Genomic DNA, 132,500 nt, shown 5'->3' with positions numbered 1-132,500 from the left:
ATACAACATATAGAAATTGGTTTTATATATATATATAGTCCTATAACTCTACAGGGAAATGAAGCTCATTAAATAACCAAGTGCATTTTCATGTATTAATCACATCATCAGGGGAGATACAAGAATAAAATATGTGCACTTGGGAACTTATTGTATTTCATTTTCCCTGTGGACTCATAGGAATATATATATATATATATATATATATATATATATATATATATATATATATATATATATATATATTAGGTACTCAAACGTGTTCGTAGACCAACATTTATTATATCGAAGCTTTCGCCTTTGCGCAGCCATCATCATCACCACAAATCTGCAAAGAGAAAAACACAAAAGATAAATGATGAATTTACAATCTCATTAAAGATAGTCACATCTAAATACAACATATAGAAATTTTTTTTTTTTTTTTTTTTTTTTTTCCCCCCAAAAAGAAGGAACAGAGAATTGGGCCAGGTGAGGGTATTCCCTCAAAGGCCCAGTCCCCTGTTCTTAACGCTACCTCGCTAATGCGGGAAATGGCGAACAGTTTGAAAGAAAAGAAAAATATATATATATATATATATATATAGTCCTATAACTCTACAGGGAAATGAAGCTCATTAAGTAACCAAGTGCATTTTCATGTATTAATCACATCATCAGGGGAGATACAAGAATAAAATATGTGCACTTGGGAACTTATTGTATTTCATTTTCCCTGTGGACTCATAGGAATATATATATATATATATATATATATATATATATATATATATATATATATATATATATATATATATATATATATATATTAGAATCACAATTTTGCGTGTGATCAAGATATTCTTACGAGTCCCTTTGGACTCGTAGGAATATATATATATATATATATATATATATATATATATATATATATATATATATATATATATATATTCCTATGAGTCCACGGGGAAAATGAAATACGAAAAGTTCCCAAGTGCATTTTTGTGTAATAATCACATCTTTTCGACAATCACATGTTTACCAAATGGCGTCCTAGCTTCGTCTCTTCGATGTATATCAACTAACTGTTATATTTCTCTCGTGTCATAGGAATATCTTGATCACCCGCAAAATTGTTATCCTTTCCAACAATATATATATATATATATATATATATATATATATATATATATATATTTATTGGAAAGAATCACAATTTTGCGTGTGATCAAGATATTCCTACGAGTCCACGGAGAAAATGAAACACGAAAAGTTCCCAAGTGCACTTTCGTGTAATAATCACATCATCAGGGGAGACACAAGAGAGGAATATAACAGTTAGTTCATATACATTGAAGATGGCGTCCTAGCTTCGTCGCTTCGATGTATATGAACTGACTGTTATATTCCTCTCTTGTGTCTCCCCTGATGATGTGATTATTACACGAAAGTGCACTTGGGATCTTTTCATGCTTCATTTTCCCCGTGGACTCGTAGGAATATTATATATATATATATATAATATATATATATATATATATAATATGGGGAAGTGATAACAAGTAGTGGTGATGTGAGAAGGAGATGGAGTGAGTATTTTGAAGGTTTGTTGAATGTGTTTGATGATAGAGTGGCAGATATAGGGTGTTTTGGTCGAGGTGGTGTGCAAAGTGAGAGGGTTAGGGAAAATGATTTGGTAAACAGAGAAGAGGTAGTAAAAGCTTTGCGGAAGATGAAAGCTGGCAAGGCAGCAGGTTTGGATGGTTTTGCAGTGGAATTTATTAAAAAAGGGGGTGACTGTATTATTGACTGGTTGGTAAGGTTATTAAATGTATGTATGACTCATGGTGAGCTGCCTGAGGACTGGCAAAATGCTTGCATAGTGCCATTGTACAAAGGCAAAGGGGATAAGAGTGAGTGCTCAAATTACAGAGGTATAAGTTTGTTGAGTATTCCTGGTAAATTATATGGGAGGGTATTGATTGAGAGGGTGAAGGCATGTACACAGCATCAGATTGGGGAAGAGCAGTGTGGTTTCAGAAGTGGTAGAGGATGTGTGGATCAGGTGTTTGCTTTGAAGAATGTATGTGAGAAATACTTAGAAAAGCAAATGGATTTGTATGTAGCATTTATGGATCTGGAGAAGGCTTATGATAGAGTTGATAGAGATGCTCTGTGGAAGGTATTAAGAATATATGGTGTGGGAGGCAAGTTGTTAGAAGCAGTGAAAAGTTTTTATCGAGGATGTAAGGCATGTGTACGTGTAGGAAGAGAGGAAAGTGATTGGTTCTCAGTGAATGTAGGTTTGCGGTAGGGGTGTGTGATGTCTCCATGGTTGTTTAATTTGTTTATGGATGGGGTTGTTAGGGAGGTGAATGCAAGAGTTTTGGAAGGAGGGGCAAGTATGAAGTCTGTTGGGGATGAGAGAGCTTGGGAAGAGTAAATGTGAATAAGAGCAAGGTAATTAGGTACAGTAGGGTTGAGGGTCAAGTCAATTGGGAGGTAAGTTTGAATGGAGAAAAACTGGAGGAAGTGAAGTGTTTTAGATATCTGGGAGTGGATCTGGCAGCGGATGGAACCATGGAAGCGGAAGTGGATCATAGGGTGGGGAAGGGGGCGAAAATCCTGGGAGCCTTGAAGAATGTGTGGAAGTCGAGAACATTATCTCGGAAAGCAAAAATGGGTATGTTTGAAGGAATAGTGGTTCCAACAATGTTGTATGGTTGCGAGGCCTGGGCTATGGATAGAGTTGTGCACAGGAGGATGGATGTGCTGGAAATGAGATGTTTGAGGACAGTGTGTGGTGTGAGGTGGTTTGATCGAGTAAGTAACGTAAGGATAAGAGAGATGTGTGGAAATAAAAAGAGCGTGGTTGAGAGAGCAGAAGAGGGTGTTTTGAAATGGTTTGGGCACATGAAGAGAATGAGTGAGGAAAGATTGACCAAGAGGATATATGTGTCGGAGGTGGAGGGAACGAGGAGAAGTGGAAGACCAAATTGGAAGTGGAAAGATGGAGTGAAAAAGATTTTGTGTGATCAGGGCCTGAACATGCAGGAGGGTGAAAGGAGGGCAAGGAATAGAGTGAATTGGATCGATGTGGTATACCGGGGTTGACGTGCTGTCAGTGGATTGAATCAGGGCATGTGAAGATGCATCTGGGGTAAACCATGGAAAGCTGTGTAGGTATGTATATTTGCGTGTGTGGACGTATGTATATACATGTGTATGGGGGTGGGTTGGGCCATTTCTTTTGTCTGTTTCCTTGCGCTACCTCCCAAACGCGGGAGACAGCGAGAAAGCAAAATATATATAAATATATATATATATATATTTTAGATATCTGGGAGTGGATCTGGAAGCGGATGGAACCATGGAAGCGGAAGTGAATCATAGGGTGGGGGAGGGGGCAAAAATCCTGGGAGCCTTGAAGAATGTGTGGAAGTCAAGAACATTATCTCGGAAAGCTCTACCTCACACGCACACAGGGGACAGGGATGCCATTTCATGTTTGGCTGGGTGGTGATGGGAATGGATGAAGGCAGCAAGAATGAATATGTACATGTGTATATATGTAATATATCTGTGTATGTATATATATGTGTATGTTGAAATGTATAGGTATGTATATGTGCGTGTATTGGCATTTGTGTGTATATGGGTGGGTTGTGCCATTATTTCGTTTGTTTCCTTGCTCTACCTCAATAACACAGGAGACAGTGGCAAAGTATAATAATAATAATAATAAACAATATTGATAATAATGATAAATATATATTGGAACGAATTCATCAGGAAATGAAGTGTGATAAGTTTCCAAGTGCATTTTTGTGTAATATTCGCTTGTTTAGGAAATGGTGTCCTAGATACTCCTGTTCATTGTTGCATATTATCTGGCTGTTATATTTCTTTTTTGTATCTCCTCTTATTATGTGATTATTATATGAAAGTGCACTTGGGAACTTATCGTGTTTCATTTTCTGTGGACTCATAGCAAAATATGTTATTATTTTTTTATTATACTTTCTCGGTGTCTCTTGCATCAGCGAGGTAGTGCAAGGAAACAGACAAACGAATGGCCCAACCCACACATATACACATTCATGTCCACACACGCTTATATACATACCTATACATTTCAACATATACATATATATACATACCCAGACACATACCTATATACACATGTACATAATTCATACTTGTTGCCTTTATTCATTCCCATCGTCACCCCGCCACACATGAAATGACAACCCCCTCACCCCACATGTGCACGAGGTAACGCTAGGAAAAGACAACAAAGGCCACATTCTTTCACAGTCTCTAGCTGTCATGTATAATGCCCCGAAACCACAGCTCCCTTTCCACATCCAGGCCCCACAAAACTTTCCATGGTTTACCCCAGACACTTCACATGCCCTGCTTCAATCCATTGACAGCACGTCGACCCTGGTATACCACATCGTTCCAATTCACTCTACTCCTTGCACGCCTTTCACCCTCCTGCATGTTCAGGCCCCGATCGCTCAAAATCTTTCTCTCCATCTTTCCACCTCCAATTTGGTCTCCCACTTCTCCTCTTTCCCTCCACTTCTGACACATTTATCCTCTTTGTCAATCTTTCCTCACTCATTCTCTCCATGTGACCAAACCATTTCAAAACACCCTCTTCTGCTCTCTCAACCACGCTCTTTTTATTTCCACACATCTCTCTTACCCTTACGTTACTTACTCGATCAAACCACCTCACACCACACATTGTCCTCAAACATCCCATTTCCAGCACATCCACCCTCCTCCGCACAACTCTATCTATAGCCCACGCCTCGCAACCATATAACATTGTTGGAACCAATATTCCTTCAATCATACTCATTTTTGCTTTCCGAGATAATGTTCTTGACTTCCACACATTCTTCAAGGCTCCCAGGATTTTTGCCCCCTCCCCCACCCTATGATTCAATTCTGCTTCCATGGTTCCATCCGCTGCCAGATCCACTCCCAGATATCTAAAGCACTTTACTTACTCCAGTTTTTCTCCATTCAAACTTACCTCCCAATTGACTTGACCCTCAACCCTACTGTACCTAATAACCTTGCTCTTATTCACATTTACTCTTAACTTTCTTCTTTCACACACTTTACCAAACTCAGTCACCAGCTTCTGCAGTTTCTCACATGAATCAGCCACCAGCGCTGTATCATCAGCGAACAACAACTGACTCACTTCCCAAGCTCCCTCATCCACAACAGACTTCATACTTGCCCCTCTTACCTAAACGTTTTGCTCAAGTTTGCTTTCTTGTATCAGCTTCTTAACATTTTGCTTACACATCTTATACAATCCTTTCAAGCATTCTACCATATGCCTGTTTCTTCTGTCTTAATTCTGCACTTTCAGTGGTCTTTGTCTAAACATTTACACAGGACTGCATTTATTACACTTCCATTTAAACTTTCAGTTCACCCTCCTTTCTTTCCCATTCATCTTCTACTTCCATAATAATTTAGAAAGTAATACATAGCCACTCCTTTGCTGATGTTTGGCTTTTAAAAGTAAACAAACACTAACCTAAGTCACCATTGTGCTGTTGAAAGGATGGTACTGAGTTAAACAGTACAAAGTTGCATCTTGCTTTGAACAATGTAAAACTGATGTACATATAATGCAGGATTCATATGATTGCATCGTGTGTTTGTATTGTTGCTTTCGTTCACTGACAGTGCACAGGTGGTTGATACAAAATACTTGAGCCCAAAGCTGCTGCCAGAATGCAAATCTGAAACACAGAAACGTCCATTAGATCTTCGTTATGGCCTATTAGATAAAAGTATACATTTGGTTAGCATGACACATTAGGCACTTTGTTTTTTTAGAGTATAGTTATGTCAAAGACAGTCACATGACACACAAGGATTTTTTATTTTTTTTAAGGTATAGTTATGTTAAAGATGATCACAGTGGTGTAGTGCACCTGCACAAGATATGATAAATGTCTTCAAAGAACACAAATGATTTAAACTTCTGGAGCTGGAAAGCATGGAAATAATGTTACCAAACAGTTTGAACCGAAGTTAAACATCTGTTCACTAAATATATACTTAAATATGTACTGCAAGACTGAAAATTGCTTAAAAGAGATGTCCTATGCTTCTGCAATTGTTTGATGTGACCATATATATATATATATATATATATATATATATATATATATATATATATATATATATATGCACTTACATTTCACCCAATAAACTTGGAAACTAAAGCATATTTAAAGTTATATCCATTTTCAGATACCAATGAAGTTTGGTTATTTAGGTAGTATCCTTAAGAACAGCTGTTTCCAGATAAATGGGAATTGACAGTACTTAAATCATATATGAGAAGTAGTTTGGTGTTAAAAGTAACAAGACGTGAATTATATTCAGAGAACTTATTGTAAATGTATTTTCACTATTTTACAAATAAACTAATAAACATTAGGGTGTGTGTCCCTTGGAAAATAGCCCATTTTTCAGGAAAGCAGAATAGTCATAGCTTGGTATAGTTTTCTCTGTTCACCATTTGTTAAATGTAAAGATAATACAAACTGTCATTGATCATTAGTGTAATGAAACTATGTTAATTTTGTTCAAAGTAATTCAGTAATTCTGATCTTTTAATGATTTGGTTTTTAGGAAATCAGTCAGTTTCGAGTTTACTTATTCTTCACACTTTTGGAATGAAGTTATGACAATAAGATAATTTTAAATTATAAACTCAAAAAGATATCTCAAACATATATTATTCTTCAAATAATAAAGTGTTTGAAAAAGGTAATGTAAATGCCAGTTCAGTAGTAATAGGAAAGCATTAATATGTTTTGCCACAGTGTGGTGTTACGTGTATGTTGCAGTTTGTTCCAAATGAACTGAAAGATGAGAAGTATTGGGCCCGGCGCCGCAAGAATAATATGGCTGCCAAGCGTTCCCGTGATGCACGTAGGCTCAAGGAAAACCAGATTGCTATGCGTGCCAACTTCTTAGAGAAAGAGGTAAGCTGATTTCTTATAGTGCTCACTGCTCTGGGTTTCATACCTGCCCCTATGTTTTCACTGAACACAAGTGAAATGTACATTTTTAACAGTTGAAATTAAAAAATATGATAGTGGTCAAAAGTAAGAGTGCTGTGATATGGTTCTGAATTTATGATCATCCAACTTTGCTAACATACATGGTATAGTTGGACATCAGGGATAAGATAAAGTAAAGACTGAAAATATTGGAAAGATATGAAGAAAGCACCAGGAGAATACACATAGAAAAGCTTTACAAGATAGTTTGAAAGAGATTTTGTATGTAACATAGGTAATTTTGATGAACATGCTAGCGGAAGGATTTTTGTTCGTGTGTTGAAACATGTCATGTGAGGGTAGCGTTGTGAGCAGAAGTGTTTCACTTAAATCAACTTACTGTGTAAAAGGATAAATTAGGGGTGCTCTTATTACTTTGAAGCTTATCTACGCTTTCATGCAGGGCATAAACTGAGAATTTGTGAGTGAATTGTGACATTATATATGCAACTAATCCTTGTGTGTGTCTCCTGGTTGAGTAAGTGCAAGACAGCTTAGGGATTAGGTGTTGTGTGTGGAAGTTATGTCTTGAGCATGAGGAGTCTTGTGATGTGTTGAATCAATGTTTGTCATGTGGTGTCCAAAATACACGAGAAAGTTTTTTTGTCTAAAATACAGATGAGAATGTTATTTTTGTCTGTCTTGGGAGAAGCTAAAAACTGGTGTACATAGGGGGAATGTACCCTAAGATTATTTTTGGGGGGATGGTTATTTAATGGTTATGTCATTTTAATGAAGACAAGTTTTGCTATAGTATTGGTGTTTGCCTGGGGATGGGGCATCTGTTAGTACAGGTGGTTCAAGTGCAAGGCTGAGGTGAGCTTTTTATGCATATGTGAAGGTTGGTGGATGGTTAATGATTTGATTTGGATGGGTGGGTGATAGTGCAGTTGGATAGGTGGTGAAAGTACGTGGTTGCAAAGCATGTGGTTATTGTTCTGAGCGCTTTGTTTTGTGTGGTTTCTAGAATTGGTAAATCTGCATTTTATAGCATTTGTGTCTTATTAGAGGGGATGTTGCTTGACTCTACCTTCATGTGAAAAGACGTAAAAAGTTGCAAGCAAAATTGTATGTCTGTGAATGAAAAGGAGTAGTCTCATATAGGATCTTTTATTGCCAAAGGAGTCCTTAATTTCCCTGCTCTTTATTAGATAGAGGGCAGTCTTGAAGCTCCAAAGAGCTGGGTAAAATGGGTCCATGGTTTATAAGATTAAGAGAGAGAACCAGTTATTCACTGTGTCCATTTACAGCTAATGGTGTACATGTATGACTGGATGGACAAGTGAGGCCTTTTTTTCATCTGTTCCTGACACTACTTCACTAATGCAGGAAAGAGCAAACAAGTATGAAAGGAAGGAATATATATATATGGAAGCAGGAGTAATAGGGTGGGGGGAAGGGGGTGAAGGTTCTGGAAGTGCTGAAGAATGTGTGGAGAGGTTATCTGGGAGGGCAAAAATGGGTATGTTTGAAGGAATAGTATTCCCAACAATATTTTATGCATGAAAGGCATGGGCTATAGCTGAGGCTGTGCAGAGGAGGGTGGATGTGTTGGAAATGAAATGTGCAGAGGAGGGTGGATGTGTTGGAAATGAAATGTTGGAGGACAATATGTGGTGTGAGGTGGTTTGATCAATAAAAAGAATGTGGTTGAGAGAGTAGAAGAGGATGTGCTGAAATGACTTGGACATACAGAGAATGAGTGAGGAAAGGTTGAAAAGATATATGTATGTGTCAGAAGTAGAGGGAACATGGAAAACGAACTATAGAAGGTAGGATGGAGTGAAAAAGCTTTTGAGCAATCAGGGCCTGAACGTGCAGGAGGGTGAAAGGTGTACACAGGCTAGAGTGAATTGGAACAATATGGTATACAGGGGTTGATGTGCTGTCAGTGGAATCAACTAGGCTATGTTAAGTGGCAGAGGTAAACCATAGAAAGGTTTGTGGGGCATAATTGTGGGTAGGGAGTTGTGATTTTGGTTCATTATACATGAAAAGCTAGAGAATTGACATGAGCAAAAGCAGCCTTTCTTCATCTGTTCCTGGTGCTACCTTGTAAACACAGGAAACTGTGATTAAGTTTATAAAGATTGAAAGTATATATATGTATGTACTCACATCAGTGAACATGTATTTAAAATGTATATTTATGTAAATGCTCATAATGGAATGCTCTGTTTAATTACAACTTTCAAGAATGAGCATAATATACTCTTGATAATTTGGTTCAGGAAAATTGTCACACTATTTTGTCATTAATTGCTGGGTATGAAGCCCATTGCAGAGGAGACATTAAAGCTTTTGTATATTTATTTTTGTTTATGGAGCTGCCACATGAATCGTGACAGTTTCCTTTCTTTAGTTTAATGCAAAGGAAGAGCACTGGCACTCACGTATTCTACGTTATTTCTGGTAGACGATGGGAGCTGAGAAAAATGACCTTCGGTAAGTTTATTGACTACTTTGTTTCTCTCCCATGCAGAATAATGCCCTGACTGCAGAGCTGCAGAAGGCTCAAGCAGTATTGGAGTCGCTTAAGAAGAGGCTGGCAATGTATGAGGCTGTTTAATACACGACAACTACTCGCAATTTTCTGGTTAGGATTTTGCTTTTTATTGACTATGGAAATTATATAGATTTTAGAGATGGCCACAAAAAGGAAGTAAACTTTACACATGTACTGACATACCCCTCTCTTGTACAACCACACATGTACCCTTGGTTACATACTCTTCCGTTTTACTAATTTCATAAAAAATTTTTCCATCGTAATTGGAACTGTGATATTCTTCTAATACTGTAAATACTACTTACAAGGATAATGTTCAAGGTGTATGCCTTACAATTGATTGTAGAATTGATACTTTAAGGTGGGACATATCTTCGAGTTGATTAAACATTCTTGGACTCTTGTAAAGTGTGTTCATAAAAATGTTACAAAAAAGAAATTGCAGGGAGTTGTAGATGGGATGCAAATGGAATGGTTTATTCTCATTTCACTGGAAGGTCATGGTATATGAAGTCCATCATCCAGGCAAACATTATTCCCTTGGTCCCAAGAAATCATGCATTTTTAAACTACAGTATTGTTCAAGACCCTTATGACCTGAGTTTTTCTTCATTTCCTGTAAATCTAAATAAAATTTTGGAATTTAACAACATATTTCCATGTATTTCATGGAAAGAACTATATAATAATGTATACTACCTGAAATTTTTTTTTACATTTGCTTGATTGGCTGTTTCAAATTTTTTGGGTTCATTCAATGGACTTGGTGGTCTCCCCTCAGATTTGATTATTTTTTCCATAATTCTGCCAGTCATTAATACCTTTAAGCTTCTTGCATTGATACATAATAACATTGATAATAGATTATAATACAACTGCTTTTCCAGCCATAGCAAGATAATGTCAGGAACAGACTAATAGAGCCTCACTGGAAAACACACTTTCTAGATGTCATATATAATGCACCTAAAAGAGAGTATACCATCCTCAGCTAAGCCCCATAGGCTCTCATAATTTACCTTGATGCTTTAAATGTCCTAGTTCATCCCAATTACAGCATATAACCCCATGCATACCCCATCAATGCAGCTCATTCCCTCCTGTGCCTCTAACCCCCATACATTAGACCCCAGAAACCTATATGACTCCCATCAATCCACCTGTCTCTTGGTCATCCCCTCCCTCTTCTTCCCACCACTTTTGACATGTTGAGCTTGATTTTCTTCACTCATCTGGAGGAAAGACGAGAGGGTTATGTCATCATCTATACCTGGAAAATCCGAGAAGGCATGGTTCCAAACTTACATTAGGAAATAACATCCCCCTTCTGACACGACAGGCATAGAAGACTTTGTAAAATACTACTAATGAAATTAAAATGCACAATAAGAGAGAACACCTTAAACATCCAGGGCCCTAATATCATCAGAAACAGGATGGGATGCATAGTGGAGAGCTTTGAAAGTGTACTGAACAAGTACCCATAAAGTATAACAGCCTAGTTTTCCAACAACCAAAGCCAACAACTTGGGCACATCCCAGGCTGGTGGGGGTGAAGTTCCCCAACACTACAGCAGGTATGCACCAGATATACTTCTTCAGATGTCTGAACCATTTCTGCACACCCTGGTCAGTTCTCTTGTCATTTTATGTTTACTCGCCATCTCTTTGTAATAGTCAATCATTACAAAATCAGTCGGCCATATACATTGTAATACCCTGAAGCAATTCATTTCCAACAAGTTCTCTCTTCCATTCTTTAGTATTTATGGCCAATGCAGTGGCTTGTCTGTCTCCATCCACACACACACAGTGTTACCAGCTTCTGGAGTATCAGGAGTCCCTCACCAAAACCATGTCAACTGCAAACATCTACTGATTCACTACCCACCCTTATTATGATACAAACCTACCCATAACTCCTAAGATCCTTCCACACTACCCCATCTACAAACAGCTTAACGCATGCATTGCACAGGTCAAGAAACACTCCTCTTCTGAATATATATATATATATATATATATATATATATATATATATATATTATCCCTGGGGATAGGGGATTAAGAATTCTTCCCTCTTGTTTTTTTTTTAATTTTCCAAAAGGAGGAACAGAGGGGGGCCAGGTGAGGATATCCCACAAAGGCCCAGTCCTCTGTTCTTAATGCTACCTCGCTAACGCGGGAAATGGCGAATAGTTTAAAAGAAGAATATATATATATATATATATATATATATATATATATATATATATATATATATATATATATATATATATATATATATATATATATATTTTCATACTATTTGCCATTTCCCGCGTTAGCAAGGTAGCGTAAGAACATACATATATATATATATATATATATATATAATATATATATATATATAATATATATATATATGGGGGGGTTGTTATTCCATGTGTGGCAGGGTGGCGATGGAAATGAATAAAGGCAGACAGTATGAATTATGTACATGGGTATATATGTATATGTCTGTGTATATATATATATATATATATATATATTGAGATGTATAGGTATGTATATGTGCTGTGTGTGGACATGTATGTATATACATGTGTATGTGGGTGGGCTGGGCCATTCTTTCATCTGTTTCCTTGTGCTACCTCGCTAACGCGGGAGACAGTGACAAAGCAAAATAAATAAATAAATAAATATATATTGTTTATGGATGGGGTTGTTAGGGAGGTGAATGCAAGAGTTTTGGAAAGAGGGGCAAATATGCAGTCTGTTGTGGATGAGAGAGATTGGGAAGTGAGTCAGTTGTTGTTCGCTGATGTTACAGCGCTGGTGGCTGATTCATGTGAGAAACTGCAGAAGCTGGTGACTCAGTTTGGTAAAGTGTGTGAAAGAAGAGAGTTGAGAGTAAATGTGAATAAGAGCAAGGTTATTAGGTACAGTAGGGTTGAGGGTCAAGTCAGTTGGGAGGTAAGTTTGAATGGAGAAAAACTGGAGGAGTAAAGTGTTTTAGATATCTGGGAGTGGATCTGGCAGCGGATGGAACCATGGAAGTGGAAGTAAATCATAGGGTGGGGGAGGGGGCAAAAATTCTGGAAGCCTTGAAGAATGTTTGGAAGTCGAGAACATTATCTCGGAAAGCAAAAATGGGTATGTTTGAAGGAATAGTGGTTCCAACAATGTTGTATGGTTGCGAGGCGTGGGCTATGGATAGAGTTGTGCGCAGGAGGGTGGATGTGCTGGAAATGAGATGTTTGAGGACAATATGTGGTGTGAGGTGGTTTGATCAAGTAATTAATGTAAGGGTAAGAGAGATGTGTGGAAATAAAAAGAGTGTGGTTGAGAGAGCAGAATAGGGTGTTTTGAAATGGTTTGGTCACGTGGAGAGAATGAGTGAGGAAAGATTGACCAAGAGGAAATGTGTCAGAGGTGGAGGGAACGAGAAGTGGGAGACCAAAATTGAGGTGGAAAGATGGAGTGAAAAAGATTTTGAGTGATTGGGGCCTGAACATGCACGAGGATGAAAGGCGTGCAAGGAATAGAGTGAATTGGAACGATGTGGTATACTGGGGTCGATGTGCTGTCAGTGCAGTGGATTGAACCAGGGCTTGTGAAGCGTCTGGGATAAACCATGGAAAGTTCTGTGGGGCCCGGATGTGGAAAGGGAGCTGTGGTTTCGGTGCATTATTACATGACAGCTAGAGACTGAGTGTGAATGAATGGGGCCTTTGTAGTCTTTTCCTTGCGCTACCTCGCACACATGAGAGGGGAGGGTTTGTTATTCCATGTGTGGCGAGGTGGCGATGGTAATAAATAAAGGCAGACAGTATGAATTATGTACATGTGTATATATGTATATGTCTGTGTGTGTATATATATGTATACATTGAGATGTATAGGTATGTCTATTTGCGTGTGTGGACGTGTAGGTATATACATCTCAACATATACACACACAGACATATACATATATATACATGTACATAATTCATACTGTCTGCCCTTATTCATTCCCGTCGTCGCCACCCCGCCACACATGAAATGACAACCGCCTCCCCCCACATGTGCGTGAGGTAGCCCAAGGAAAAGAAAACAAAGGCCACATTTGTTCACAATCAGTCTCTAGCTGTCATGTATAATGCACCAAAACCACAGCTTCCTTTTCACATCCAGGCCCCACAGAACTTTCCATGGTTTACCCCTTCACATGCCCTGTTTCAATCCATTGACAGCACATCGACCCTGGTACACCACATTGCTCCAATTCACTCTTTTCCTTGCACACCTTTCACTCTCCTGCATGTTCAAGCCCCGATCACTCAAAATCTTTTTCACCCCATCTTTCCCTCCACCTCTGACACATACATCCTCTTGGTCAATCTTTTCTCACTCATTCTCTCCTTGTGACCAAACCATTTCAAAACACCCTCTCCTGCTCTCTCAACCACACTCTTTTTATTACCACACATCTCTCTTACCCTATTATTACTTAATCAAACCACCTCACACCACATATTGTCCTCAAACATCTCATTTCCAGCATATCCACCCTCCTGCGCACAACTCTATCTATAGCCCACACCTCGCAACCACATAACATTGTTGGAACCACTATTCCTTCAAACATACCCATTTTTGCTTTCCAAGATAACGTTCTCTACTTCCACACATTTTTAAACACTCCCAGAACTTTTGCCCCCTCCCTCACCCTATGATTCACTTCCGCTTCCATGGTTCCATCTGCTGCCAAATCCAATCCCAGATATCTAAAACACTTCTTCCTCCAGTTTTTCTCCGTTCAAACTTAGCTCCCAATTGACTTGTCCTTCAACCCTACTGTATCTAATAACCTTGCTCTTATTCACATTTACTCTCAGGTTTCTTCTTTCACATGCTTTACCAAACTCATTCACCAGTTTCTGCAGTTTCTCACCTGAATCAGCCACCAGTGCAGTGTCATCAGCAAACAACAACTGATTCACTTCCCAAGCTCTCACATCTACAACTGACTGCATACTTGCCCCTTTCTAAAACTTTTGCATTCACCTCCCTAACAACCCCATCCATAAACAAATTAAACAACCATGGAGATATCACGCACCCCTGCCACAAACCAGCATTCACTGAGAACCAATCACTTTCCTCTCTTCCTACTCGTACACATGCCTTACATCCTTAATAAAAACTTTTCACTGCTTCTAACAACTTGCCTCCCACACCATATATTATTCTTAATACCTTCCACAGAGCATCTCTATCAACTCTATGATATGCCTTCTCCAAAGCCATAAATATAATATATATATATATATATATATATATATAGTCTTTTCCTTGCGCTACCTCGCACACATGAGAGGGGAGGGGGTTGTTATTCCATGTGTGGCGAGGTGGCGATGGTAATAAATAAAGGCAGACAGTATGAATTATGCCCTCCTTTCACCCTCCTGCATGTTCAGGCCCCGATCACACAAAATCTTTTTCACTCCATCTTTCCACCTCCAATTTGGTCTCCCACTTCTCCTCGTTCCTTCCACCTCTGACACATATATCCTCTTGGTCAATCTTTCCTCACTCATTCTCTCCATGTGCCCAAACCATTTCAAAACACCCTCTTCTGCTCTCTCAACCACGCTCTTTTTATTTCCACACATCTCTCTTACCCTTACATTACTTACTCGATTAAACCACCTCACACCACACATTGTCCTTAAACATCTCATTTACAGCACATTCACCCTCCTGCGCACAACTCTATCCATAGCCCACGCCTCGCAACCATACAACATTGTTGGAACCACTATTCCTTCAAACACACCCATTTTTGCTTTCCGAGATAATGTTCTCGACTTCCACACATTCTTCAAGGCTCCCAGGATTTTCGCCCCCTCCCCCACCCTATGATTCACTTCTGCTTCCATGGTTCCATCCGCTGCCAGATCCACTCCCAGATATCTAAAACACTTTACTTCCTCCAGTTTTTCTCCATTCAAACTTACCTCCCAATTGACTTGACCCTCAACCCTACTGTACCTAATAACCTTGCTCTTATTCACATTTACTCTTAACTTTCTTCTTTCACACACTTTACCAAACTCAGTCACCAGCTTCTGCAGTTTCTCACATGAATCAGCCACCAACGCTGTATCATCAGCGAACAACAACCGACTCACTTCCCAAGCTCCCTCATCCACAACAGACTTCATACTTGCCCCTCTTTCCAAAACTCTTGCATTCACCTCCCTAACAACCCCATCCATAAACAAATTAAACAACCATGGAGACATCACACACCCCTGCCGCAAACCTACATTCACTGAGAACCGATCACTTTCCTCTTCCTACACATGCCTTACATCCTCGATAAAAACTTTTCACTGCTTCTAACAACTTTCCTCCCACACCATATATTCTTAATACCTTCCACAGAGCATCTCTATCAACTCTATCATATGCCTTCTCCAGATCCATAAATGCTACATACAAATCCATTTGCTTTTCTAAGTATTTCTCACATACATTCTTCAAAGCAAACACCTGATCCACACATCCTCTACCACTTCTGAAACCACACTGCTCTTCCCCAATCTGATGCTCTGTACATGCCTTCACCCTCTCAATCAATACCCTCCCATATAATTTACCAGGAATACTCAACAAACTTATACCTCTGTAATTTGAGCACTCACTCTTATCCCCTTTGCCTTTGTACAATAGCACTATGCACGCATTCTGCCAATCCTCAGGCACCTCACCATGAGTCATACATACATTTAATAACCTTACCAATCAGTCAACAATACAGTCACCCCCTTTTTTAATAAATTCCACTGCAATACCATCCAAACCTGCTGCCTTGCCGGCTTTCATCTTCCGCAAAGCTTTTACTACCTCTTCTCTGTTTACCAAATCATTTTCCCTAACCCTCTCACTTTGCACACCACCTCGACCAAAACACCCTATATCTGCCACTCTATCATCAAACACATTCAACAAACCTTCAAAATACTCACTCGATCTCCTTCTCACATCACCACTACTTGTTATCACCTCCCCATTTGCGCCCTTCACTGAAGTTCCCATTTGCTCCCTTGTCTTACGCACTTTATTTACCTCCTTCCAGAACATCTTTTTATTCTCCCTAAAATTTAATGATACTCTCTCACCCCAACTCTCATTTGCCCTCTTTTTCACCTCTTGCACCTTTCTCTTGACCTCCTGTCTCTTTCTTTTATACATCTCCCACTCAATTGCATTTTTTCCCTGCAAAAATCGTTCAAATGCCTCTCTCTTCTCTTTCACTAATAATCTTACTTCTTCATCCCACCACTCACTACCCTTTCTAATCAACCCACCTCCCACTCTTATCATGCCACAAGCATCTTTTGCGCAATCCATCACTGATTCCCTAAATACATCCTATTCCTCCCCCACTCCCCTTACTTCCATTGTTCTCACCTTTTTCCATTTTGTACTCAGTCTCTCCTGGTACTTCCTCACACAAGTCTCCTTCCCAAGCTTACTTACTCTCACCACCCTCTTCATCCCAACATTCACTCTTCTTTTCTGAAAACCCATACAAATCTTCACCTTAGCCTCCACAAGATAATGATCAGACATCCCTCCAGTTGCACCTCTCAGCACATTAACATCCAAAAGTCTCTCTTTCGCACGCCTTTCAATTAACACGTAACCCAATAACACTCTATGGCCATCTCTCCTACTTACATTCGTATACTTATGTATATCTCACTTTTTAAACCAGGTATTCCCAGTCACCAGTCCTTTTTCAGCACATAAATCTACAAGCTCTTCACCATTTCCATTTACAACACTGAACACCTCATGTATACCAATTATTCCCTCAACTGCCACATTACTCACCTTTGCATTCAAATCACCCATCACTATAACCCGGTCTCGTGCATCAAAACCACTAACACACTCATTCAGCTGCTCCCAAAACACTTGCCTCTCATGATCTTTCTTCTCATGCCCAGGTGCATATGCACCAATAATCACCCATCTCTCTCCATCAACTTTCAGTTTTACCCATATTAATCGAGAATTTACTTTCTTACATTCTATCACATACTCCCACAACTCCTGTTTCAGGAGTGCTGCTACTCTTTCCCTTGCTCTTGTCCTCTCACTAACCCCTGATTTTACTCCCAAGACATTCCCAAACCACTCTTCCCCTTTACCCTTGAGCTTCGTTTCACTCAGAGCCAAAACATCCAGGTTCCTTTCCTCAAACATACTACCTATCTCTCCTTTTTTCACATCTTGGTTACATCCACACACATTTAGACACCCCAGTCTGAGCCTTCGAGGAGGATGAGCACTTCCCCCATGACTCCTTCTTCTGTTTCCCATTTTAGAAAGTTAAAAAAATATTTATTTATTATACATGATCGCTGTTTCCTGCATCAGCGAAGTAGTGGCAGGAAACAGACAAAGAATGACCCTTCCACTCATTTTTTTTTTTTTCATACTATTCGCCATTTCCCGCGATAGCGAGGTAGTGTTAAGAACAGAGGACTGGGCCTTTGAGGGAATATCCTCACCTGGACCTCTTCTCTGTTCCTTCTTTTTGGGAAAAAAAAAAAAAAAAAAAAAAAAAAAAAAAAAAAAAAACGAGAGGGGAGGATTTCCAGCCCCCCGCTCCCTTCCCTTTTAGTCGCCTTCTACGACACGCAGGGAATACGTGGGAAGTATTCTCTCATATATACACATATATACATCATGTCCTTATGCATATACATACACAGACAGAAAGTAATACTTTCCACTGTGTCACTCTGGTGGGAGTTGAGAAGTCAGGAAGGAGTATAGGTGCCTACTGTACATTTTTTTCCAGGCATGATTTCACACTAAATCAACTTAAGTGAAGTAATTTTTTTTTCTTTTTTTAGGTATGACTTCACACTATACATACACACTGAGCGCTCCATACATACATACATGTTACTTCCATATTTACAAGGCAGAACTTCATTTACATGATTAAATGATTTTATCACCAAAAATCAGCCTTTCTACAATGTGAAGTTTCTAAAACTAAATTCCCATTGCTTTGTGTTTTATTTGGTGTATGAGAATGTTTTACATAAAATATCATAAGATGCTTCTCCCGTAATTCCTTCATGATCATCTAAGCACCTACTATAAAATGAATGCCATTTGAAGGCATGTGTAATGCTGCCACCTAAACAAAACTTTTATTAATTTTATCTCTAGAAATTATATTTTTCATTGTCAGAAAATCATTAGAAATATGATGGTTGCTTAGCTGCAGTTCCAATTCTTCCTGCTACAAACAAACCTTTCTTTCTATTCTATTTCATGCGAAAAGTAGTGTATCGGCACTACTTGTAAGTAGCATTTTCCCCAGTCGGGAAAATGCTACTGACATCTGTGGATAATTGGTGGAATCAGACATGAGCTTAATTTTAAATGCAAGTGAAAACCATTAGAAACTCATGAGAGGCCTATAGCAGTCAGCCTGGAGAAGGATATATGTTGAAAGTTAAGGGAAGGCCCTTGATTAATTCATTGTGGAAAATATTTTGCTTTTGGTAAAGAGATTGTGGCAAGCATAATATGTTAAATCATGTATCATGTCTTAATTATGTCACTAATGTGATAATGCTTCATTACCATCAGTTTGTGTCTTGCATCCATGAGGCTCAAGTCTGTGCTGTTTGTCTGTTTATTGGGTATTTTTTCTCATTTGTCTGCAGTTACCTAGCTGCTGTGCCATCCTATTATGCCTGGAAGACTTGCAACAAAGTAGGACATTGCAGTATTGATAACTATACAAAGCATAATTTGAAATATATTGCTGTGCACGCTGGTGTTTGTCTGCCAGTTCATAAACTGTCTTGCAAATCATTTTACTGGTCTTAGGAAACATCAACATTGGCCTTCCATACTTGGGAGGAGGATTTGGTAAAATGAACTTCCCTAGTTCCTTAAACTGCTCTGCCAACCACTTGTAAACTCCGCAATATATTTCAAATTATGCTCTACCTTGTATAAAGCAATCACTGATGCAATGTCCTCATGTGTTGCAGCTTCTCTGGGCATAATGGGATGGCACAAGAGCTAGGTAACTGCAGACAAGTATGGAGAAGAGATACTCATCATGTGAAGATGAATTAAAGACATAAGCCTCACAGTTGCTTGACACAAACTGATGCTTATGACACAATATGGTATTAATGCTAAACATATGATTAACACTGTCAATGTACAACTTGCCAGGGTCTCCATAATAAGAGATACAAAACAATTTCTGCAATAACTTTAGGAGACAGCCCTCTTGTGCTTAATTTCTGCATAGGCTGTGTAAACAAAAAATAATATGGTGTCAAACACTTTTGTATGTTTACATATTCAAGACTGAGTCTTGACAATGTAATTATAAAAAAGTGCTTGATAGTAGTTTCTCATGCCTACTACTTCATATGCCCTGGTTCAGTCAGTTGACAGCAGTTTGCACGGTATACTATCTCCCTCCTGTTCATTCTATTCTGTGCATGTTTTCCATCTCTAATTTGGTCTTCTCCTCCTCATCCCCACCACCTCTGAAACATATATTCCCTTGTCAACCTCTCTTCATTTACTTTCTACAAATGTCTAAACCATTTCAGCCCACCCTCTTCAGTTTTCAACATTATTCTGATTACCACTCTTTTCTCTTTCCCTATCTTTTCGTACTTGATCAACCTCCTAGGACCAAATATTTGTCCTCAGACTTTTAATTTCTGACACATTCATCTTTCATATTATGATCTATAGCCCCAACTTTCATCTGTAACACACCGTCAGGAATACTATACATCCCTGCCAGATTGTAGACCAATGCCTAAAAGTAGAGATTTAGGAACATTTTCATTGCCTCCCATGACTCATCACAGATGTAACAGACTTGCATAAATAGTGCAGTTGGATACAAATGCTTCAAGAGGGAAGGACAAAAAATCATTACTTTACAAGCCAAACTTGTCTGATCATCCACCTTGTTATAAGTACAGTATATCAAAGCTGCAAACCATACACAACAGAGCACTCAGAACAATCACTGGGTGCTTCACAACCAAAAGACATTCGACAACTGCACTGTGAAACAAATATACTCCCAGTACTTCTAATAGAATGGAAGTTATGAACTGAAATTTATCTAAATTTATCTAGATTACAAAAGGAAATACATTCAATAGAAAATCAGAATGAGATCAGAAATGAAGGGAAAGCGAGATGAATACAGGGGTAAAATGGAATCATCAGCATAAAGGTGAACAGTGACAGAAGAGGATATGTATAGTGAGAAGAACCCTGAGGAACACAGTTGCATCAGTGACTACCACAGTGGAGCAGCTAGAAAGGATACTATTCATTCTGGAATGGAAAAGGAGAAAATCAAAGAATGTAGTCCAAAAAATTTAGATGATACCATAGGTTCAATAGGAAGAAGTTAGAGTAAAGGATTTGAAGCAAAATCCTCCAGAATTGAATCTGAGGAAAGTACAGCACCAGAAAAAGCAGCATTATCAGTTGTAAAGTTAGCCATAGATTGATCAGGTCAGAAGAGAGGTTGAAAGGCTAAATTACAAAAGCTATTGAAGGCTTGTCTGATTTATGGCTAGAAAGATTAGTTGCTAGATGTCCCATTAACTTCAGTTATTTCTATAACCTGATGGACAGCTTTGCAGCAATTCCAAGCAGAATACAGTTGGATTCAAGGGAAGGGAAGAGTTTCATGGCCCCAAATGCTCTGTACCTGATTCAACAGAATTATTAGAGATGTCTAAATAAACCAACAAACTTTTAATGCAGTTGTAATGGTGGCAGTTAAAATTAAACTGATTTTTGTAACATACTTTGAAGATGTAAAATACAAATATAAGGGCCTTGGAAATTTATTTGCCGAGTTTCATGAAAAGGAGGATGAGCTATGGCGTGAAATCTACAAAACATATATATATCAACCACTGTAAAGATGGTGTTAGGATTCATTGCAATAAACTGATAGTAGATATCATACCTGTTTCTTAAAACACTACAATAATAAGACCACAACATGTAACTGTGAAACAACAGTTCTGGTATCTTTAATACCAAGAGGACCAAGATAAAGCTTGTAAAGATCCTAAGGCAACTAGAGTAATACCAGGACAAAGGAGCAGGCCATACAAGGAAAGAATTAAAGAAATGAATACTTTTCATGATGCTAAGGAGCTGTTAAAGTACTCAAGTTGTTGTTAGAGTGTAGATGCCGTGTTCACAGAATTCCAGTAAGTAGAAACGGTGTAATAAAGTTTTTATGTGTTATGATCTGTAGCCCCTGCCTTGCATTCATACAACACCATCAGGAATACTGTACCTCTGTACAAATACATCTAGTGAACATGAACAATCCACCTGTAGATGTCAGATTGACTCATTTAAGAAAATGCAAAATTATATTTGGTTGCTCAGGGCATTGCTCACTAAACAAAGAAAATTTAAATTACATATGCAGGTAATGTAATTACAGATCTACAGGTATCATTTTCTTTGTGAGCTCTAACTGTCAAGCCATTTTCCTTTTCTCTATTCATTTCTCTGCAGGACTGCACACTTCTCAAATCATGTGTCTTAAGTAAAGGATACTAAAATATTTTGGAACTCCAGATTATTTCCCTCATCTAACTTAAGATGCTCACTTTATGCAGTTTCATTCAACTGCTCTCTTGGTTTTTGAAAGTAATGAGATTACCTTTTCTTTCATCAGAATTTGGCACTGAGAATGCAGATGGAAAATGTGGTGCAAGAGTTGGATTCTCTGAAGACACGTCTAGGGAAGTATGAAAAAGTGTGAGGACATCACCTTGAAAAAATGATAATGACTGAGGATGAGCTTTGCTCATTATACTGTACCCTATTTGCATAAGTTTGGTTTTTAGGGTAAAGTGAAGGCAAGTAATCTGTATTTACATAACTCAGTGTTGGATAATACAGTTTATTAGACCCCAGGCAAGTTGATGTTTATGTGTATGAGGTTGTCAAGACTTGGCACCAGACTTGGTGTAATGTGATTCCATTTTCTTGAGTGATAAGTAGGGTTTACCTATCAAGCATGAATTACTGCATTAGATAAACAGAGCTTGAAAAGCTTTGCATTAAGTATTGCAGAGAATTATTCATAGGTTAACATCAGGAAAGGCTTTGAGCCATGTTTATATAAAGGTCTGGATATTATGCATTTAGACTTTTTCAATACAAATTAATTAGTGTTGCCAGAGACAGCAAAGTTGTTGGATCTCATTTTTTTAGTGATTTTGAAATTCTTTTGTGTGCCTGGGATATTATAGTTGTCTCATGTTAACTATAGCCTGGCTCAGTTTTGTCCACTGGTCTGGACCACAAAGAAAAAAGAAAAAATATAATAAGTAACAGAATATATTATATATATATCTATATCCACTGTGTTCAGTGACGTGTCCAGCAGTAGCTTGTGTTATGTATATTATGGGATAGTTATCCCTAAAATTTTCAGAGACTTGTCAAAGACAGTAAGTGATAAAAATTATATTTTATGCCTGCTGATATGACACTTTAATTGACTGCAGTATACAGTAACAAATGTCCAATACCTGTTATATCAGCACCAAAAGTTAAGACACTAAGCTTGTTCCCATGGTGTGTCATTCAGGTGAATTGTTCCAGGAGCAAAGTCATTAAGGTTAATATTTTAACAAATCTTGGAGGACCTTGATGGGCATTTGCACCTCCAGGGCGTAAGTGCCAAGTGACCTCTTGTATGCTATATATATGGACAGCAGTAGTTTAATACTGCCCAAGTCCTGAGAGCAAGAGACATCTCTTTGGCATTTACAGGTTCCCTTGGCAATTGCAGCTAACATGGCTGCTTCACCTCTTGACCTAGTGAGTGCAGCTAAACATGAGGCTGCTTCACTCTGTAACCATCTTGCTGATAAACTCATACATGTATATAAACTGAGGAACTCTTAGCTTATACTTTGTTATATCACCACTAACTTTGAGCCCAGCACTGTTAGGCAAAGCATAAGTGACTGAGGTAAAAGTTTTATTCTTTTATTACATTTGGAAACTTATGACAATGGAAGTGATTGGTTGCTGATTTTAATTTCTGAAAGTTTAACTGACCATACACAAGATTAAACTTTCCAGAAATTTTACCAAAGATCTAAATTAATAAATATCAGTTAAATCCACTGGGTATTATTCCATCAAACAGGGTAAAAAATTCATGGTTCATTGCATTTGCTGTAGGTCATTTGTCCAAATTTTCACTGGCCAAGCTGGGCCCACTGTAATGATCACTGGTTTTATTAACCTGCAGATGGGATGCAGTGATGTCTTACGGTACATCAGCCGTTTAAGAATACTGTAGAAACATTTCCTATTTTTTAATTGGCTATTGTAATATATTAGGAACCACATTCATTTGCCGATACAATAGTGATGCTTGCTCAATTATAATGTTGTCAATTGTACAGTTTAATAAGGTATTGGAGAAGAGAAGTTATATTTTTGGTGAAAATTTATGTATGATATCTTGAAAAAGGTATATTATCTTGATGTACAATATATGTTAACAATTTTATCTCTAGGTTAGTTTTAGAATAAACTGTAGTAAGAAATGTCTAGTGTAAATAGTATAAAAGTTAAGATGAATATTATGAGCCATTATACTGTATGCCACTTCATCACAGATGATTGCATTCACTCCTCACTGGTATTTCCTATTTTCATTCTGTCTTTCATTTGTGAGTCCATTGATCATTGTTTGTGTTACTCATTTGCCATTATGTACAAGTTTGTTAGTCAATATTCTGCTTTCAATTAGCCTGTGACTTACTCTGAGATGTTATATAAAAGTATAAGTTCCAAAAATCTTGTGCTTTGATTTCCCTTTCCGTTAGTGATAGTTTGTATCACTGAATCATATCACGGAGAAAGAATTGATTAGTGAATGGATTAACATAAGCACTAGTGAAAGTTACTCATGATTGTAATGTTACAAAAATTTAGAACCTGACTGGACTCTGCCCACTTGTGGTTATGGAATGAATGAAGTTTCCTTCAGTGAAGCTTTATGTATCATAGTATAATCATGTCAAAGAACTTCTCTTCAGAGGAGTCCAGCCTTTCCATGCTTCGGATAACGGTGCAGCAATGAAGCTGCAGGAAACCCTGGAGAACGAGTCTTTGGGGTTATGTTAGGAAATCAGAATTTAAATGCAGGTTTTTTATGTTACTGAAGGTACAAAAAATGACATTTTTTTGCTTTATTAATGGTGTATTATATTTCAAAACTTATGAGCGACAGATTTTAAAATGCTGAAAAAAGGCAAATTACTACAGGTCATCATTAAGAAATGATATTCCAGATGGGATGGCTGACTAACAACATTCAGTTTAGCATTTGGGAGGCAACTAAACTGCCTGGTAAGTGATCCAGCCACAGATGGAGTTAACCTCACAGATTTCCTTATCATACTTATCACATCTTAATACTCCAAGCTGTGTCTGTAAATTCTAGTTAAGAAAAGGTTTTTGGTACCCACAATACTCTGACCTTGTGTGAACTGATGTACTACTTGTACAGTGTCACATGTAAATGTAACAGCCTTAAAAAATGAGCAATGTTCTAGTTGCATGACAGATCATATGGTCAGCATGACTGATCCAAATCAGCGAGGAGCTAATATACTCCAATTAATCTAGCACGATCAACATCTGGCAAAGGTGTACTGTGAAAAGTTGAAATGGGGTGATATACTGGTATTTTCAACAGATACAGGAACATAATCTCACATTTTTGGTTGAGTGGTGTAATGTTACTGTCTTAACATTCTAGTCTCAACGAGGAAGTTTCAAACTAATGCTAAGGTTGGGAACCACTCTTATATGTACTCCCTGTTTCATTATCAAGATTTTTGAGGATCTACTGCTTGCAAGGCCTAGTACATACAAAGAAAGGGGGAAGTAATGGTGTGCTGATATGGTTTGGTCATATGAGGAGAATGGGAGAGGAAAGATTGATAAAGAGGATACTTGTGTCAGAGGTGGATGGGAAAAGGGGAAGACCAAACTAGAAGAATGGAGTGAAAAAGATGTTTAGTGCTTGGGGCCTGAATATACAGGAGAGTGAAAGGCATGCACAAGGGAGCGAACTGAACAATAAGATATGCAGTGGGCGACATATTGGACAACAAGGCATCTGAAGCAGCCCAGGTAAACCATGGAAAAGTCTGTGGGGCCTGGTTGTGGATAGGGAAGTGTGGTTGTGGTGCATTACACATGAGAGTGAATGAAGCCTTTTCTTCATCCATTTCTGGTGCTACCTTGCAAAAGCAGGAAATGTGAATAAGACTTTATAAAAGAAGGGGTTCAATTTGAATGGGCACCTATCAACTGGATACTGTGTGTACCAGATTTTGAGAGTTTAAAAACATGACTTGGAAGGTGAAGCTTCCCAAGTTCAAAGTCAATACCTAAGAGTGTTCAATACTTTTAAAGATCAATTGTTAAAAGAGTAAGCAAATGTGGTTAAGAATTACTTTATACAAGTACAGCTTTGAAAAAAAAAAAAATTGCTACCAAAAAGCAACAGTAATTGTCAATTGAACATTTAACTCGTCCTAATGACTTGAGGGCATTTTGTGCTTTAAAGCTCTAAAACTGTCAGAAGTATTACTTTAGGGTATCACTTTTAGACCTTTAGCACAGCTTGCAATGTGTAATGTACTCGTATGAGGAAATGTATCACACCGTGATAGCTGCAATTAAATGAACAGGGAAAAACGTTAGGGATTAATGAAGGAGCAACCTTCAGGGAACAAATATTTATGTTATGGAAAACTATTGAAAAGAAGGAAAAGTTACCTAGAGGAGGAGGTAAAGAAACTGCAGGCAATTTAAGGATCATGAAGGACGTCAGAAAATGAGAGGAACTCATGGAATTTAGGAAGAGTAAAAGAGCACGAGCAGATTCACTTCAGGTGTGAGATACAAGGGTACTTAGCCTGAGAAAAAAAAAATTTTAGAAGTTGTTCTAGGTGTCCAAGACAAAGTTGAAGAAAAGAATACACCCATTTAGAAGTTGTTCTAGATGTCCAAGACAAAGTTGAAGAAAAGGATCCACCCATAACACAAAATAAGGTAACTATAGAAAATAGTGGACTGGGAGGCAGATGCGTATCTAGGGTATGTCAGGTAGGGCAGGTACCCTGGGCACCACTTGAAGGGGGCGCCACTCAACAGGTTTCTTTTTTGACATATGCTACCCGACTGACATTTTTAACGGTTTGTTATTGAGATAAAAACGAAACTCGCCTAGTTTTCATCTATAGTAATATTTTGCTATCAGTTGCATTACTGGCTCTACATTATAATTTTGATCAAAAGAGCCTGTAAATCCAAATTCAAAGCTTATATAAATTTAAGTTTGGCCTAACTCTTCAGCAGTTTATAATTACACTTTTTTTTTTTTTTTTTCCAAAAGAAGGAACAGAGAAGGGGGCCAGGTGAGGATATTCCCTCAAAGGCCCAGTCCTCTGTTCTTAGCGCTACCTCGCTAATGCGGGAAATGACGAATAGTATGAAAAAAAAAAAAAAAAAAAAAAAAATATTTTTATACACATCCAATGTATGTGCATTTTTAATCAAGCCAGGGGCACAATTGTCAGTGCTTGCCGTAGGCGCTATTTCCCCTAGATACGCCCCTGTTGGAAGGGCTGAAAAAAAGTTTCATGGGGTGCTTAACAGTTCACAGAAGCACAGGAGATTCAGTGAAGCAATGGATGAAGTAATAAGCATCGTTATGGACAATGCAATTATAAGTATGCATGGTCCAGTAGATAAAAAGGTTAGAAAAGTGCGAAGCGTACAGAATCGTCCTTGTTAGCAAATAAAAAGATTATAAAGCCAGACACTCAAGAGGTTAAAGACCCAAAATTACTGGATTTTGTGATGAAGTGGAAGGCACCAAAATTGGAAAAATGATTAATAATCCGGGAGTATGACAGATGAAAATCTTTGATAATTTATGCACTGGGACGATCATACAACACAATGAAAAGAAAGACGACATTCTCAATACAGGATAGCTAGAGGCCATGGAATTGTCGGAGGCAATATCGGTGATACAAGATAACATAATTTATGGTTGCTATCAAGATATAAAGGGATGACAAATTATGGTTACATCGGCTTTGGAGTCATCTAACCAAAATGTAAAGGTGGAATTCCGTGGGTTATTCATCAAATGTGACAGAACGAGTGGAAAACATTGAGAAAAAGAAAGAATACACAGTCAGATGGCAAAAGACAGGAGACAATATAAGCAGATTTTTTTCCGAGTCCTTTCAACAAAAAGAAATGCAGAAACCTCATTACCACAGCCATTAAACATCCTCTGGAAACACAAACAGCCTGGACTCTATGTAATTTTACAAGTTTTAAGACTCGCAAAGCCCAACATTAAAATTGTGGTAGGAAAAATCAGTCTTATAAAACCACATAAAAGTGACATTAACATCACATGTTAAAGAGTTTTTGAGTCTTGTAAACCGACTGACCTTACACAAACAAAGTACACATCCCAATTTAAATAGGAGCTCAATGACAGGGATATTGTTCCTTCTTCCTCAACCACTTGATCATAAACAATTGTGAGAAACACTGTGCCGATAAGCTTTGGACAAGAGCGACTATGATGACAAGACATACCAAATGGGGGTATGTGATGTTAAGTGGGAAAATGGGTAGGTCGACAGATTCCTAACAAAGAAGATACAGCACAATGTAAACCAAGCGAAAATTCCTAACAAAACGACACCTTATAGATACAGTCTGTACGTCGTAGAACACATATGGTAGCTGAACGCGCAACTTGACTGCTCCCCACAATGTTACACCTGGTGATGAATATGTAAATCATATTTTCATCATCATCATCACGAGACCAGAACCGTGTAATCTCATGCATACACAAACTGAAAATGGACAAGACTTTACTTTTTTGTGGGACACGGAAAACAACATGGTATTCAATGGAGACTTGCCACTAATTCGCACACGATGAAGGAAAACAATAGATTAACATAACGAAAACAAAAACAGGCTATCATTAAAACACGACAAAAAAGTAAAAAAAAATACATCATTTGGCATTATGCTATCAGCAAGACAAGCCATACTCACCATAATGACACTAACGGCAAGAGAGAAAACATTTTTTCATGCATCCCTAACAGCTTAGGCAATCACACATGATCCTAGTAGTCTTTGACAGGGCAATATTCCACAAGGGGCAAGGTGCTCTTCAAAAATTACCACTCACCAAGCAGATCATGACAGGGATACGCTATACTCTCCTGTATGTGAGCATTACTTATGAAGGGAATTGCACTCTGATACAAAAGCCACTTCTATCTAGGTAACAGACAAATAACAGAGAGAGAGAGAGAGAGAGAGAGAGAGAGAGAGAGAGAGAGAGAGAGAGAGAGAGAGAGAGAACCAAATTGGAAATTAAACGCATCAAAGACATCATTTCGAGCATCTGCCATAATGTGAATAGCAATTGAAGAAAATAATGTACGAGTAAAATGGAATCCTAATTAGAACTATATAGCAAGTGGCATATTTGTATGTCGTGTATACTATACATCACCCAGTTCTTGAAAATAAAGACTTCAGTTTCAGTAAGAAATAGAAGTTTAAACGTTTAACTATGGTTATGACGACATAAGTCCATTTCTCACAATGGCGTCAAGAGGGAGGTCTATCCAAAGCCACAAACACACGCTACTGGGAAGTAGATTAAAAAGAGTTCTGCAACATGCGATAGGAACTGACAAAGAAATACTTTATAACGTGTTGTGTGTAACGTAATTTTACCTCATGGTCTTGGGTCAATGCCTTTGAGGCAATACTATATAAAGGGTTCAACTTGGACACCATCCATCCATCCATACATACACGCCATTCTGTGCTCTCCAAACCAGCCCAAATCTAAAACCTTTAGCACTATAATATTGAATCTTTGGCCTAACCCCTGTGGATTAGGTTAAAGGCCAGGCAATCACACATACCCAAAGGTCATACCACTGTGCTCATGGGGATGATATGTACCAATATTTCCAGGTTAGACTGCTGTAAAACGCACTAAAGTTATTGTAAACGATTCCCTTAAAAAATCTCAAGATCATGGAACTACTGGACACTATCCATAACGCAGATTTTTTTTGTGGCGAATATAAGGGCTCAATTAAAACCTTAAAACAATACATGCAAGATATCAACAAAGCTCTCAATTCTAGAACTAAGTTCCTTATCGATTACTAAGGGTCAGTTATGACTTTCAAACAATAAATGCTCTGTGAATATTTCAGTGATATGCAACTTTAAAGCAATACATAATTTGTGGATATAATGATTCGCTTAAAAATTTCCTACTTCAACCTTTTTACGTTTTGACAAGCCATGATTTGCAGAGAATATTTTTACAACAATACGTACATGGAATACATCTTACGGAAGGCATCGTCCATAGTCTGATACACCCACATAGGGTGAAGAAAAACGAGAATATTGTATGATGTGCCACAAGAGGATTGAAAGAACGAGATTTGGCAACGTTGCCTACATGGCTACCAGGAACAGTGTTACCACACATCACCTGCCTCGCTATCTTCCATAATCAATATAGGCGTTTACGATGCCTTCTTACCCATTCCACGTCCTGGAAATTGAATGATAACACTCAGGATATTTCTTAATATTTCTATAATTCGAATTTCGTCGGGAAACACCGCTTCTCACGAAGCATGTACAGGATGTCAGCGAGCGAAATCTAATCAGAAATTTACCTGTACAGCGTTGGTTCTGTCGGGCAGGTACGGAATGAATACAATCGCTTAAACAATGGACTGTAAATCAAACGCAGATAGCTTTACGATTCACGGCATTTCAATATATAAGAATATGAAAGGATGGTTATATGGCTATTTCCTCTTGGAGATGGTAAGGTAAGAGACTACAACGATTACCATGAAGTGAACATCCACGGAAACCAAGTCGGGTCAGAGCATCCGGACGCCGACGTGGGTTTAAACATCCGCTCACTGTGTGGTTCCCCGTATGACGCCACGACAGTGTACCTCCGAAGATGTGCGTGAAAGGTTCGCGTTGGGCGTGTCGGTGACGGGTTGATACGATGGCGCTGCGAACCCCCACGGAAAGTGTGGTGCCACGCTTCAGAGTGGTGGCGAGTGTGTGTGTGGTGTTGGGGTGTGTGGCAACGGCCGGTGAGGCTCAGTTCCGTAGCGACAGAGACCAGGAATACAACCGCGACGACTACTATTACTACCAGTCTCGGAGGGACCAGCCTCCGCCCTACTCTACCCCACCCTCACTACGTTCTCAGTATAACAGTGGCGACACATACTACGGCACCGACCGCCGTTACGACACCCGCTACGATGATCCATCCAAGGTTCGGGGCTTCGACAACAAGTACCTGGACAGTGGGTACCGCTACGGCGAGGGCAGTTACCAGGACCAAGGCAGAAGGCGTTACGACTCCAGGGGCAGAGAACGCCCCGGGTACGAGGGGCGGCAGTGGGATGACCGTTACAGCGGCCAGTTCGGGGTCCTGGACCGCTGGAGGACGGACCTGCAAGGCGAGATACGCCCTTCAGAGGAGCCAGGTTCGTCATGGTAGCCCGAAGCGCTCACAACCAAATATCACATTAGACACATCTACCACTCACAACCACCATTAAATATTCATCATTAATACTGGCTCTCGTAATCAAACAAGATTTTTAATGCAACAGGGTAGAGATAAGTGCCACAAGTCGTAGATACCTAATTAACTGCACCAGAAGCAGGAGAAATGACCTTTAAGGATCAGGTTAAAGGCCAGGCCATCACATCCAATTGCTGTCATCATCGTACTCATGGGGTTGAATACCCAGATGTATTATCATTAAGCACCGTGATTTTCATTTTCCTGTATATACTGATGATACAAGGAAACAAAATATGATCATACACTGTACACGACACCGACACGCCAGACTCCTACGGACAAACTAATGTCCCTTACAGACGCACAAAGACAAACATACACACTAACAAAACCACGAATTCGCATACATACATACATATACACATGCGCTCGCAAATACGTGCACGTACTCACGAACCATGGCCATCATACTTCCTCCTGTCACACACACCTGACCCATATACATACCTACACATACACCCACGCTCTTCCCAAAGCCATAACCACACACACACAAACACCAGCACCGACTTGTCATAGTTCCGGGTTGATAAGGCTGACAATGCTCCCCCAACTCATGCCTGCCCGGCCGTATTACCTACATAACGAATGTAGTGGGAGAACAGCAGCGTGATCAGATTCTCAAGGGAGCTTTAGGATGTCTGAAGGACTATCTAGGTGTGAAAGCAAAGGACTACTTCTCCCGATAATCCTCAACCCTTTTATCTTTTCGTGTCCTGATAAACTAGGTCTAACGTTAGACATATTATCTTATCTTTTTCAACAAAGGTAATCACGTATGATGATTCACATGCACTTGCACGCCAAAGACTACAGATACCATGAGAGGCGATCACATACTGGTCAAGTCATTCATCAAGGTCATCGTCTTCCCTATTTTCTTTCCTTTCACATCTCACAATCGTCACATTTCTTAAACTTGGAAATATGGTGTTTGATGCTCCAGGATGGGGTACGTATTCTCTCGAGACAAAACGTTTGAAATCGAAATCCGTAGTTCCGTTTCATATCGTAATACGATTAGTCAACTGGTACGCGTCTGGCTGGAGTGAGTTGGTGGCTGGGCGGTTTAAGATCTCCTTATGCCGTCTCACGTTAGTTGCATCACAACAGCACGCCTTGGGTGTGTTAATGGCCTGTGTTGTGACCTGTCTATTGACTGTCACGTCAAAGGCTAGGATATCATACCTAAGGAAGGGTCGTACCGAAGTGTATCGTACCCAAGGGTCCCAGCGCCTTACCAGGCTACCATACCCCAGGCGTCGACGTCTGACTAGGCTATCGTACCCCAAGCGTCGTACCGTCGTGTTAGGCTATCGTATCCAAGGGTCGTATCGTCGTGTTAGGTATCGTATCCAAGGGTCGTACCGTCGTACTCAAGATATTCATATTTAATAAAAGATAACATAAAACATGACTCGAAATGTTACTCAAACTTCAGGAACTCACAACAACCTGCTCCTGTGCCACATCTCCCCACGCCCCAACCCACCTCACGGCCAAAACACTCAGAAAAGCAAGCCTATTAAAGTCTATTTAGCCTATTAAAGGCAATATTGTCCAATGGACATAAAGTTTACGAACTACTCCGTTATAGGTCTATCTTCAAGAACTATGAATTTTCACTAGATACCAGTTACTTATATATCTTTTAAAGACCAACACCCCTATGATCTATGACGATATAATTCCCTAACTAATCTGTGTATTATTATCAAATGATCAAGCATACTACATACCAATGAGATCTTTACTACTGATGAGGCAATCTGCGTCACACGAATGGTCAAAATGACTTGCCAGTATACTAGATCAAACCTCACAGGTCACACGTCGAGAAAAAACGTGGGATCACACACGAATGTTGCGGGTCACAAGCTACCTGATCTGAACCTTCAGGATTCAGGTGGAACGATATTTGGTATTAGTGTCGAGGGGGTCAAACAGATGTCCCATTTACCCCCACAGTGCTTTTACCAAAGTCTTAAGGTGGAAAAGGCCTTGTGTGATATACATATCCACCAAGACCACAATACTTCAAGAAAATTTCCTTTACGCTAATATTTAATCTTATAAACTCCTTAGGCATGTCTGCACGACCCTTGAATACGCCAGCATTGGTCCTGGTCTCTGACCTGATCATCTAGAGGTCAGGTCTAAAGTATTATATCCATGGAGGAGAACGAAGGGCAAGGGATGAAAGTCGTCTCACCACACACCCAGACATTCTGGCATGAGGAACTGATCTAGCCGAACGCAGCGAAAACAAAACCAAGCTACGCTTCTGCTCATCCCTACAGTTCCACCGAATTATCAGAACGCCAATATATGTGTTAGAGGAAGTACTATACAATTAATCTAAAAGTAATGTGGTCAGATGCATTAATTCTGGCGCTGGGGTAGTCTTATTACAGTTTCATATGATATCTCATTAGATATCCTCAGATACAGATGCGAGAAAATATAATATTCTTGTGTTTGGGGATCTTTCCACTGCCTATAAAGTATCCTGATGTGGGTGACATGGGGTTGGTGTGGATGATTCTGCCTGGTGTGGAGTGCAGTGGCCAGGGGTGGCTGGTACTGACAGTTACCTACTGTCACCCATGTCACACGTCACTAAAAATAATGTGATATTAATATCAAACTCCACTACATATCGTTTACAGCTACAGGATTTTACCACCACGCGACCTCCATATAACCCAGCACGACCTTTTTGAGGTTGTGAACGACCCATAGCAGCCCAGAGAACAAATGGTTACCGTACAGACTTCTTTGTGTGTGTATCCCGTTCGGGAGGAAATGGAGATGGCTTGTCCCTGTGTGCGTGCGTGTGTGTGCTGAGGGTGGGGGTGGGGGTCACCTCGATAATGATAATGACCTGCCAGTGCCCTCGTTCATCCATGTGTGCCTGGGGCTAAAGGCTGCTAACCATGGGTGTCTGGGGCAAGAGGCTGCTAACCCCCATCTATAGGTCACCGCCCTCCCCTTTGTCACGAACTTGCGCACCACCTCTCTCACCCAACGTCATTTTTAAATTACCCGTTTCATATTCTCTCTCAGAATATAACTTTTGTTTAAAAATACAATTAAAACTCATTATAACACAATAATTGTCTATCCTCGTCAAATGGCTGGGGAGCCTTTGTTTACCTGACAGTAGCGGGGAGGGAGCTGCTTCGGAGAGACTTGTAGTTGTGGCGGGTGCGGCCGAACGCTCCGGGCGTTTGGTCAGCCACCAAAATTATTACCCCCAGGCCAGGGAGCCATTACTTTACAGTGTGTGTAACCCCTCCCTTGCGGTAACCATAACACCAGGATACTGGGACTAAGGGCACGGCTAGAGACTCATGCCGGACACATGGTGTTGATGAGATACGTAAGATACAGGATACACGAGACGGGTGTGTGGTGTCTCAATATACATTTGCCAGATACATACACGAGACAGCACTGGACTAGTTACTGTTAAGGGGTACGAGGTGTTCAGAATACAAGGCGAGAGAAAGTGGTGCAAGAAGATACGTAAGCGATGATGATACTGGTGCGTGTAGATACATAAACTAGGGAATAACTGTGCTCAGTAGAGATAGGGAGATACTAATGGATATATAAGGAAGGAGATACAGTTGCCCTGTACACACAACACCAGGAAGAACGTTTCTAAAGGTTAAGGGGTAAAGATCACACACAGTTTAAAGTCATCAGAAAACAGTTCATCGAAAGATGTAAGGATAGAGCAAACACTGATCATAACAAGGAAGTCAGGCACTAAACTTGTTAGAAAAGATGCAAATAAATACTTTTTTTTTTTTTTAAGTATGACTGGGATAAAACCAAGTCCTAGTGAATGCGTACTGCACAGCTAAAGGTGAAAAAGTTGTAAGACACTAGTGAAAGTTGAAGAGATGGAACGAGTAGAACTTCCTCCCTTTACAGCACAAATAGGTAATAGATAATTACATACACACAAGAAAACTCAGAAATGTTTTAAGGAATGCTCCAACATAGGATCCTAGCTCTGCAGGACGCCCGCTGTAAGCCAAAAGTTCGAAAATTTGAGGGTATATACGTTGGTACGATCCTTGGATGTGGTGATCTGGCCTTTGACCAGACACGTAAATATGAACAACAGATTCTATCAAGGAGTGAAGTGAAAAAAAGGTAGAACTTCAATACCTAAAATTTCAGGTGTTAATTATTCTTTGCTGCGCACAGTCCAGTAGAGTTACTGAAAGGACCCTCAAGAGAAAAGACATTATACTAAAATAATAAAGAAGCAGTACATTATGTACGGGAGGGTACGTGAGCGCCCGTCCTTGGACGGAGCTAATGTCTGACCGACTCGCGTCGCGTCCTCTTCAGCAACTTCGGCAGCCAACAGACTCACTTTGACTGCAGTCTTTTTTGCCGCCTTGCATGGCTTAATTATCCCTAAAACCAACTTTCATAATGTACTTCCTGCACATATGTACATACTGCTTCCTTGCTTAATTCATTACTTCAATTGCTTAATTATGTCCAACAACAATCATTCTTCAGGACTGTGCGGAAGATAATAGTCCCCCCCCCCTAAATCTCATGAATCCAAGTTCTAACTGTATGATGGTTAAATAACATGACAAACTGACGAGTTAACTATTATGGTCAGGTCGAATTTCAGGCTACCATCTCCATGGGCCGCAACATTGTGTTCAAGAGGTCAAAAATTAAGTTAAAAAAAAGGTTAAAAGAAAGATGTATACATTTATTTTTACGTGGGTGTATTTTCATGTCCAGGACACAATCTACCTCTGGCGGACATTTTCGTGACGACGGACAGCGGCAAAGTGCAGGGCTTCTACGTGTACCTATACGACAAGCCGGGTGTGCGACCTGAGGAGCGGCCCCTGAGCAAGCCCATCCACCAACAGCGTCACATCATGAACGTCTCAACCTTCCTGGGGATACCCTACGCCAGGCCTCCCATTCTGGAGGGCCGATTCAAGGTATGTAGTACATCTCTTCCTCCTTCATCACCACCGTTTCTGTCTGTCTGCCTTAGTTAAGCCCATACAGCCCAACCTCATTCGATTTTTACGTAGCGTAGCCTAGCTTACCCCAACCTAACAAAGCACCAAATGACAAATCCCTTCTCAGTTTGTAATAACAAGCGACATCGTTTTTCAAACTTTCGGGACAGTGATGGGACAAAAAGTTAAATCACAGCGACTATCTCTACGAGTAAAACCCAAAACCAGCAAGAGACAGTAGTCAGCGGAGCTTGAAGTGTGTGGGAGCAAGTCCGTCACGGAGAGTGCGCCGGTGGTGGTGGGTTTAGGAGACGGTAGCAGCAGTGTGAAGGTACAACTTTACTACGGCGAGACCCGCGCCGACGGATAGTATTTTGGTGCCAGTAATTCTTAAGCTCGGATTTCAGGTGTGTGCACATACTCTTAATGGCCGACTCCCTTTTGCTCTCCTTCCCTGCAAGAATGACCCACTTTTTGTGTATACTGTCTCGAAAGGATTCCATATTCATTAATATTCTTTCCCGTGAACTTGAGAGACAAGAGCTGATAGAGGTGTGCGGGCGTTTTTGAGGACCGGTTTGAGCGCTCGAGGGTAGACGCTGGAGCCGTGATAGTAAGGTCCCCTGGTGTCGTCCAGGCCAAGCACGTAATACGTTCCTGAGTATTCGGCGCCGTTCTCCACCCAATCCATTCTAGATCCACCCATTTACATTCTGCTGCATCTCCGCAACCACAGACATCTGTCAAGTGGATTAGCGCGTGGGGAAAACGGCAGAGACTTCAAAACTTTATTACTCTATGTTTTCCATTGCTTGAAGAGGATATATATATATATATATATATATATATATATATATATATATATATATATATATATATATATATATATATATAAGCAACATGCTTTGTTGCTAACACTTCGTACTGTGCAAGCATGACGCGAAATAAACCAACCAATACAGTTTTCACTTCACATAAAAGAGGCACAGTTGAGCATGATGTAAGGATTCACCCTTACCCAAAGGTTTTTCTAGGCTAGGCTAGGCGTGGTTAGGTTTATACCCTATCCTAACCCCACCTAACATCACCGCTCCTCACCCAGCCTAGCCTAGGAAGACGTTGGGGTTGCGAATCTTGTCTCTCGTCTGCCAACATTCACCACCCCTACAAGCTGATGACTCTGACCGATATTTCAACCGTACTCATAACATCTGAGTCCCCTTAAGGTACACATTACAGGAGTGCATAGTACATCGGTCCAGAGTTAGTGTGAAACAACCTGAAATATTACCTTTATCTCTTGACACGCGACGGGTTTAATCCCCTCTGACCTACTTTAAAATGGAAATAAGATGTTAACCCCCTCCCTCGCTACAAGAAGCAACAGAAACGCCATTGTAAAAGTGTATATTTAGCGGCAATTTTTTTTCATGCTATTCTTATTATCTAGAGAAATTCGATACAAAACACTCGTGGTTCATGACCTCAGACAGGAAGTTCACCATCCTATCCAGATGGTCGTGACAAGAGAATGTGTCGAGCGTGCCAGCTAATTATGTAAACAAAACACTCGACCGTTGTAGGAAAACAAAACAGAAAAAGGGATGAACGGGAAGCCGAAGGCCCTGATCCAATTAATGTAATTGAGATGATCACATAATTACAGACGCATCAGCTATTACGTCGTTAACGGATACTCGAAATTCTTTTACTTTGCCCTTGTTTAATGAGTCCTATAAATAATAAAAATGTGAACTTCAAAATCGCTAAATTTTAATATTTCTCCTTGACGTACGTCCCAGATGTGAACATATGACGTGTGAGGGAATTTATCATAAACTGAGTGTATTTTCAGCACCACCGCAACAATCTAGTGTTAACTGGGTCACAGGCACTGTGGTGGAGGTCATCTCTGCTGACCCCTAGCTGGATCACAGCGAGGCAGTAGAGGTCAGCACTAATGTGACCTGTGGCTAGACGAAACATCCGCCCCCCTTCCCCACACCCATCGCGTCAGCCCCGTCAGGAGCCGAGTCAAGAGACGTCTGCCTTCGTCAGCAGTGCGATGAAGTCGCCAACCCCGCGGTGCGAACTGCGTTCAGGAAATGCACCTGGTTGGTTGAACACCCGTCATAGTCGATCTCCGTGAGGTCCTCAGCGGAACAGGGGATTAGGATGTAACGCGGCTGCAGTGTGTGGGAAATTCCCACGGCCTCGATGATGGTCGGTCGAGCAGGTTGTGTGTGGGTGTGGGTGTGTGTGTGTGTGGGGGGGGGGGGGGGGTGTTAGTATTGCAAGTATACGGAGGGTGCAGGAGGGGTGGTAGATGCAGGTACAAGGTGTGTGAGGGGGGTACTCGATGTGTGTTGGGGGAAGAGACCGGATAAACGACCAGCCCTTATTCACGACCACACATGGTTATGCACTACTGAACACTACACTCCAAATTTTCTTTTATAGACTTTCCAAACGTTTGCTTGGTCCAGCCCAGTGCATTTACACCGGAACGCGCGAAATGTGGCGATTCTTCGATTACGTGTTGATCACCACATCTCAAGTCCCGTTGTGCACGACGGTGCGACCCCTTGTGCACGACGGTGCGACCCCTTGTGCACGACGGTACGACCCCTCGAGCACGACGGTACGACCCCTTTAGCATGACGGTGCGACCCCTTGAGCACGACGGTACGACCCCTCGAGCACGACGCTACGACCCTTTGAGCATGACGGTACGACCCCTCGAGCACGACGGTAAGACCCTTTGAGCACGACGGTACGACCCCTTGAGCACAACTGTAGGACCCACTGAACCCAACGGTACGACGCCAGGCTATGATAATGGCCAGAGCGTCGTACGAGCTCAAGGATCGCACCGCCGTGAACACTGTATGACGCCAGAGAACACCGTCACGAACATAAAAGACAAACATATCTAATAAGCTATTGTCTCCCTTTATTGGAAAATCAAGACTTATATTTTTTATTGTCAACTTGTGGCCACCACCGGTCGATCGTTCGCCCGTCACACGTCACACCCAGGGTCTGTCAGCCGTCACATTTCTCGTGGGCTCACGGGCCGACGACCACTTCTCAAGTGTGACGCCAGTTGCCGAGCAACAAGGGAGTACTGACGTGTTACGAACTCCTGTGGCGGCGGAGGGTTCCTCTGCCCGGGTTGAGCACAGTGGAGCGCGCGCAGGGGTCTACTACAATCGGACATGGCCGTCCCTCACCTGTGGCGTCCCACAGGACATAAGACAGAGCCCCTAGTGTTAACACCTGCTGCAAGGAAGCTCTGGTCAGCGATAGTAACAATCGGAACTGCGTTGACGGTAGTCATCCCTACCACAGAGCACTCTTAATTACACCCTCAAACAGAACTGGACGTCCGCCTATCACATTTACCAGAGGAAGGTTGTAGCCATGTACGTCTTTCTCATTCAAGCGTTGTATATCAATTAACGAACTGCGTTCAGCCCACTTACCCTACCTTTTCCCCTCAATTGAACCTCGTCTGTGAGCTTGGGAGTAACATAAGGCACCTTCACCGCCACCATCTCCTTCACGTATCAAGAGATCCCTCGTCCCTTAGTTGCAGTTCAGTGCGAAAGCTGCATCGAACTCGCATGCACCTTACAAACTGTACATTATTATTATTATCATTATTATAATTATTATTATCATTATTATTGCATGCGTTAGTACCGAACACAAGTATATCAAATCCAGCATCCTGTCCACTGTGAGATTTGTCATACACACACACATCCTGCCACCAAGTTACAGATCCGAGACTGCAAAACATTGAAACGTTGACATACTTTGGAGCGTGATTATACACATACACACACACAAAAAAAAAAACACACACACTTGACAGAACGAACCAAGGTCATTGGCAAGACACAGTGTTCCACTCGTGGGAGAAGGGTGCGACGACGGATGTTGTGAAACGTGTCTGTTCCTCTCTCTCTCTCTCTTCGAGGTAAAAGAGAATGACGAGAGTCTAGGTTAAGGCGGGTTATGGTTTTTTTTTCTTTTTGACGATAAAGAGATGGGATGGACGCTTGACTTCCCCTGACGACAGAGGGTTGAAGTTCAGTCCTGTTCGGGTCTGTCACAGCGAATTCTGGCCCTAGCGCAGAGTCTGAGGCCAGGGGTCAAATTGCCGGTGGAAGTTATGAAGAAAACGGGTGTGCTCTCTCTCTCTCTCTCCCTATACTAGAAACACATCACAATATCAGCTATCTATAATCTCCAATGGAAGACTTAAAAAAAAAAAAAAAAAAAAAAAAAAAAGTGGATATTCGCTACCGTTAAGTCCAAGATGGTTATTTATCATTGGGGCCATTTAACCTAAATCCAAGATTATAGGGTCAAAGGCAAGGCCATCGAATGCCCTGTTGTGCCTTTTACATCTAATATTTGGATCACATTTTCCCGTTAAAGGCTGTGTGTGTGTGTCCGGTGACCATCTTCTGGGTCAGGTAAAGCAGTTACAGAGACATCGCTGTGGGGGTTGGTGGCTGGCACCGGCCCACACCCAAGACATACAAACCGAGGAGACCGCCCGTGTGTGTGTGTGTGTGTGTGTGCACTTGGTCTCTGTCGGAGGTAAGCGGTCTTTAACCCCTTCAGCTCGACAGCTTCAAACTTTTTCATCCATTATATTTTTTTTTACCTAACTCCTTGAGAACGACAAGTTAACCCTTTGATTACGACGACGACGCGTGAGTCGTCGCACTCGAGGGGGTCAGGTCGTCCTACTCCCAAGAGTCGTCCACACGAGACAGCTTCGAGTCAATACGTATCCGAGGCTTCTGTCCACCACAAGACTCCCCCCCCCCCCCACCTTCTCTCGTCGCCGACTGAACACCGCTGGGGAATATTATACATCTGTGCCTTTGTTTCGCTAGTGATGTGAGGCGAGGGCGAGCTGTGGGAAGGTGATGAGAGGGGGGGGGACTCTGCGGCAGTGACCGCAGGCGGCGATTCCCATGCGGCCAGTGGGGGGTCACGGTCAGACAGAACCGTATGGCGCACGTACGACCGTCGGGAATATACGATGTCTCTCGCTGGGGTGTTGTGTGTGTGTGTGTGTGTGTGTGTGTGTGTGTGTGTGTGTGTGTGTGTGTGTGTGTGTGTGAGGGGAAGGGGGGCTTCGGCCACCCCCTCTCCCTAATGTCTAACCAGACCTCAACAGTCTCTACCCTTCTAAAGCACCCAGGATCGGACATCATTCTTTCCTCCGTTTTCCTCCACATTCCCGCCCCTTGTCTGTGTGCACCCTCTCCTCCCATCACCTGACCAGGGACGGTGTACACCCAGCGTCTCGGTGCACACCGTGCCAGGCGGTGTGCACCACAGGAGCAATAAACCCGCTTCTCAAACACATCACGATCGACCTGCCCGCCACACACACACACACACTGTCCCAGCACGGCTCACGAACATGGTCACATTCTGTACCACCACGGGACTCGCCACACAATTACACACCACCTCTCTCTCTCTCTTTCTGCCCGTTAAGAAAATAAAATCGACTGAACACCAAAATAATCCAACAGCAAACATGTTGGAAGGTTAATGTGTGGCGGCTGAGGTAGACCCGTCCTCGACGCAGTGCGGTGTAGTCACGTCAATGCCACCTGCATATTAACCAGAATACCACAGGTATTGATTACCCAGTGGCGACTATGCCCCCCCTTCCCCACCCTCTGTCATGCATACGGTCAGCCTAGACACTGTAAACCATCACTGGAAGTAGGGCGAGACCCGGCTTACCCCACTACGGGAACTGTCGTGGGACATGTCGAAAGGGGAGGAGTCAGTGCTATTCCACAAGACAAGGACCTTATGGATGACTCCGTGAGGACACAAGCTGTTAGTCCTGGTACCACGCACTATACCACGCCTAGTACCACACCCTCTTCTATATGCTTAGTCCTTAAAACCATACGACATTCGCTTCCACATCCCGTCTACGAAACACAGCCGATCTGGCACCAGCCCCTGAACCTGGTGGCGCTGGCGTCGTTACATCCAACGCAGTTGTGAGGGTTCCTGGTACATATATAACCGGGGAAGAAGGATGTATATATATATAAAGTGATTATCCATAAAGCTATGACGTAGCTTATACCGCCACCGCCACTGTTGCTGAAGTGTAACTTTTGTGTATGGTCGAGGGTGGATGGCCTCTAGAGATGTTGTGGCTTCTAACCCTTTAATTCTGTTAACACATACTCCTCTTACTCTGCCGACAGACATCACTCTAACACTAGCCCCTCTGCTAACACACACTACTCTAACCCCAACCCCTCTGCTAACACACACTACTCTAACACTAAACCCTCCTCTAACACACACTCCTCTAACGCTAACCCCTCTGCTAACACACACTCCTCTAACACTAACCCCTCTGCTAACACACACTCCTCTAACACTAACCCCTCTGCCAACAGACACACCCATCTAACACTAACCCCTTTGCCAACACATTTCTCTGTCACTTCCCCTGCCAACACATACTCACACATCCTTCCAACACACACACACACACACACACACACATCAGCCAGGCTCAGGACACTATCCCAACTTCTGACACCAGCACTGTTGAAAAGGATTGTCTTTCGTCATAATGGGATTTCAACTTTTTTTGTATTCTCCCTCCCTCCAAAAAAAGTAGTCTGCTTTTACGGCCCTTTATGTAACGTACATACATAGGGGAAAAACATGATACATATATGCAAGGTTAAGAGACGGGGCAACACGAGTGCTGAACTCTGTCCCCGTTACACACAAACAGTAATCACACACACACACACACACACACACACACACACACACACGTAACGTTCTCTCCCACACTTTCATCATGCACACGTTAATCACCATGACTCGTATAAACATGACGTCTCCGTTTTCTTTCCTTGTTTTAAGCAATATATATGTTGCAGCCCCAAAACCTCCAACCAGTGACAGATCCTCTGCTGATACACACGTCCTTGTGCCTTATATTCATTAGGTTCTGGCGTCTATACAAACCCCATATAATTAGACGGTTCATCAACCTCTTCCAACCACGTCAATCCATGAATTTCTGACCTCTTCCGCTACCGCAAACAGCCTCGTTGCGATCCAGTGGTGTGTTGCTGCGTGAATTCAGATGTACGTATAGTGATCGTAATATATGTAAAAAAAAAAAAAAAAAATTGTTTTCGTAAAGTATCAACGGTCGGAGGGTTATCTCTTTATCAGCAGATGTCTCACGGTGCTTATCTCAGATATAAGCCCGGGCTGTGCCTCCACCTAGCACTCCCTGGTCCCCCACCTCACACACACACTCACTACCTGTGTGCTGTTGTCATACCTCCGTATACACACAGAGGGGAGGCAAGAACTGTAAAACTTGCCTCAAATCCTTGTCTCAAAGTGTATTATGCAGTTCATCTTATTACCTAATGACAGTCACATTTACTTCCCCTCTAGGCTTCCCACAGAAATGACTTTTCACGTCCCTCCTTACACTTCGCTTGCCTATCCCTTCAAATGTTGTCCTCTTGTGGAGAACCCGATGTTCTGTTTAAACGCCGTTAACGACCTCTTCAGATATTTATAAGTTATTAACACGTCACTCCTTCAGGTTTTTTCTCCCAAGTGCGAGTGAGTTGAGGGTTTACTCTTCACTTCTTGGTTCATTCCCACTATATCTTGTACCAGTCACGCTACGGTACCTTTCGAGCGATTGCCTGCGTCTCGTCAGTGAGGCCCGACTCTTGCAGCGCGGTCCCAGCAGAGGGTGAATCCACGTCTTGTTTACTTCCCCAAAGTCCGCGAACCTGAAGGCCAGTTTTTCGACACCAAAATACGTCACAACATTTATCACGTGCATCTCCAAAACCCAACCAGGCGAACAGATCGTAGCTGTGGTGTTGACGGTTAGGGCCGGGCGAGAGCATGGAAGTCAGAGAATATGGATACCGGAAAAGCTGGCCGCGCGTTTTACGAAGATTCCCCAGCCAGGCTACTAGGCCTGGTGTGTATTCAACAACAAAAACAACGGCAGGGAGGATCCATGCAACGGATATGTGTGACGTCCGTCCAGCGAAACTCCACCCATTCCCTATGCTCCACACACACACACACACATTGATCTCTCAAACCCTCATCCGCACGTAAGGCTGGGGTACTGGGAACATATACCCAGCCCTGCGTTGTGACTAGTCAAGTCGGAATGTTGACAGCGACGAGGATAAGGGGCACCGTGGCTGTTATTCACTCCTCGCTCTACTGCCCCTCACCTACACAATCAACAGTAACGCTTCGTCGGTGTGTGTTTTGAGGCTTTTTCCAAAATACGACACAATCAACGAGAAACGCTTCGTCTCTGTATTCTGAGGCTTTCTCGAAATACACGACGAAGCGTTTTTATGAGGGTGTGGGGTGAAGAGCACGGAGCCAGGGGGAGGAGGGTAGGTGGAGGTAAGCGTGGGTAAGCGTAGGTTTCAACGGAAATTGTGTCAGGAGGGCTTCAAAGACCTAGTCGGTCCTCCACCCATGGGATTAATAAGAGAGAGACGCGTAATTGGCTCTTGTGGGATAATCACGGCTTCAAAATCTTCACGCTTCTGAATCTACAAGTCTACATTGCTAGCTCATCACGTGCTGGAGTACGTTGCGTCAGGTGGGGCTGCTAGCATTCAGGTGCAAGGCGCCCCACGCCCAGGATGTCTGACGCATCCTCTCCCCAGCACGTGACCACTTCCAGTCTTTGGACTACATTTAATCCCACACGACCCCTAAACTGGTCTTCCTGTACTACTGACGCCATTTTCTTTTCATTAAAAACCTCCCTTAAAATTATGAGTGAGAGTGCTTAGCTATGATCCCACGTGCAGTAATTTTGCCTATATGGCTTGAGGCGCGTGTATAAATTCGTCAAAGCTCAAACAGATAAAAAAAAAAAAAAAACTGGTGGTTTGGTGCTAGAGGTAGGGGCTAGGAGATGGTGGTGCGGGAGGGGGCAGGACGCGCATCAGGGATGGGTGGTGTTTAAAATGGCGTCACGCGTGTGGTGAAAGGCCCCCATGGTTCATACACGCGACGGATATGGTGAAAGATGAACAGCCCCTCTCCCCTGGATGTTCTAAAGCCACAGGTGATGGAGAAAGACAGGTGAGTAAAACCCCGCGGCGCGTACTGGAGGCCACAGAGGGTGGGGTGGTTAGGGCTTGGTGGGAGCGCTAGGCAAGGAGATGGGGGGGGAGGAACCTACCAGCGTCTGGGCGGGGAGCGGCCGTGCGCCACCGAGAACCTAACAATGTCTACCACACCAGCACCTCAATTGTTAACCTTAAAATGGTTTCACGTGAGTAGAAAATTCTTCAAGCCAAAGTTTCATGACCCGAGGTTGATAATGTCATCTTCGTAGGGAAGAGTTTGTCGGTTTTGAGAGCGGTATATGAATCATAAGGACCGACTGTGAAGTTATAATGATGTTTACCTACATATCAGCTTCATCTCAGTTTGATAACATTTGGTGCGTCATAATACACTCACCAGAGCACAATGTGACAGGCCTTGGCAACGGCGCATGCTGCACTTAGTGTTCAGTGGATGACCTTGAAGAAAGACAAGTTCCCTTTTCTTGAACCATTTCTATAACTATTCCTATTCAATATTATTTTTTTCACTATACACTAGATGCCTATACCAACAACAATACACTACAAATCATGCTGAGGATTGTTCGAAGAATAAATCAACATCCAACAAACATAAAAGGGAACCAAAACACGGAGGCGTCTTGTGTAGGTGTGGCAACAGTGTGTGGCGAGTGGAATGGGAGAAAACTTTCTCTGCATTAGCAAACGTTTGTGGGCGTCAGGTTTGATCTCGTTCTTTCGCATGACACTTGCAATATGTGGCAGTCTGTCGACGGGGAAAGGGGGGAGACAAATGCAACCATGTTGCGCAGACGGAAAAACGAGAACGTGTTAGCAGCTTGACGCCAATATGAATTTTCGTCTTTCCACTACTTTTTTGTATACAGTACCCATTAACGTATTTATCCACTAATACTTCAAAAATGCATGTACAGGGATTTTGTACTTTTTCGTGCTATGCATGAACGTGTAGAAAGCTACCCTCTGACATTCAGCAGATAAATTTCATGACCTTGTGCTGTTCTAGTTTCTAACACCTTTCAAGAGAACACAACTACATCGTGTACTAATAATATACGCGAATATCGAACTAAATTATATCAGTTCTCCCATATGTATATATATATATATATATATATATATATATATATATATATCAACCCATTTCCACCATACATTCCCTTCCCCATTGCGAATCCACGCGTGGATAGGTATCTACATCGCCGTTGAATACTGCTTGCTCTATTGGTGTAACAGTTTTCAGTGCAAGACTTCCCACCATCCCGGCTACAAGTTATTTATTACGTAGCAAACACACACCCTATACATACACACACACACACACACATACACACACATATATATATATATATATATAGTTATCCCTGGGGATAGGGGAGAAAATACTTCCCTGCGTGTCGTAGAAGGCGACTAAAAGGGGATGGGGGGGCTGGGGGCTGGAAATCCTCCTTTTTTTTCGAATTTTCCAAAAAAAAGGAACAGAGAAGGGGTCCAGGTGAGGATATTCCCTCAAAGGCCCAGTCCTCTGTTCTTAACGCTACCTCGCTAACGCGGGAAATGGCGAATAGTATGAAAGAAAAGAAAGATATATATAGTGTGGCGTTTCTAGACTCCACCCGCAAGTAAACACCATGAGCAAGTTCACCTTGTGCAAGGCTTTCAGCCCCAGGCTTAAAAACTGGACAGTTATCACACGTTCAACATTTCTATATATATAACTCGTAAAATAATTCATTTCATGGAATTACTCACGTCGCTACTCAAAACGTGAGTCACCGTGACACGGAATTATTTTCTGCTGTGCATATTACTTTCAAAAGTGAAATTTTCGTAGTCAAGCGATCTGTTAACGTACTTATGAAAATGTCTTACTTGAAAGGTTAAATAGAAACTATATCGTCTTTATACAGTCCGGTAAAACTGATATTTCTTCCATTATTAACCTGGTGACGAGGTTTTAGGTTCGATTTCCTTTCGTTTATATATATATATATATATATATATATATATATATATATATATATATATATATATATAAAGAGCGTAATATGTTTCACTAAAAGATTTTATATTTTAACGCTGGACTTGCTGTGCTCATGTTAAAAAAAAATCACGGTTGGAGTAACATGGACTGGGTCAATAGCCTTAATATCTGCACGTGCATAAATATTTAATTGAATGTTTCTATTGTACAAAATGTGATAGCTCTGCAAAATGAGAGAATCATGGATCTGCTTTATAACCAATCGTTATTCGTCTCACTTATCTTTTGAAGATTTTGTAGTTTGCTTATCGGCAAATAATGAACAAATCCGACCCGATTCAAATTAACCTGTTCCTCTCCTCACACTTCTGCAGAGGATAGGTTTGTAGGCCTAGCGAAAAGTCAACAGGAGACCAGTTAATCACTCAAGAGATGTGACTGCACTCATTATTGAAACAGTGGATGTGTTCACAGGGCATTGTACATCATGTACTGTAAAAAATACGACCATAATGTTATGCAAGGCTACTACTAACAATAAACTTTTTAATGTTAGCAAGACTACTAATATTACAGTTTCCAATAGTGTCAGTGTTGCTGCACACTTAAACTGACGTCCTGTAAATATTCTATGTTTGAGTTTGTCACTATGTACGGAGTGCTCTTCCCTCCATTACATGCTACGATGTGATAGTGAGATAGCTAGGATGTGATAAAGTGTTTCATTATTTGTAATTCCAAGAAAATACGTCTTCAAATAATTGTATATTTAATGAGGGATCTTACTTCTCATTATTCCAACACCTCTTCACTAAAAATAACAGGTTTAAGTACGACAAAACTTTTGTATCATGGTGTAGAGTGAAGACAATGGAAAACAAAAACCTCGTATGGTACAGACTAGAGCGGCAAACATTTCCACAATTCATGGTTAAAATCCTGGTAACGCTGACGCATTTCCCACAATAATGAACCCTCAAACTTTGTTTTCTTTATAATATAATGTTACTGAGTGCATTTAAGATTCACGAGGTTAACACGTTGCTAATCTAACCAAAATATCCTTAAAGCGCGGAGTTAAATGCTCAAATTTAGGTGGTGTTATCTTTAAATACCAGCAGACGATAAATTGTGCGTCTAGCATTTTATATTATTTTTGTCTGAAGCAAAAGTCCTCTTGCAAGTTTAAATCTAGTATGACAGGTTTGAATCCAAAAGGATATTAAGGCTAGGTTGCAAGACGAAATATATTGAGGTAAACATAGTCACTATTCCTGGCTACAGTAAAGCAAAATGATGGGGAACAAACAAATACTAATTACTCATTGCAGTTTCCTATGACTATTATCAAACGCAAGGTTAGATTACGCTAAATATTAACACCAGAACCTCCTAAAAATGCCGACTGATTTCAAAACTAATGGCCCTATTACCTAATACTTAACACATGCGTTATCCATATGGCCTGAGAAGCAATGTAGGCAATATGGTTGTGGCGATTCTAAACAACTTAGTACGATTATAGAAAAAAAAAAAAAACTTGGAATCGCCATAATTTTTACTATTAAAACGGTGGAGCAGTGAGTGCAAATTTTAACCATTATTATACATTAATTACGTTCATGCTTAAGGTGGAACTTTTTTCATATAGCCCTCTGCTACCTACTTCCCTCATACGCATAGGTCAGCCATTTAATAAATTGTTTACAAAAGTCTTCAAAAGTTATTTACACATGGCCTCTAAACTTGTTTTTTCTATGTAATTCAAACGAGAGAAATCTGCGTGAAAAATGTTGTCATAAACCTTTCTGACAAGTGCAATAGATACATGTGTAAGCTAATTAACTCATTGTAGGCTGAAGGAAGTCCAAAGATGAGGGAGATCACATTGCATGTTTTCACCAAATTACATTACATTAAAATATACATGAAAAACAATGCACTCACAAAACATATCAAGGCAAATACAGAATAAGTGCCCTGTGGATCAATCAATCCTCAATGAACTGAACTCACTAGAAAATAAATATGGCAGTCACTTCGCCATAAGATAAAAATCGCTTCAAGATAAATGTCTGAAATGTCTGTTTATTCCCGGGCACTTATTCAGTTCTAGCCCATATTACTTTTAAAATGCAAAAGTTCATTTAAAATGTCGAAACACAATAAAACACCAGAATATAATCCTACCTTTTTCAATCTATTCAAATAGGACAGCTTGGACGCTACACAAATTCCTTTTGGACTGTAATTAACACAAATTTACCTAAACGATGACCTGAAGAGCATGGAAAATGTTAAATCACTACAATTAATAGTTTCATCGAAAGGATTAACTGAAGACTATGGACATTGTCAAAACACTATCAACACTGATGCCAAGCCATTTACCCAAGAAATAATGAACTTTGCAGGATATTTGTTGATAATGGCGCGTGGAGGGTATAAGATTATAGACCTTAATTTCCAGAATACTAGTTCTTGAAGTATAATTAGCATCAGGAAGTATAATTAGCATCAGTTTTGATATCCGGAATCAATATATAGCAAGCTGGGTTTTGTCCATCACCTTCCCTAAGATCCATAAATGTGTACAGAAATTCGTAAATACATACCTCAGGATACAGGTGTGCGGGTAAGCCATCTTGTCTTGGCCCTCTAGAATCTTCGAATTTTGATTTTGTTGCACAATCTCCTCACATCTCACTATGGAAATTCCTCAATACTCCATAGACTGCAGAGGTTGTTAATGAAGCACTGGGTATTGGCGATATCCATCCAAAAACGTCCTTTGTCCATTTTTTTCACAAGAAAAACATACAATTTTGGCGTCAACCTCAGCGTTCATTCAAATCTTGTTCCAATGGTCAGTCTCTTTCGTGACGTCACCGACCGACTCCGAAACTGGTTCGAATCGTTTGAACCGAAGATCGAACTCTACCGGAAGACATAATGGCGCATCTGATCCGACCCGGAATTTCAAGAGCTTCGTGAATCACGAGCCTTTCGATGCCAGATTCTCTCTAGGGGGGAAGGAGGAAAAAAAAAAAAGGGCCTACCTAGATGCGCTCATCACCATTTCCCACTATACGTCAAATAGATATTAAACTGGAAGAAAATAGACTAAATGCTACTGGGTGAACCTATAATATATATATATATGCTTAAGTTGATTACGTAGTCTTTATCAAAAGACTGCTCTTGAGGCCGACTGAATAAACTCTTGCTAAAGCTACGATGGTAATTATAATAAATTATATAAGCTACGATGGTAATTATATGTCGGAACTGGCTTTTGACAAACGAAAACTGCATAATTCCGGCCTAGAGTTTTAGACTTCTGAAAACGTTACAAACGGGAAACTGAAAATACTGACGCTCAACCTTATATCTGATTATGTATATTAGATTAAACAGAGAACATTTTCTCAGCTGAAGTACATGTGTATTTAAGGTTAAACAGCAACTCATAGGTTTAAATCTGACAATTTATCGGGATGTGCAGATATATTGCTCAGCCTGATTAATGGCAAGACTGCAGTGTGAATATATGAATAAATTGGGTATATAATGCTTATGAAATAAGGCTATCCATTCGTTATCACGTCTAAATTGGTTACATTTTAAATGATTCATTTCCTTATAATGATGATTTTCATGTTTCATATGAGCTTTCTGCTAACTAAACATGATTCTACTCGCTTATCTTCGCATGGATAGGAAAACCGATTATTTGTGCTTGTACAGTCGGTAAACTAATTTTCAAAAAGGCTCAAGGATGCCAAGTCAATAATCAAGCACCAGTCTACAAATAAGCAATGAGAAGTTGCTGGAGGATGTATCCAAAACCTGTCTCCCCGTGGCATATTAAAAAAAAAATGATATGGGTGTTATCTTTGTCCCCAGCCATATCAAACAAATAATATGGGTGTTCCTGGGTATATGTGTCATCCGTGTCCCCAGCCATATTAAACAATATTATGGGTGTTTTGAATGCATGTCACCTGTGTCCATCACCATATGAAACATAATATGGGTGGCCCAAGGTATAAACTACTGACGTCTCAGGTGTAAATGTCACCTGAGGCTATGTACCACACAAATTACATAGTATTAGTGTTCTATGTGCATCTGAAGTCATTAACATATCTTTAAAAAGTCAATCAGTAGCATTTTTCTCTCAAAACTCAGTCATTTATATAACTTCCAGTAAGGCCTTAGAAAAGTAAGTACATCAACTTGATCACAAGTTCCAAACTGCTTAGACCATCTTGGTAAAAAAATGAGAACTCATAACAGTTCACAAAATCAATCCAAAGAGTTAACAATGATCCAGTAAAATAAAATTCTATATTGAACTTATCTTTGTGTTGGCAGCCACCACGACGAGTGGAGAACTGGTACAGTACATGGCAGGCACTGGACTACAGAAGTGCATGCCCACAGAACCTCAAGTACATTGGTGCCTCTAATGGCATCAGGGGTGGAATTCATGAGGACTGCCTCTACCTCAACATCTTCAGCCCCTCGGTAGGTACTATCATTCCCCTCACACCACGCCATCATTCATAACTCTATCTACCTCTTCACCTATTGTAGGTAGTCTCTCCTCATACAAACTATCTTTAATACAGTTTATTAGCGAGAGGTCGAGTGATTACACAGAATTCTTTGAATGTTGAAAATGCTTAAGGCTTTAGATGTGGAGAGTATAGTCACAGTCCCTTCATACCTGGATTAAGAGTGTGTTTATCAGAGTAGAATGTAATTTATAAGAATAAATTTGGTTGTAAACATGAAACTAATAAATACTTTTGTAACATTAAGTGTTAGTGAAAAAGCTAAAAGATAGGAATGCATGTTTAGAATGGAGTTAATGGCATTATATTAGCGTTGCAGAGGAAAGCTGATGTTTACACAGGAGCTGTGTAGCTATTGATGAAAGACCAGTCATATGAATGTTTTGAGTTCTTGATTGTAAGTTAAAAATAAGAATAGTAGAATGTGAGTGAAAATAGCTGATTCACCTTGAAATATACCAAAGAAAAGGATGAGCATGTGCACTAAAGAAAACACATATAACATCTGAGAGAACAGATCCAAGGTAGAAGCTCATTGTAAATGGTGATATGAATGAATGGGTACGAGAGACTGTTCTGGATGAAATGACAGGTAGATGTGAGGGGTCTCAAGAAAAAATTACCTTTCTCAAAGGACCCCTAGGTTTTTGTGTACTGTTTGGCTCAAGTGCTTATGATTTTACAGTGTATTACTTGTTTTTAGTTCATACATATTCGCCATTTTCCGTGTTAGTACATATAGTATGCATATAATGGATAGGCAGCCCCTCTTTTCAGGAACAGGTTTGTTCATTTCTTGAAAAAAGACACAACATTAGTTATCCCCCTTTTTTTAGTACTCCCTTCAATACATCTTTAATTTTTAATACAGCTTGTAAATGATGAGGACTTTTATCCATTATTTAAGCCTTCAATATGAAAAATGATGTGTAAGATAAGAGATGGTAAGAGACAATGCGTAGGATGATAATATACATGATAGAAGAACCAATGAAAAGATCACATTTGTTAGATTATGATTAGTATTAGGTATGCCACCGTCAAACACTCTGAGTGATGTATGTGTACCTGCAGGTGTCAATCAGCGTCAGTGATCAGTACCCAGTCATGTTCTACATCCATGACGGTGACCTGGATCATGGGGCCAGCAACCAGTTCCCAGGTCACATGCTGGCAGCATGGGGTGAGGTGGTTGTAGTCACCATTAACTACAGACTCGGTGCCCTTGGTAAGTTACTTATGAGCCTGTATCACATACGGAATAATTAGATTCAATTATGTGTCTATTTCATAATGAAAAGATAAGCAATAGAAACATCACAGGACAAAAATGTTCATACAAGCTGGAATAACAATATAATTATAATGCAGTAATCAAATCCAAATTTCTGAAAAAAATGTACTTATTCATTTCACATGAAATATGTCTCAAAATTATGAAATCAAATATCATTGATTATAGTACAGCCATGACAGCTTTTATATCAGCCAGCATGAAATTTCTTAGAATATATCATATATGTACAGCTTCAAAAATGTGGAATGCTTGGGGCTTGGCCATTACTGGATTCTTTATTTCTCAGATTTCTGAGATTATAAGTATACCAAAATACATAAAATTTCAAGGCACTCATTCTGATATGATAGCATACGACTTATGTTGTTTTTTCATTCTAGGTATATGTAGTGTCACAATACTATACATAACCAGGATTGAAAAGAATAATGCTTAAATTCAGGAATCTTATGTTGACAAAATGTCCCAGAGTTTCTAGGTTTTTGATGTCCAGATGTTTTATGTTGTACTGTGTGTAATTACAAATACTCATGAATTAGCAAGGTATTTCTGTAAAAAGAGGAGCAACCACTGCCATCTACAGAAATTACCCTTTACTGTTCTTTTAATGGATCTGACCTCAAGCAAGTCTGGAAGATCATTATGCCTAGCATCCCTTTTGTTACATAGTTGTTACCCTTCATGATAAAAAATCTTAGTATATCACTGAAAATGAATAAAAAGACCTTTAGCCTCATATAATAAGAAAATAATAGTGTGCAGTTCACCTTTTATAACTTAATGCATTTCTTAACAAGTGCTCTCAGCCTAAAGCTATATATAAAGTTTCCTGAATTGCTGTAATCTAACAAGAATCCATTTATTAAATATGTTTTATGTATAGTTACCCCAGGACTTCTTTCTGGAAGCTCCTGCAGCCAAGATTATACTACTAATGATACAGCCTCTCCAAAAGTGACTTTTCACTCATGGTGTAGCCTTGTGCAGGCAGATTCCATAACAAAACTAGATAAACGATTGTGATATAGTAATAGTAAGATTTTTATCGAGGATGTAAGGCATGTGTACGTGTAGGAAGAGAGGAAAGTGATTGGTTCTCAGTGAATGTAGGTTTGCGGCAGGGGTGTGTGATGTCTCCATGGTTGTTTAATTTGTTTATGGATGGGGTTGTTAGGGAGGTAAATGCAAGAGTCCTGGAAAGAGGGGCAAGTATGAAGTCTGTTGGGGATGAGAGAGCTTGGGAAGTGAGTCAGTTGTTGTTCGCTGATGATACAGCGCTGGTGGCTGATTCATGTGAGAAACTGCAGAAGCTGGTGACTGAGTTTGGTAAAGTGTGTGGAAGAAGAAAGTTAAGAGTAAATGTGAATAAGAGCAAGGTTATTAGGTACAGTAGGGTTGAGGGTCAAGTCAATTGGGAGGTGAGTTTGAATGGAGAAAAACTGGAGGAAGTGAAGTGTTTTAGATATCTGGGAGTGGATCTGTCAGCGGATGGAACCATGGAAGCGGAAGTGGATCATAGGGTGGGGGAGGGGGCGAAAATTTTGGGAGCCTTGAAAAATGTGTGGAAGTCGAGAACATTATCTCGGAAAGCAAAAATGGGTATGTTTGAAGGAATAGTGGTTCCAACAATGTTGTATGGTTGCGAGGCGTGGGCTATGGATAGAGTTGTGCGCAGGAGGATGGATGTGCTGGAAATGAGATGTTTGAGGACAATGTGTGGTGTGAGGTGGTTTGATCGAGTAAGTAACGTAAGGGTAAGAGAGATGTGTGGAAATAAAAAGAGCGTGGTTGAGAGAGCAGAAGAGGGTGTTTTGAAATGGTTTGGGCACATGGAGAGAATGAGTGAGGAAAGATTGACCAAGAGGATATATGTGTCGGAGGTGGAGGGAACGAGGAGAAGAGGGAGACCAAATTGGAGGTGGAAAGATGGAGTGAAAAAGATTTTGTGTGATCGGGGCCTGAACATGCAGGAGGGTGAAAGGAGGGCAAGGAATAGAGTGAATTGGAGCGATGTGGTATACAGGGGTTGACGTGCTGTCAGTGGATTGAATCAAGGCATGTGAAGCGTCTGGGGTAAACCATGGAAAGATGTGTAGGTATGTATATTTGCGTGTGTGGACGTGTGTATGTACGTGTGTATGGGGGTTGGGCCATTTCTTTCGTCTGTTTCCTCGCGCTACCTCGCAAACGCGGGAGACAGCGACAAAGTATAAAAAAAAAAAAAAAAAAAAAAAAAAAAAAGATTTGTACTCTGTTTATGTATCTTAATAATAGGAAGATTAGTAAATATGGAAGACTAAAAGATATTCCACCATCTAAGTATTATTCCTTTGTTACAGGATTCCTGAGTACTGGTGATGTCAACTCACCAGGTAACTATGGGCTGATGGACATGGCCATGGCTCTGGAATGGGTGTATAGCAACATCCGCTTTTTCAATGGTGACCGCAATATGATCACAGTATTTGGTCCAGGAGCTGGGGGTGCCATGGCCGGCCTACTTGCGGTACTGCCAAAAACCAAGCTGTGGGTTAGGCAGGTCATATCCCAGGTCAGTCACTTCTCTGATCATAGTCATACCTCTCAGAAAATGTTGAAAATCTGACCAACATATCAAGCTATATTTACACTTGTTTTGTACTAGAAGCAAGGAGGAAAAAGTTAGAGGGATGCAAACAGTGGTCAGTGTACTGAAGATCATATAAAAATCCATCGGGTGCTAAATTTCTTGATGTAATACTTAACCTAATTTTATGATACATTTATTTGTAAAAGCCTACCTATGAGAGCTTCTTTTCCATTTGCAGTAAGGTTTTAGAATGCTGAAAAATATTCTTTACTTGGTACCAATAAAACTGCAGTTCACAATACTATGTGTAGAAAATACTGATGAGAGTACCTTTTGTGATCAGTTTTAATGATGCTGTATCGAATTACTGGAACTATAAAAGTTTAATTTCTTCATATATATACTATCACAGAACACAAAACATTTACCACTGTAACTTACTTTTACTGTCCTGCAGAGTGGATCTCCTCTGGCAGACTGGGCAGCACTAAATGATGTGTATAGAGTGCAGAACACCTCTCGTGTCTATGGTTTACAAGTTGGCTGTACGGTTGAATCATCTTATAAGCTTCTCCAGTGTTTAAACCGTCGTAGCTATGAAGAACTGGCTTCAGCACCTATAATAGTATGTTTTCTCCTTTACTGAGGATAAATATTTGCTCCACTAAGGTTTCCTATTTCAATCTTGTAAGTTGACAAAGGCAGAGGCTCCCAGTTTGTAAGGCAGACTTTGTTACTTTGCTACCTTAAACTTTATATATCACAACATTATAATTATTTATGGCTGACTTTATCACTTCTGCTGCAGCCAGATGTAGGAACATTTGCTTGGGGTCCTACTGTCGACGCCAACTTTACTGTGCCTGGCGATGACTGGTATGAGGACTGGCACGAGAAGGACTGGCACATCCTGCCAGAGCTGCCTGTAAAGCTCTATCAGATGAACCATCACCACCCGAAGCTCCGCTACCTCACTGGGGTCAACAGGGATGCAGCAGCCAATATGATCTGTAAGTACCTAGAGCTGCTTGTACTGCACACTAAATGGATGAAGATGGCTACATTAGCTTTAGATTCCTTATTCCTATGTTTACTGCTGATAAAGTAAGATGAGCACAGCTAAATGTTATATACATTTCATATTAATGTTACTACTGAATGTAATTCACTATTTAGGTAACTGTGTACATCTTGATCAGTTCATATAATGGATGTTTTTCCCTCTAGTTGAAGATAATCGTCTTGTGCAGAATCGTCACATTGTCAAAGAAGATTTCTTTAATGAGCGGATCAAAGAGTGGGTTAAACATTACAATTACTCACTCAACCTAGAAGGTACCTATGATGCTATAAAATGGATGTACACCTATGGCCCTGATCCGCATAACGTTACTCATATCAGGGAGCAGTATGTCAATGTAAGTAGTGTGGTGGAGTTAGTCAGTAGCTCCAGTAGTAGGTGGATGTTCAGTCTCACTCTCATCACATATTTTGAGATTAAATTTTGCCATATACACCAGCTCCTTCGTTTGATTTTTTTTTATCTTTTAGTAAAATTTGTCTAATATATAATCTTTGCTGTCCATGCATGTGATGAAGTCTCCAAAACATTTGAACTTTGAAAATATTTATATCATAAACAGTTTACAAAAATGCTCGTTATGCAGCCTAGGACTATGTTTAAAAACATGGTCCTAGGCTGCATGTTTTCAAATTTGTGAATGTTTCATATCATGTCCTCATAAATACAAACAGTTAGAAGAGCTAAATTGTCTTGGTACTCTTTCTACCAGATGCTGTCTGATGCTTTGTACAAGTCTGCAGTGGACCAATTAGTGAAAGTTCTTGTCAACACATCCAAAAGCAGTGTCCCCACGTACTATTACCTCCTCAACACTACCGTCGAGGCCCTCAAGCTTCCCTTCTGGAGGGAGGTCAGCAAAAGTTACTGTTGGTACCATAGAGCATGGTCAAGAAAATCTTTTTTTGTTTCTTTCAAACTATTCGCCATTTCCCGCATTAGCGAGGTAGCGTTAAGAACAGAGGACTGGGCCTTTGAGGGAATACCCTCACCTGGCCCAATTCTCTGTTCCTTCTTTTGGAAAAAAAAAAAAAAAAATATTTGATATATTTTGTATCGTCTCCCATTGTTAGGATGACATCCTGGGAAGAACTGAACATTAAAATTGTAGAGTGTGAATGTTGAGTGCTACTTCTACACCATGATGTCCTATATACTTTGAGTATATTCATCACGTAGCATGTATTATAGAAAAGCTGAGGTTAGCACATATAGGAATTTCACAGTTGTAATAGATTTAATCCTTTCAGAATGACAAATATCTAAAGTTGTCTCACATAGACAGTGGATTTTTAACAGTGTCTGATATACCAGGAAACTATACTATAAGCCATTTAAATACAGCACTACAAAGACATTGAAAACTTACACACCACTAAAACCTTTAAGTCATCATGCAGTACCATTTAATCTGTTTTTGTCATCTGAACTGTACATGATATTAGTTTATAATGTTGCAGCAACAAACAAACTAAATGCTGTTCAAATACTTATTAGTGCCCATTTGGGAAAAAAGAATCCATTATTATTTTCTACTAACAATTCTTCCAAGCTACCCTAAACTAAAACATGTGGGCCTCGTCATTCACCATATCACCAAAACCATTTAAGCAGTGCAGTAAGTCACACAAAATAGAGTTCTAGAGGAATCACTAGCTAGTTTGCAACCACACTCAACACATACAGAATGAAACAAAGATCTTCCCAGTACAATCCTAGCTTAACATGCTTGTCACTCAATTTTTTTGCTACAACAGTAAACCCTTCCCAACCAGACCGCTGCCATAACTCACCACCAACCCCCAAATAGAAATCAAAAGCTTACCCTCCCTCATACTTCATCAACCTGTTTTGACAGAACAAACACTGATTCATCATATCAAAAGACCTTATACCTAAATACATCTTTCATTTTGAAGATGGAACACAGACATATACAACCGCCTCACTCTTTGACCTATGGAACACAGACATATACAATCACCTCACTCTTTGACCTATGGTCCTGCTCAGTGGATGTGGCTAGATTTCTAAGGGTTCTGGGGGCTCTGCAGAAAGGGTTTTTAGGGCAGAAAGTTAAACGTAAAGGTTTGTTTTCAATGCACTGTAATTTGGGGGCCAAGGCGGGGAGAGCACACAGCATTATTTCACCACAGTTATGTCTATGTAACTGAGTTTCATTGATATTTCTGCTTGCTAGGTAGAGTGGGGGTGATATATGGCATCTCTGAATACCTCTAGTTAGTAAAAGAAGCACGGAATCCTTCAAACACTGGTGGGAAAAATCAACATGTAACGGTTGTGAGGTTTACCTTTACTGGGTGCCTACAACCATTACAAGAATAGTCATGAAAGAGTTAAGATTGCTGACAGTGCAAAATTGGAAGCTAGATAATTTTCTTTTGTACAACAAGGTTTTAGGAGTTTTTTAATATTCCCCTGATTTTCCAGATTCCAAACAACATTGATTACTACTTCATATCTGGCGCTCCATTCATGGACCCAGACTTTTACCCAGAAAACTTCCGTGTATCCCGTGAACTCTGGGGTGAAGGAGACAGGAACATCTCACAATTTATGATGAAAACATTTACCAACTTTGCTAAGTGGGGGTGAGTTGTTGAGGTCTTCTGTTTAATGCTGATAAAGGAAAATTTAAAGGATTGAGATACAAAATGTTAAAAAAAAGAAAATGAAAGGATACATAGGACTGCTGATTGTTTTTCTGAATCTACTTATATTTTGTGAAGATAGAATATGTTAGATAGTTGTAATAGATTTTGGAAAGTACTAGTGGCAATACAGAGGTCATTCATTAGAAAAAATTAATGTAGGGTTTCAATTCAGTGGGAAAATGATTTCTCAATGATGTTCTAGATGTCAGTTAGGGTGTGCCAATATTGCTACTATCATACTAAGGTGATATTTATGCTAGTTAGGGTGTGCCAATATTGCTACTATCATACTAAGGTGATATTTATGCTGTTGATTTAAATACTAACATTGACAGGGAGAGAGTTAAATGTTCTTGAATAAGTATGGATATTACCAATCTTAGGTGTGCCACTGATATGGTTCTCGTACCCCCTTAACTAATGCTTTACCGGAATTAATTGACATTTGGGAGTGATATCACTTTTAGCACAGACATAAAATTGTGTATGGTAGTTTCCTCCATGACTCTAAGGCAAGATATTCACTGAATGTTGAGTTTGTTAGCTGTTCGCTCAGTTTTGTTGAGATCTTAATCGTTTTCAAAAATGCCTGTCTTGACAATGGATGACAATAAAATTTTGTAGCCTGAGAAACTTTACTGCTGTAACCAATTCCTCAACTGGGCTACTTTGTTTTCTTTTGCAGCTACTGTTATCATCCATGTTGCAATAATCTTCTGGCACACTGCTAAGTTGTGCATGTGACTAAACTAAATATCTACCACAGTAACAGTCTTGAATATCTGTTGAAGGTTGCCAAATTTAGTGGTGCTTTGATTTATATTTAAGAAGTTTTAGGTTGAGCATAATGCAGATTACTCCAACTGTAATGGTGCAGCATAATTAGGCTCTCTAGCTATTCTCACTATCCAGTTTATGTGATTACATGATAATGATAATGATTATTATGATAACCATTTCAGAGTAGCAGTCATTTATGAACTGCAAACAAAAAGTAGTATAACAAGCATTATGACAAAGTAGTACCTGTAGCACAAAAATTTACATAAACATGCTGTATGTGGTGAAAGAATCTGGTGTTGGCAGCTCAGTCCACACAAGATGAAATATACAGGAATATACAGCTTTTCCTCCAATTCCTTGTGTATTTGAGATGGTGGAAAAGCACTACTTTACCAGAGCATAACAATCACAACAGTATTTGAGGCTCCTCTCCATTGTTTTAATAGTGAATTTCTTTAACAAACATCCAATCATTTAAGCAGTACACAGTGAATATCAACAAGAAACATGTACAGATACTTTTGGTTGTCAATATTGTTGTTCCAGGGTTATTCATAGATCTTCCACAGTAGTGTCTAGAGAACACTCAAGATAGAATCTGATATTATTCTCAGCAAAAGTTCTTCACCAAGGTATCACAAAGTAAAATTACCTTCATAAATTTAATATCTATCTGATTACCTCTTCCAGCTTTAATAATTATTCTATATATCTTAAATAGATGAAGCTCTCAAAGTACCCAACAAAACTGAGTGAACCACCATTAAGCTCTATATAGTTTGTTTTCTTTGGAGAAAATTACCATACATCCTGTTTGGATTGTATTACAGCAGATGCCATACTCAGCCACAAATGTGTCAGTGTTTTAGTTGTATCAGAGATGACACCATGCTTAGCTACAAATGTTATACAGCATCTGTAAAGGGAGCAAATGGCATTATGTCAATGGTATGGTTTAGAGTGTAAAATAAATATTTGCTGTGCAGTATCCAAAACCCTCTCTATCATGGACAGCCTATAAATCATCAGTAAATACATTACTGAGATAATGTAGATGAGCTATCATAAACACAGCTAAAAATTAGGAGTTGCAAGATACATTAAATGTAACCTTTTTAACCATTACCATTCTCCAGGGAAATCAGTAGTCATTGTTCTGAAATACATGTCACAAAAGATCAAATGCTGTCATTCATATGTGCTCTGACAAGGTACTTTATGAAACCACATTTTCATTATTTCACATACAATCATATACCTAACACATGCCTGTCATAATCAATATACATTCATTTGTAGGTAGGGGATTATCAAAAGGAATACTCTCATACAACAGACCATTGTACTAAGTTAAATTAATAGTGGTGCACCCCTTCCGTATATCGTGTTGCTACATACAAACATCAGTGCTGTATGGCTAGGAAACTGAATTTAGATTCTAAGATCCCAGGATTCAGCCCTGGCCAGAGTGGTATCTTTCGGGATATGTCTAAAAGGTAAACAGTAGGCCCAGACTACCTTGACTCTATATCTCTAGGGTTTATGGATTAATCCACTATCCCCTTGGGCTTAGGGGAGAAAGAATACCCTGCACCTCTCCTGCGTACTGTAGGTGACTAAGGTGAGTGGAGGTGGGAGGTTGGAAATTCTCCCTTCTTGTATTACTTTTCAAAAGAAGGAACAGATGAAGAAGCTGAGTGAGGTTTCCCCTTTTCATGCTCATGCAGGACACAGCAAACATGTATTAAAGAAAAAAGAAAGATGCTGAAGACCTCTGGATACAGAAAATAGTACAACATACAGCAGTTATGTACAGCTCGATCTTTGGCACTATTTCTTATATAAGAGTATATTGTATACATGTTTCTGATACATGTGTTCTACATAATTTTTCAAGCAAAATTAATTTAGAAACAGTGATAGAACCTACTTCTTGGTTTGTCTTGAATATCTTTACAAAAAGTACATATTCTCCAAATGATTGGTTTGTTATTAACTGAAAACAGACTTAGTCAACAGGGCTTGTAATTATCTCAGAAATAAGTAAAGCTTTAGAGAAACTGCAGTTTTAATTGGAAACATAAGCATAACTACATTTTTAATCTTGATTAGGAATCCAACGCAAACGCAGGTTGACATCTTGAAGGTAAACTGGGAGCCAGTGGTGGAAGGTAACCTTAAGTACCTGAGTATCAACACCACCTTCAACACCAGTATGCACTACAATTATCGCCAGCCGTACAACACCTTCTGGAGTGTGTATATACCGCAAGTTGCTCGGGAATGGGTGCCAACTGTTCCTCCACCGGTCAATGTAAGTATCTCTCTATGACAGCATTATTTTCACTTTTGCATTTACACTATATGTGGAGGAAATTTTTATTGCTGTGTAAATACTATCCCCAGAAAAATATGTTTTTGTGCATTAACATTGTGGGATAAGTAATAAATGAGCACCAGAACTTAGTATGTGTCACAGTAGATATTCAACAGCTTTTGAAAGTTTTAGAAAAGTATGATGAGAAAAAAATAAGAAAAGAACACTATTCCTAAAGAACAGTAGTTGTTGAAAATGAAATGTTTCTGTGTATTTTGGAGTAAGACTTTCAATATTAATGGCTGGTGGATTGTATCATACAAGGAAAAAACTGCAACCAACAGCATTACAGTCAATATATATGTAAATCATATCTCCAATTACATAATGTTATTGTATCCAGTAAGGTTTTATAACATCATGCTGCATTGATTAGTTGGGGTTTGAGCAAAAGTTTGTAGGGTAAAGCTTTCCTTCAAGAATGATAAAGATATATGGCAAGTCAACTTTCCCCAGCATTTTAGAAATGATACACAATATATATATATATATATATATAAATATTCATTTATCTATTTTGCTTTGTCGCTGTCTCCTGCGTTAGCAAGGTAGCGCAAGGAAACAGACGAAAGAATGGCCCAACCCACCAACGTACACATGTATATACATACACCCCTACACACGCAAATATACATACCTATACATCTCAACGTATACATATATATACACACACAGACATATACATATATACACATGTACATAATTCATACTGTCTGCCCTTATTCATTCCCATTGCCACCCCACCACACTAAATGAAAACCCCCTCCCCCCACATGTGTGCGAGGTAGCGCTAGGAAAAGACAACAAGGGCCACATTCGTTCACACTCAGTCTCTAGCTGTCATGTATAATGCACCGAAACCACAGCTCCCTATCCATATTCAGGATGATAACCATGATGAAAATGAAATCCAATAAACCCCCAGCACACTTTCGTGTGATAATCATATCTTTCTTGACAATGTGATTACCACACGAAAGTGCACTTGGGGCTTTTCATGTTTCATTTTCCTCATGGTTATCATCAATTTTATATATTTCATGTTTATCTTAAGCAATGAAAAAAAGATGACTAGGGCTCATTTTCTAAATATAACTCCAGTACTAGAAATCATTTTCAATAATTCTGTAATATAATAATGTACAAAATATACTGGCCTCTTTGGTAGCATCCTTGAGTTGCTATTCTTATATGAGATGAATTTTCACTTTACCTTACAGTAGTTTTTACTGTGATCATAATTTCTTTGAATGTTGTAAAATACATTACCCTCACACATAATTTTGCTTTAGGGCAACTTAACTTTTAAATGTTTGTTTAGAATAATGAAACCAAAAATGCTTTTAGACATTTTTAAATACTGAGACCAAAAGCTGAAGTTTTGGTAAATGTATTCTTTTGTTCTGAAAGTATCACAAGTAGTCTCTAAAGCATGTTCTTATATCCACAGCCATGGACCCAGTTAACCCAGCCCATTGTGGCAGCATTTTATGGGGCCTTAGCTTTTTGCGTTGTCTTACTGGTAATCCTCTTCGTATGCTGTGGCCTCTGGAAGTCTGCCAAGAGGTATGTTCTACTGTGTATCACTAGCTTGTAATCTTATGTATTATACCATGTAGCATACATTTTTTTTTTTTCGTTTACTGATAACTGCTTTTGTCCCCAGAACATTTATGTGGTAACATTTTCTGGATATTTAAGTCATATATTCATATGCATTAGCTTAAAGAAATGTCTCCAGACCAAGTTGCCTTTTGTATAAGTTATGTATCATAGCTACAGAGCTTTTCTGGGCTTCTTCAAGCATTTTTTGCTGTTTTGCTTAAATACTTCAATGAAGTGTGCTTTCCAGATCTTTGTATTTTTGTTACTAGTTGCATAAAAAGTTTGAGCCCATACCATTCCATGATAGTCATAGCCTTCAGCTAGTCCTTAAACATTAGATCATCTTAGTTTGGTTTTGTTGTTCAAATGCAATATGGTGTAGTGAATGGGTCCATCAGTAATTATAGTAACATTGTTTTTTGAACTACCATCATTAAAAAATGGAACTGCATGTAAAGTTTTGTTCACAGTGACATTCACTTATTTCTTTGAAAAACTTGCATATGCTGGACAAAATTCTTATAGTTATTGATGGTCTCTTACATTATTACAGTCTGTATGTGCCTATATATATTTGTGTTTCCATGCACCACCTTCACTTTGTATATGTACATATAAGAAAGAGTATATTTAGTATGTGAGAGAATATGTGTGTGTGTGTGTGCGTGTTATAACCTTCAGTGTGTATAGGTATATGGTACAGGAGCTTTACGCATGTGAGGTCCCATCTTTCAACATTACTTTTCTGTCATACATGCTTTTATGTTTTCCACTGCTATTGTTTTTTTTATTCACATGTCTACTCCTATTTCATCAAGAAAGTGTTCTTGAGTAGATTCCTGTTTTTTTTGTTTCAAATTCCTTTGGCTTAACACCATCATCATCATCCCCTTATGAATTTAAAGGTGGTTATCACATCTCACCTTATTCTTGTGTATGAATGGTTCAAGGAGTTCCTCTGCTCATCATAATTCATTCTTCTTAATTCTAACACCATTCTCAATTCATTCTGTTGGACCTCCTCAAGCACTTCTATATATTTTCTCAGTGAAGTGATTAATTTGCAGATGTATATTGTAGTTCAGGTTGAACTTGTATCATATATAACTTCTAGAACACCTCCTTCTCCGTATACTTGAAGGAAATTTTGAGTGTCTACAATGTTCTGATTCTCTCTCAGATATCTTAATGTGATTTTCTGGTGGTAAGTCAGATTGATTTTACCCTATTCCAATCTTATTACCATAAACTAATCTGAGATGAACTTCATAGGCATGCACCTGACAGTTCTTGGATTACCTTTTAATTCACATTCCAACATTTTTCCTGTCACAGACCTGTTTGTGCTAATTACTTCCAATCCAAAAGTAACTTTTTTTTCCAGAGGTTCCAGCTTTGAACATAAACCCTTACCAAGGGCTAATACTTGCAGTTCGTCTTAATTGCTCTGTCACTGAGGTTATTTCCCCTATGCTTGATGTCATATTTTTGTGGCAAATGTTTTCTTTCCACAGTGGTTTATGTTCCTTTGAATTTGTGACCATCCAGCCCATATATCATTATTGACTTGTGTGTTATAGAGTATCCTATTCCATTTATAATGCTTGGCTAAATCAAGTCTCTAATAACTGCTGAACTTATTATTACTCACTTCAGGTGTTTGAGTATATTATTTCATGGCTCCTCTTTCTATTCAGATGCTCACTCTTAATGCTTTACATGTGTTGTAATTAAATGATTTCTCACTGAGCATCTTTGAGTTTTACTTTCTGTTTCCACACACAACTTAATTTTTTTTTTTCATAGCTTCAACTGTTTTCTGTAAGGTCAAAATCTGTAAAAAGCAAGTCATTTATGTCGTGCTCTGGTGGTATCAACTGTATATGCATAGATACTCTCAACAATAATTCTGTTTTCCATTATGTATCGAAATTTAAGTTGAAAACCATTGATAAGCATCTCTAAGATACATCTGGAATTCTTGGTAGGTACAGTGAGGCTTTGCAGTGCATATCATCATTCAGGTATACTACTTCTGTATGTAGAAACTGTATCCATATACCTATCTATTATCATTACTCCCTTCCCAATTGAATGGGTTGGATCTGGTACATACAACTTCCACTAAATCACTCACATACACACTTCCTAAATCTGTGCTTAGTATGATAAAATAAAAGATGGCCTTACACTTTTATAAAAGTCCTTCTTATCTTTTCAATTTACAAACCAAGCTGTACAAACTTAGGCCATACAAATGTCTCCATTATTATGTAACATGCTTCTACTGCATCCAGTCCTGAAGTCATTTTTCAAACTTTTTCATGTAAAGTATTCCTAACCATAATCAATTCTTTCTTTACATCTGTCCATCTCTTTCATGGTATACCAATCCTTCTTTTACATTTAACAATTCTAGTATGCATTTTCTTTATCCTTGGGACAGGGGAGAAAGAAACTGCTTAAGTATCTCTTGCATAAAAGTGACTAAAAGGGACATGGTTAGGGGGCTGTATTACATTCCAAAAGAATGAACAGAGGTAGGAGTCAAGAGAAGATCCCCCCCCCCCCCCCCCCCCCCTTAAGGCTCCAGTATCTGTTCTGGATGCTACCTTGCTCATGCAGGAAGTTGTGAATATTTATGAATGAAAAAAAATGAAGAAAAAATAAAATTTTCTTCACCAACCTGTTAACTTTCATATCTTCTACATTACCACTGTCCTCCTGATTGCATCTCTGCTATACAAGTTATCCATATCTACTGCTTCTGTATTTACCTATCATCACCTACATATACCATTAGATTTCACTGCCATACATCCCTGGGACAGGTAATTTCTGCAAGCTTCTTTCACAATGCACACTTAACAAATGGGTGTTGGTAGGGAAGAGAAGGGGATACTTGCCCCTCCATGGCTTATCTAGGGGAAAAAATAAAAAATCATGCAGACTGTAATAAAGACAAGAGAATTACTTTACAGCAATGACCCCTCAGAAATAAATCCTAATGATCTTAATTACCATATTGTAATTGTCTAATTGTGCAGGAAAGGTGTATATTCATAGGACCCCTGCAGGAGAGGGAGGGACTTGTATATTCATAGGACCCCTGCAGGAGAGGGAGGGACTTGTATATTCATAGGACCTCTATAAATATGTACAGGTGTTTCTTGGCTCTTGCAGGTGGCAACACTGCAAGAGCCTTTAGAGAGCTCCTGGGTAACACTAAGAATCTTTCATAGAAACTGGTCCAAGGGTGATTACAATGAGTCCTTTTTTTATGGGATGGTTACTTTCCAAAAAAGTGAGCATAGTCCAAAATTGCCTTACAGGAATTCCAGTCTGTATGTAATAAATAAGAAAGTGTTCCACAGCCCTTACAGTACTTCCCCAAATCCCATATATTTTTCATGATATACAAACAATAAGTACCTATTGGCAATAAGATTATGATACAGTAAATGAAATATCTAATACTCACAAACAAATGAAGACTAATAGGTTCATGTACATTAGGTGGTATTGTGGTGTTGATAGGAGCAGGGTACTCACAGTCTGAGTCCATGTCATTGCTGGAGACACACACTGATGGTAACATCTAGAGATAAAGTCATAGACAAGGAATAATGGTCATCTTCAGAGAGAATTAAACCAATGGAGAGGGCATGCCTGAGTTGCTGCAGGATGGTGCAAGAAAAGCAGGTAGAGTACGAGTGTAGATAGAAAAGTTAGGAGAAGCAGTTGTAGCATAATGTTATTTTCCCCATGCATGAAGTAGCATCACCAAAAGATGACAGGCTAAGAGAAAAAATCCATGCTTGGCTCCTTTTGGAAGGTAACACAAGAAGGGATGATTTCCAGCCCCTTGCTCCTGCCTCCTTAAGTCATTTTCTGTGCCACACAGATGATACATGGGGAATATTCTTTGTCTCCTGTCTCAACTTATAAAACTTTTTCCCCTTAAAGTTTACAATCTTGTGAATATGTTTGCCATGCAGATATGGTGCTGGGAAATTCTACGTGAGTATAAAGTCTGCGATGAGCAGCAAGTAAGTATGGTGTGAGAGAAATATGTCCACTTAAAGTTACATCTTCGATATGAAGTATCAAGAGATTTCTCAAGAGTAAGTTAATTCTAATTGAAGTTTGTGATTCTCCACTATTTTTTGTAGGTAAGGCCATATTCCATATAAAGACCATCCATTTTCTCTGAGTTACTGAACTTTGCATGAATCCTAGTCCGAGTTGTAATAATAATGGAGGGACTGAATACTGTCATGGACTCCATTTCTAGGGGAACTGAACTAACCAAACTATACTGTACTTAAATCAAGCATATCAGAAAGTAAACTATAGATCTGATTAACTTATGCTGTCAGCAATACAAAACTTCTGCTTAAACTCTGCACTATCCATTTAGAAACTATAAACACAGGTAATCATGCCATTCTAATATTTGCTTGTTGTATCACGTATTTACTTTGTAGCTGATCATACTGCATGTACATATATTTCATAACTCATTATTCTTGTATAAAGTCTGCTTCCTTTACTTATATTGAAGACCTTTCCTTTTTTTTTTTTTTTTTTTTTTTTTTTTTTTGCTTTGAGCTTGTTTTAGCATTTTTGGGGTTCAGAAAATGTGCTTCCTATAGACCTTTGATGTGGAAATGTTGGATAAAGGCTTTCTTAAAATCTTTAAAGTGCCTCTATTGCAAATAGATTGAGGTTTTAGGTTTATACTGGTACATTCTGTTAAATACTTGTGGTGTACAATGCATCTTGCAAAATTTATCTGTAGCTTTAGAGTTGTTTAAAAATAGAATCCATTTTGGAATAATTTAACATCTCACTTATGCCAAGAATAATATTATGCTTTGCTGTAACTGCCCTGTGCCTTAGACAGATGTATAAAGAAAATAAGGTTTGAGCTCAGGAAAGTACTAAGAGCTTTAAAAAAAGAAAGATGATACATTTATTCCAAATCTCCCTGTCCAGATTATATGGTATTTTGTTTCATAAGAAATATTTTGCATTACAGTAAAGTTATGTATCAAACCATATTATAGCAACTCCCATCAATGTCAAGGACCAGAAAGCAACACTGAATAGTCGTTATGTTAACAAATAACCATTTTATGTATAATGACTGTACATGTTCAGTGTCAAGTGATCCACATCAAGTGAATTGCCAATGAGTCCTCCTAGTCAGACCTCATAAGCATTTGTCATCAGCAACCCATTAAGGGACATGTGGGATGATTTGTGTATCCTTACTACCTCTAACAATGAATGCTATAGAATCGATGACATTATTTGTTTGCCTTTCCCTTTTTCAAGCTATACATGACAATCTTTTCTGGTCATAGACAGTGATGGAAGGCCAGAATAAGAGAACAATACATAATATTTTTCAACATAAAGAGAAAAAATCCTAAAATTACCTTCCTGCTCCAAGACAGGAAAAAATAGGAAAAACTATTTCATTAAATGCACAGCCCGAATTGTGTGGATAGGGAGACCTGGAACAATTATATAACTCTTTCACAAAGGAAGAAATCATTTTAAGAAGTTTTACATGTTAATTGTATGACTTGGAAAGATTAAACTGGGCCCTAAATATATAAAATATCCACTTTCATAAATATGGAACATACACAATTAGATATTCTGTGTAAGTCAAACATACCCAAAATTTTCAAACTCAGACAGTGATTTAAAGTATAATCTTAACATATTAAGATATAAATATTTTAACATTGTTTCAGTTTATTTATATATACAAATAAGAGCAACTGCAGTGACCACCTTCTACAATTTAAGTAAATCTTTCAGATGTTAGCAGTACAGTAACTGTAATCTGAATAAGCTTTCATCACAAATATGCAATTTAAACATTTCAAACTCACAGAAATTAACCAAGTATTGGATGTGTTTAGATTCATCTAGTCACCTTAAGGTACAGAGCATAATTATATTGCATCACTAACTTCTGTAGGCACTAAAAGTCATCCTCCTACCCCAGACAGCGGAACAAGGTGCTGAGAGACCTGGTGTATTACAAAGTGGAGACTGAGGCCCTTAGCATCGGCGACCAAAAAGATGAAGTACGAGAGTATTTTGACAAAATGGACCATCTCCCTCCCTCTCGATCTGTGAAACCAAGCACCAATGTTTAATTACGCTTCAACTAACAATTGTTTGCTGTAGACTGTATGGTTTGTGTTTTTCTGCAATTAACACTGTTGCTTTTTCTACTCTTGGTTGTGTATCTTTAGATACAGATAAACAGCAGTCTTATACTTTTAAGCATGACAGTAGAAGGCTTTAGAGATGGAGTCCAGTTGTTGATATCCCTCAAAGTGATATTATTATTTCGGGTTAATCTTGTACAGCAATAGGACAACAGATTGTGTACCTGATATCTTTTTTTTTTCTTCTCCAGACAGAGGAACAAAGCCTTAGATGATCTCCAGTATTTCTCAACAGACAACCTTGCTCCTCCCAATGAATCTGAAGATTACAAAGTAAGAGAATATCTGGATAAGCTGTCCAACAACAACCACCAAGAACAGTCACGTTCTGTTACACCCAACACTGTCACTACTGAGGCTCCCGAATTCAGTGACACCACCATCCCAAAGGCCAGAGAGCCATACCGGCCTGGTTATCAAATTTCCAATATGGCAAAGTCTGTTGATCAGCTCAATAGCCAGTATCGTCCAGCTCAAAATACTCCTGCAATATCAAAGTCTACAGACAATATAATGCAGAACTACCAAGGAGTCTATCTAGGACCTAGCATGGGTCAAGAGCTTAATGGACGACAACAGCAACAGCAGCAGCGGCCTGTAACTCCAAGCTCCATGGTCCAGCTGGAACCTAATGGCCAAATGCCTCAAGATTGCACAATCTCTCAACCTCTAGTGCAACCAACAGAGGTAAAAGCAAAGACTCCTGTACCTGCTGTTAGAACCTCTGTTGCCACCATAACTTCCTACACAGGTCTTCTGAACACAGAACTGTGAGATGTGCTTTGGTGAAGTGTAGTGTGGTTCTTGCTTTCTGTTATGGATTTTTTTTTTCTAAGTATAGTAAAATATCTTGAACTCGTGAAATGACCAAAAATAGCTGTAGTATCCACTCATGAATGTAGGAGTAACAACTTCAAATCTCATCAGCATAATTCATAGTAATGTTGTATGCCCTTTTGATTAAGCCTTGCATCTTAACATTTTCCATTACAAAGCCTCATGACAATTGCTCTTTTGAGTGCCAAAATGCATTACCTAAAGTATTACATGTAAATATTATGAGGTCTTGAAAATGGAAGTATGGTGACTTTTTTCCATTTGTGAGTGATATGCTTGAAGTTGTGGCTCCCTATCCACATCCAGGCCCTACAAGCCTTTCCATGGTACCCATATATCAACCAGCTGCAAGATGTACTTTTGAGTTGGCTGTGGTCCAATTATTGTGGCAAGGATTCACACCTGGACAGGCCCATGAGAATCATAGTCATTAGAACTAGCCATTACACCAAGAAAGTCCATAAATTAACATCAGATCTTGCTAATGAGATCTGTGTTTCTATGAAGTTCAGATTTTTGCTGTCATATATAGAAGAGCTGCCACAACTTAAGCACTAATATGAAGGGCTCATCCCATTTGTATGTGGTGACTAAAACATCAATGCAATATTGTGACATGATTATTTTGTATTCAGACTTGTGCTGGTGATATTATGCTTAAGAACATTTGTTCACATTAACTGGTCATTGGAATTATACAGTGTATTTACTGTGTAACACTGAGTCAGATCCATGTACATTAGAAATTTGTGTACTGGGTTATCAATAATCAAATAATCCAATTCTTGTAAAAGTTATATGGGTCTGCTTTTGTACATTCTCCAGAGTAAAGACTTCTTGTATGCACAGTACAGGTAACTTAAAATGTCTATGACATACTAGGTTTAAATGGCTGTGGCTGATTAAGTGTTCTTAGTACTCAAAGTCCATAATTCAAATCTGGCCAGTTATGCCAGTTCACGTGAGACACCTTTATTACCTTAGCTCAAATCAAAAGGGTTAACATAGCATAAACTACAGATGAAATGTTGAAGTTTACCATTTTATGATTTCATTTTGAATTGCAGCTTAACTTTGCACTAATACATTTCCCTCTATCTTTCTACATTTCTGATGCCTATTACCTCCAGGAACTACCCTCACTTGGGTGGCCATGGCAAAAGAGTCTCCTCTTATCCCTCCTTACAAGCATCTCTTGCAGACACCATTCCACGCATTCCTTCATCATTTCTCTCCCACCAGTACTCCTACACTCTATTTCCCCAAGTCACAGGTGGTCATCTACTCACACCAACCCCTTTAATTGTACTAACATACACTCCACCTGTGAACTACCCATCTCACATTCTTTACACTTGCCCAAACCACTTCAAAGTATTACATAACACACCATGTTTTGACTACCACAATACCTACCAACAATGAGATTTAGCCAAAATGGCAGGGCTAGCATAGATTGAGTCTTTCTGCCACTACTCCCCTCAAATAATTATCTATCTAAGGTTCATCAGGGACTACCATCAGCCATGAGTAAAATTTTCTTTTGGATGTGTCTGTAGCCAATCTATGGATTTTTTTTTTCTCCTGTTGTTGCATTAAATAATCTTTCATTATTTAAGGACACTATTTTTGTCTGATATCTTTTTGGTTTGTTACCAGGAATTCTTCCTGACTTAATAATCCTGTATCTTCCTTCCCAAGATGCTTTCAGACTTAAAACATCACTCATTATACCTTCTATTCGCTCCTATGCGTATATTCCCATGTATCTCTAAAAAGTTTTTAGATTGCAGAGTTCAATTTTTCTCAACTTTTTCTTTGATAGAACTGAGTAAACATATTCATCATTTAAAAAATTGAGTTATCTGGAGCATTTATCTCTTAGAAAACCAACTTTAGGGTATGAATGTAAAGCAACTACCAAGTTTGATAATGTTACCACTTGTGTGATGTGTAAGTATGGTAAATATCATTCATTTAGAAACCCATCATAAATGTGTTACATAAGCCTAAAATTTAGCTTTAAGTATTCATGTACTTTTTTTTTCTAATAACAGCTGCTCATTACAAATCATCTATTACCTCAGCGTCTCAAAAATGAAATTTTCAAAGGGCATCCCAGTTTTCAGTGTCTTAATAGTTGGAAATGATAACAAGCAACTGCAATTTTGTGAGGTTAGTGCTTGTGTAGTTTATCATCAATTGTCATTTAGACTCCTAATTTGCTTGGTTACAACTATAGAGCACATTCTGATGTTGACACTTGATCTCCAGAAAAAAAAAAATCTAGTCTTAGTTCATATGAATCAATGTACGTGTTTCACTGAAGTCTGTGTATCCTAGGAATATGGCAGTAAGGATATCATTCATATACACCTTTGATATTTTTCAGTCAGTAATATGTCTCATCACATATGACTCCCCATAGCAACCATGAAAGCAGTATGTAACATGTCAACCAGGTGTTTAAGTTTGGTTTGTTTTACTACTAATGAAACATGGTAGCATCCATATAAAGTATATGGAATAAATGAATGACAAAACTGGAATAAATGTGTGTACATTAATATAGGTGTTGGGTAATTTTACTTATCTATTTATAATGGAACAAAGTCTTTACCTATCTTTATTTCACAATTTTTTTAAACAGCTTTTTATTCTAATTTCTCATTGCTTGCTATGCTCACTTGTTCTTCACTAAGTTCCATCAAAATTTCTTTGTTATTACAGACTTAATTTCAATGGCATCTACTTTAATTCTTCATTGACTCCCTCTTCTCGAGAACTGATGGTCTCATAGCTTCCCTTTCATCTTTAAAACTCACCTCCTTCAATTTCCAGCCTTTTTTTTTTTTTTTACAATGTTCTGAGCTTTCTTAGATGAGTGATCCAAGCAGATGCTGCACATATTAATTTACTTAGGACTGAACATTAAGATATGAATATCTTGAACAAACTGTCTTAACCTGAATAATGTAATAGTGTTTTGTAACTTTCAATTTACGTGGGTTCCTATCTATTCATAACACTTCTTAGGTTGATTCTTGCAGAGTAAAGCTCCCATTTTCTTTAACCTATATTTGCACAGATTAACCTTTATCCCTTAATCCTCATCTACCTCTAACTTATGTTGCTCAATGCGTTGATAAAATTTTCTTACACAAACCTGAAATTGTTTTCATCAGCTTCATGGTTGTACAAATGTTAAAGCCTCGCTGTCTCTGCCAATCCAAAAAGATATGCATGTTGATGGGGCGGGAGGGTTAAGAAAACATGGGAAAAAGAGAGGTGCATGAAAATGCAGAGGTATACACACGTGTGCATGCATATATACATATCTGCCAGCATCTGGGTGTACTAGACACTTTGTACTTTTAATACTGGTATGAAAAATTCAGCAACTGAAACAAGATTCAATTTGAAGTTTATGTCATTCACTGTCAGTTGTTTACACTTATTATAGAGGCAGCTGTACTTAAATGAGCAAGCAGGTTTAAGATAAAGAAATGATCAACAAACATTTGTTAACTTTTCTGTTGATTACATTAATGACATAACGTATCATTGTTAAACAATTTAGTGTATTTACTCTCAGATAATCTTTTTAAAGAGTCTGAGGGAAGGTAGTTTCACCTGGAGAGAAGTGTCTTTATGATGCCGTCCTAATGGTCAGAAAAGCAAGCTTTATACCTAGTTATGTAAGTTGAAAAACTTTTACCTACCTACACAGTTTCTGCAATTGTGTGTATTCTCTCAAGTTCATCAAATTTCACTGACAGCATCAATACATTTTAATGCAGTTCAACAAACTACACAATTATTTCTTTAAGACTTTTACAGGTAACTTTTTTCTTTTAACTTGCATGCTTGAATAAGTAATCCTCATGTGCAATTTTACATTTTTCAATATAAAGTCTCCTCCATATGATGGGATTACTTTTTTCATCTCTGCATGTACCAGGTCACAACGATACACCTATGAAGGCATGCTGGGTTATACCACATCTACCATATGGGGACTGTTATCTGTGATGCAGGAGTGTGAGTGCTTGTCACTGTTATCATAAGTCACCAACTCACGCCCTGGATAAACTACCTGAACTAACACAAAGCTCATGTCTTAGTGTATTACCCTTTTTGCAAGTGATAATATAAGTATTGAATACTGTAGTTATAAGCTGTTAAATTATGTAGGTGTAAAGATTTTTTATGACAAGCTTACTGGTCTGGTCTGGACACGGGCAAATCCAAATGAACGTGCACGCCAACACTGTAATGTGCGTCTTTTGTATATATTTTTCTGTACCTCATTTTTGTAAATAAAGGTTGTTTGTATACTCTTGTTTTACTGTTCTCCCCATACATAGTATAACAAACCTATAAATGTATTAAATGAATACTTAATTTGTAATCTACTAAAAATATATATTATTACTATATACTATACTTTGTTGCTATCTCCTGTGTTAGCGAGGTAGCGCAAGGAAACAGATGAAAGAATGGCCCAACCCACCCACATACACATGTATATACATAAATGCCCACACACGCACATGTATGTACATAAACGCCCACACACGCACATGTATATAAATAAATGCCCACACACGCACATGTATATACATAAATGCCCACACACGCACATATACATACCTATACATTTCAACGTATACATACATATACATACACAGACATCTTTTTTCTTTCTTTTAAACTATTCGCCCTTTCCCGCATTAGCGAGGTAGTGTTAGGAACAGAGGACTGGGCCTTTTTTGGAATATCCTCACCTGGCCCCCTCTGTTCCTTCTTTTGGAAAATTAAAAAAGAGAAAAAAAAAAAAACGAGAGGGGAGGATTTCCAGCCCCCCGCTCCCTCCCCTTTTAGTCACCTTCTACGACACGCAGGGAATACGTGGGAAGTATTCTTAATCCTCTATCCCCAGGGATAATACACAGACATATGCATGTATAAATATACACACATTCATACATGCTGCCTTCATCCATTCCTACCGCCACCCCACCACACATGAAATGACACCCCTCTCCCCTCGTGTGTGCGTGAGGTAGCGCTAGGAAAGAACAAAGGCCACATTTGTCCACACTCAGACTCTAGCTGTCATGTGTAATGCACCAAAACCACAGCTCCCTATCCACATCCAGGTCCCACAAAACTTTCCATGGTTTACCCCAGATGCTTCACATGCCCTGGTTTAATTGATTGACAGCACGTCAACCCCGGTATACCACATCGTTCCTATTCACTCTATTCCTTGCACGCCTTCCACCCTCCTGCATGTTCAGGCCCCGATTGCTCGAAATCTTTTTCACTCCATCCTCCCATCTCCAATTTGGTCCCCCACTTCTCGTTCTCTCCACCTCTGACACATATATCCTCTTTGTCAATCTTTCCTCACTCATTCTCTCCATGTGACCAAACCATATCATTACACCCTCTTCTGCTCTCTCAACCACACTCTTTTTATTACCACATCTCTTACCCTTTCATTACTTACTCGATCAAACCATCTCACACCACATATTGTCCTCATACATCTCATTTCCAACACATCCATCCTCTGCACAACCCTATCTATTGCCCATACCTCACAACCATATAACACTGTTAGAACCAAAATTCCTTCAAACATACCCATATTTGCTTTCCGAGATAACGTTCTCGCTTTCCACACATTCTTCAACGCTCACAGAACCTTCGCCCCCTCCCCTACCCTGTGACTCGCTTCCACTTCCATGGTTCCATCTGCTGCCAAATCCACTCCCAGATATCTAAAACACTTCACTTCCTCCAGTTTTTCTCCATTCAAACTTACATCTCAATTTACTTGTCCCTCAACCCTACTGTACCTAATAACCTTGCTCTTATTCACATTTACTCTCAGCTTTCTTCTTTCACACACTTTACCAAACTCAGTCACCAACTTCTGCAGTTTCTCAACCGAATCAGCCATCAGTGCTGTAAAATCAGGAAACAACAACTGACTCATTTCCCAAGCCCTCTATCCCAAAAGACTGCATACTTGCCCCTCTCTCCAAAACTCATGCATTCACCTCCCTAACAACCCCATCCATAAACAAATTAAACAACCATGGAGACATCAAGCACCTCTGCCACAAACCGACATTCATTGAGAACCAATCACTTTCCTCTCTTCCTACTTGTACACATGCGTTACATCCTCGATAAAAGCTTTTCACTGCTTTCTAGCAACTTACCTCCCACACCATATACTCTTAATACCTTCCACAGAGCATCTATATCAACTCTTATCATATGCCATCTCCAGATCCATAAATGCTACTTACAAATCCATCTGCTTTTCTAAGTATTTCTCACATATATTCTTCAATGCCTTCTCCAGATCCATAAATGCTACTTACAAATCCATCTGCTATTCTAAGTATTTCTCACATATATTCTTCAAAGCAAACACCTGATCCACACATCCTCTACCACTTCTGAAACCACAATGCTCCTCCCCAATCTGATGTTCTGTACATTGCTTGACCCTCTCAATCAATACCCTCTCATATAATTTCCCAGGAATATTCAACAAACTTATGCCTCAGTAATTTGAACACTCATCTCTATCCCCTTTGCCTTTGTACAATGGCACTATATATGCATTCTGCCAATCCTCAGGCACTTCACCATGAACCATACATATATTGAATATCCCCACCAACCAGTCAACAACACAGTCACCCCCTTTTTTAATAAATTCCACAGCAATACCATCCAAACCCACTGCCTTGCCAGCTTTCATCTTCCGCAAAGCTTTCACTACCTCTTCTCTGTTTACCAAATCATTCTCCCTGACCCTCTCACTTCGCACACCACCTCAACCAAAACACCCCATATCTCCCACTCTATCATCATACACATTCAACAAACCTTCAAAATATCTTTACATCTCCCTCTCACTTCACCACTATTTGCTATTACCTCCCCATGCGCCCCCTTCACCGATGTTTCCATTTGTTCTCTTGTTTTACACACTTCATTACCTCCTTCCAAAACATCTTTTTAATCTCCCTAAAATTTGATGATACTCTCTCACCCCAACTCTCATTTGCCCTCTTTTTCACCTCTTGCGCTTTTGCAATGGACGAGGCCATTTTCCTTTGCTGATATGACTATAGCCAAAAGTGTCTCCATATATATAAAAACTGGGTACATGTATTTGTTAATGAGCCACATGGACTGCAAAATTAACAGGATGCCACCTACCCCAAATGTAAACCAGGTCACAATACATAAAGGTACCTCCTACCAGTTCTGTAATTTCTATACATAAGCAACGTGAAAAAGGATTCCCAGTCAAACTTCCATTAAAACAAAGTGAAAGAAATATGCCTTAGCTAGGTACAAAGTTGGTTCTTTTTCAACACAGTTCACTTTGATCTGACTATGGGGATGAGAAATTAAAGATATTCTGGCCATTAACAGTATGTCATCCCTACTTTGCTCCACTCTATTCAATCCATGCCTCTTTAAACTCTCGAATATTCAGACTTCAAACAACCCACAGTCCCCCTTGAATTTTCCCTTTCAATGGAAATAAAAGAGTGAGAGAGAATTCAAATGCACTTCTCAAGGACAACTGAACATAAAATAATACCATGAGACAGAAAGAACTAAACTTTACAGCCTAGAAATAATAGAAAGCTTTATGACAATCTGACTGCTCCACAAAATAATATCCCATGTATCAAATACACCACATACTGACATCAATATACAATAATGTACATGAAATATATAATAATGTACATGAAATATATAATAATGTACATGAAATAATACTGCACAATGCTGAATTTGCAGACTTGTCCAGTAGTGTATTTGTCTTGAAACTATCATATTTTTGTAATCAGGTATACCGATTTATAATTAACTTGGGACAAATTTCTATGAAACAGTCCAGGCACTACCCAGGGCCTTTATTAAGGCTCCTGCAGTCGAGGATGTGCTACTTCCAGTAGCAAGGAAGTGCAGACTCCTTTCTCCAGACCCATAAATACCACATACAATTCCCTCTCTTTTTCCAAGCATTTCTTATACAAATTCTTCAATGCAAATATCTAGTTCATACATCCTCTACTTCTCTTTATGCCACAATGCTCCTTCTCAATCTGATGTTCTACATACTTATAATATTTAGAAGAATCATGCACTCACCTTGCATGAAATTCTCATTACTTGAAGAGAGAAGAGTGATGGACACTTTAACCTAATGCAGGATAATACACAAAACTGGATTCAATTTCCTCAACAGGGATGGAAATCTTCATAAACCTGAAACTGTAATCTTTCAAGTAATACAAATACAATGGCAATAAATACAGTCATTAAAATAGTATGGCTCTTAAATAAATTGTGTTAAAGCTCGGTGTACACATCAACCAGCAGGTCATGATCCCTGAAGGCCCTGATAGCAAGGGGGTTTCCAGGAGGGCTGTGAGTTGCCTACACTGAGCTAACACAATATCTTTGCTCTAGAGCAAGAGCACCTGAATAAAAATGTCAAAAAGGATAACTGGGGGGTTGCTGTGAATAAATACTTGGATGTGGGGAAAGTCTGGCAGCTAAACAATGGTCTAAAGTATATTTGGAAAACACTCTTTCAAGGGCAGTGTAGAGGTTTCCTTGTAATTCCCAGTAAGACACCGATGAAATGAAATCCTTAACCACAGAGTGGTACTGCAAATTAAGCATAAAGATAATCCTCTAGTTAGGAGACATCTGAAACTAAAATATCAAGAGAACAAAAATAAAGAATAAATCAAATTCTTTTTGTAGAATCATATACTTGAATCTTCCACTTAGTTACAAAGTAAATACATTTCTGTCTGTGCAGAGTTCAAGTCATAGTCAATATTTTCTATTTTCACCAAATATATATAGAATTTCAATATCCTGTTTGTAAACAAATAACCAACCTAAAACTTTCCAAGGTAGCAATACATTATTAATAATTTTCAAAGAATCTACAGAACCAAGATTAATCAATACATTTCAAAATAATAAGCAACATTTAACCTCAACACAATAAAGCAACTATGATTTTTCTGATACCATAAAGCATTCTACAAATACAGTTATGTATATCCTAATCGAAAGGCTTGCGTCCCATGAGGAGAAAGTATTTGAAGCGTAGACATATTTGAGTATCCTCTGGAGCAGTTGTTACATTAAGGGTGGACATAAACCTGAAAAACAAAAGAAGTGGTCCATAAACATGTAAATGATTTTGAGCTTTCTACTATGAAAACTTTCCTGACTTAAAACAAATATTCTTCAATCTTTGCAGTCGCTGCATAACTCCAAATTTGTCGATAAAGACGCTACCTTCACCCAAAATACTCTTTAAACCTGCAGCCATAATAAACTCAAGATCATTTAACAGATCTACAGCTCACAATTCTGTTACAAAAACATAAATTTGAAACCTGGAAAACCATGATCTTCTCGAGCATGGTTCAATATGCAAGTACAGAACAAAAGGAGTCATCAGTTCCAATATAAGGCAAGGTGAGCCCATGTTAGTCTGAGCTCTTTCCTAAACTTAATGTATGCTAGGAGCACTTACTTAAAACTCCTGTCCTAGTTTAGTTCTGGACAGTGTATTAAATAGGGGATTCATATATCACTGTACAATAGCCTTACAATTACCATGAAAGAAAGACTTATCAGGACTTACTGATTAAAAAGCAACATAAAAAAATTTTCCCCTGTTAGCAAAGCCCACTTCTTCAGACAAGACTGTAGGCTTGGGTGAAAAATGTGTCCTCACCTAGTGCTGTTTAAGTTTTTAAAAATTTCACTTTTACTGACTAAAAGAAATCTGAGCATGATGGTGGTAAATCATTATATATGCAGAATGGAGGCCAATCAATTATCCTTCACCTTGTTAAAACAGCTTATGGAAATAGCAGAATGACATTTCAAAATTAAAACTTAAAAGACAAGACCTAATAATCTCCATACATACACCTAGCTTTTAGGAGTAGACAAAGCAAAGTAATATCTATGCTTATAATCTAGTTTTATCCAATATAAGCAAGGTGATGAGGTACCTGCACCTTTCACTGCCTGAATGAGCTCTCCATTGATACAGATCGAAGCAGGGATGAGAGTTATCTGTTTCTGTCCAGGTAAAGAGGGCCTTGAGTGGGATGATGCCATCTGATGGTGAACTATGCAAACATGAGAGAATTATTTCTGTGGTCTGTTGTCAACAACGATATTTAACTGTCTGCAACAATGCCTGGGTAATGTTACAATGGTTTTCTTGACTTTCCAAGCAATTTGTCAACCAAAACAAAACCTACACAGGAGTATGATGAACTGGTGCTGTCAGTTTATCAACATGATTAGAAATGTACAAATCAGTTATACCAAAAACTTTCCTAGTCCACTTACTTTTGGAACTGATATATATGTGTTCAAATGACAAACAAGCAAACTAAAACCCAAATACTAATAAAAACTCACATAATGTGTAATTCTACACATTATCTGGGTTGTTCAATTGTCCTGCTCCAGTTTTTTACCTGCCTGTATGACTTTCACATCCATTTAGATAAAATATATGTACATTTCCCATTATGCTGGCTTATCACACTTCATCCCAAGCTTGTTCAACTGGATTTTGTTCCTCATTAAAGTTGTGGCAATCAGATGCTATGATTTACTCCATCAAAAAACTATATGCACTATAATAATAAGTTAGGCCTAACATCACAAAAATTTGAAGCAGCATTCTTAGAAGGATAAATCAAATCAAAGGGTAAATCAGGGTTGTAACTTTACATGTATATCAGTAACAACCCAAAGAAAACAATAATGAAAAAGGCAAATTAAAGCCTAAGAACTTGACCTTCAAATCAACACAAGTCTGTCATCAATTCCCCATATGCAGCTACCGGTGAACATGTTGAAAAAGCCTGCTTCATACAACTTGCAATTCATCAAGGCTCTCAAAAAGCCTCTAGCCATTCTTTGTATAATTTCATCAGCAAACTCATGGTATCCCAGTCATTGGTACTGATCAAAACTGTACAGTATTCTAATTTTCCCTACAAAGCATGATACTGACTGACCATCTCTTTCAAATACATAAACTTAAAATACCAGAGCAACAACCCTAGCAGGTCTAGCTACAGGAGCATCTGGAGAGATATGCACAACACTGATGAAAGTGCAGTCCTTGGGCTCAAATCTTTTATAAATCTTTTCATGTTTCCCTACAATACTATTGCAGTCAATTATATTCCAGTAAAGAATTCTCTATACTACTCCAACTGTTGTGACCATTCTGCAATCAGTAACAACAAACACTAAATTTGAATTAAGCTTAGTGTGTCAGAAACAAGAGAATCCTCGATAATTTTTTACAGAGCTTCCAGTTATGAAAAGCCTTATATTCTGATATACCAAATTCAGCTAATGAAGTTTTTCTCTCATTTGTTTCAGCCTGGTTGATACAAGAGAATTTATTGCTCATGAGACAAGGGATTATGATTAATGACAGTTATATCAAAAGGCTTCACTTTGTAACGGGTCAAGGGAATTTATGTTGTTACAGCCTCAATTACTGCGTTGTGCTCTGGCCTTGAGAGGCACATATATACTCAAGAAGAACATTACCCCATTTGTCACATCAGAATATTAGCATTCATATACAGAAAAAAAAATTACAAACCTGTTCTGGAAATTATCAAGAATCTTCTTAGCAGCAGTATCACCATTTTTTGCAAGGAAGTTTTGGAAACCAGACCAGCTTGTGATGTATCCTGTTAAATCACTGACTGATGCAATCTTATCCACAAAATGAGTATCATCCCTGTATGAAAAACAACAAACAAGAAATTAAGACCCAAAAAATATGCTTAACACCAAGCATTTAATATTCTTTAAATCTTTCACCATATCCACAATTACAGTGACAATAATATTATAAATTTATATCATTGAGGGTGTCTGAGGTTTCATGTGAAATTCAAAAGATTATTGCTCTGAAACACAGAGAAAGATAACAAACTACATCTATTTCAACTGTCTCTGGCAATGAAAAAATACAAATTTCTTTACAAAGACTTTCTACCTAAATTCTATTATTTTTGCAATGCATATTCTATTTTGCAATACTAAACAGAATTGTAAGTGCAATGAAAAATAATCTAGACCTAAATTCTAAGGCTTTTCTTAATCTGTACCAACATCAGTTGTATAGATTATTTACCAATAAATCCTTATATCTCAGATCCCTGGGGATAGGGGAGAAAGAATACTTCCCACGTATTCCCTGCGTGTCGTAGAAGGCGACTAAAAGGGGAGGGAGCGGGGGGCTGGAAATCCTCCCTTCTCATTATTTTTTTTTTAATTTTCCAAAAGGAACAGAGAAGGGGGCCAGGTAAGGATATTCCCTCAAAGGCCCATTCCTCTGTTCTTAACGCTACCTCGCTAACGCGGGAAATGGCGAATAGTTTAAAAAAAAAAAAAAAAAAAATCTCAGATGAATGTAGACAAGACAAAAAAGTATTCATATTTTCTATACCCAATTGTACTTTGAGAGTTATACAGAAAAATTAAAAGATACATATTTAAAAACAAATGAGGAAACATATCCTAAACGGTCATGGAAAAATGCTGAAATCAATGCATAGGTTCCCTGATAAAGGCAGGGATGGCATGGTGAAGACAAGGTGGAGGAGGATGGAGAGCCAGTGGTGGTGGCAGGCAGGAGCATGACACAACTTTACTAATGACACATTACTTTTCATGAAGGAAATACAAGTAAAAGAAAATGATAAGTACAAATGAATAAGCTAATATAACTTACATGGTAACAGTACAGTGCTGATTTTCCAGTATAACTCCAATGGCAGAGGTGGTGGAGGGAAACCATAGGAAAGATTGAAGGGGAGGTACAGCAGTAGGGTGAATCTTGTGATGCAAACTCACTAAATGAAACTTACAGCTAAATATGATTTCTATTAACACATAAGTACATATATTTACATCTATTGTAGGTAGTAGCTGGTGGGCAGCCACAGACCAGGGAGGTATATCACCAGTACCACCCACCTGAGTACTGGGAGGGTTAGTGATGGCAGTGTAATGAGCCAACACTTCACCAGTTGTCAAGATGCACTCTTTAACCTACGAAGCTGTCTTTTCTTTCTGTCTCACCCACAAGTGGACTACTGGTATTCTGTCCACAAACATGCCATCTCACCTTGTCATATATAACATCTGGCAACACTGAACCCAAACTCATTCTTCGCAACTCTAGATTTCCCTGCGGTAAGTGCTTTGTGCTAGCCCTACCTTTTGGAAAAATGGTAAGAGCAACAGATAGAAGTAGCAAGTAGGAACATTACACAGTAGCTTTAGGTAGAAATATTAGGTAGGAGCATTAGTTGGGTGCATTAGGTAGAAGTAGACACAGTAGGTAGGAGCAGTTGTAGGAACATTTGGCAGGAACCTCTGAAAATACTGAGCAAGAGTTAATCTCTGCCGATGGCCTGTTAAGGGTGAGGTACTAAAGGCTAAGAAGCAGAACTGGGGTTCAACAGTTATGGAGACTCTTTTGCTGAGGCCATCCCCTTGAGGGAGTTCCCAAAGTGAATGGGCACCAGAGATATAGATAGATATTCACAAATGTATTTACACTTCAGAACTGCTTCCTGATAGCAGTATTCTCTGAAATAAACACCAACAGTGACCATGGCGTCACTTAACAGTCATACAAATGTCAAAACATTGGTTGGGGATTCACTTCAAGCCCACAAAAATTAGTGTTAATGTAATGACTCGGGTGCTTACTACACAAGTTGTAATATGAAGAGACAAAGTTGGGCTTTTAAGGCACATAAGTCCAACTTTGAAATGGGCACCAAGCAAGCAACCGTACTTTGCAATATGGTGTAGATAAAACATCACTTTGCACCATGCCACCCACTCTCCTCCTCCTTACACTGCCATCATGTCTCTGTGGAGTACATGAGTAAATACATGCACATCAAAACCTATTGTTGCAAACCCCCAAACATTAGTAAAATGTACCAAACATGTGACGAGTGATCCTTATAGTAAAAAACTAAGGGTTGAGCAGTCGACACTGTAAATTTGCTTGGCTTATAACCCAAGGAAATAAGAAAGATTTGTAATGATATACACATGATTATTGCAAGTATTTAGAATGAGACACTATTGAATGCAGCCAAAACAAGCTGTATTAGAGGCAGCCTCATATATGAAATGCTAATTCTGGAGAAAACTAAAAGGTTGTATGGAGAATTTGATAATATATACAGGGAAGCAGAAGGTTTTCATCGTACCCAAGGGGGGTTTGAGTGATTTAAAAGATCTAATTTAAATAACATCAAAATGACAGCTGAACCAGCTAGTGCAAATCATGAAATGAGTGAGGTATTCCCTGCCCTGTTAAAGGAATTATATTGCCTGCAAACAATAATGTTCGCCCACATGTATTTTCAAAGGTGATAGCAGTAAAGGCTTATTTAGGGTACTGCAATTCTTCCATCTGTTCTTCAAGATGGTTGGCTCTTACTTTTCTAGGGAGGGGAAACCCAAATTCTCGCCTGGAAGCAAGGAAATATTGTTACACATGAAAGTTCTAGGTGCACTGGGTGCTCAGAACACATGATCAGGCGCCTCCTTCCTACAACACCTCATTAGTGCTTTGCTGCATTCAGGCAATCAAGACCTTATGGACCTAGAATACTTCAGGAACCTTGGCAATTCCATCCCACAGGTCACAGCCAAAGGAGAGATGACAGAGTACTAAAATGTAAGTGTGACATTGCCTTTGAAAATGTATGTGGAGGTGGAAGAGTTTTCTGCAGATTCTGTAATAATGAAAAACAGGGTGGCTATTACCATAAGCAAGTATGGTATCAATGTGGATGAGACAAGGATGCTTTGTGGAAATGTTACATGTAAGGGCAGGCATAAGCACAGAGACTCTTTTCCTGTGGCCATCCCCTTGATGGGAGTTCCCAGACAGAATGGGCATCAAAGACAAAGATAGACAGAAGCCCAGTTTATTCCAAGGAGACACAAAAGCTTTGAAGGGCTACCTTAAAGAGCATTTTCCTATCACATGGCAGTCCAACCTAACAAAACAGTCAGGATACCTATGTTATTATCTGAAGACTGACTGTCTAAATGTGCTAAGCTTGGGATTAATGTTGTGCAAAAGAAAATTTACATCCTAAAATTATGTTACTCTTAGACAATACCCCTGCTCACCCTGTACATCTAAATGCTTTGCATTTTAAAGCAAAGGATGTGTTTCTGTCATCAAACACAACTGCACTAGTCCTGCCTGTTGATTATGGCATGACTATTACACTCATGGCATACTACTTAATGCTGCATATTCTCTCAGCTAATAACTGATGTACTAAATTACATTATGATAACATAAAAGCAAGCATATTTTCATGAATTCTAAAGAAATAAAAACAAAATACAAAAAAATTGTCAACGAATATATTACAACATTTTAGAATTCACTTGTTTGTAACTGAAATTCTTCATATAGATATGATAATAATGCACTCTGACAGCTTTCTAACCTTATCAAGTCTGGGTAAGGTATGATGTATTTCTGATCACCATAACAAGTACCGACATCTTCAATACCACTTTCCCAATAACCATTAGTGTCCTTCTGGTACACCTTCAAAAAAAAAGTAAAAACGTTTTTGCAAGCATTTCAGGAATATATCAGTGTAATCCTAAAAAACATTTCTGGAAAATGTCAGTTCAAAACTCATTAACATCTTACAATAAGAGGTGATATCTGAAAAATGTTAATTGGGTAGATAAGAAAGCTTTCCATCAAGACATTTTCCTGAGCCCTTATGGAAGCAAAGAACAACATCTATCTGACATTAATTCAAGTATGAATGGACTGGATTACTGTACCTACACAACTTTACTATTTCAGGAGGGAGCACCAGTAACAGTCTCAACGTAGTGCTGAAGTATAATGTACGAAAACTATAGCCTACTATCACCCACAGCTAAGTCCCACAGACTTTACCATTGTTTCTCCTAACCACTTCATAAGTCGTCATTCACTGACAGCATGTCATCCCACAACGACCCAATTAATTCTAAGGTATGCCTCTTGCCCTTCTGAACATTCCAGCCCTACTATGAAACAGTATGAGAAATCTTCTTATGAATGACATAGCACTGTTTTCAGATACAATAATGAATGACACAAGTTTTATCAGACACAATATCACTGAAGTCAATACAGTGTATACTATGGGAATGAACGAGTGTGAATATGAAACAGCAACAGAGAAGAACAGCAAGTTTAATGACATGAATTTCACCACAACAAATCAGGACAGAGAGAGATGACTGAATTATAAACTCAAATTGGAATGAGATCTCCAAAGACAATAACTCACCATGACTATTTAATCAGTTCATGAATGAGATGGTTAGGTAAATGTGAGGGTCTTGGAGAGAAGGGCAGATATGCAGTCTAATGAGGTTAGATGGGCCTGGAAGGTGAGTCAGTTGTTGCATGCTGATGACACAGCACTGATGGCAGATTCAATTGAGAAACTGCAAAGGCTGGTGTCTGAGTTTGTGAGATTTGAGCCACATAGAGGGTGAAGGAGGCTAAGATCCTAGGTGTAATAAGTAGCAAAACTAAAAGCATATAACATAATCAAGATGTTATTTATGAACATATGTACTCTTTAGAATCTTGTCAATGCTAATAGAAATTTTCCTACAGATTTCTAACCTTATACAGCTTGGGTAAGGTATGATGAATTTTTGATCACTGTAAGCAGCATCAACATCTGTGCGACCACTTCCCCAATAACCACCAGTGTCCTTTTTGTACACCTTCAGGAAAAGGAAGCTGTATCAACTTTTCTGTAAACATTTCACGATGTCACAGTAATCCTGTACACTGCAAACATCTATATAAAAAACAATTTGAAACCTATCAATATCTTAAGATTAAATGTGATATCTGACAGATCTTAATTCGGGAGAGGTGACAGATTTCCATCCCCGGCGGTATTTTCCTGATTCCTAAAGTAAACTTAGTACAATGGCCACCAGCACTAGTTCAGGCCCAAATGTAATGGATTAATGTATCTAATCATCCTTACCATCTTGGCACAAAGTATCAGCAACAAACGAACAATGACTTTAAATGCAAATATCCAATCTTTACACGTCAAAACTATAGCCTACTATTATCCACAACCAAGTCCTAAATACTTTTCCAAGTCTTGATTAATATTTTGCTTCAATTTCACAAATGACATTATTTGCACCCTTTAGCATCATGTGACAGTTTTTCTTCGCAAGATTTGATAAATGCTTTGCTTTAGTTTCACAACTGACATTGTCTGCACTCTTTAGCAACTTAAAGATATGACAGCTTTTCTTTATAACATCTGTATGCATTACTACACTAATCTGTGAATTTCTAACATCTTCCAGTGAGGACCAAACATTCTCTTGCAGTCTGAATTTCTTTGTGCTGATCGAATTTCTTTGTATTCAGCCTGGTGCAAGTAAACTACTGACTGACATGAGGGAACAATACAAGAAATCTTCATTTTACAAATGACATGGCACTTATTCAGATACAGAAGTGAACGATACAAGTCCAATTAGATCCAGGTATTGTAGAAATTGCAACAATGTGTAATGCAATAATGAATGAATGTGAATACAAAACAACAACAGAGAACAACAGCAGTCAGTGACAAGAATTTTCATTACAGCAAATCAAGCTGGAAAGAGATGACAGAAAGGGTGTTAAACACAAACTGGAATAAGGTCTTCATAGACAATCACCTAGTCGCAAATATGAAAGTATACTATGAGATACTAGGATATATAATGAAAGAGCTAATACCAAAGAAAAAAAAAAGTGAAATGGAAGATACCAAGAGCCAAAAACAGCGGCTGAGTAGAAGAGGAGCATGGAAAAGAAGAAAATGACAGCAATGAGAGACAAGAACAAAGATATTGAACAGAAAATAAAGAGCAGACTTTAACACACAAATATGGAAGAAAGTGGATGTAATTACCTACTTGTACTGTACAGGGAGGGAGCTTAAACTTGTGGGGCCCTATCTCTTAAACATCCTCTGATATCATACAACTCCTTAAATTTATGTATGCTGTCTACATTAACCCTGCCCTCAGTGATCTTATTCCATCCATCCAACACTCTTACACTATAAAAGAACTTATTCAATATCTTTTTTAACAAGTTTCTTGCTTTATTTCAAGTCATGTCCCATGGTTGGTCTATCCCTACACCTCTGGTGTGCTATCCCTACATCTCTCATAGAAAAGTTCACTGTCCATGCTAAAGGTTGTGATTAGGTCATCCCTCACTCTTCTTTCTTCCAGGGAGGGTAAATCTAAGGCCTCTAGCCTTTCCCTGTAACAAATCATTTATACAGCCATAGAAAGGACATGCATTACCCATACCATAATATTTCCTGCAATTCAATGAAGAGGACATGAATGTTATAAATTGCAGGAAATATCTGAATTAATTACACTGGACAAATCATGGACCTGTCATACACTTAAGTCACTATAGCTCACCCACCTGTCTTCCTGGAATTCATCATATATCAACTGGTACTTCTCTGCTCCATAATTTTCTAGGTAGACTTCTCTACTCCCTTGGTGAATATAGCCATTCAGTTCTTTTTTATACATCTAGGATTTGGAAAAAGGCAGACTTATGTGGTGAAATATAATGAGAATGACAAGTCAGCACAGTCACTTTACCTTTCTGAATTAGTATTTACTTTAACAGCAATGAATAATGGCAGTAATCATATAGCTGCAAAGCACACAAATGTCGTCAATCAATTTGTCAACAACTAGTGTGCAAGCCATCTTAATCTGGGTGCTGACACTAAATCATAACAGAATCACCACTCTAATACCACACTTAAGAGACTATACATCATATATCCAATACACAATCATGCTTGATTTGCAACGAAGCATACTTCCAATATTGATATGAAACAACTAGTTATAAAGTACACTCTGAAAATAATAAATGTATAATCATGGATTCCCTAATCTTTGTTTTTACAATCATTTAGTCACCTACGTACATAACCTATGAGCATTTGATGGAGTACTTGCTTGGTTTGGGGGAATTACAGCATCATTCTATCCCCAACCCCATTAAATGAGGTATATCCATTAGGATTCACTCCCTTTGACCATCATAAAATATATGAAGCTGGCTCTGATGCCACTTACTTCAGGGAAAGAACATATTGGGCTACAAAATTTTCCCCTTCTCCTAAGTTTCAATTCACCTTCATTTCTGTTCATGACAACTACAAGCCTGTTATTTACAGTCAAGCAAGCTTTCTTTAAAAGAAAATGTACTGATATGACTTCCTCTTCAGGTGATAATCTGTTTGGCATTCAACCAAAAGCAACTCCAACTACATTAGCAAAGCAACCTTTTCTCCTCTTTTCTGATGTGATCAATCAACAGCTAACTCTCCAGCAGAAAAGCTGTTCTTTTTGGCATCTCAATTCCCTTAATCCACTTTCACTCTACCTCTCCCAGTTACAGATGGACAAAGTGTTATGGAGAAAACCTTTCAACCCTTTCCTGAAAGTTAAAGGTCAACCCTAACTCACCTTTGTGCAGGACTGTAGTTTTGTTACATCTTCCCTAATTTATAAATGTCTCATGGAGGTTGCCCTGTATATGGACCTGAGTTGATTGTTATACCTGAGGTGAGGGATGATACTGAACTGTGTTATAAGAAGTTGTGACTAGTTCTACCACCTGAGTGGTTTCCTTTCTGCCAAGATGGTCTGATAAGAGGCTCCCTCCATGAAATTAGCTGTTTACTGTCATTACTGGTGTGCCTGCTTGACTGTTGTTGTTCAAGATCAGTTCATAACCATTTCATTAGTACAGAAAGGAAAGACAAATCTTTAAACCTAAGACCTGATTCCTCAACAACTGTACCAATGATATAGTAATGGAAATAAGTGGGAGAATGTGTATCCAGAAGTCCCTGTGATATGGGACTATCCCTTTACGGAACATCACAAGTGAGGCTATATGTGGGCGCAGCAGATGGAACCCTAATGGTTGCTGGTGTACCGCAGAACATTTTAGTATGTTGAGATTATCTTGTAACCCAGTATCACTCATAGAGGAGAAGACATACCTTGAAGCCTCTGGTCTATGACAAGACTAGTCTTGATGATCTATCTGGGGTTTTGAGTTGGTGGGCATCCTGGCAATACCTCATGAGAAAGTTCTGTCATGGAACTTCAACAAGGATTTGATTGCTTTTTGTACACAACCCACAATGATGATGGGTGAGTGATCATGAGTACACCTCATTTTAATCAGAGCAGAACAGTATATTTTAACCCCTACCAAGTAAGTGCTGTCTCAAGATGCTATAAAAAGGGCTCTGCATACAGCACAATAATGGATTTTCATTCCTTATATCTACAAAAATATTTCCAGCTCTACTTTGCTGTTAACCCTGAAACAGGTACAGTTGGAAACACAATCAGATACTGTATTTTCTTTTTTATGTAATAATTGGATAAACAATTTGACTTTAACTCTGTATTTTCATTCCCCTGGATTGAAACCTTTTCACTTTTGTCTGTATCTTTAACCTCTCATTAAAAATTACAATCCAACTCCTCTGCAGTAACTTGTATGTGCTCTTAGTGCATACAATTCATAATAAAAGGAGGTTAAAAAACCTTTTTGGATAACAAAACATATCCAGTAAAATTACCAAGACCACATTTTTTCCACTTCTTACCAAAATTCCATCTTTCCAGAATTGAATCATTTCTTATTACTACTTACTCAAATCAACATTTACATCGTGCAACACATTACAGTTTTATACTCTTTTACTGAGCACATCTCATTATATATCCTAGAATCCCTAATGCTCTTCTTTACCATCATTCAGTGGTGATCATACTGCTTATACCATTTATTCATTCCAATGCTACTTCTGAATATTTATGTTTCAGTATATGTCATAAGAAATATAAGTAAATAAGTAAGAATTCTGTATATTTACCTCTGGTGTTTACATCATATATTTCAGAGAGAAATGAATGCTGGTGTTTGAGTACTATATATGTAAATTTTCTTTGTTTTCCTTTTAAATTTTTAGTACCTTGGGACGGTTTTGATTGATATGCATGAAATCTCCGGCAAAGGATTTTGAATGTGCATCTATTATCCCTCTTACTTTTATCAGGACAGGTTAACAGTTAATACATATCCTGGATGGTCCCCATACATTGATAAAACAAAATAACTTCTGTACTCATACTTACATCTTCAATGATATCCCCAAGCTTTTCAGTGAGATCTCCATGAATGGGTTGAGGAAACAAATACCCATAGAGTGCAAGAACACCTCCTGCCAAAACATATCTATGTTTAGGATCTACGAAGACGATTATTCAGTTCAAAAAATAAAATGTTGGTTAGGGACATTACATTATTTACTGTTATACAATATCCAGTTTGGGTAATTTGATATCTAGCAGAAAAGTGACTCATCCAGAATTCTCTCCTTACTTTATTTCTTGCAGGCTTACAAATATTCATCCATGGTGGCTAAACTTCACACACACATGGCCTTCCTCGTTCCCTCTATAAATAGTTAAATACCAACCCTCCTAGAATCATGCAGAAGCATAAGAAACATATGGTAGCAGTCTCAACTTTCCCCATACATTTAAGGAACAATATTTTCATGTCACATAAAACTCAAAGGCAATAGTCGGTATCACAGTGAGTCACAGGAGTGAAGCAATTAGGTTAGATTTCATAATAATCTGTAATAAACTACGACTCTTACCTGGAACAAGAACACGATCTACCTCCTGGTAAAACTTTGGGAGATCAAACCAGTGACATGCCTGGCCTGCAGTAACCAACTGTAAACTGCTATTTGGGAAAGGCAGCTTCTCAGCACCACTAACTCTGCACAAAATAAAAATTCCAACTAAAGAAAAAGTCATTAGGAGATTTGTTGATAAAAATAACCTTGTCATTCTTTAAAAAGAGCAAATTAACTAAAGTTTGCTCAGTTCAATGCAAAATCATCTAATTCCCAATGAGTAGACCAGTAATGTTCTCAGTGAAAAAGACTGACTGGGTCTAGAACAAGCAACAGAAATAGACAGCACAGTACACATATATTTCATGCAAGCATTACAATTTTTTCAACTGAGTAAAAAGGCATAAACACTCATAAAAGTACTGAAAACATTCATAACAGAATATGGGACATTTAACTCTTCAACAGTGGCTGAAATCAACTGATGCACTCTAAGAAAACAGCAGTCTATATCAATTTCTGGTCTAACTTTTCCTGCCTCTGTTGAACCTTTTCACCCCAGGAAAAATCCACACGCAAAATATTCTTGAACATTTACAAACAATATTGCCTTAAAGTTTGCTATTATCATTAATCTAACTGTAATTTTTTAAAGAAAATAACATTGTGAGATACTGTTTACACTGCTATGTATCCATTAATCAATAAACTACCAGGTGTCTGAGTAACTCATGAATACTTTCAGTGATATGTGTGATATTTTTGTCACAAACAAATATGATTACTACGGGTTATCGTCAGAGATAATAAGTATCTTGTGAGTGACAGATCTTTTTTTCCATGACATATCCGCATATACTGACTAGTGAATAGTAAACATCTAGGCTATGCCATCTGATCCTGCTACAGAAAAAAATGATGGGTATATATGCCCAAGCTATAATGAAAAAAAGAAAATATACTGAGGTCTATAATCCCTATCCACAGACAATGGCTTACATTATCAGGCTAAATTATGTTACCATCAGTAGCCTACAGAGGTCTCTTCCACTACTAGGAAATTGTGGGGAAAAGCCTGCTCTCATTAGTAACCCTTAAACTACTAATCAAAAATTCATGGCCATCCACCTGAAGGTCACATATACACAACAGCCCCACAGAAAATACTCTTATGGTTGGACAACCTAAGTTATTAGGAGGAACCCTTTATGATATGTTTAACTTGGTAAATAAGAATAGCATACAAAATGCTAAGAAATAATTGACTTAGTGGGATTACATACAGAGGAGGAAGGCCTGCAAGGGAGGCATCCCCTCTGGAATTGTGGTTGTGGAAGAAATCATGTTATAACTTTACCTGATTTTATGTAATCCTTGGATAATGGAGGAATTTGGTAACAGATGACAAGTTGAGTCCAGTTAAAGATCACAGGCATCCATAAGTAATGTTCTTTCTTTCAAACTATTCGCCATTTCCCGCATTAGCAAGGTAGCGTTAAGGACAGAGGACTGGGCCTCTGAGGGAATATCCTCACCTGGCCCCCTTCTCTGTTCCTTCTTTTGGAAAATTAAAAAAAAACAAGAGGGGAGGATTTCCAGCCCCCCCGCTCCCTCCCCTTTTAGTCGCCTTCTACGACACGCAGGGAATACGTGGGAAGTATTCTTTCTCCCCTATCCCCATGGATAAAGTAATGTACTGTGCAAATAACTTTATGCCATTTTATCATACAAAATAAGGTTACCTTCTTTTCTATTTCTGCACTACACAGTAAATTCTCTTCTGTCCCCGCACTACGCTCTTATGATGTTTTTGAACACTTTTGATGGAGGCAACCATGAAATATAGTTTAATGAATGAATAAAAACAGCAGCCATATGAACTACAGAAACATTTCTCCAATGAACATAATTTCACTGCTAGTATCTTGAGAGGCAAGAAGTACAAAATTATCCACCAAACTTACTTTCATTTTGGTTTCTTTCTGTCATACTGTAAAACAAACAAACAATAACTTTAACCCTAAATGCACTAAAATTTCCTTTACACATATCTAAAGGTATTCTGCATATAACAAATACTCACTTGAAGGAAATATTTGTCCTTGTGTTTTGCTTAGTGGCCTCAGAAATCTGAGCTTCAGATATGTCAAGGCCTGTGACAGAGGCAAAATGTGGGCCTAGTACCTGGGTGCTTTGACCAGATCCACAGCCAACATCTGCTGCAGCTGCCAAAGATTCTTTATACTGGAAATATAAATCACATAACAAAATTAATGGAATAGAATAATATGATTTAGAATGGTAAAATTAAAAAATTAAAAAAACAAATATTCAGGAATTCATATCATTCAATGCATCAGTTTTTTCTTCATTCACTCTAAAACTGGTAAGCATTTGTTTTGGTATATAATGCTGAAAGAAATTTCATCTTTTGATTCTGAGTATAACACATGTGATGGCAATAATCACAAAACATGATACACAACATAAAATCTAAATCACTTCTATTCTGATGGGTCAATGGACACCCTAATATTAATACATTTCTCTTACTTTCAACTAGAACCATAAGAGTACAATTTACCATGAAGGTTGTTTTGAAAAAATCTCTCCAAGGAGGTATCTCATGAGCATAAGAGATTCTCTACACTGTCTAGGAAAATCAGCGTCAGGACCTTTCAACCCCTTATATTTCCAGTGTGGAAGTGCAGGCCTTCCCCACCCATCGCAAACTCCTTAATCATGGCAGCAGCAGCTTGTTCATTTAAGGCCTACCTCAGGCTAATCAGAGATCATCACAGAGGGGCCATCATCAGCCCAATCACTTTCAGCTAATCAGCAGCTCAATGTTTGCAGGTCATGGACATCAACCCAAAGCAGTCACAGATGAATCATTGCAGAGAAAAGGCTTTTCATAAACAGAGAGAAGAGGGCAAGGCAGGGGAAGAAAACTACAAAAAGTTATTCAAGGGAAACAGCATTTGGAGGAAGAGATTTCTCACTTTTCATGACTTACATTTCTCTCTCTTGTAGTCAGTCTGGCAAGCATGAGAGCATACCCACAAAGAATTAGGGTACACATTCTTTGAATGGTACTAAGTTCTCAAATTATAATGCATAGTAGACTGGTTTAACACATCAGCTAACATATACTGTAACCAATACTATGTAGCATCACAAACACAGGCTTGACAAAATATTCATAAGATAACACACCATGCTTGATCCTGGATAAACACTAAAATGTTTTTGAATAACTAGTTCCAGGAAGAATGAAATATTTAAAGATACTGTACAGTTTTTCATTCATTGCATAGTTTTTCATCATTCATTGCATAGTTTTTCAGTCATAATGCATCTTATAATTATGCCAAGGTAGTATAGTATTAGAATCCTATGTCACACACCCTGGTTCTGAATAATATTCCAGGCAATAATGGTCACTTTCCAAGGAATACCTAGTTTTCATATTCTTAAAATGCCATATAAATGAGAGCTAACTGATGTGGAAATATGAAAATATGGGTTATAATACCTTCATATATCAATAAATATGATGTAACTAATCATTCAATCTAAGATTCCCTTTCATGGGGCTCCTGCAGTCTCAAGGCTGTGCTTCAAATAAAGGCAGGGATACGAAGCACTCTATCTGAGCAAGAAATTCCTTGATGAAACTGTACTCCTTTCCATCCAATGATGATACAGCCTTGGCAAAGGTGAGTTTCCACTTAATTATTCTATCATTTCTTATTGTACTTTGTCGCTGTCTCCTGGGTTAGCGAGGTAACGCAAGGAAACAGACGAAAGAATGGTCCAACCCACCCACATACACATGTATATACATACAAGTCCACACACGCACATATACATACCTATACATCTTAACATATACATATATATACACACACAGACACATACATATATACAAATGTACATAATTCATACTGTCTGCCCTTATTCATTCCCACCGCCACCCCGCCACACATGAAATGACAACCTCCCCCGCATGTGCGCGAGGTAGCACTACAAAAAGACCATAAAGGCCACATTTGTTCACAATCAGTCTCTAGTTGTTGTGTATAATGCACCGAAACCACAGCTCCTTTCCACATCCAGGCCCCACACAACTTTCCATGGTTTACCCCAGACGCTTCACATGCCCTGGTTCAATCAACTGACAGCACATCGACCCCGGTATACCACATCGTTCCAATTCACTCTATTCCTTGCACACCTTTCACCCTCCTGCATGTTCAGGCCCTGAACACTCAAAATCTTTTTCACTCCATCTTTCCACTTCCAATTTGGTCTCCCACTTCTCCTCATTCCCTCCACCTCTGACACATATATCCTCTTTGTCAATCTTTCCTCACTCATTCTCTCCATGTGACCAAACCATTTCAAAACACCCTCTTCAGCTCTCTCAACCACACTCTTTTTATTACCACACATCTCTCTTACCCTTTCATTGCTTACTCGATCAAACCACCTCACACCACATATTGTCCTCAAACATCTCATTTCCAACACATCCACCCTCCTCCGCACAACTCTATCTATAGCCCACGACTCGCAACCATATAACATTGTTGGAACCACTATTCCTTCAAACATACCCATTTTTGCTTTCCAAGATAATGTTCGCGACTTCCACACATTTTTCAACGCTCCCAGAACTTTTGCCTCCTCCTCCACCATATGATTCACTTCTGCTTCCATGGTTCCATCCGCTGCCAAATCCACTCCCAGACATCTAAAACACAAATTAAACAACTATGGAGACATCACACACCCCTGCCGCAAACCAACATTCACTGAGAACCAATCACTTTCCTCTCTTCCTACTCGTACACATGCCTTACATCCTCAATAAAAACTTTTCACTGCTTCTACCAACTTGCCTCCCACACCATATATTCTTAATACCTTCCACAGAGCATCTCTATCAACTCTATCATTTGCCTTCTCCAGATCCATAAATGCTACATACAAATCCATTTGCTTTTCTAAGTATTTCTCACATACATTCTTCAAAGCAAACACCTGATCCACACATCCTCTACCACTTCTGAAACCACACTGCTCTTCCCCAATCTGATGCTCTGTACATGCCTTCACCCTCTCAATCAATACCCTCCCATATAATTTCCCAGGAATACTCAACAAACTTATACATCTGTAATTTGAGCACTCACCTTTATCCCCTTTGCCTTTGTACAATGGCACTATGCAAGCATTCCGCCAATCCTCAGGCACCTCACCATGAGTCATACATACATTAAATAACCTTACCAACCAATCAACAACACAGTCACCCCCTTTCTTAATAAATTCCACTGCAATACCATCCAAACCCGCTGCCTTGCCAGCTTTCATCTTCAGCAAAGCTTTTACTACCTTTTCTCTGTTTACCAAATCATTCTCCCTAACCCTCTCACTTTGCATACCACCTCGACCAAAACACCCTATATCTGCCACTCTATCATCAAACACATTCAACAAACCTTCAAAATACTCACTCCATCTCCTTCTCACATCACCACTACTTGTTATCACCTCCCCATTAGCCCCCTTCACTGATGTTTCCATTTGTTCCCTTGTCTTACGCACTTTATTTACCTTCTTCCAAAACATCTTTTTATTCTCCTTTTGGGAATATTCTGAAGTACTGTACACATGATGAGTTTGATTTTGTACTTTTCATTCGAGAATTTTTTCATGGGCCAAAATGAACAAGAAACAGTAGATCAGCAAATTAATTCAACAACCCATTTTTCATTTATACTACTACTAAATGCTAAGGAAGAATACCAGTATCTACAATTCTGTAAATAAGAATAGCAATAACAATATCTTTGTCATTTTCTTGAACAATACTTACATTCCTCGAGAAATTATTGTCAACATACCTAGTGAAATATAGATTAGTATGAAATTCAACAAAAGAAGACATAATATGATTACTTACCTTTTCTGTCAGGAATGAAATAACTCGATCAGTTAGAGTCGCAGGAGTCTGAGGTCTAAATTTAGCATATACAGCTGCATGAGCTGTTCCCTCAAAGAATCGGTGAGCCATGTCCTCTGCACTCACTGCAGTAATCTATAAAGTCATATATATATATATATATATATCAGGACATACATATATATCATTTTCTTTATGATACTGAATATCACCATTATAGATAGAAAAGCTTGCATGACTTATGAGTCATGTCCTCTCCACTCACTTCAGTAATCTATAAAGTCACACATATATATCAGGACATACATATATGTCGTTTTCTTTATGATACTGAATATCACCATCATGGATAGAAAAGCTTGCATGACTTATATGGATATACTGCCTTTAGTATCTTGGCTTTTGTTTACTACTACGTGTTATCACTTACTATGAATATCATCAATATCAGATATTTTTGGTAATTAGGCATAACAAGCTATAACAAGTCTCATTATCCTAAACCATGGTGGTCATGCTACTTTAAATCCCACAATAAGCTAAAAGAGAAGGTACAGAGGATGGCTAAATGTTGGTAAAAAACTGACTGAGCTGAGTTACATGGAATTATGTAAGGCCTTAAATCTGCCTAACTTTGAAGAAAGAAGAGTAAAGGGTGACATGGTCACAACCTTTAGGTTTTTAGAGAGAAAATCCTTCGAGGGATGTAATGTTAGAACAACCAAAAATCAAGCACGGAATACAAAAAATGGGAAGAAGTACTTTTACAGAATGGAATAAAAAGATTAAAAGAAATGTTAGTTAAGGCAGAACACAGAAATCTAAAAATTGCACAATATTAGAGAAACTTAAAGATACAGGGTCTCATGAGTGCAAAACTCTTCTCCATGCAATACAAATAGGCAACTGCAAAGAGTTACCATGCTAGTCAGTCTACTCACCTGATAACCTTATCGCACAATAGCAGTTGTTTTAATGACTAGTTCACTCTTAGCGTTTAATATCTCTTGTGCAACCACTAAATGGTAATTTATCAGTTTAGCAGCATCACTGCCATATTAGCTTTGGATAAAGACTGATTTTGTTCTGCAATGTGAATGCAGTGTTCAAAGAAAGCAATAACAGTTGCACAGCATGATATGGAGTATTACAGTTTGTTGAAAGATATCAAATAAGATGACAGTAGCAATGGATAAGTATATCAGAAAAAATGCTATGTTGATTAATGGAAAAATATGTAATAAACTGGTTAAATATCAATAATAACCAATGAAAACCTCACCTAGTGGACAAAGATTGTTGGTGAAATATGTATTCTTTTAATCTGTATGCTGTTTAGGATCACATGGCATCTCATTATGTCATGTTCATCATCACACCAATTGCATCAAACTCATTCAAGGGTGTAACTGGCACATTTTGACTAAACAAATGAGAATTACAATAAATCATGACTGCTGGGGAGGTTAGGTTGATATACATGCAGATTCTGTTGACTTTATAAGGGTTCATATCCATGATATACTTCTATCTATTGTTGGATAAAACATAAAGCTCTAAATCATGCTACTCAACTATTATGGTGTTTTCATAGCAAAACCACTTAATAATCAAAGTTTTCATAGCAAAACAACTTAATAATCAAAGCCAACAGTGATATGGAGTTAATTCAGATATATACCACATACTAAGCAAAAGGAGTTAAGTTTCAGTTTTGGGGCACCACAGAGATAAGTTGGGATGTGGAACAAACATAGATCAAAGAACTTTGACAAAGAATAATGACAGTGAGGAGGGATATGATAATCTGGGGTTACAGTGAAACACTTCTAGAAATCAACAGTACCTATGAAAACTTCATCCAATTTCCCTAGTAATTGAATTCATCAAATTTTCAGTGTTATAAGAAAACATGCGAATGTTGAGATGCTTGATTTTAATTGATGGGAAGTTTATTAGTTATATATTACAGCTGTATTCGCTGTAGTAATTTGCCACAGTTACTTTTCTCATGAAGCTAAACTGGTAATCTATCATATACTTTTGGAGAAAGCTGAATGGTTTAGTCTCATTTTGAAGACTTAATATCTATCATTGTGAAAGTTATCAAATAAGGTGACAGTAAAATATCAGAGAAACATAGAGACTACGAAAAAATCATAGGATACCAAGGAAAAACCTCACCTAATCTCCCTACCTGATAAGGTTTAGTTATCTTATATTTCAAAAGTCTAGTCGAATTAAAGTTACATAAAAATGCACTGCCAACATGGAGGCGGGTGTCAACAGATGACACAGCATGTGGCCATGGGATTCTCATATAATGATGCCGTTATGTTTCTACAACCATATCGTCTACTAGGTACCAACTTCATAAGATGTGTTGATATATGTATATTACTTTATTTCACACTAATTTAACCCATAATTTCCCTGTATAACCCTTGTCGACAACCGTTCAATATAATGCTCCAAATCCAACTCCACATATGTCATTATATTGTCCATACATTACAACTGCAGTGCAGGACACAACCAGTCAATGTTCCAGCCTAAAAAGCAATGGAGAGATTTATTATATATATGATTAGTACTCGAAAGTTGTAAATACTCAATATTTAGGCATAAATCAAAAGCCTGTGGACTAAGGTAGTATTAACTAGTTATAAAATGGAGTAAGTACGAGATTCACGGAAAAGACTTGAGTGAAAGTACTCTCTATATAATATAAAAATGATAAAAGACAAACAGTAATCATAGTTTACCTGTAAGTTGGCTAGAATGCGGTTACCACCACACGATAAGTCTTATCACCATATTTACTCCAATAAATGGTGACTGGCAACTTTCCCTCCGTGAGGTGCCAGTGCCATGTACGGTTTTATCTATCTATCTATCTATCTATCTATCTATCTATCTATCTATATATATATATATATATATATATATATATATATATATATATATATATATATATATATATATTATATTTGGAAATTCATTAGTCTTCATAAACTATACCGAAATAACCTAAATTCAAATGACATTTTTTAGTCTTAATTCTATGGTGCTCTAAAACCAAGAATCTATACTCATATTTGCTTGATATTCTTCAGCACCTTCCTATAAACGTCTATCGTGCTGGCATTGCCTTTTTCATGATTATTCGTTACATAACAGGAGAGAATTTTCAGTTCAGGGGCCCCATGGCTTGTACATTTTCTGCTGTAACAGATCTTAAATATATATATGTACTATGTCTTTATTCACTACGTCCTCAGTCATTCAATTCCATTTATCTACCACTTTAATACTAAATTTCTTTACATCCTCTTCAATGTTTCGTAATTTCGTGTTATGTCCTCTGGTTGCTCTATCCCCACATTGAAGATTTGTTCTCTGTCCATGTCTTTCATCTGTTCTATAAATTCAAAGTTCGTGATCAGGTCATCCCTTGATTGTCTAAATGATTTCAGAGAACTGGCTTGTTAAATGACTCAACGCCTCCCTCCCCTTTCCAAAGTACAACCCCAAAGAGATTTCTGAAGTGTTACTTACTGCTATGTCTATTTCGAAGCTTTATATATTGGGGAAACCTACAACATGCACGAATATTGGGCATTGGAAGAGGTGAAATATACTTGTCACTTGAGTTTTTATAACTGTGACATCATGTTTAGAAGTCTATTGGGTTTGGCCGAAACCGAGGCGAGCACAAGGACATATCGAGGATGTAAGGCACGTATACGAGTAGGAGGAGAGGAAAGTGATTGGTTCTCAGTGAATGTTGGTTTGCGGCAGGGGTGCGTGATGTCTCCATAGTTGTTTAATTTGTTTATGGATGGGGTTGTTAGAGAGGTGAATGCAAGAGTTTTGAAGAGAGAGGCAAGTATGCAGCCTGTTGTAGATGAGAAAGCTTGGGAAGTGAGTCACTTGTTGTTCGCTGATGATACAGCGCTGGTGGCTGATTCGTGTGAGAAACTGCAGAAGCTGGTGACTGAGTTTGGTAAAGTGTGTGAAAGAAGAAAGCTGAGAGTAAATGTGAATAAGAGCAAGGTTATTAGGTACAGTAGGGTTGAGGGACAAGTCAATTGGGAGGTAAGTTTGAATGGAGCAAAACTAGAAGTGAATTGTTTTAGATATCTGGGAGTGGATTTGGCAGAGGATGGAACCATGGAAGCGGAAGTGAGTCATAGGGTGGGGGAGGGGGCGAAAGTTCTAGGAGCATTGAAAAATGTGTGGAAGGCGAGACCATTATCTCGGAAAGCAAAAATGGGTATGTTTGAAGGAATAGTGGTTCCAAAAATGTTATATGGTTGCGAGGCATGGGCTATAGAGTTGTGCGGAGGAGGGTGGGTGTGCTGGAAATAAGATGTTTGAGGACAATATGTGGTGTGAGGTGGTTTGATCGTGTAAGTAATGAAAGGGTAAGAGAGATGTGTGGTAATAAAAACAGTGTGGTTGAGAGAGCAGAAGAGGGTGTTTTGAAATGGTTTGGTCACATGGAGAGAATGAGCGAGGAGATTGAGAAGATTGACCAAGAGGATATATGTGTCGGAGGTGGAGGAAACGAGAAGTGGGAGACCAAATTGAAGGTGGAAAGATGGAGTGAAAAAGATTTTGAGTGATCGGGGCCTGAACATGCAGGAGGATGAAAGGCGTGCAAGGAACAGAATGAATTGGAACGATGTGGTATACCGGGGTTGACGTGCTGTTAATGGATTGAACCAGGGCATGTGAAGCGTCTGGGGTAAACCATGGAAAGTTTTGTTGGGCCTGGATGTGGAAAGGGAGCTGTGGTTTCAGTGCATTATACATGACAGCTAGAGACTGAGTGTGAACGAATGTGGCCTTTGTTGTCTTTTCCTAGCGCTACCTCGCGCACATGCAGGGGGAGGGAGTTGTCATTTCATTTGTGGCGGGGTGGCGACGAGAATGAATAAGGGCAGACAGTATGAATTATGTACATGTGTAGATATGTATATGTCTGTGTGTGTATTTATATGTATACGTTGAGATGTATAGGTATGTATATGTGCGTGTGTGGACGTCCATGTATATACATGTGTATGTGGGTGGGTTGGGCCATTCTTTCGTCTGTTTCCTTGCGCTACCTCGCAAACGCGGGAGACAGCGACAAAGTATTATAAATAATAATAATTTTTGATTTTCCAAAAGAGAGAACAGAGAAGGGGGTCAGGTGAGGATATTCCCTCAAAGGCCCAGTCCTCTGTTCTTAACGCTACCTCGCTAACGCGGGAAATGGCGAATAGTATGAAAGAAATATATATATATATATATATATATATATATATATATATATATATATATATATATATATATATATATATATATATATATATATGCGATTATAGTTTAAGACAAGTTTCAGTATCTCCTCTCCTTCATCAATGGGCTAAGCGATCCAAGAATGTAAGCCTGTTTTAGGATCAAAGATTATACTCCTTTAAATACTTTTCGTGTGGCAGTGTATGTTAAAGTCTTTATCAGTTCTTGGCAATGTTCCTCAAACGCTATCATTTGATACTGAAAAAAAAGTATTTGAATTATCTGGATGTCTAGTCGATGGAAAGGGAGATATGACAGACTCTGTACAGAGACGGGAAACTATTTTAACTATAAAAGGTTCAAGGATAGATCGTGAAACTCACTACACAGAGTTAAAGAAGGAGAATAATGTCTTGGCTGTACAGAACACCAAGAGAAACAACATACCCGGCGTAAAAAGTGGAAAACAAGAAAGTTTATTCGTTGTATATATTACTTAAAAAAAATGGCTTACCTGTTTTTTAGCGCTTTAAGCAATATATTTACAGCACAAAGTTGCTAACCACGAAACTACATTCGGCGTGATGAGAAATGGGTTACAGAGGCGTGCTGCCATTATAGAACGATAAGAAAAACTGATATGCTGTTCCCTAAAAATAAGAATTAAAGAAAGACTTTACTTCGTCCGCCCGAGTTGCCAGACCCAGGTTTTGGTGGCCACTCCAGGGTTGGCGCTCACATCTCGTCCTCTATTTTTTTGGCTCTTCAAATCTGAGCTCAATATGGGAAGGATTATGGAGTCTGTGGCAGGTCTTAGATTGTACAGTACCACTCCCAACTCCGGCCAATGATGTCATGTTAATCGTTCACCAATTATGACACGCTTGGTAAACGCACCGAAATGAAATGTCACATTCCTTACCTAGAGAGTGCTACGACATGGAACTAATACTGGAAAGCGCTTAAAAAAAAATCTTCCTACTGCCCCTCAAGATGGTGGAATACTTGCAGTATTATATAACAATGAGAAAGATGGCGAAGGTGTTTCATCAGCAGTGGTGTGGAGACCGGTAGCCCAGCGGGAGGGGGTCCAGTAATACCACAATCGCGTCTTCCCCGCCACCGCCTCCACCACACCGACTTAATCACATCGTCTCATATTGGGTGTAGCGCACCGTGAACTATCCCCCCCCCCCCCCCCCCCCCCCCCCCGCCCGGCAGGCCTCTTTTGAGAGCCGAGGCCTCGCTATGCCATCACTCTCCTCTTAAACTCCTCGCCACTCACTCCTATGCTCTTTCAAAGGTATTTTCATCGTCCTGTTATCGTGGACGGCGTACAGAGGTATCCCACTCATATGAGTGATATCCTCGTCTTTTGTTAAATAATGGCCGATGGTTAAAGACCTCTGTCGTATATGGCGTTTACTTAATGCTTGTCACTCTTACAGAACGAGAAATGGAGACTCTAACTTCAATAAGCGGTAATCCATTATCTTATGGATCTTATGCATCACAATCTATCGAATGTAAGATACTATAACCATACGTACACACAGGCCTTGAAGCTACAGCCGCCGAGGCTACGATGAGATTGTATTCATCAAAAAGAATTAGTAAAGTGAGTTGAGGTGAGGATCACGATTTTATCAGCGCTGTTCCTTGACCACAAGCAAGAGGTTCAAGTACTACTAGATACCAACCAAGTACTGCCTGACAACGCAGGAACAAGCTTGGATTGTAATATCCAATCTCTGTTGTGATCAACACTTCAAAGAGTCAAGAATCAAGTGAAGCCCTGCCATCATACCCAAGGGTCGCACGGTTACCCTGAAGGGCCGTTTGAACCGTCGTACCTCCGGGTTACAACGTCGTGCTTCCGTGGGAGGTCAACTGGGGGGGCGATGATTTGAGGATCAATTCCTGCAGCAGATCACACGTCATGAGCCCCTCCTGCAGGCTCAGCTCTGGCGGTGTGGAGACAACTGTAGCCTCGGCGCCTCGAACCTGCTTTGCTACCGCCGTGGCGTCGCTGGATGTCAACAGATGTGAGATTACAGTAATGAAGTCGTAGAAAATTCTGTGGCGGAAAGCTACGCTAAATCTAGACGCAGAAAGGGATGTGTCACACCAATACGCATAAGATTCTATTCTCGCCATGACGAAATTAATTCAACATCGGCCAATAACGAAGCAAAGATCTTGCCGCGTCCTGGAAGCCATATTTCAAACTAATCTATAATTACTCGTTTTCACATCCACCATGCCACACATACGTGACCCTACCACGCGCATCATCGCACTACCACATTCATCACCACTACATGCGTCATGCCACACGTACATTACCACCACATGCGTCAACACATGCATCACTTCCACATGCGTCATACCACATACATCACCTCCACATGCGTTATACCACATACATCACCTCCACATGCGTCACCAACACATGCATCACTTCCACATGCGTCATACCACATACATCACCTCCACATGCGTTATACCACATACATCACCTCCACATGCGTCACCAACACATGCATCACTTCCACATGCGTCATACCACATACATCACCTCCCCATATGCTAATACCACATACATCACCTCCACATGTGCCAATACCACATACATCACCTCCACATATGCTAATACCACATACATCACCTCCACATATGCTAATACCACATACATCACCTCCACATATGCTAATACCACATACATCACCTCCACATGTGCCAATACCACATACATCACCTCCACATATGCTAATACCACATACATCACCTCCACATATGCTAATACCACATACACCACCTCTACATACGCTAATACCACATGCGTCACAACCACACCCATCACCACATATCTCACACCATCACTAAATGCGTCCCCCTACATACACCATCTCCACATGCCTCACTACCACACACATACCACCACACGTCAAACACATGGCTTTACTCCTTCCAAGTATCCTTTTCTTTTCTTTATTTTGCTTGTCTCTATTTTCTCCCGAGGGAAGAGACAAAGATTCTCTTTTTTCCCCCCTCCACTTTCATTTATTATTTACCCCCAGGATAGTATGCATAGGACAGCATCTACCTACCTGCCTGGGGTAGAACCAACCACCAACCAGACTTAACTCTTGAGTCTTTCCAAAGAAGATTAAATTGTAAGCAGAAAACAAAGAACGGGGGTTCGAATCCCAACACGCCAGCCAGCCAGTCCGTCGTCGTTCTTCTTTTGATAAGGCTGCGTCCGGATTCATAAAATGGCTTTCCGGATCACGCCAGGTGGGCGCTGCGAACGCTTTTCCCACAGATCCGGCTAGGGCTTCTCTACAACCCTCGCGTACATGGAGACTTCCCACATAAAACGGGTTGGGGACTCCTCGCTCCGACCCTCACAGACAGACAGACAGACACGCGAACACATTAAAACACCATTGTCTGAGTCTCGCGTTTGCGATAGATTTTCTCTGATTCTCGTTTTTGTACTTCCTTTCGGCGCGTCGCATATTCTCGTGTGTCTTTGTCACGGTTCTACAGGTGAAATCTTCAAAGGTACAGAGGTTATAAAAACGCTCCATTTATGTATCTTCATCTCTTTTCCATAAGTCTAAGTTATGCCAAAATACAAAAAAAAAAAAAGTTTTGTACCCAAAAAAGAACGCTCGCACAAACGCACACACACAGTTTCATTTACATACTCCAAAAACTTCCTTTTTCCTTTGTGGTCTGGACGCACTTTTTTCCCCCTTTTTTTTTGACCCCTCCTGACATCCTAGGTTGTTCAGACCACAGAGCACGAAGGTACGGCCCTTGAGCACGACGGCACGACCCTTTGAGCACGACGGCACGACCCTTGCGGCGTCGTACGACCCAGGGTCGTCGTTCCGTCATACTCAGTAGTCGAGTCTTAGTCGTCCAGAGGGTAAATGAGAGAGAGAGAGGAAGCGATGAAGATGATGGGCGCAACAGGAAACTGGGTAAGAGTGTGAAAAGATGAGAATAAAAAAAGATCTAAGAGCAAAAGTAAGGATGGAAATTAAGAAAATATGGCCCAAGGAAGAAGAAAGAAGTACACTGGAAGATGAAAGACTACTGCATTCACCGTCATTCATCATACATTCTCCCCACTAGTGATGTAACAGGTTTTATCAATTCTTTATACATCATTCTTTCTGGAACGTTCGCTAGCTTGCTTCCATTTATTCATTTTTCTGTTTTTCATTCCTCTTCACCTCGAAGAAAATTGCATATGGCTCCACCAACCCTGCACCAGGAAGACCAGCCACCAGTACCAGGCTCCGCCACTCACTACTAGGCAGGCCAGCTACTAGTACTAGTACCGCATTCTCCAACTTACACCAGCTAAACCAGACACCAATACCAGTACTAGGCTTCCCTACCCTCCACCAGGCAGACCAGCCAGCCAATAGCACCAGTACCAGGCTCCCTTACCCTCCACTAGGCAGACCAGCTACCAGGCTTCCCTGGTACACCCACCCCTGCCTGACCTGCTGCACATCACCCCCCTCCCAAATACGGACCGGGCAGCCAGACAGCCACCAGGATCGGCAGCAAGACGCCCGGCCTCAGCCGTCCCCGCCTCACAAAACACTAACTCCCTCTGGAAATCAATATGCGAACCTCTCCCCCCCCTAAAGATGTATTCAGCGTCATCCGAAACTTTTCCCGTCTCTGCCTGTGGCTCTCCGGCTACAAGTTCCCAAAGGCGGATCGCCGTGTTTTGCATGAATTGCCGCGAAGAAAAGGCCCTCTCTCTCTCTCTCTCTCTCTCTCTCTCTCTCTCTCTCTCTCTCTCTCTCTCTCTCTCTCTCTCTCTCTCTCTCTCTCTTCCCCCCTTCTATTTTTTTCCCTTTTTTTTTACGCTCTCCACCCAAAAGAAAAAAAAAAAAAGGATGAAATCTCTCCTTTCTTCCGTCAAAAACTCAGTGGGATTTGGACGCCGCCTTATATTTTGCTGAATTATTTTGAACTGATGTTTCGTGCCGGGAATGTTTTTATGTCCGAATGCAGCAAAATATTATATTTAGAAAATCCCCAGATAATGAAAAAAGTTAAGAATAATATATATATATATATATATATATATATATATATATATATATATATATATATTACGCTACCTCGCTATCGCGGGAAATGGCGAATAGTATGAAAGATATATATATATATATATATATATATATATATATATATATATATATATATATATATATGACTTCGAAATCTGCGTGTAACCCAATTGAAGGCTAGTAACTGGCCAATGATTGACTGGTAATAGAACTATCTGCATGCTGATTGGCCCGAAGGCCGACGCTGACAGACAATCCAAACAGACAAGAGGCCGCGGGATCCTGTGGTTTCGTTGTACAGCAACAATCATTGGCCAATTGGTAACAGGGATTACTTCTAAATAGGTTCACGTCTTGCAGTTGGTCCTTACCTATTCTCCTACGAGAGAGCAGATGATACGAGAATATCTTTCAAGGGTCTACCACAAAAAATGGTGGTTTAAATAGCGTATGTCCACTGATTATTGAGAATCTTTTTTTTTTACAGTGGTTGGACTGGGGCTGTTCTCGTAATGGCCTGTGGGATCCCGGATGGTTTCGAAGACTTTGTGGTGTCGACCTGCAACCTGGGGACGAGGGATACTCTCAAACAGCACGGGACGACGGAGGTGGGGATGGTGTTCTTTCTATCCCAAGTGTCGGACGAGGCCCAGATGATGGCTGGAGTCGGGAATACGACTCAGGCACGACCCTAGAGCACGACGGCACGACCCTGGAATACGACTCAGGCACGACCCTAAAGCACGACGTGTCCACCCTTGCCTATGTTGACCTGGCCCTAAGGGGTCACTGCGGCAGGTGAGGAGTGAGAGTGAAGGGGAGAGCGGGTGAGGCAAGATCGAGTGAGAGTGACGAAGTGCGTGGTGAGGAGAGGGACTCCACCACCATCACCGGTACGACCACAAATACGACCACCATCACCACTACGACCATTAGCCTCCCACGCCACAGCTTTTGATGTTCACCACGATGGTCGTACCTCTCTCTCTCTCTCTCTGCCCGTCGGACTGTCTCTCACCATGACGGGCCACCCACCATCCCTGGCGCGACGGCACGACCCTTGAGCACGACCTCGTGGACACGACGGTATGATCCTCGGGTATGATGGCTGGCCTTCCATTTAACCCTTAACTGTGAGGCTCGCTCAGAGGCCGTGTCGTACCGTCGTGCGCAAGGGTCGTACCGTCGTGCGCAAGGGTCGTACCGTCGTGCACAAGGGTCGTATCGTCGTGTTCCTGAAGTTTACGATATATATGTATGTGTGTGTATATATATATATATATATATATATATATATATATATATATATATATATATATATATATATATATATATACACAGAGAGAGAGAGAGAGATAGAGAGAGAGAGAGAGAGAGAGAGAGAGAGAGAGAGAGAGAGAGAGAGAGAGAGAGAGAGAGAGAGAGAGAGAGAGAGAGAGACGTAAGGAGGTACGAGGGAATCCATCCGTGGTCCGGACTTCACGAAAAAAGAAAGAAAAAAAAAGGTGAGCGAGTCGTTGAAGGAGGACCTGGTTCCCGAGCAAAACTCCCTCTCCACTGAGACCATAGTATGGGCGACTCTTCCCCTCCCCACCCACGGACCACAACCCCGCGCCACAAATCGAACCTGAGCTCGCGGATTGCCCGAGCGGCGCCCCCTCCCTCCATCACCCACACGGTCACGTCTACTATGGAGACCGTGAGAGAGAGAGAGAGAGAGAGAGAGAGAGAGAGAGAGAGAGAGAGAGAGAGAGAGAGAGAGAGAGAGAGAGAGAGAGAGAGAGAGAGAAAAGAAATCTTTTCTCTCTCATAAGACTCGTCGTTCCCTTTTCACGACGGTTGCTCTCGAAGCATTATACCAGCAGACATTATTGGAAATCCTGAGTGACTGTTTTTAATGATATACGCTGGGAACCCGGGCGTTGGGGATCACGGAGAATCCGATGCGCTTAGCTCTCCATTACTGAGGATTGGGGCCGACTTTAGAGTCGTCTGTGGATCCCATGTATAAGCGACCTGTCTAGTGAAGGCGTCAGGATTATCATCCCCCCCCCATCCAACCCAACCTACCCCCCCATCATCCCCTCACACACACACACACACACACACACACACACACACACACACGCGCGCATATATGCCAACTTCTTCCGACCATCGCATCTTCTTTTGTTTTCTTTCTTCAGTCTTTCACAATATTCATGCGTCTTTCCTAATATTCGTACGTCTTTCATAATATTCGTATGTCTTTCATAATATTCATGCGTCTTTCATAATATTCGTACGTCTTTCAAAATATTCGTACGTCTTTCAAAATATTCGTGCGTCTTTCATAATATTCGTACGTCTTTCATAATACTCGTGCGTCTTTCCTAATATTCGTACATCTTTCATAATATTTGTACGTCTTTCATAATATTCGTACGTCTTTCATAATATTCGTAAGTCTTTTCATAGCATTCGTACGTACGGCTTTCATAATATTAGTACCTCTTTTCCAACATTCCTACGTCTTTCACAATCGTCCTACGTTTTTTTTTTTTACAATTTCCTATGATTTTTACAATATTCCTACGTTTTTGATAACATTCCTAAGTCTTTCACAATATTTCTAGGTCTCTCCCAATATTCGCTGGTCTTTCCCAATATTTGTAGGTCTTTACCAATATTCGGAGGTCTTTGCCAATATTCGCAGGTCTTCACAATATTCGTAGATTTTTCACAACAGTCACGCGTTAACCTCATTCAATTCACAACTAACTTCTAATATTTTCAGTCCCATGGTTGAAGTAATATTTCACGTACCATATGTAGCCATATATATGTTGAAATAGTGTCGTATTGCCTGGTATAATGTGTATATAACACGGCGTCACATATGATATTCCAAGTTCATATAAATTGTGCAGTAAGAAGTATAATCCAACGGGAACTGAAAATTTTGAGAGGGAAAGGCAATGAGTTTAGAAATTAGCAGTTTTTTTATTCAATTCGCCATATACATACATATATATATATATATATATATATATATATATATATATATATATATATATATATATATATGTATGTATGTATATGTATTACCTAGTCAACGGAAAGACTAACCCTTATGCGTATCTATTAAAAAGAAAACGAGGGAAAATGTCAACTTTTGACACTTTAGAAAAACAAGGGTAAAGTCTACTGCTTTACCAACCCACATTTCACCACCACACCAAAAGTTATCTGGCATTACGGACGAAGTGTTTCACCAACATCCCATCAGCTCTACCTGCTCTTAGTCCTCCGACTGAACCATGTCTACGTAATCTGTACTGTACGTTCTTCAGTTACGAGACGAGACGCCCGCGAACGTAAGCCAGATAAGATGTTCGTTCGCCTAACACTTGGTTCTTTTCTGCATAGTCTGTATCGCGTAATGTTAAAAGAAAAGGTATCATCATAGAAAGTATTCAACGTCTGTGTGAGATATCTTAAGAGGCAGGTGACGTGTATGACTACTGTATCCCGTTATACAGTGCTGTATAATGATGTATGATAATACATCATACCATACATCATTTCATATACTGTATCATTGTATGATGTTACATCATCACAGTATAACGTCATATATCATCTATCACATCATACAAGGATGTTATTGTATGATGCATCACGTTGTATAAGAATACAACACCTGTTGTATTAACTCTTACGATGTATTGCGTCGTACAGAATGGGGCTGTGGTTTTCACAGACCTGCCTCTCCACAGTCTATCAAAATGTTCTATGGTCTGTTGACGTGTTCTCTTCAGACGACGTGTTCTGTATTGTTATTGTGTTCTCTGCGCTGACGTCACCTTCAATATGGTGACACCACTTGCACGACTCCACCGTCTGTTAATGTGACATGTTCCCGTTCACTTTCGCGGATGCAATGTTGTTCGACTTTCTGCGCCCGTCACTCTCGCTTTCACTCTCATCAAAATAACATCGCAATTGCTATCGCTGTTAATGATCTCCATCATAACTACCATCACCCAAGTTAATGGTCATCAGCTCCCGTAACAAGCGGGGCTATTGATTCCCTCGGCTTCGTGTGTAATTAACTATTTCTAATAACCTATTTATGCGATACGGGAGGAGGAGGAGGAGGAGGGGGGTGAGGGGAAGTCTACACTCGCGGGGGGGGGGGGGGGGGGCTATCTCTTGAATTTACTCTATCATATAAATATTCTAAACTTCGTTCCCCAGTTCACTCCATTCGTCCACCACTCTCATATCCTAGAATGGGACTTCTTTACGTCTGGTCGACCAACGTCTTACCCTGAATTTGACGTAAATAATCTCTGGTCGCTCTAATTATGCCTTTGATAAACAATTCATTACCTTCACAATGTTGGTTCAAGATGGTAAAGGCTGTGAGCGAGTCACCCTCTGCTCTTCTCTCTTCCACTGTGATCAAGTTCATACAAGCCTCCAACGGTGACTCATCCCTTAATTCTAATACCATCTTTGTTGTCCTCCTCTGGACCTCCTCTATCAACTCTTCGTGCATTTATAGGCGCAGTGACCCAACTTGAGAAGCATTTAGTTTTGGCCTTACGTAAGATACGAACAGATGGCTGAATGTCTCCTGGGGCTTCTTCAAATGATGGGGTTATGGGATAAAGAACAGGTACAAAGACAACTTGCAAGTCCCTTCTGACACACAATTTCCTGCTGGATAATATTCGCACTGAAGCTTTCTTTCAGGGTTGAATTTCATCAACCATATCTCCAAGTGTTCAAGGCGTCTTAGACCATATATGCTCTCACTATATTATATATATATATATATATATATATATATATATATATATATATATATATATATATATATATCCCTGGGGATAAGGTAGCAAGAAAACTTCCCACGTATTCCCTGCGTGTCGCAGAAGGCGACTAAAAGGGGAGGGAGCGGGCGGCTGGAAATCCCCCCCTCCCGTTTTTTAATTTTCCAAGAGACGGAACAGGGAAGGGGACCAAGTGAAGATATTCCCTCTTAGGCTCAGTCCTCTGTTCTAAACGCTTACTCGCTAATTCGGGAAGTGGAGAATATGTATGGATATATATATATATATATATATATATATATATATATATATATATATATATATATATATATATATATATATATATATACATATATATATATATATCGTCCATGGGAAAGGTTATGGGCAGACGCAACGAGAATCGACGGAGGAGAATTTCAAAACTTCGCCAACAATGTCTCGGCTTCAGATGTGTGTCCTTCATTAAGAAATTCAATTAAGACAAACGATCAAGGTAAAGAAAAAGAAAACGTGTGGAGGTTGCGCTATCGATGGCGACGTTCTCTGAGAACAGTTCGCACGTCAATTTTGATCTCCATATATGCATTTGGGCATACAAAGGCCCTGAGAACTTACCAGTTATGCCAATCAACCTCAATTTGCCTCTACCTATCAGGTGCCGACTCTTTTTCTTTTTTTTTTCTTCTTCGTCCAAACCAGTGATATATTGCGTCTCTGTGCTCACACATACGAAATTTCGACGTTAGACGCGAGAGCGAGCCATGCCCGCGCAACCCGATGTTAACAAATGTTACGTGTTGAAAAGTCCGTTGCTCATAAGAGAAATTGATACACAAACACACAAACATTTATATATATATATATATATATATTGGAAAGGATCACAATTTTGCGCGTGAACAAGTATATTCCGATGCATGTGTTCATTTTGGAAATACTTGCTTTTTTCTCAGAGAAATAATGTTGACAATGGCTATTCATTCGCAAAAATATTACACTTAACCATGGCTTTTGTTTTTTTCTTTCCATATACTAAAAGTAACTGCCTTGCAAGGGTGCTAATCAAACGCAGTTTTCCGTGTAAAATAACTGCTACTTTCTTATGTGTTGATAAAGGGGATCTACAAAGGTTAAGATATGAGGGCATTAAGAGTGTAAAACTCTCCCCTAACTATATCATTAGTCATCACAAGTGTACGTGGGTCTGGTAATCGCAAATATTCATCTCAAATCCATGGTTTATCTCCATCTTGTTAACTTTAGCGAAATTGATCCATTCTGGATTATATTCTCAACGCGTAGTGCGACCACTTTAGTAACAAGAAAATGGACGCAACCCTTGATCACTTCGTCTTCGGCTCGGGAGACATTACTGTGACGTATTATTCTGTATCAATCAGAAATGAAAAAGGGTTCTCGTGTGGTGTCATCACACTCGAGACACAAATTGACCAACTGCTGGCAAAATGAGATTAATTTTGCTCGGTGTTGACATTTTTCTTTATGCATTTCGGTTTATTTAAACACCTCACCACATTTCTCATCTGACCTTCGAATCTGTACGATGATTATAGTCGACTGATACGTCAATGTCTAAAATCATATTATCATTTTTATAAATGTAAGCATCTATCAAAAATTGTATGATCTTCCACTACGAAAATTCCTAGGCTAATTATCGTATTTCTCGTTATCATTAATCTTCTGTTATCATTAATTTTCTTCCCGTTATCCGTCATTTTCTTCCGTTATTATTAATCTTCTTCCCGTTATCGACAATTTTCTTCCCCTGGGAGAAGCCATACGTTTTTTGGTACAATTCTAACACAATTAGGACAGCTGTTGTTAATCATCTCTTCCATAAGTGGATTAGTAATACCTACTCACTAATTAGCATAGGCTGTAGTAATTTTTGGCACTCGTTCATCTTACAATATGTATATTGTGGCCTTTGTTGTCTTTTCCTAGCGCTACCTCGCGCACATGAGGGGGACGGGGTTATTTCATGTGTGGCGGGGTGGCGATGGGAATGAATAAAGGCAGATAGTATGAATTGTGTACATGTGTATATATGTATATGTCTGTGTGTATATATATGTATACGTTGAGATGTATAGATATGTACATTTGCGTGTGTGGACGTGTATGTATATACATGTGTATGTGGGTGGGTTGGGCCATTCTTTCGTCTGTTTCCTTGCGCTACCTCGCTAACGCGGGAGACAGCGACAAAGCATATATATATATATATATATATATATATATATATATATATATATATATATATATATATATATATATATATATATATATATAAGGGAGTTCATTACGAACATTCTGGGCAATCACAGAACAGAAGACATTTGCTGATATTCCTCATGAGAGAGAGAGAGAGAGAGAGAGAGAGAGAGAGAGAGAGAGAGAGAGAGAGAGAGAGAGAGAGAGACCCTGGATTCAATGATTTTCGAGACAAGACAGTTCATTACTGTGATATTTAATATATATTTTCACCTGCAAAGTTTACATGCATTTTCACCTCATAGTTGAGGCTAAACCTGTATATAAAACAATGAGATTCTGCTAGGATTCGAACCTGGCAAACCGTTAACATTGATATTTCCTCCAGCTAATTAACTGATTAATTCAATCTATCTCTTTTCATTCTATAGATATATTGCCTTTTACAACTTGTGGTGTATTTATATCACCCAGTTAATGTTTGAGCTGTGTTTAGTGGTCACAAAGATAGAGTTTCTTTTGAAATTCAAACTGTGATCTAAAAGACGTTCCATTATCATTATTCAACATCTTTTTGAAAATCTGGTCCCATGCGTTGATATACATATCAAAGTCGGGCGTAATGGGGAAAAAATAATGTTATCCGTTGAGCAAATGATGTTAAAAAAAAAGCATTAAAAAGGAAAATATGCTCAACGAATCAGGAAAATATGAAAAGGAGAATTGTACAATCGAAGCACAACACAGGATTGGCAACACTTGGGGATAGCAATAAAACATCAAGAGAGGATTGGCAACACTTTGGGATAACAATAAAACAACCTCAAATTCTTCTTTTATTTACATGAGAAACAACACAACAATATACAGACTTTACTTCAAACACAGGTACGATTACTAATAAATTCAAAATGTTATTATGCATAGGTGCCGAATACCAATTCTGCAATATAAACAATTTTTTTTTTTGTTTGTCCATCGTTCGATAATAATATAAGATTTTACATTAAATTCCAGTAGTTTTGATTTTGGAAAAAGTACATATAGAGTAATGACTAGGCGGCTTTCTCTTAACTGGCGACACATTAGCAGGAATAATAATAATAATAATAATAATAATTTCTCTTCGAGTGATCTACAATAGCATTAGATCGTGTGAATCCTTATTGCTGCCTCTGTGAGCAGATTCACAGTCACCTATGACTCCTTACGTCAACAAACAAGTTCCCTAATACTGACTGGAGAAGATGTACAGAACACGTAAGCCCGGAGCCTTATGCTTCGGCCGGAGGGTCGGAAGCCACTGCGGAAAATGCCCAACCTCTTTTAAAACACTGTCGGTGCGAGCGACCATTTTTTTTTTTTTTTAGTCGGCGGGAAGTTTGAAATTGACCGTTTAATTCTTTTTTTTCTTTTTTTTGTTCATACCCGTCCGACGTCGTGTTCGAGGGTCGCACCGTCTAACGCAAGAGGTTAGTAAAATTCCCTCGGGAGTTCCTGATGCACTACAGTATAGCGGCGAAATGAGACGGACACAACCATTATATATATAAAAAAAAAATAAATGTAGGAACAACGCTGACTTGTCACGTCGAGAAGCGGCAGTTGAGCTACGTGGGCGTGGCTATAGTACTCGTGGGCGTGGCTATAGTATTTGGCCGGGTAGCCATTTGAGGGAGCACCGCCCACCCGCGCCAAAAGAAGATCACTCAACAAACACTCGTCTCTGAATTGCTTTAAATGTTCAAGAACTACCGAAAAGAAAATGCTTTATTTAAATGATTCAATCATTCTTTAAATGTTCAAGAACTACGGAAAAGAAAATGCTTTATTTAAATGATTCAATCATTCTTTAAATGTTCAAGAACTACGGAAAAGAAAATGCTTTATTTAAATGATTCAATCATTCTTTAAATGTTCAAGAACTACGGAAAAGAAAATGCTTTATTTAAATGATTCAATCATTCTTTAAAGTCAGGAACGTAATCTGTATCTTTTTTTCTTCATATATCAGTAAATATTGTGAATAAAATGATGAAACAGTGCAAAGAATCGCATTTTTTTTTTTCCTTCGCTTTGATTTGGCATTTCGGTATTACATGATTGCCAATCCTCGCAATATCACATTACAATTAAACCTCCGAGTCTACAGAGATTAATCACTGGAGCTGTGATGTTTTACGAGAGTATAATGTCATCCTTGGATAAGCGTAAACTCTTCATCTTTTATAATAGTCTCCCCATATTCTTATGACCAGAGAGAGAATGGGTAACACAATCTCAGGCTGGCTCATAAAATGCGCATACGTGAACACGCTCGCTCGACCCCCGAACACATTAGAGTAACCCTTTACTTATGATGACCTTCGACCTGACCCTGAAGGGGCCATAATATCTAAGGGTTGTTCCATCGCCACTGAGGATTGTAACGTGGTGTTCAGTGGCTCATCTTGAGAGGTCTCAGCGGGTTACAGCGGGTTCACACTTAAAACCAGCGGCTTATCCAGAGCTCACAACGCTGCCTCTAATCTCACAGAGTGCTCACAATACTTGCATCTGAGGCAGTTCAAGAGATGGGACCCCACGAGCGTAGAACTCGCGCACCGCACGAATGGGAATGGGCAGTTACAGCAAGCTAGGCTCGAACTGGTCCATATAGTAAGCTGTTGATGGTGTTTTGAGCTGTGGCGAGCCAGTGATGGGGTTCTGAGCTGTCGTGAGCCAGTAATGGGGTTTTGAGCTCTGGTGAGCCACTAATGGTTTTGTGAGCTCTAGCTAGGTTGCCGATCGTGTCAAATGCCTGATAACAGCCTTATATTGCTCCGAAGGAGTCGGTCGCCTCTGGAATTGTGAGCGTTGTATGTAAACAGTGTTGTGAGCTTTATTTTGTGAGCCATGAACGGTGGTGTTTGCACTATGTGAACTTTAGGTGATGTTGTGAGCATCGTATGACAAGCTACTAAGAGTTTGTGAGTACTGTGTGAACCATGGGTGGTGTTGTGAGCACAGTATGATCCGCAGGTAGTGTTATGAGTACTCTATGAGCTGTAGGTGGTGTGAGCAATGTATGAGCCACAGGTGGTGTTGTGAGCACTGTATGAGCCACAGGTGGTTTTGAGCACTGTATGAGCCACAGGTGGTGTTGTGAGCATTGTGAGCCACAGGTGTTGTGAGCACTTTATGAGCCATAGATGTTGTGAACACTGTATGAACCACAAAAGGTGTTGTGAGCAATGTATGAGCCACAAGGGGGGTTGTGAGCACCGTATGAGCCACAGCTGGTTGTGAGCATCGTATGAGCCACGGCTGGTCTTGTGAGCACTTTATGAATCACAGATTGTGTGCAATGTATGATCCATAGATAGCGTTGTGAGCACCGATTGTACCTATGTTGGTGATGTGAGCACTGTTATGTGCTGGTCATTGTGCGATATGAGCACCGAGTTCCATTCTGCATTGTGAGCACTGTAGCGTTATGATTACTGTATGAGCCACTGAGTGTTGTGAGTACTGTATGAGTCAGTTTTGTGAGCCCTGTACGAGTCTCTGTGAACATTTTATGAATCACGTGTGGCGGAATGAGTTCTCTGAGTCACTGTGAGAGCTTTGAGCACTATATGAGTGATCGTAAATGTTATGAGCACTATGAGGCAATGAATGTTGTAAACTCTATACGAGCCACCGTGTTTTGAACATTATGAGTGTCGTATGAACAACTGTGAGTACCGTGAGCACTGTATGAGCGACCAAAATATGTAGGGACTTTATGAGCTAATGTAGGTGTTGTGAGGACTTTATGATCCCGTTATTTGTACTATACAAGCCACTATCAGTATTGTGAGCACTTTATGAGCCAATCAGAGCGCTGTGAGCATTTTATGACCCACTGTGATTGTTGTGAGCACTGTATGAGTCAATGTGAATGTTATGAGTGCCATTTTGTTACCCAAGGGCCAGCTGGACCTTTAAGGGTAAGATTCTGAGGGATGAACTGACTGGAAATCACCCATGATGCTATCTTGGGGCAACGTCTGACATTCCTTCAGTTCCAGGGGGGGGTCTGTCTGTGGCATTCCAGTGTTTACATGCGGTTTCCAGACACACCCACAACACGTCTTGAAGACTTCGATCTGCAGGATACAGACTCGGTTGCTTTTCTGTACCTCCAGGGTACAGTACAGTACAGTACAGAAGTTTTGCATCACGCAAAAGCCTAATTATAATGTACGATCCGTCAACTCTTCAACTCAGAGAGTCTTCGTCATACAGCCAAGCCTCGTCCCAAGAATTCGCCAAAGGCTCGGCAACGATATAGAAATCGGTACACAAAACGTAAAGGGTTCTTTGTATAATACTCCAATGGCAAGTGAGTGTTTAGACTTATAAAAGTTGAGTGCTTCCATGTGAGTGCGTGGGTGAGGGCGTCCTCAAGTGAGAGACAGGGGGGAGGGAGAGAGAGGGAGGACCATTTTCACCCGACCCTCGGGGGACGAAACACACTCGCAGGCCATAAATAGAGACGAGGAGGTAAGAGGCTATATATATATACACACGTGAAGTATTCGAATATTCACAAGACCAAGTCGCCATTCGAACTCAGCTTCGTTTTTCAGTGATCGTCGTGACACACACACACGTACACAGGGAGGAGGCATTTGCAACGCGTGGGATGGTCAGTTACTCCCCGCGCCACTCCGGCAGATCTCATAAGCACCTCATTGATACTCTTCCCCTCCCCTCACAGTCTGAGACCAACTGACGGGTGTGAGGAAGATGGGGGCCATGCTCCAACCAGACAACAGAACCCGGAGCAGCGCGGGGACCCTATCATAACGTCACACAAACTATGAAGACGAAGTTCTCTCATAAGTTTTCCTTAAGTTTCCAGAGCTGATGCCACCGTATCTTTGGTGGGGTGCAAATCTGTTTCTACTGGACTTCAAATAACGACTTACTCTCGTGATCACTGAAGAGGGGCAAGTCTCAGATCCGTCTGGAAGCCTGTGAGAAATGGTGATGATTGCAAGACACTGATTGTCTCAAGACAGAAGCTAACAACTTAAGGTAGAACTTTGGCGTAATTCGCTTTGGCCACGGCTTTCGAGGACTTAACAATACCTGTACAAAGTATACAAATTAACATCTTCTGGTCATTAGGTATGTTCCTCTGACTTGGAATTATATTACGAGGTTGAAAGCTTCAGATGGCATTTATCTGAAGTTCATGAGGGAATTTTGGGGGTAAGACCCAGGAACAGGCTATAAGCATTTAACTCCCAGCGTTCGTGGAATTTGCACTCGTATGGATGACACCAGGGCCAATGGCTACGGCCCTCACAGCTCCGTAGATGATGACGACTATGGCCCTCACAGTTCCGTAGATGATGACGACTATGGCCCTCACAGCTACGTAGATGATGACGACTATGGCCCTCACAGCTACGTAGATGATGACGACTATGGCCCTCACAGCTCCGTAGATGATGACGACTATGGCCCTCACAGCTACGTAGATGATGACGACTATGACCCTCACAGCTACGTAGATGATGACGACTATGGCCCTCACAGCTACGTAGATGATGACGACTATGACCCTCACAGCTACGTAGATGATGACGACTATGGCCCTCACAGCTACGTAGATAACGTCTTCTTCTTACCCTTTACACCAGCTGGACAAAAGATGTCTTTCATGGCGCAGTCTCGAGAGGATGTTCTTGTTCACCTCAGCAGGAAACTCGTAATTTTCGTAGCTGGAATGATGGCTGTAGACCAGAGCCGCCATGAGTGCCCCCTCTTGCTGTAGATATGTTGGCAGAAGATACAGTGGAGGTCTTGGTATGTAATATAGAGGCCAGGCCACTCATACACACCTCGCCATCATCATCTTCAAGTAGCTGTCCATCTGAGCGGCCTCATCACGGTGGGAAGGGAGGTAAGTACAACAGGTCGTATATAATTCCAACTCGAGGCAATTAAGCCCAGATCCTTACATGAACTGTAAACCCAGGTCCCTCAAAAGCATCGGCATTAGCAAGCCACACGCGCGCGCGCACACACACACACACACACTCCCGACGCCAGCTTGAGACGACACACTAGCGGTCAAGTCCCGGCGGGTGAACTCGACCCACATCAAGCATGCGTCAGCTGACATGGACGCGGCGGCGGGCGGACAGGCAGGCAAGGGCCATTCTAGTTGGCCCCATTTATATATATACTGCCTCCCTCCCGGTAGGTTGAGGGAGGGGGAATGTCCCGACACCCGTGGCTTCCGAGCCTATGGAAGGAGACAGAAGTGTACACTGGAGGACCTCTACACACCTACACTACCTTTGGCATCTATAGAAGTATCAAAGAACGGATGAAAACAATGGAAATGGACATTTACTTTCGTCTTAGTGAGCTATACATTGAACACCGACTAGCAAGGTCTCTCTTCTTCTTCTTCTTCTTCCCCTTGGAGGAATGCAGCGTTGTCTCTGACGTCAGGCCGACGTCAGCAAGGGAGGATGGGGGGAACTGAACCAAACACAGAAGCGCAACTCATCTCAAACAATAGTTATCACATTGAAGGTGAGAAAGTGAGGTTGTATCATAAAAGGCGAGCTTTGGCTCCGGTTTCTTTCTTTTTTTTTTTTGGCAACTATGTATTATACACCCGTGGGGGGTGTGGGGAGGGGGAGGGGGGGCCACATACCCCCTGTAGTGGCGCACGGGAGAGGGGTCGAGCTAGCGGGGGCACGACAGGGCGAGGGGGGGCCGCCCGCCGCTCCTGATACCCTCCTGCCTCACCTGAGTCCCGCCCCATCTTACGGCCATCAACCTTCCTTGAGGCGTCCGTCGTCCCGCCCCAGATCGTGCTGGGCCTGGCCCTCCAGGCACCGGTTGCCGCCCCTGCCCAAGGGCTCGGGCGAGGCTGGGGGGACGTCCTTGCGGCCGTCGTCGTGGTGGTGGTGGTAGTCGTCCGCGCTACTGCTGCCCTCCAGCTTATGGCCGTCGATGGTGCGGTAGATCTGCGTCAGGTGCTTGAAGATGTACTGGGGGCCGAGCCCTTCCCTGGCGCTGCTGGCGCTACCGCTGCTGCTCCTGCTGCAGCTCCGTCGGTCGCCTGTGTCTTCGTCGCTGGTGTCGGCCGGGTCAGGGTGTGGGCGTGACGGTGGGTGGAATGCCGACACCCGGTCGTCGCCGCCGTGCAGGACGCCCACAGTGGGCGGGGCGGACACCGGGGGAAGGTCGTCCCGAGGAGGGCGTGGCTCTGGTAGCGGAGGAGACTTGCGGGAGGAGAGAGACTTGGCGCTGGAGATGGAGGAGTGAGAGGTCGTAATGGGGTGGTGCAGACCCAGTCCGCCCCCGCCTCCACCCCCTATGCCACTCTCCTTGTTATGGAGCGCCTGTGTGGCGGCCATGGTGCGTAGCTGCCCCGCCAGGCGTAGGTCCAGCAGCAGGCGGTACGGGTCGAGAGGCGTGGGCGGTACGTGGGCCGCCATGGGTACCTGTGGGCGGAGGAGCGACGCCCGTGTGGACCATGGGTTGAGCACGTCGTGGGGAGGGGGCACAGACGTGGGCAGGAAGGGCGCCTGCATGAGGAAAGGGGCGGGGAGCCCCTCAGGAGGGTGCTTGTCCGCCTCACGCCCCTCACTCTCGAGTCTGGGCCTCTTAGCGCCACCTTCGTCCTCGCTGGAGCTGAGCGCCGTCACGTCCGAGAAGAGGGAGCGCTTGATGCCCTTCTCCTGCTGGAGCTGGGGTGGCGCTGGGTTACGGTGGGTGGCGGCGGCCAGGTCCAGCGGGGGCGGCATGACGGTGGGCGGCAGCGAGGGCGGGGGCGGTGGAGCGCTCTTGGCCAGGAGGGCGGCCCGGATGTGTTGCTGTAACGTCTGGTCCGGGGGCAGGCCGGGCGTGCCCGCCCGCGGGGCCATGCGACGCAGGAGGTCGCTGAAGAAGTTGCCCGGGAAGGGCGAGGACATGTTGAAGAGGTAGGGCGGCGTGGCCGACACCAACTGCGACACGAACTGGAAGGTGTTGAAGTTCTGGAGGTGTCGCGGCGGAGGCGCGTGGCTGGGACTCACGTCACCCGACCCCCTCACGCCCGTCAGGTTCGTCTCGGGCGTTGCCATCTGTGGGTGAAACATCACATTAAACCACGACATCCACACTCACACCTGGCCTTAGTCTATCATGCTGCTCCTGATTCTTCCCAGCTGTGTAGGAAGTTAAAACTGGAGGAGGAGGAGGAGAGCTCTTATGCTATACGAGTGCTATTTCCTAAGTGCTTGGCGACGTCAGGCGATCCCAGAGCCCATGCTGCCTCAGGAATTCGTAATGCGTAGCTCCTACGGCTGCTCAAGCGAGCACATAAGCGAGTGTCTCTCTCTATGTCGATGGTCACCTGTAGTTTCCTGAGCACCCAGGCAAAGGCTGGGTCCAGCTGGTGCCGTGTCACCTACACCTGCAGGAAAACACGAAAATGGACACTACGCCGAATGGTCCTGTGTGAAGCCTGAGTGCGTAGAAATTGTAGAGTAACGCAAATGCGCATGCAAAAACATATGCGTGTATATATATATTACTAAACAATAGCCACAGACTTACCACACTCTTCAACGGAACAATCATATGAGAATCCAACACATAATCCACTGTGACAACTTGTTTCCTAACCTTCAGGTTTTACTGGTGTTCATAACTCATGAAAAACCCCCTAAAGAAATCCTCTGCCTCAGGCCATGGCGCCAGATCAAACTTAAAACGTAAAAATTACACTTTTGGCCCGTGAGGAACCCACGTCTCGTACTTACAGACCAATCTCTTCCTGACTGGCGCTGCATGCAACACGCGTGTGGCGTTCACCACTCCACCACACTGAATTCAACATGGGCCGCCATATGTCCTTGGAACAATGGCTGTCGTCCGTTTAGGGAAGAGAAGGGAATTCCTTAGTGTCCTCTATAAATATGAAATAGTATCCGCTCCAAACTGGCCTCTGCTTCACCTACCTGATCGCACAAGAGAAAGAGCACTTAGAACAATCACCGGCTGCGTGTCCCCACCCGGCACCAGCACACAAATCTGGGATGTTTCTAACGCTGTTCCACTTCGACTCGCTCGACACCCAGCGGCACTGGCCCTATCCCACTACCCCTCCTTGTCTTGGGAGTGTTGAAGTGATGGCCCGATCCATCGTACACCCTCCACGTCTGTGACCGACTCCCTTGGGATATGTGCACGTTCATGGCTTCCTTGGGATATCATCTGTACGTTCAAGGCTTCCTTGGGATATGTGTACGTTCATGGCTTCCTTGGGATATGATCTGTACATTCATGGCCGTGTATTATCTCTCCCCTTTGTCCCTCCTACAGTCTCTCCCTGGCCTCCCCAAATCGACCCTCCCAACCTTCCCCATTAATCTCCCCCCCCCCCCCGCCTCCCCCAGTCGTCTCTCCCTAGCTTCCCTATCAGATCTCCCCAGAAGCCTCTCTTCCCCTCCCCTAACCACCACCGCCACAGCGACAAAACCGCATCGTGAAAGCGACCCGCTTCGGTGGGTTTCAAGCCAGCGGGTCTTAATCCGCCAATTTGGGGGGCCGGTAACCGCGCCAGCGGCGGCGCGCCCACGTGGCGGGAAAGTGGGGAGTGGGGAGCGGGAAGCCCGCCATTGAGTTCATCAGCTCCCCGTGTTGGGGGGGATTACGCCGGATGGGAGAACCAGTTAAGGCTCGCCTTCTCCCGCCAATGCAAATGAGCGGCAGCGACACGCGTACTACTCTAGCCTAACTTTAACCCAGCGGAGCCGAGCTGAATCCGTCCTAACCTAACTTATCCTCTCCTGACTTAATTCATCCTCTCCTAACTTAATTCATCCTGTCCTAAGCTAACTTATCCTGTCCTAAGCTAACTTATCCTGTCCTGACTTAATTCATCCTATCCTAACCTAATTCATCCTGTCCTAAGCTAACTTATCCTGTCCTAAGCTAACTTATCCTGCCCTAAGCTAACTTATCCTCCCCTGACTTAATTCATCCTGTCCTAAGCTAATTCATCCTGTCCTAAGCTAACTTATCCTGCCCTAAGCTAACTTATCCTGCCCTAAGCTAACTTATCCTCTCTTAATTCATCCTGTCCTACGCTAACTTATCCTCTCCTAATTCATCCTGTCCTAAACTAACTTTATCCTATCCTAACTTATCCTATTCTGACCCAACTTAGCCTATCCTAACCGAATATGACTTCACGTATATTCACAACAGTGGAATTCATTCAAAAGTAACTATATATATATATATATATATATATATATATATATATATATATATATATATATATATATATATATATATATTTTTTTTTCATACTATTTGCCATTTCCCGCGTTAGCGAGGTAGCGTTAAGAACAGAGAACTGGGCCTCTGGGGGAATATCCTCACCTGGCCCCCTTCTCTGTTCCTTCTTTTGGAAAATTAAAAAAAAAGAAAAAAAAAATGAGAGGGGAGGATTTCCAGCCCCCCGCTCCCTTCCCTTTTAGTCGCCTTCTACGACACGCAGGGAATACGTGGGAAGTATTCTTTCTCCCCTATCCTCAGGGATAATATATATATATATATATATATATATATATATATATATATATATATATATATATATATATATATATATACATATATATATATATATATATATATATATATATATATATATATATATATATATATATATATAAGTAGATAGATAGCTACATAGTCGTCATGACGGCCATACAGTAAGTAAAGATAGCTATAGTCATGATAACTACAGTCCAATAATCAATGGTTATACATGGTGCAATAAGCCCCCCCCCCCGACCGACTTACAAGGGGATGGGGCAAGACGGGGGTCAGGCAGTCTTATGCGGGTCAGGAACGTGTCCAGTACGGGCAATGCCCTCGACCTATGACCTCCCCACCTGGGTGTGGTCTGGGGGCGAGCGTGTAATGCTCCATACTGGAGTATACCTCAGAGTCCTGGGTGAGCGTGTAATGCTCCATGGAGGGAGGGGGTATAAACCATCGTGGTATTGGCTTATTGACGTGGTGGTATCCGCGGGATACGCCCCTTGTGCCTCTGTATATTAAGGTGGGTCGACTTGGCCCACCCTGGCCCGACCCACCCTGGTGATACTGCCACCCCCCTTCCCCTAGCCCAGCCCACCTTACCCTGACCAAACCCACCCTAGCCTGACCCACCCAGATGACAACACCCAACCTCTGTTCCCTCCTGCTGACACAACCCACCCTGGCCCTCCCTCTTGCTGACACAACCCACTATGGCCCCACCAACTATTAGAAGGCGCTAATAACCAATTTTACCCATTACTTATCTGACAATTTCATTCATCCTCCCAATTTAGCCTCGATGAGTGTAGCGTGTGAGACGGGCCTTGCATAAAGTGGGCGTTATTGGCGCACAGTCAACCCAGCAGTTCATCATTCCCTGTGGCTTGGTCGATTTAATGAGTACCTCAAAGGCTCAGTCCTCTGTTCCTAACGCTACCTCGCTAACGCGGGAAATTGCAAATAGTATGAAAAGAAGAAAAAATTATATATATATATATATATATATATATATATATATATATATATATATATATATATATATGTATTTATTTATTCATTTATCTATCTATTATACTTTGTCGCTGTCTCCCGCGTCAGCGAGGTAGCGCAAGGAAACGACGAAAGAATGGTCCAACCCACCCACATACTCATGTATATACATAATCACACACACACACACACACACACATATATATATATATATATATATATATATATATATATATATATATATATATATATATATATATATATATATATATATATATATATATATATATACATATATTCCTTCTAATTCACGGGGAAATGATATACGATAAGTCCCTAAGTGCAATTAAATACGTGCTGGCACAGGGGTTTGAAAGAGGGACACGGTTGGTAAGGTGTGAGAGATGAGCGGGGAGAAAATGTGCGAGTGTCCATACAGGAAGGCAGGCTCGAGATAGAAAACGGAAACTTTCCGTCTGCCTCAATGATGGCGGACGCGATGGGTAAACATTGAGCGTTTGGCCGACTCGGAGGAGAAAAACAAAGAAAAAAAGAAAAAGAAAAAGCCTAATGCGCTGCGCCAAAATGTAGGCGTCTGTTATTTCCCTTGCACTCGTCGAACAAGAAAAGTTTCTTTCACGTTTTAGAACAAGAAAAAAAAAAATCAAAAACAAAAAACAAAAACAAAAGAGGATCTATTTTCAGTAATGACCTCGGTCGTATGCCTCTGGCAGTTGGATGGTCAACTGCTGAATTAGTGAGCCAGATCCAAACTTCTGAACCTATTAGCCGATCCAAACAATTTTATGTTTTCTCCTGCGCCTGTCTGGGCTGTGTTGTTAAGCTCTTTGCGCCGTCGAGCATTGAACGTAATGAGATGGACATTTTGCTCGCGGGAGTAAAGTATATATTTTTCAGAGGAGCTGGTCTGTCTTGTCCTGAGTGACGCATAGACAAGTGGGGGTTGCATTAATAAGGCGAGTCTTAACTTGAGTGACACTTGGGCACACTGTGATAAGGTCAGCTGTTCTCGTATATAAAGAGCTTTATGGCAACGGCAGCTCTCCCTTCCCTAGGTCACTTTAGCTCACAAACATCTAAAAAGTAAGAAAGAAATAGAAAAAATATGATCTTGCCATGAGATGGTATTGAAATATAAAGTGACTTCATTACACTGAACGATAAATTGACGTCAATTCAAACGACTCTGATGCCATCGCTTTATTTTTTTTTTCAAAATGTTTCAATTGACTAATCTTAATGTTAAATTATCATATTTAAATAAATCGAATTGTATATCATTCCATTACATAATGCTGTCGATGGCTCTGTGTGTGTGTGTGTGTGTGTGTGTGTGTGTGTGTGTTTAACCCTTAAACACGACGGTACGACCCCTGAGCAAGACGACCCACCCCTTTGAATACACGACCCTTCGACCACTGAGAACTGATGGCCTGGCCATTAAACACAAGGGTATTTAATGCTAGGAATCTGATAAATGAGAATTTACGACCGGATTTCAAAGGTATTTATCACAAGGTTTTAATGTATTTACTACAAGGGATTTAACATATGAAATTTATCATTTGGGATTTAATACTGGGTATTTATCACTGAAGATTTAATAAAGGCTATCTATTTTTAGGTATTTAATACAAGGTGTTCATTACTGATAATTTACTACAGGATATTTAATACAGGAGGTAAATATAGTATCTTTATTATTGGAAATATACTACAGGGTATTTATTACTGGAGATACAATAGAGGATATCTATAACTGAATATCTAATACCGGTTATTTATCACTATGGATTTAAGTCTGGGTATTTGTGATCAGACAAAAGATATGGAATTTTACTGCACTGCGTATAAGCTAATAGGAATTTAATATGGAGGCATTCATTACTCACATACTGTACTGGTGAGGTACTTATTTAGGATTATTTCATAAGGAAATATTTACTGTTAGTTTATCTATTCTTTAAACGGTAATTATCACGATTATCTTTAACTGGCCATTAATTTGGCTTTACTGGGGTTAATTATTGTCGTCGTAATCTATTTTTGGTGTGTGTGTGTGTGTGTGTGTGTGTGTGTGTGTGTGTGTGTGTGTGTGTGTGTGTGTCCTAGCTTCGTCTCTTCGTTGTATATCAACTGACTGTTATTTTTCTCTCTTGTGTCTCCCCTGATGATGTGATTATTACACGAAAGTGCACTTGGGAACTTATCGTGTTTCATTTTCCCCGTGGACTCATATACATATATATATATATATATATATATATATATATATATATATATATGTGTGTGTGTGTGTGTGTGTGTGTGTGTGTGTGTGTGTGTGTGTGTGTGTGTGTGTGTGTGTTAGTTCCTGTGGCATTTAATGCTGGCGTCTGATAGTCGGGTATTTATCCACCACTGGTATTTATCACTGCCATAGGAGATGGCACTAATGGCCGCGGCATTTAATTTAAAGGTTAATTAATTATTGCTTGGAAAGTTATTGCCTTCTCGGTTATCTATTGGACCGTCTTGTATTTAAAGGGTCGGGCGTTATTGGACTTGTTATTAATGGAGTGGTTATTTTTCTTTTCAAATTTCTTACCACTGCGTCTATGTATCACACAGCAGAATTCAGCAGTGGGGGTTACCGATGAAGCTATTACCATCGGCAGATACTGGACGGGTAAATCGGGCCTCAAATCGGCTAGGGGATCGGTAGAGTAATCTGAGTATTGTTACGAGACTTGAGCACGACGGTACGACCTCTGAGCACGACGCTTGGGTTACGTCAGGTCAGAAGGCTTGGCCATCATACCCAAGGGTCGTGCCGTCGGTCAAGGGTCGTACCGTCGCGTTCAAGGTCGTACCGTCGTGTTCAAGGGTCGTACCGTAGTGGTCAAGAGTCGTACCGTCGCGTTCAAGGTCGTACCGACATGCCCAAGGGTCGTGCCGTCGATCAAGGGTCGTACCGTCGTGTTCAAGAGTCGTACCGTCGCGTTCAAGGTCGTAGCGACATGTCCAAGGGTCGTACCGTCGTGTTCAAGAGTCGTACCGTAGTTTTGAAGAGTCGTATCGACATGTCCAAGGGTCGTACCGCAGAGTCGACGTGTGCTCGAAGAGTCGCTGCCTACTATCGCTCTTAAATGGGGGTCGTACCACCGTCGCGTCGTCGTCCCCACCCACAGGAGGGTAGTCGTCTCACCTCCCCCCCACCACTCCCCACTTCGCCCCTAACCACTCCACACGACCCTGGCTCACCAATAGCTACCCCTCAACGTCTGGCCTCAGGTCGTCATGGCAATGCACACATACCCCATATGTATGGAGGGAGATTTGCTTAATATTAAGCTCGTGGACGCCAGGTCGGATGGACGGCGTTTATATCTGGGGAGGGAGAGGGGGCGTTGTTTCTGCCGCTGAACGCACAGGCGTTGCTTTAGGGAGATCTTCGAAGTCCTAGCGTGGTGCAAAGACGTCGTGATACTATATACTTCCCACGTATTCCCTGCGTGTCGTAGAAGGCGACCAAAAGGGGAGGGAGCGGAGGGCTGGAAATCCTCTCCTCTTGTTTTTTATATTTTTTTCTATTTTCCAGAAAAAGGAACAGAGAAGGAAGCCAGGTGAGGATATTCCCTCAAAGACCCAGTCTTCTGCTCTTAACACTACCTTGCTAATGCGGGAAATGGCGAATAGTATGAAAGAATATATATATATATATATATATATATATATATATATATATATATATATATATATATATATATATATATATATATATATATATATATATATATTTTTTTTTTTTTTTTTTATACTTTGTCGCTGTCTCCCGCGTCTGCGAGGTAGCGCAAGGAAACAGAC

General features: G+C 40.1%; 4 protein-coding genes across 23 annotated transcripts in view; 2 read left to right on the top strand and 2 right to left on the bottom strand.

The window, feature by feature from the left end:
* Positions 1–24,513, top strand: part of LOC139762708 (thyrotroph embryonic factor-like) — a 258,351-nt gene extending 233,838 nt beyond the window's left edge. For 7 of the 13 annotated variants that reach the window (XM_071687711.1, XM_071687705.1, XM_071687703.1 and 4 more), the window contains exons 5-7: positions 6,855–7,016; positions 9,577–9,690; positions 22,367–24,513. In XM_071687711.1, coding sequence (XP_071543812.1) covers positions 6,855–7,016; positions 9,577–9,663 — 249 coding nt within the window. In that variant the 3' untranslated portion in view covers positions 9,664–9,690; positions 22,367–24,513. The remainder of the gene's footprint in view (positions 1–6,854; positions 7,017–9,576; positions 9,691–22,366) is intronic. The other 6 variants (XM_071687712.1, XM_071687707.1, XM_071687701.1 and 3 more) reach the window with 3 other exon arrangements.
* A 6,248-nt stretch (positions 24,514–30,761) lies between these two features.
* On the top strand, positions 30,762–76,021 carry Gli (carboxyl ester lipase-like protein Gli). 3 transcript variants are annotated; one of them, XM_071687697.1, is made up of 14 exons: positions 30,762–31,334; positions 36,221–36,429; positions 52,006–52,158; positions 53,283–53,436; positions 55,845–56,056; positions 56,532–56,699; positions 56,883–57,084; positions 57,302–57,492; positions 57,868–58,008; positions 59,607–59,767; positions 62,726–62,927; positions 64,441–64,556; positions 70,621–70,702; positions 71,041–76,021. In XM_071687697.1, the coding sequence occupies exons 1-14, from the start codon at positions 30,842–30,844 to the stop codon at positions 71,062–71,064; spliced, it is 2,508 nt and encodes an 835-aa protein (XP_071543798.1). In that variant the 5' UTR covers positions 30,762–30,841; the 3' UTR covers positions 71,065–76,021. The 3 variants fall into 3 exon arrangements, with proteins under 3 accessions (XP_071543798.1, XP_071543797.1, XP_071543796.1); XM_071687696.1 differs by having other exon boundaries at positions 70,621–70,813; positions 71,041–71,179; XM_071687695.1 differs by lacking the exon at positions 70,621–70,702 and having other exon boundaries at positions 30,763–31,334.
* Positions 76,022–80,497: 4,476 nt separating this feature from the next.
* On the bottom strand, positions 80,498–102,466 carry LOC139762709 (putative methyltransferase DDB_G0268948). Of its 6 annotated transcripts, none has more exons than XM_071687713.1 (8): positions 102,361–102,466; positions 99,596–99,730; positions 95,708–95,868; positions 93,643–93,767; positions 93,113–93,198; positions 90,354–90,466; positions 83,415–83,555; positions 80,498–80,919 (listed from the first exon to the last, which is right to left on the bottom strand). In XM_071687713.1, the coding sequence occupies exons 2-8, from the start codon at positions 99,704–99,706 to the stop codon at positions 80,820–80,822; spliced, it is 837 nt and encodes a 278-aa protein (XP_071543814.1). In that variant the 5' UTR covers positions 99,707–99,730; positions 102,361–102,466; the 3' UTR covers positions 80,498–80,819. The 6 variants fall into 6 exon arrangements, with proteins under 6 accessions (XP_071543814.1, XP_071543815.1, XP_071543816.1 ...); XM_071687714.1 differs by lacking the exon at positions 90,354–90,466 and adding an exon at positions 88,512–88,615; XM_071687715.1 differs by lacking the exon at positions 90,354–90,466 and adding an exon at positions 87,319–87,422.
* Positions 102,467–117,873: 15,407 nt separating this feature from the next.
* The window catches only part of LOC139762706 (uncharacterized), a 107,439-nt gene continuing 92,812 nt past the window's right edge, over positions 117,874–132,500 (bottom strand). The window contains exon 2 of the mRNA XM_071687694.1: positions 117,874–125,170. Within this exon, the coding sequence (XP_071543795.1) occupies positions 123,875–125,170 (1,296 nt within the window). The 3' untranslated portion in view covers positions 117,874–123,874. The remainder of the gene's footprint in view (positions 125,171–132,500) is intronic.

This window comes from Panulirus ornatus, chromosome 44, assembly GCF_036320965.1.
Source record: "Panulirus ornatus isolate Po-2019 chromosome 44, ASM3632096v1, whole genome shotgun sequence".
Classification (NCBI taxonomy): Eukaryota; Metazoa; Arthropoda; class Malacostraca; order Decapoda; family Palinuridae; genus Panulirus; species Panulirus ornatus.
The sequence above is the reverse complement of the archived record's forward strand: the minus strand, read 5'-3'. Positions and strand labels throughout refer to the sequence as shown.

Bases quoted from the DNA above. Each gene is read 5' to 3' on its own strand.
- Gli (XM_071687695.1), top strand. From the start codon at position 30,842: ATGGCGCTGCGAACCCCCACGGAAAGTGTGGTGCCACGCTTCAGAGTG. The intron at 57,085-57,301 runs GTAAGTACCTAG...TTTTCCCTCTAG, and splicing joins TGCAGCAGCCAATATGATCT to TTGAAGATAATCGTCTTGTG. The intron at 62,928-64,440 runs GTAAGTATCTCT...TTATATCCACAG, and splicing joins CTGTTCCTCCACCGGTCAAT to CCATGGACCCAGTTAACCCA.
- LOC139762709 (XM_071687713.1), bottom strand. From the start codon at position 99,706: ATGGCTCACCGATTCTTTGAGGGAACAGCTCATGCAGCTGTATATGCT. The intron at 93,199-93,642 runs GTAAGAGTCGTA...ATGTTTTGGCAG, and splicing joins AGATCGTGTTCTTGTTCCAG to GAGGTGTTCTTGCACTCTAT. The intron at 80,920-83,414 runs GTTTGTAATTTT...TTTGTTTTTCAG, and splicing joins CTTGATAATTTCCAGAACAG to GTTTATGTCCACCCTTAATG.